This window comes from Balaenoptera musculus, chromosome 4, assembly GCF_009873245.2.
Source record: "Balaenoptera musculus isolate JJ_BM4_2016_0621 chromosome 4, mBalMus1.pri.v3, whole genome shotgun sequence".
Taxonomy (NCBI): domain Eukaryota; kingdom Metazoa; phylum Chordata; class Mammalia; order Artiodactyla; family Balaenopteridae; genus Balaenoptera; species Balaenoptera musculus.
The window spans coordinates 26,480,676-26,624,644 of NC_045788.1; the positions used below are offsets into that span (position 1 = coordinate 26,480,676).

A 143,969-nucleotide genomic window follows, 5' to 3' on the forward strand; every position below is an offset into this window, starting at 1 on the left:
AATTCATACAGCTCCATACTTTTGAAATTATAAAGTTTTAATTCCATTATTGATCACATTTCTAGCACCATACTGAATAGATGTTAAAATGCTGTTTGGTTAACATCAACAAGCCACACCCAATGAGCAGTGTAATCTGTAACTATGGTAACAACAGTAGTTCCAGTGAAAATACACCTCAAGGACACACTCTCCTTGGCATTTAGAAATCCACCGTTTTCACATGTTTCTACCTTAGAACTATTTCTTAGTTTAAAGTGGGATGATAAAATATAGAGTTTTTAGTCAGTATATGGATATAATGCTTTTGCATTTTACTAAAAACTGTTTTAAGACGTGTAAAACCAAATTCATTCAATTCAAAATATTTATTTAAAGTCTAGTACACATATGGCCACCAAACAGTTTACTCATAAACTGACCATTCCCTGTCTCGGTCCTTTCTCACAGGATATTGAGGATAACAGTGATATGGGTTTCTTTTTATAACATCTTAGTACATCACTCTATCCAACTTGGGGCCGCCTACATATCCTTTTATTCAGGAACAGATTGTACAGTCTTTCTCAAGGCTTTACCTCACACAGCACAGCCAAAGAACACATAGATTTATTTTTTTTTTTTTTGGTCTGTTAAATTCAAAACTCCTATTTCTTTCGGGGATCATTTTGATTCAAATACAACAAAATCTCAGACATAAAATCAACTCCCAATTACTCATTCACACATACTGTATGCCAGGCTATCTCTAAAACTGAAAAGACTGAATAAGGACCAGTTCCTTCTTTCAAGAAACATGGCTTTATTGAGGAAAATGAAAGGTAAATAAACAATCCAGTACGTTAAGTGCTCAGGAAAGCAGGCCCAATTAGAGAGGAAGTATGGGCAGTTATCCCTGTTTTGGTATCTATTGCTGCATAATAAACTATGCAGAGCTTAGTGACTCAGAACAATGTAATCTTCCTCTCTCACGGCTCTGTGGGTTGACTGGGCTCAGCTGAGTGGTTCTCGCTTGGGGACTCACATGTGGTTGCAGGTGGAAGTCAACCATGGGGACAATAGTCATCTGAAGGTTCGACAGAGCTTGATATCCAAATAATTCACTCACACGGTGCCAGATGATGTAGGAACTGAGCTTCCACTGTTGGCTGGAGTGCTTTTATGTGGCATGGGCTTTTCACAGAATGGCACCTGGATTCCAGGAGTGCCTAGGAGTGAATGTTCTAAGAGATCAAAGCCACTGGGTCTCTCCTGACTCAACTTGGAAGTTATGCAGAGTAACTTCTACTGCACTCCACTGGTTACAGAAGGCCCACCCAGGTTCAAGGTGAGAGCGAAGTGTACAGAGGTACGAATCCTGGGAGGTATGGGTCATTGAGGACCATCTTTGGAGACTTGCTGTCACAGACACCAAACCATTTAGGTTTTGATCATACGTATATTTTTAAATTTCCTCTCCTCTTGGCTCACAGAAGATCAAAAGGAAAGCCACCTTAGGACAATATGAAAATCAATGAAATTGCTCTAGACTTAGATGAGCAGCACCTGAATTCAGTCAAGCAGCCAGGGTGCAAGGCAACTCAGAGGAGGGGAAGATGATCAAGAAGTATGCGGGGCAACTACTGAATATGTGAGAGCTAGAGTAATTTAGAACTACTCTAGTACACCTCCCTTCAATAACTTCAGCAGGAACAAATTTCCTTAATCCTCAAAAAACCAAAACAGAGAACCTGTCTTCATTGCTGCACTTTACTAGCCCTGTGCTGATTATGAGAAAAAAAAAAAATGTGATTTACCTTTCCCTGCCACAAAGGAATTTTTAAAAATACATTTGTTCTTTATAATCAAACCCTTTGGAAGTTTTCTAAAGTCATGTAAGTTATTTTGTTTACTCAAAACCAATTACTGCATCAGTTGTAATTGAGTCTGACCATTTCTAAACTGATTTTATCATTGGCCCGTATTACCTAGTGAAAACAGATTAGCAGTTTCCAAAGTACATAAAGTATAGAAAACAAATAACTTCATCAGTACTAACTAGGAATATGCTAGCTACCCCTTATTTCAGAATAAGGTATCCCAATTCCTCCTTTTAAAACACTGTGTTGTATCTACAAAAATAAAAAAAGGAATTCCTGAAAAAATCACCCAAATTTATATCATTTTTATTTATGTTAGCCTTTAAGAAAAATTTTGAAAGCATGAACCTTAAAAAAAATTTAAGGCTCTTGCTTTTTGCTTAAAATTTAGACTCTATTAGTTATCTACACTGGCCACAAGGTGGGGCTCTGATGTCACACTTTGGCAAGATTTGTAAAATGTATATTTATGTAATCACAAATGAAAATAATAAAACAAAATTTAATAGAATAATCTCATTTTTAAAATATGCACATTTTCAATTAATCAATTATCTAATCATTTACGATCAGCAGAAGAAAGTTATGCTTTAATTTGTCCATTTCTCACCTGGAAGTTAAGCTCTGTCAAATTTTAAAAGTCTCCTGAGTAGGTGCAGGATTTTATATCATTATGTGCTTTCCTTAAGGATTTTTTCTGCCATTTCAGATTATATTCCTAAAGGAAAAGTAACTGAACTTAAATCAGTGTTAAGAAAAATGTCTTTTAAAATTATTTTTTAAATTATTTTATAATTAAGCAGAGAAGTTCATTACTTATTACAAATCAACATGAAACATTTTTTTCTCTTTCTACATCCTTGAATTCTCTTTTTGCAATCTAATAGTTACTTTGGGATGAGGATAATTTGAAAGGAACAATATTTTTCTTAAATTGTTGATAGCATGCATGATGTTTTCCATTTCTTTTGTTAAAACCATTTTTTAAGTCGATTACTTGTTTATTTTATATTGTTAAATAGGCAGAAATTCTTTTCTAATTTTCAGAAGAGTTTAAGTAATCAGATTTTTTTAAGTCAGCCATTTTTCAGTAAAGATAGAATAGCATGCTAAAATAATCGTTACTTGATTTATCACAAAAAAAATTACAGTACCTCAAGAATCAGCAAAGAACCTACTCTTCCAAATTAATATTTTCTAATTTATTTCAATATATTAAGAATAAAACAAAATTATAATTTAAAGTTTATCTTTAAAATTAAAAGAAAAAACTGTCTGGAAGATTTGAAATGTATGAAGTCCACACATCCCTTGCATATATATCCATCTTTCCAATTTTCTAATTCTTTTTATTAGAATACTTTAGCAATATAGTACTCTGCATTTTTAAAGCATGTCTGTGTGTACAGTTTTCTTCTCTTTTCATTACTTATTTCTTAGTGTATTTCTCTTCAAATTTAATCCAAACTTCATTGCTTTCATTGAAGAGCTTTATACATTTCCCCCCTGTTTCTCCCCAATGGCTTTTTCTTAATAAAGAGTTACACTAAAAGAAGTCTGTAGCTTGCTATTCTGAAAGACACAGATAAACAGTGCAGTTTGACAAAAGCTGCTTTCATCAAGTTTAAAGCCTTTAATTTTCTGAAATAGTCAACATCTAGTCAAAGTGAGGTATTTACTGAGACTGACTCTCAACTGTGACAGAAAATTTTGTTTGGCTTTCCTGCAACTTGAAGAGATCTGTTGTATAGACCACTCCATATTTCAGATGAATGACATGCCCCAAAAATGTCATACAAGATAGGCTTTAGGGCTTAGCAAGCAGGGAAATTAGGAAGTGCATATGACAGACAGGAAAATAGGAGTGAAGGAAAATATAAAGAGATTCTGTCATTAGGATGGGCCACTCAAATTATATGTTAACTGTTTTCCATATGTTTATTCTGTAGAAGGGTACTTGATTTCTTAGGTAAGTTACCAATACAGGTAAATTACTAGTGTTTTTCAAAAATAAAGCAGAGTGAAAAAAATTAATATACTGGACTACTACTAAAGTATCCATATTAAGGGAAGATATTCACATTGATTCCTATGCACATTAAGAATGAGAAAAAATGCCACCATTAGCATTTAAAGCCCTTTGGTAATATATGTATACACACATTCACACACACACGCTCACATACATGTACCCGCAGACACCAATAGTTACTATTGACATCAATACACTTCAATTTATTGTAATTAAATTACATTCTCTTTTCTTTCTACTGTTTTTCTCTTTAAACAATTAATACACAGATGTATTTCCATAGTAAAAGATTTTGGTTCCTCAAAAACTTAAAAATGACAATGATATGATCTAGCAATTCCACTTCTGAGAATATATCTGAAGGAAACTAAACCATTATCCCCAAAAGCTGTTCACATTCCCATGTTCACTGGACCATTATTTACAACAGCCAAGACGTGGAAACAACCTAAGTGTCTATCAATGGATGAATGGGTAAAGAAAAAATGATATATATAAATATACACACACACGCACATGCACACACACTGTAATATTATTCAACCATGAAGTAGAAGGAAATATTGCCATTTGTGACAACATGGATGAGGCTTAAGGGCATTGTGCTAAGTGAAATAGGACAGAGAAAGACAAATACTGTATGATCTCACGTATATCTGGAATTTTAAAAAACTGAACTCACAGAAACAGAAAATAGATTAGTGATTGCCAGAGCTGAACATGTTTCAAGCTATAGCTTTCCCTATCCATCTAATCCTGCCTGATTTCCAGCTTTCAAATTTTTGACCTACTTAGGGCATTTGTTGCACTTTCGCTCATTAATTATGAATTGTTCTTTTTTTTGTTTGTTTGATGAAACCTCCCCCGGAGCTTCAATCAACACCGATGTCCTCCCTCCTCCTTCCTGTTCATTTATAGCAACCATTGCTTGCAAAATGCACACATTTCCATTGTTCATGTTTTATATAGTATTTCCTTATCTGATAGTCTTTGTTTATTAATTTAACTCTTTCTCCTACACAGATATAATCCTATTAGAGGCAGGGATCATTCTTACAATTCAGTTTTGTTTTCAAAAGACTGGGAGTTAGTGGAAAAAGACAGACCTTTGGGAGCCAGACAGATCTGTGTTTACAGACAACCTCTGCTTCTGCAATTTGCCCATTGTGTGCCCTTAGGAAAGTCATTTTATCTTCTTGAGATTTCGTTTTCTTCCATAAAATGAGGATAATAAAACTTGCACTGTGAGATTGTTGTGACAATTATAGATAAACTACATAAAGTAGCTGGCCTACAGTAGGGACTCAATAAATGGCCCCAATTATTATAATATGGTGCCCACCCCATGTTATGATCAGCACTTAGTAATACTTGATGAGTAATAAAATAATGATGATAGTTGATAGGATAACAGTAGGACTAGATTTAATCTTCAGGATAAATTGTTCTATTTAAAAGTACATTTCATATCATTTCATGAAGTCTGGACAAAGAGGAAAGGTAGAAAATGTGCTCAGCTGATTGCCTTGATCCAATTTCTGGCAACAAAGCATGAGATTAAAATAGCTACTATAAGTCACCACCTACTACTGGAAAGAACTAGTATCTGGTTATGTCTTTCCTCTGAAGTGTACCACAAGGGACATTAAGCTGGCTTGCACTGGTAGAACTGTTTTTTATAACCAAAGTCTGTTCTGAATGGTTGGTATCCATGACATACCAGTACATATTTAGAATAGCATCCCTGAAGTATAGTAATATAATTCACAAATAATTACTAAAATATCTCTTCAGTCAAGTTGATGGATAGTATAGGAGTTTACTTTGGATACTAAGTGCCAATAAAGAACAAAAAGGTGATAGAACCCAACTCCTTATTTCCTAAATCCATCTCCCAGTAATATAACATCTTATTCATCACCATACCTTCAGTGCTTGGACCAGTGCCTGGCCCACAGTAAGGACTTGAAAAACACCATTGAATAAATAAATATATATCAAATAAATATTTTTGTCTCTGTTTTCTCACTTGTAAAATAAGTTAGATCAAATCCCTAGTCAGTCTGAAATTGAAGATATTACAATTCAATTTGGAATTCAATAACTAGAATGTTTATTAAGTTCTGATATCAGTAAATGTACCAAGCAAAATTTAAAAATCACAGCCTATTGCATCCAGATATTCTTTCAGTATACTCCACCGTACATTCTCTTCTAAAGATAAATCACCAATAATAGAGAGAACAACAGAAACTTATTTTAAATTATTTTATTTTTCATAATTTTCTAACACATGGTGTTAGAAAAATGAAATTTGGCACCATGACTTAAAACTTTTTTCAAGTTTAACCTTTAAATTAAAAACAGTAGCTACAATAAGAATATTTAAACCTCACTCAGAGTAATGGTAAAAAAATCAAGTCACAAATTTTTTTGTGTTGGGGAATTTTTTAAAGTGGGATAAAAGGAAGGTAATAAAAAGAGTAAGAAGGATAAAACGGAGACTATGCTGGGAAGACAAAAAAGTGAATCACCCTCCGGAAGAAAAGAATTAGGAGGAAGACAAAGGGTAAAAGGGAAGAACAAAGGCTCACCAACTTTATTTTCCTGATATAAAATTCAAGTACTTAAAAACGTAAAAAGAGTTTTTTAAAAAAAAATCATAAAGTGTTACTACTAATCTCAATGAAATTTTCTTTTTCCTCATTATTTTCTAGAATTAAAAAGAAAAACCCTGTTTTGAGTTAAGGACACCTGCTGATCTTAAGTTGATACTTGATGTACTTTAAGAAATCGAAAGGCTCAAAAGCTTTCCTAAATCTAACATCTACTTAATATAATCCACCTTGGAAAATTCATCTGAAGGAACATAAGGCTTGATTTCTACTGCAAATGTAAAAAAATCTGTCTAACAATCTAAACAGAAATAGTTTCCACTGGATATGTACCTCAGTTGTATTTTGTACTAAGTTTCTTGAGGGAAAACATTGTGTAATATTGTTCTTTGTATTCCTTCAGTAACTACTGTAAAAGGTACCTATATAGGCGGTCAAAAAAGCACTTACACAATTAGTTGCATACAAATTCAGTTAGAACTCCAGTTTTTCAGCATTTCACAAATTGAAATTTTTGAAATTTTCATTTATATCCATTTTGTCTACATGTTGATAAATAAAACTCTTCCCAGCCTTTTAATAAGAAAATATTATTAGTCTCATTTGTCACTTGTATATCTGTACCTGAATACTTTATCAACTGAAACACAAATTCAGAAAATTGTCATTATTCTCAGAGACAATAAGGCATAGAAATAAATATTTGCTTTTACATTTTTTTTCCTTTTTCTTCTTCTTCAATCTGTGTTTTAAGGCTCAGAGCAGACATTAAGAAATATCAATTTTTTATAAGAAGTTTTTCAAATGTTTGGCCCAAAGTGAAGTTGTTCTGTGGAAGTTATTAAAATTTTCTTCTCATCGTCTCAAGCACAACTTCAAAGACATGTTCATGCCAAGCATCCATTCCGAAAGAAAACTGAATTCAATGAAAAGTAAATAACTTAGGGATCTATAAATGACACGGCGATGTATCTCGTTCCATTTTTAACAGGAAGTCCTTCATGCAAATGCGTGAGTCTCCCTGGATGCATGAAACTCCAGCCTTTTCTTGGTGACTCAATAGAGCAATTGTACCTTAGAAATTTGCATCCACCACCCTAAAAAAGATAGACCAATAAATGTATCAACTTGTTATGTTTAATTTTTAATGAGAGATAAAATTCAAATGATGATATCTAAGCAGAATCTAAAAGAAAATAAGGCAAAGCCCTTTCATAATGATGTATTTCTTTTGAAAAATGTAAAAAAAAAAAAAAGCCGTAATTACCTGAAAATCTTCTCCCACATTATTGAGTGCAATGTTGATGGTAAATGTAGAAGCGTCATGATGAGGGCGAAGAGAGCGTTGTCTTTCAGGGGAGTATTTTACTACAAAATTCAATAGTGCAAACCCCTAAAAGAGCAAAGTAAATCAATGGATTTGCTTATCAATAACAATATAAAATAGGACATTTGTGTAAAAACTGGTAGGAGGTAGGCAGCAGGAATGGGAGGATAATTACCTTAGTATAATAGCCTGCAAAGACCTTCAGCGTAACAGGTGCAATAAATTCCCGGATAAAATGAAGCCATACATTCTCCAGACCAATTTGCTTCATGTGGATATCATCAGTTGGGACATTTTCATAACCACCAGATATACGGCTATCCTAGAAAGAGTATTCACGACATCATAAACTGTGGTCTGTGTGCAATTCACACTTACATTATCTTGGAATTTTTTTCAACCACAAGATCATAATAGACAATAAAAATAACAGTTCAATTATGGTGTACCATCTGCTTTAATTGCGAAACTATCAAAATAACTTAGATAACATGGCTTTGCAAATGTATCAATGATGAAGCAAAGTATTACAGAGTAAGACAGCTTTCCTACTTATTTAATAGATATGTGAGGTCTGATGAGAAAGTAAATAAAATTGATTGCCAAAGCCTTCCCATTTCCCCTAGAAAATGAGTTTTTTTATGGTGAACCTTCAGGCAGTCTTAGCTGGTGATGGGCATAGATTCTGTTTGTCTGCCACTTGGATTACCTGTCACTGAAAATAAACTTTCCCTGCCACGTTCCTCACTTTTATTTTGTGGCACCCAAAGTGCTTCTGTGATTGCTTTTCATTATCCTACCACCTGCTGACTTCAAGTTCTTCCTCATACTTTGAACTTCTGTCTTCCTGATCAGCTAACTAGCTGGGGAATATATAATTGAGCAGAGGCAGTGATATTCCAGAATATTCCACTAAAATTCCTCAGTACTGTGAAGGAGCTGGCATCTGTGGGTTCTCAGAGGAAAAGAAATACCTTGAACCACCTACAGTAATGCTTTCAGCCAAGTCTTTGACTCTGAATGTAAATGCAAAACTGAATTACACCAAAGGCATTCAAATAGATTCCTCCTGTCTATGTTTACACAAAAAAAATAGCTTTGGCAGTCAACCAGAGAAACTTTGTCTTGGTATTTTCACTATAGCTCACTGCAAAAATGCAGAAAATAAAAAGTGGCCTTGGAGAAGAGCAATATCACACAATAGGCATGTATTACCTTACCATCCCCAGCCAGGAGACACTGACCCTTAAGGCCTATCCAGTGTAATTGGAGATGAAACTGAGGCCCGGATAGATTAAATGTTAAACAATTAGTACCAGAATTAGGCTAAAAACAAGAGTTCTCTTGACAGCCTTGGGTAGCCCCTTCATTTAGGTCTAAGACTCAGAGATGTAAGACAAAAAGGACAAACCTCCTCTACCTTCTCTAAATATCTACGCTCCTCCTTGCCCCACATACACATTTTAGTTCTTTGTGTGAAATGACAACTTACATGATGTTTCCCCCCAGACCACTGGCCATAATGCTCCATTTCTTCCACCAATTCATCGCAGGCTTTTTCAGAAAATATAGGAAACCAAAAAACATCTGGACAAGGCTATTGATAAAACATGACATCACCATTAAGAGAGTAACATTTTGTGTCTTCTTACTAAGAAATGGCATTTCAAAAGTATAGAATATTCAATATTTATCTCACTTAGATGTCTTTAAGAAGTTTGCCCAACATTACTGACATTACTGTTACAAACAATACTAGTTTGGGTTTTTTTTTTTTAAACAATTTCTAAGACTTTTATTTTCATTTATTTACTTATTTTGTTTGCATTTTAAACAAGACGTGTTTAAATCTGTGCAATCAAGACGTGTCTCAGAGACACAGTTGGCCAGGCAGCCATAGTGGTGTAGTTGTTAATGCCACAGGGCCTGTACACTTGGTCAGGCATTCATTCTGTCCTCACTTTGTTTGTTTGTATGTATCTGTGTGTGCACATGCACACATTTAGTTGGCACTGCACTTGTTGACTTGCCCTTTGAAACATCTTTTTAAATGATTTACACTACCACTCATTGAAATGAAATGCTATTATGTATACAGTGCTCTGTAACATATAACATCTATGCCTTAATAAGTCTAAAATAGCTCTTTCAATATGCATAAAATAAAAAATTCTAAGTGACTAGAAAACATTGCATCATAGTTTAATTGGCAGTATTTTTTTCCTTTCTCACGGTACACAAAATAACAGAGCATCTCAGAATTAAACACATTTTAGACACTTTACATTCTCTGAAATAAGGTATTAGCAATAGTTTGGAACACTAACCTCAAACAGAGTTCATTTTTTAAAAGACCTCTCTGAGAAGAGACGTGTGGAGCTCAATTTCTTTCAAAGATAAACTTTCATTGAAAGAGGCCTACACCAGAGATCTGCCAAAAATTCCTTATTTTTGAGATAGCTATAATATTTGGGAGTATGCTAAAAAAATGGCATGATCTTAAAATTATTGTTAATTCTCATTTTTCTACATGTTTACAACTGTAGGACCCTTAAGGCTGTAAAATTGGTAATTAAGTCATATGAATTTTACCTAAAGGATAAAGTTTCTCCACTTTCACAACATCTGCTGCTAAAGCAGTATTGCATTAATAATATTCCCTGTTGGAAAATATAGCAAAAATGCTCTACATATCATAGTAATTATTAATACAAACCTGTTCAACTATATTTTCAGTGAAAATCTTTGAATAATCTCGGTTTATATACTTTTCCTTCCAGTCCTACAAAAAAATCAGTTGCACAGATTAAAGCAAAAACCTTTTCATAAATACTTTAATAGAAAACATAAAGTACATGCACTTTAGAAATTGCTCAAGCAATTTATAAATGACTACATGTAGTAGACAAAGTAGGAATTTTCAGAAACCGCAGTTTATGTTTTTTAAACTTTGCCTGATTCTATGTATGTTCACATCATTTTATGAAATGCAAAATTTTTATTTACGGAGTTTTATAACTCAGGATTTTAAAATTTGAGTAATCTTATAGTCACTATATTTATATGCTATATTCTATGCATATATATAGGTGTAGATAAATATGTGTGTTTTAAAAGTGAAAGATAAGGAACATAATCCTACCAACAAATATTAGTAAAAATTAATCCTACCAACAAATATTAGTAAAAATATTAGTATTAGTAAAAATTAGTAGGTAAATATGTGTGTTTTAAAAGTGAAAGGAACATAATCCTACCAACAAATATTAGTAAAACTTAATTAGTAAAAATTAGTAAATCTTGTAAAAATATTAATCAACTTGGCCTTACTTATAATTTTATAGTGAATTACTCTAAAATAATTTTGATTTTTTAAAATGTATTTAAAATTTCTGCCTTCAGTTTTAGATGTGTATCAAAGAATGATCATGGGGTTACTATTTCATATCTTTTAGTTACTGAAATTAAGGTATAAGACCATATATTGAAAAATAGCTCCTCTTCATACTAATTCATGAACCTGAATCTTCTCTTAGTCCAATCACTGACACGTAAGCCACACACTAAGATACACCAATTTTTGTCAATATCAGCTAAGGAATCCTTTTCCTGGGTCAAGTGTTTTATTTAAAAACCCAATATTTAAAGGGTATATATTAAAATATGAGTCAATATCCAAAATGATCTTTTCTTAAATATATTTAGACCATTTAACAAAATTCTTAATTTTCTCTTTGCAAAGTACAAATTAAGTGAGCAAAGAGGAAAGAATTGAGATATGGGTTCAAAATAATTCCAATCAAAATACGTTTCAAAAATATTTGTCTGAAATATATCTTTTGAGGCCACAATTCAGAAGGGCCCTGATAATTTATTTGCCATTCTTAGTTTTGCATATCTCTGCTTATATGTAACTCAGAAATTTTTGATATGGAAGAACAAAAGTTATCTTCAAATTCTTTAACAAATGTAATTTATACATAGTATATCATTATAAGGATCAAATTACTGTATTATCTCATTATTCCCTTTAATATTAATTGGTTCTCTGATTCCAAAACATGGGGGAAAATTAGCAGTAAATAATCATACATAACATTTCAGAATCTTTTTTTTTTTTTTTTTTTTTTTATTTATTTATTTATGGCTGTGTTGGGTCTTCGTTTCTGTGCGAGGGCTTTGTCTAGTTGTGGCAAGCGGGGGCCACTCTTCATCGCGGTGGGTGGGCCTCTCATTATCGCGGCCTCTCTTGTTGCGGAGCACAGGCTCCAGATGCGCAGGCTCAGTAATTGTGGCTCACGGGCCTAGATGTTCTACGGCATGTGGGATCTTCCCAGACCAGGGCTCGAACCCGTGTCCCCTGCATTAGCAGGCAGATTCTCAACCACTGCGCCACGAGGGAAGCCCTAAATATTTTTAAGTATTCTTTCCTGGCATCATTATAGATTTTTTGAAGTTAAAGAAACAAGCTCCTAAGATTTTACATTAAAGCATTAATATTAACTTTTCATTTTAGACTGCTTTTCAAATATCATGGAACAAACTGACTTTACTAATTTCTTAGAAGTTCTGATAATGGGATAATCATTAAATATTTTGCTATGGGATACCCCTCATGAGGCATGTCAGTCAGGCTAATTTACCAAAAACAAAACAAAGCATGGAAAGAAAAGCAGTTCCTATTATTTCTGATATATTCATTGCATACTCTCTAATGATTTGAATTCTCACACAAATATCTACAGGATATAACTTGGGACATTTTTTTCAGGAAGCTAATTATTACCCAAGAAATCAAATAATTCTGTCTCTCAAAATACCAAGAGATTCAGTGCCAAAGTAAAATATGTAATTCCACCCTCACCATTTAAAAAAAGCCTCTTTTCAATTCTACTCCTGTGAAATACGGAGATATGCAGCTAAAATGAAACAAAAGTATTTTTAAAATACCCCCAAAAAGTCAAAAGATATTCTTTTTCCTTCAACAGAGTTCCAGAGACCATTAAATTTACTATTCCCAAAAATCAACTACTACAAAATAAAAGAGAATTCTCATCAGGTGGATTGAGTCTTTGTAATTTAAAACTTTTACTATTGGGAAGGAGAAAACCATAAATAGTAGTATTACAGAGATTAGAGAGAGTATTTTCCTTTGAATAATTGTGCCAACTTGACTAAAAAAAACCAACCCAGTAAGACAAAAAAGGAAGTAATGCCTACATGATTCAAATCTTTCAGAGAAGAAATAATTTTGGCCTTCAAAAGGAAATCGTTTCCTCAACTTAAGACTTTATATGCTGAATCCACTTACTCTGCTATTTTCTCTAGCTATCTTTGGTGTACATTCACAAAATTGTTATAAAAAACAAACAAAATGATAAAATAAAATCCATTTTCACAAACTAACTTTTTGAATTTTTTTCCTGAAAGTCAAAATGTAATATTGTCATACGTGAGCTACTTGTAAACATTTTCCTCTGAAATTGTGATTAAAAATTTGTTGGAGTTTTTGAATATATAAAACAGAGATATTGGGAGAAATCAAAGAAACTGATAATTCCCTTCCCCAAACCTCATATGTCTTTAAAAAGAAAGTTCTTAGTCAAGAAATATAATTAATTATGCCTTAAAAATATATGATTAAAAATACCTTTTAAAGCCTCTTACCATATTTTCATATTATTAACCTAATTGATTTACATCCATTTAGAGTTATAGGAAAATAAGTAATAAATGAAGCTGAGCATGAAATACATACCACAGGATTTTCAAAAATCTGCCAGAGGTCATTGTTATAATGGGAAATATTATAATTAGCAGTTGATAATAGTCTTCCAAATTCATGTCTATTAGAAATGTACATAAACACACCCTATATGCCAAAAAATAATAGTATTAATAATCTTGGAGGAAAGTACAAGAACATAAATTTAACCACAGGAAAAATATACAGAAGATATTAATTTCAACTTTTATATCTCATTCAGGAACATGCATTTTTATTTTTCACATAAAACATGCATGATTTAAAATAAAAAATAAAATTTTCATTAATTATGAATTCAGACACCACACAAAACTAATTGATAGCACTGACACTCAACTGAGAAAAAGAAGAATAACTGTTTTTGTCCCTTTCTCATTGGTCCTAAATGTAGACATCAAGGAAAAAGAATTCCTGTTTGAAAGCAGAAATATTTTTGTGACACCAAAGTGCAATTAATTGTACCTCTTTCGGCTTCTTTCCCTTTTGAAGAAGATATCACATTTTTAAACAATAATTCAAATGTCAATTTTATTTTGTCAGTCTATTTCATACTTTTATTGTCCTGATATTTAAAGACTGAACACAGAAATTACTCCTGCATTATGAGGCAGCTAAAGAAAATCAGTCTCCTGTCCTTGCCCCAAACCAAATAAATGTGGCAAACACAGTTAAGGTAAGGTTGTTTCTTTTTGTACCTGTTTTAATAGTAAAAGAGTTAGTTAGTAATAAAAAAAAAAATGGTGAAGAGTACCCAAATCTCATTTTAATCAGGATGTACTTTATATTTACTCCTACTTCTTCTCTCCCTTAAAAAAACAAAAACTGGAAAAACTAGTTAAAGTGATTTGGATTTAACTTTCTCATTTGTCAACCATAAAATCTAAATCAGCCCAAAGAACTAAGAGGTGAATATCACACAATGCGTACCCCAACATGCAAAGCACACACATACATATACAGATTCAGAACCAACGAATACCGACCGTTTACACCAAGCTAAAAGGAAAGAAGACTCTTAAACTTTACTTCTAGACAATATCTAGTATTTTAATTAAATAAACAAAATTAAATAAACCAAAACAAGTAAAAATAAATAAAAATAACACCTTTGGGGGCCTGAGCATTTGGAATGTTTCCGGAGTAGGGGAGTCTTTTTCCCTTTGTAAAGTCTAAAATGAAGAGAAGGATTGGGTAAGTTGACCTGCACACCCACTCTCTCAGGTATTCTTAGGTAAACAAAAATAGCAGCCTTTGATCAAAAGCTGACATTCTGAAATGTCCTTCACAGACAACATGCAGAACAAGCAAAGCTTACAGCGCACACAAAGAAACAACTCCAGCCCTTTTTTTTCTGTTGGTCAAACATAAATCCAAGCTCATTCCTTAGTAGAATTCTCATTAGATAACAAAATTAAGACAAAGGAAAAAATGTGTAAGAATGGCCATTCCAGGATGCGCTGTTGAGTCAAATTAGCCAGACATGAGCACAAATTACAGTCACAAGTACTGAGTATAGTCAATATAACAATGGACATAAGTTTATAGGAAAAACAAATACATTCAAACAATACATGCCTTATTAAACCAGAAAAAAAGTACTTGCCAACTTTCCTGATTTTTTCCAAAATCACATTTGCTTATATAAATTTGAATAAAATAACCCAACCATTTTAAAACAGAAAACCATATAAATGTTTTAAGATGTATTAACACATTTTGAAAAACAAACTATTTTCTATAATCACAAGTTTTATCAAGAAAGTACATTTGTAGAATAGCAATGTATCATTAATTTTTCACATAGATTAAATAGACTACATGTTTCAATCCTTCTCCCAGATTACTGGTAAGGAACGTCTTTTTGAGAGTATGGGGTTAATAATGATAGAGAAAATATGGACATTGATTTCAGGACAAAAGTGTGTTTTTCTTAAATGTGTAACTGATCATTTCACCCAGACTTCATATAGTTAACTTTAATTAGGTCAGGTTTTAACTATAGAATTTCAAATGAAAGTAAAGGCAAATTCTTAAAAATGCAAAGCTGATTTGTAATAAATCTATGTTTATTATTGAAAATCTTACTGTTGCTTATGAGTTAACCTAAGCACCAAGCCTAACTTTTTTCAAGTTGTTTCTATAGGTAAATGTTCCACAGGTAAATTATTCTCCATAATTGCTTCCAGTATTTCAATACGGAACCAAAAAAATTGGCTAGTACTACAAATCAGAAAGAAAAAGGGCACCAAAACAAATGACACATCAAAACTGGGAAAGCAAGCCATCTTACAGAGACATTCAAGCAAGCCATCATTGTATACCCTACCATTTCTCTAGCATTTCGGCAAAGAGCCATATCAGGATCCAATTTATCACGAACAAAATAGTTCCTTTCATTCATCTCTGATCGGAGTGTCTTTCCTTTAATTAAGTACACGTTAGCCATGTATGGGACATTCCATATCCCTCTGAAAGTAAAGATAAGACGTTCCAAAATACCACAAATACGAAGTTTTATTTTTATGTTTTTAAAAATAAATGCCTTCAATGTTTTTAAATTTTGCAGATATAAACTACTGAATCAAGTTACACACAAATGCAAACACATTTAATGATATCTGGCACATATGTACACACACATACACATGAGATTACTTGGTAAACACTACATGCTATGAGATAAATCACTATCTCCTTACATAAACTTCATTTTAAGATCGATATGTTTGGCATTTTGGCTGTCATCCCTCACTCTGTTGATACAGCTAGAGTTATACTATTCTGTTGTACATTTAAGATTAAGCAGTCTGATAGCAAAAAATAGCACATCCAGCCAGTGGCGTACTGCAGCCAGCTCACACTGGCTCCCCAGAGCATTTAGCTTCCCTTCTGACTTCACACTGCAAGCTTGAAATCAGCCGTGGTAGAACTATTCAGAACACAGAACTGGGCAAACACTACAAATCAGGGCATCCTCCAACCCAAAGAACTAGTTGTTAGACATTTACCAGCACATCACTGAATACAGCCTAAAATTCTCCTAAAATATGGTCTTTTGAAATTCATTAAGCTATCTCAATTGTCTGTAGAAAAAAGAAGATATAAAGAAACACAGCTGGAAGTACATGAGCGTTGGGAGACACTGTTTATTTTGTCCTTCATTCTTTCCCACACTTGTCTCCTTACTCTGAACATGACTCATTTCATAAAAACAATATAACAGAGGTTCACCTGAAGGGATATGCCTTTGCTTTTAGAGCACAGAAAGGGAAGATCCTGACCAAGGAAATGTAGTTAGATATTGAAAGCAATATAGGTAACATCATTTTGTCTTACTAGATGAGCCTCAAAGGAAATGGCCAATCAAAAATATACAATGTGTCTGCTGAATTCAGAAATTAATCACTGGTATGGTAGAGTGTGCACTGTTTCAATTTTAAAGGAAAACACACACACACACACACACACACACACACACACACACACGTCACAAGATGTCATTCTTTCATGTAGCTTTTATTCATAAGGTACATTCTTCTATTAACTAAATCAAAAACCTCTACTTTATTCTTTTCCTTACACTTTAGACAACAATTACAGGAGGTTGGACAGAAAAACACCAGTGCCTAAAACAACTTAAATGAAATATGAGTTCTCTATTTCTACTTCTGTGAAGCCTTAGCCCTGCTATACCCACAGACAATATCAGGCATATGGTCTATCCTGATCATTCCAGAATCAATTAACGTACTTTGAAACAACAGAATATGATCTTAATAGCATTTTCTCAGTTATCATGCTTCTTAACTGCAGCTAACAAAAGCCTTTATCATTTACATCATTCAAATTTACTATTACTGTTTTTACACCTATTATTATTTTCACAAGCAAAACATCTCTTTACCACTCAACTGTTCAACAAGAAGTGTGTGGGTTTTTTTTTTTTTCTAAATTTTAACCCTTTTTAATTGAGCTGATGTATCTGAGAAATTAGGCAAAGCACTTAATGTCTCAGTCACTCTGGTCCATCATCTGTATGAAAAACAGGACACATTCTTCCTTAATATTACCTTAGCAAAAAAACTACTTCAAGTGTGATTAATTTTTAGTTTAAAAAATATCAATTGTTACCTTTGAAATAAATATCAATCATGCACATACTTTGTAGTAAGTATATTCTTTTCAAACTCTAGAAATGGAACTCATACTGGCAAAGCAATTTCTCTTTAAAGCAGAATACTAGCTGCTTGCAAAAATTCTTGCAGAAAGGAAAATTCTTGCAAAAGGAAATGTTGGAAGGTTTGATTGTTGGTGTTTCTGTTTGCTCATTTATAAATTTTATAAGCTATCAAACAACCTTCACCCTGGCCACTAAAGAAATTAGCTAAACTAAATTCCCTTTCCAAACTTTAAAGAATATTCCTCTTCTAACAACCATAAGATGACTACCCATGGTAATCATACATTGCCTTTTAGTATTTCCCACAACTGAGAGTTTGTGCCTTTGAAGATTTACAACTTTAAGAACAATTTTTTAAATATTAGTTTTACACTAGTATTGCAGGATCCCAAGTGGTCTCCAGGTCTTCAAATTTCCACTTAACATAAAGAGATAAAAAATGTTTTAAAATTCAATATAATATTAACAAGACCATATCTTTAGATAAAAGTATTTTACATTAAAAGATCAAATCAAGTAACTTACACTCTATTCCCTTGAACAATATCCACATAATCTTCAGATCGAGCGTAGTATCCATCAGGACTCAAGGCCCCCCAGAAGTTGGACCACAGCTTTCCATGACGAGTTACAAGAGGAGCAATGATCTTTCTAAAGATGAGAGAAAAACAAATCCAGATAATTATTTATTTTTTAACTGCCACAGAATTATGTGTTTTGGGCTTAACATGACACAGAAAACAATAAAGTTCATTTAGCACACATGTAGTTAGTCCAAAAAACTAAATGTAAAATAAAATAGAGAGGAATTTCCTCCCCTCACTTTTTTAAAAATAAGTACATTGCTGACTTTCAATGATGTTTTTTAAAAAAGACTAATGAGAAAGGAAAAGTAATTGAAAATGTGAATGAAAGTATAAAAACAACTTTTAAAAGTATCATACTTATATCCAAAGAGTATAACTACCTTAATTATTTAGTTATTTTAGTATTTCGAAAATTATACTAAATGAAATCAAATATCTTCATTGTTATTAGGCAGACGTAACAGGCCCTGGTGCATTAAGGTATCCAGTAAATATTTGCTGAATAAAAAAATATATGAAGATGGGCTGAGATATTTGTAAGTAGGCCAGTTTTCCTAAAGTTAAGCCTTGAATTACTTTAAAGTATGTTTCCGTTTTTTTTTTAAACTTTTAAAATGGGTTGTGCTAGCCCTGGCAACACTAAACATTTTTCTGGTCTTTTGACTATTTTAGAAAACAAAATAGAAGGTAACTGCTATACCGTGCTGTCTCACTACCTACCAGGAAAGCAGCCCCTTTAAGACAAGTATATGTTACAAATTCAAAACATGTCAGATTTCTTTTAAGGAAATCTAATTTATAATGTGTCAACATTTTCCAAATGAGGTAACAAAATCTGAAGTTCTGCTAGAATTATTTTTAAAATGAAGTAAATTGTAGTGGTGTCATACAATTTTGAAGAAAATCTCACACAACTCCTCCAAGAGGAAGGTTATAGACCAACTATTTCCACAAAAAAACCTATTTCACAACCCTCCAATCGTGTGAAGACCAGGTGTGCCCTTTCTCTTACCTATGGAAAAGTGACACACAGTTTGTAAATACACTTCATACAAAATAATGATTGTAGTTTATTTTTCCTGGTTCCTATTAGAATAAAATGTTAACCAGATACATTTACATTTTGTTTTGTTTAGAATACCTATAATATTGGAAATAAAAACATAAATTAGAATCTACATATTATGTTAATCTAAGGAATGAATGATAATTCAATGTTGATACCTAACAAGATCAAATATTTAATAGAAAAAAATCTTGTAATTTATAATCTTAGCTGCCTGACAGAGCTGGGGAAAGAGACATTGAAAATCAAAATCCAACAATCATCGACAGGAAGACACTGGAATGCACCAAAAAAGATACCCCACATCCAAAGACAAAGGAGAAGCCACAATGAGACGGTAGGAGGGGTGCAGTCAGAGTAAAATCAAATCCCATAACTGGTGGGTGGGTGACTCACAGACTGGTGAACACTTATACCACAGAAGTCCACCCACTGGAGTGAAGGTTCTGAGCCCCACATCAGGCTTCCCAACCTGGGGGTCTGGCAACGGGAGGAGGAATTCATAGAGAATCAGACTTTGAAGTCTAGTGGGAATTGATTGCAGGACTTTGACAGGACTGGGGGAAACAGAGACCCCACTCTTGGAGGGCGCACACAAAGTAGTGTGCACATCAGGACCCACGGGAAGGAGCAGTGACCCCGGGGGAGACTGAACCAGACCGATCTCCTAGTGTTGGAAGGTCTCCTGCAGAGGTGGGGGGTGGCTCTGTTTCACTGCGGGGACAAGGACACTGGCAGCAGAAGTTCTGGGAAGTACTCCTTGGTGTGAGCCCTCCCAGAGTCTCTTACTAGCCCCACCAAAGAGCCCAGGTAGGCTCCAGTGTTGGGTTGCCTCAGGCAAAACAACCAACAGGGAGGGAACCCAGCCCCACCCATCAACGGTCAAGTGGATTAAAGTTTTACTGAGCTCTGACCACCACAGCAACAGTCAGCTCTACCCACCACCAAAGCCTCCCATCAAGCCTCTTAGATAGCCTCAACCACCAGAGGGCAGACAGCAGAAGCAAGAAAAACTATAATCCTGCAGCCTGTGGAACAAAAACCACATTCACAGAAAGACAGACAAGATGAAAAGGCAGAGGGCTATGTACCAGCTGAAGGAACAAGATAAAACTCCAGAAAAACAACTAAATGAAGTGGAGATAGGCAACCTTCCAGAAAAAGAATTCAGAAAAATGATGGTGAAGATGATACAGGACCTCGGAATAAGAATGGAGGCAAAGATCGAGAAGATGCAAGAAATGTTTAACAAAGACCTAGAAGAATTAAAGAACAAACAAACAGAGATGAAAATACAATAACTGAAATGAAAACTACACTAGAAGGAATCCATAGCAGAATAACTGAGGCAGAAGAACGGATAAGTGACCTGGAAGACAGAATGGTGGAATTCACTGCTGTGGAACAGACTAAAGAAAAAAGAATGAAAAGAAATGAAGACAGCCTAAGAGACCTCTGGGACAACATTAAACGCAACAACATTCGCATTATAGGGGTCCCAGAAAGAGAAGAGAGAGAGATAGGACCAGAGAAAATATTTGAAGAGATTATAGTCGAAGACTTCCCTAACATGGGAAAGGAAATAGCCACCCAAGCCCAGGAAGCACAGAGAGTCCCATACAGGATAAAGCCAAGGAGGAACACACCGAGACACATAGTAATCAAATTGGCAAAAATTAAAGACAAAGAAAAATTATTGAAAGCAGCAAGGGAAAAACGACAAATAACATACAAGGGAACTCCCATAAGGTTAACAGCTGATTTATCAGCAGAAACTCTACAAGCCAGAAGGGAGTGGCATGATATACTTAAAGTGATGAAAGGGAAGAACCTACAACAAAGATTACTCTACCCGGCAAAGATCTCATTCAGATTCGATGGAGAAATCAAAAGCTTTACAGACAAGCAAAAGCTAAAAGAAATCAGCACCACCAAACCAGCTCTACAACAAATGCTAAAGGAACTCCTCTAAGTGGGAAACACAAGAGAAGAAAAGGACCTACAAAAACAAACCTAAAACAATTAAGAAAATGGTCATAGGAACATACATATCGATAATTACCTTAAACATGAATGGATTAAATGCTCCAACCAAAAGACACAGGCTTGCTGAATGGATACAAAAACAAGACCCATATATATGCTGTCTACAAGAGGCCCACTTCAGACCTAGGGACACATACAGACTGAAAGTGAGGGGATGGAAAAAGATAGTCCATGCAAATGGAAATCAAAAGAAAGCTGGAGTAGCTATACTCATATCAGATAAAATAGACTTTAAAATAAAGAATGTTACAAGAGACAAGGAAGGACACTACATAATGATCAAGGGATCAATCCAAGAAGAAGATATAACAATTATAAATATATATGCACCCAACATAGGAGCACCTCAATACCTAAGGCAACTGCTAACAGCTATAAAAGAGGAAATCGATAGTAACACAATAATAGTGGGGGACTTTAACACCTCACTTACACCAATGGACAGATCATCCAAAATGAAAATAAATAAGAAAACAGAAGCTTTAAATGACACAATAGACCAGATAGATTTAATTGATATTTATAGGACATTCCATCCAAAAACAGCAGATTACACTTTCTTCTCAAGTGCGCACGGAACATTCTCCAGGATAGATCACATCTTGGGTCACAAATCAAGCCTCAGTAAATTTAAGAAAATTGAAATCATATCAAGCATCTTTTCTGACCACAACGCTATGAGATTAGAAATGAATTACAGGGAAAAAAACGTAAAAAACACAAACACATGGAGGCTAAACAATATGTTACTAAATAACCAAGAGATCACTGAAGAAATCAAAGAGGAAATCAAAAAATACCTAGAGACAAATGACAATGAAAACACGACGATCCAAAACCTAAGGGGTGCAGCAAAAGCAGTTCTAAGAGGGAAGTTTATAGCTATACAAGCCTACCTAAAACAAGAAACAAGAAAAATCTCAAGTAAACAATCTAACCTTACACCTAAAGCAACTAGAGAAAGAAGAACAAACAAAACCCAAAGTTAGCAGAAGGAAAGAAATCATAAAGATCAGAGCAGAAATAAATGAAATAGAAACAAAGAAAACAATAGCAAAGATCAATAAAACTAAAAGCTGGTTCTTTGAGAAGATAAACAAAATTGATAAGCCATTAGCCAGACTCATCAAGAAAAAGAGGGAGAGGACTCAAATCAAAAAAATTAGAAATGAAAAAGGAGAAGTTACAACAGACACTGCAGAAATACAAAGCATCTTAAGAGACTACTACAAGCAACTCTATGCCAATAAAATGGACAACCTGGAAGAAATGGACAAATTCTTAGAAAGGTATAACCTTCCAAGCCTGAACCAGGAAGAAACAGAAAATATGAACAGACCAATCACAAGTAATGAAATTGAAACTGTGATTAAAAATCTTCCAAGAGACAAAAGTCCAGGACCAGATGGCTTCACAGGTGAATTCTATCAAACATTTAGAGAAGAGCTAACACCCATCCTTCTCAAACTCTTCCAAAAAATTGCAGAGGAAGGAACACTCCCGAACTCATTCTATGAGGCCACCATCACCCTGATACCAAAACCAGACAAAGATACTACAAAAAAAGAAAATGACAGACCAATTATCACTGATGAATATAGATGCAAAAATCCTCAACAAAATACTAGCAAACAGAATCCAACAACACATTAAAAGGATCATACACCACGATCAAGAGGGATTTATCCCAGGGATGCAAGGATTCTTCAATATATGCAAATCAATCAATGTGATACACCATATTAACAAATTGAAGAATAAAAACCATATGATCATCTCAATAGATGCAGAAAAAGCTTTTGACAAAATTCAACACCGATTTATGATAAAAACTCTCCAGAAAGTGGGCATAGAGGGAACCTACCTCAACATAATAAAGGCCATATACAACAAACCCATGGCAAACATCATTCTCAATGGTGAAAAACTGGAAGTATTTCCTCTAAGATCAGGAACGAGATAAGGGTGTCCACTCTCACCACTATTATTCAACATAGTTTTGGAAGTTCTAGCCACGGCAATCAGAGAAGAAAAAGAAATAAAAGGAATACAAATTGGAAAAGAAGAAGTAAAACTGTCACTGTTTGCAGATGACATGATATTATACATAGGGAATCCTAAAGATGTCACCAGAAAACTACTAGAGCTAATCAATGAATTTGGGAAAGCTGCAGGATACAAAATTAATGCACAGAAATCTCTTGCATTCCTATACACTAATGATGAAAAATCTGAAAGAGAAATTATTGAAACACTCCCATTTACCATTGCAACAAAAAGAATAAAATACCTAGGAATAAACCTACCTAGGGAGACAAAAGACCTGTATGCAGAAAACTATAAGACACTGATGAAAGAAATTAAAGATGATACCAACAGGTGGAGAGATATACCATGTTCTTGGATTGGAAGAATCAATATTGTGAAAATGACTATACTACCCAAAGCAATCTACAGAATCAATGCAATCCCTATCAAATTACCAATGTCATTTTTTACGGAACTAGAACAAATCATCTTAAAATTTGTATGGAGACACAAAAGACCCCGAATAGCCAAAGCAGTCCTGAGGGAAAAAAACGGAGCTGGAGGAATCAGACTCCCTGACTTCAGACTATACTACAAAGCTACAGTAATCAAGACAATATGGTAGTGGCACAAAGACAGAAACATAGATCAATGGAACAAGATAGAAAGCCCAGAGATAAACCCACGCACCTATGGTCAACTAATCTATGACAAAGGAGGCAAAGATATACAATGGAGAAAAGACAGTCTCTTCAATAAGTGGTGCTGGGAAAACTGGACAGTTACATGTAAAAGAATGAAATTAGAACACTCCCTAACACCATACACAAAAATAAACTCAAAATGGATTTGAGACCTAAATGTAAGACCGGACACTATAAAACTCTTAGAGGAAAACATAGGAAGAACACTCTTTGACATCAATCACAGCAAGATCTTTTTTGATCCACCTCCTAGAGTAATGGAAATAAAAACAAAAATAAACAAATGGGACCTAATGAAACTTCAGAGCTTTTGCACAGCAAAGGAAACCATGAACAAGACGAAAAGACAACCCTCAGAATGGCAGAAAATATTTGCAAACGAATCAACGGACAAAGGATTAATCTCCAAAATATATAAACAGCTCATTCAGCTCAATATTAAAGAAACAAACAACCCAATCCAAAAATGGGCAGAAGACCTAAATATACATTTCTCCAAAGAAAACATACAGATGGCCAAGAAGCACATGAAAAGATGATCAACATCACTAATTATTAGAGAAATGCAAATCAAAACTACAATGAGGTATCACCTCACACCAGTTAGAATGGGCATCATCAGAAAATCTACAAACAACAAATGCTGGAGAGGGTGTGGAGAAAAGGGAACCCTCCTGCACTGTTGGTGGGAATGTAAATTGATACAGCCACTATGGAGAACAGTATGGAGGTTCCTTAAAAAACTAAAAATAGAATTACCATATGATCCAGCAATCCCACTACTGGGCGTATACCCAGAGAAAACCATAATTCAAAAAGACACATGCACCCCAATGTTCATTGCAGCACTACTTACAATAGCCAGGTCATGGAAGCAACCTAAATGCCCATTGACAGACGAATGGATAAAGAAGATGTGGTACATATATACAATGGAATATTACTCAGCCATAAAAAGGAACGAAATTGAGTCATTTGTTGAGACGTGGATGGATCTAGAGACTGTCATACAGAGTGAAGTAAGTCAAAAAGAGACAAACAAATATCGTATACTAACACATGTATGTGGAAACTAGAAAAATGGTACAGATGAGCCGGTTTGCAGGGCAGAAGGTGAGACACAGATGTAGAGAACAGACATATGGACACCAAGGCGGGAAAACTGCGGTGGGGTGGGGATGGTGGTGTGCTGAATTGGGTGATTGGGATTGACATGTATACACTGATGTGTATAAAATTGATGACTAATAAGGACCTGCAGTATAAAAAAACAAACAAACAAAACAACTAATACTAAACTTTCATTGGGTTATTTGTATGGAAATATGTTAATATAAATGTTTCAGACATTACGTGAAATTTCTAAAAATCTTATATGTTCTGGTGTAATAAGTCATAATTCTAGTTATTACTTTAAAATGTATATCTCAGAAATAACTAAATTTCCTTGTCAATTGCACCATTATGAACTTTCATCAAATCTTTAACTGTGGTCATTTTTAAGTCTTTTGTCATTTACAGACAGTTCTGGGTGTACTCTGATGCTTTTGCAAATATGTTCCTATAAAAGGGGTTCATCTTCAAGGAATTCATAGAAAGACTCTGACAAGTACAGGTTTCTGGTAACTGTACTGCTGAACTGAATGAATAAGCATTTTCAGAACTCTAATGAAAAACTGATGAACTCATAAAAGTGCTAACAAAAGATCAAGATAAAAAAAAAATTAATTACATGGGACTGAGTGAACTGATGAGGATGATTATAATTTTTGTGACTTTCTGTTTGAATTAAAAAAAAAAATCCCACAAGGACTCAGAGGCAAAGAATATACAAATCAATTTTCACTGCAAAGTAAAGGAGCTGTTACAGTGGAGGATTACTGGACTGAATGTCAATATTATGACACAGTATGAGTGTGTTTCGTGTTTGGTAATTGCAATCATTGTTGCTTTTGTTGTGGTCATCCATGTACAATGCTTGGTGTCAGTCTATTTATCTCTTGTAAAAATAAAATACAGTGTGTGTGTGTGTGAAAAAAAAAAAACCTTCTTCATACTTTTTAAGCTTCCTTTCTGCTTATTATATAGTTATATTCATTGAAATATATATTTCTACTAGGCTTAATACCTGTTACTTGCTGGGTAAAAATATGAATGAGCACAATAATGAAATTCTTTTACACTTATTATTTTGCTGTCTGCTTTGTACCAGTTTTCATTGAAATACTTGTCTATATATATTGTGGTTACCTATACATTCACATTTATTGCATTTTGTTGCTTGTTATGCATTTTTACTGATATATCTTCTCTGTCTGTATGTATTGGCTAGGAATTCATTCAAAATCACCTTCGATCATGTTTTTTGGTTAATAGTATTCACTAAAATAGAGTGGGCAAAATTCACTTTCATAATATTGCATGTATGGTACAGAATGTCATTTGTTAGTAAATTCATTATGCTTTGATACTTGCCACATACCCCAGTTTTCATTAATATCTATGTATTTCTTTTTTGTTATGTAATATGTTTTTCATGATTTTTCTTTGTCTTTCTAGAAATTATTGTATCTTCCTCCATATAAATCATATGCAATAAAAATAAATAAATAAATAAATAAACCTTTTCTATGTTAAGCCAAAAAAAAAGAAAATCAAAATCCATCTTCTGTGTACCTCAATGTTTTCAGTATGGTATTAGAAGATTAATACTGAGAGGTTTTAGCTTTTGAAATAATAACTGAATTCTCAAATTGACAAATTACACAAACGATGGATTAGTAGAGTATAATAGACTTCTTACCTATTTTATTCAGAAAAATGAAAACAGTAATTCAAACGTTTCATTGCTAACCATTCCATTTGTTAAGAGAAATGATTGTGTTAATAATATATGTGAACATACACAGAGTAATACCTGGTACTTAATAAGCACTCACTAAAGGTGGGGTATTAGTGAGAGTATTCATAGTAGTAGCAGCAGTAGTAGTAAATGAAGATTAATATCATTATAAGGTGGTATAGATGGTGCCTTTTACCCATTTCAATTCAGTTAAATGAAAACAGGTACTGCCTAGAGATAATTAGTTCAGTACTAAACAAAATCACAGGTCAGGCTGTGGAATAATATGTACCTCTGAAATTTCTTTCATATTCTAAGAACTTCCAACTCTGTAATAACTTTTTAGGTCTGAAGTTTTATGAAATTCTACTTTAAAAATATCTGTGGAAAATAAGACAATTCTATTTTTAGATAGATCACAATTTCATCTAGCTTTAAATAGAAAAATAGGCCAAATATAATTGATAAACATCAAATTTGTGATTGTAACTAATATTGAATATTTTGAAATTTTCATCAGGTTGTTTTCTATTTGACTTCTTTAAAAGAAAACTAATTACTTAGAATTGAAAGTTTATAAGGTGTAGAAAATAATTTCTTGTGAGTTCCCTCAATTTGCTAAACACAGACAAGTAATTATAGCATGTCCACGTAGATACAGAAAATAATTATAATTTTAAACATGAATTGCCATTGAATCATATATAGTACCTGTTTTGTTCAATCAAAATTTTTAAAGTCCTTGGATTTGTCAAAACAACATCTGCATCCACACTAAAGTAATAATCACAGTTTTCATCCTGACGGCAAAAATCCCTGTCATTGAAAAAGAAATAAAATATGCATTAAATAAAATAAAGATTTGCTAGTTGAAAAATGTTAACATAAAGCTCATAAGCAAAATAAGGTTTCTCTAAAATACTTTTCTAATCAAAATAGTAAGACTGTATCCAAAAGGATAAATATTATCTTAAATTTCAAAATGGTCAGTTGATCAACACAGATGTTCACGGGTAGAGTGAAACTAAAAATTTTAGGGCAAGTGAAATATATTTTCAAGCCACTAAATACTTCAAAGCATAAAACATCCAGTCAGAAGGGCAATTTATAATTCAGCATTTAATTCTCTCTAAAAAGGGAACATAATTTATATCAATGTATTTATCAACAAATTTTTTTCACAAATCAAAATGTTTTCTGCACACAGACACACAAACACACATTCACAGTGTAAAATCCTGTATATCCAACAACTCAGTTTTAATTGAATCTTGGAAATACAGGTGTATAACTCTTTAGGTGTTAATACTTTTTAAACTTGATTTGCGTGGAATTCTTTCTAAGATGGTCATTGCCCTGCTCCTTATCCGGGGACACGGATTGTGATGCATGCTTTCTTGGTAGAGTCTGGAGCGTTATCAGGAACGCGAAGGAATGAACTACTTGTGATACATGATAGGCTTCCAAGTCTTACGGTTTCTGCATTTGGAGCTCTCTCTTTCTGAGCTCTCCTCCCTCACTGCTGATCCGAGTTATCACTTTCTGCTACTGTCAGTGTTTACCTCCATGACACATTTGTTTCTAAGCAACTGTCAAGCAGGACACCAGACAGGAAAGTTTGTTAAAATTGTGCAAAACAATTAGAGGAAATTTTTTTAAAATACTGTAACTATGCACGGTGACAGATGGTAACTAGACTTATTGTGGTGATCATTTCACAATGTATACAAATATTGAAGCTGTGTTGTATACCTCAAACTAACATTATATGTCAATTATACCTCAATAAAAATGAAAATCAAATAACTTTTTTAAAAACAGCTCAAATTATCTTGGAAAAAAATTTTAAAATGTATACCGCATGATTTCAAGATTAATATAAATCCCTAGTAATAAAGTGTAGCACTGATCTTAGAGCAACAAAACAGAATTGAGAGCTCACAATCACTCATAAATACTCAGTTATCTGATTTTTGACCAAGGCCAAGTCAATTAAGCAGGAAAAGAAAAGCCTTAAATTAAAAAGGAGCATTGAAACAACTGGAATTTCATTTGCAAAGAATAAAAGTTGACCCCTACTTCACTCCAAACATAAAAATGTATTCAAGATGAATTGCAGATTGAAACATCTTAAACATAAATGCTAGAATGATAAAGCTTATGAAAGAAAAATTCCAAAGAATGTCTTCATGACACTGGAATAAGAAAGATTTCTTAAACAGAAAATAAACCCCAAAGCACAAAGCATAAAAGAAAAAGATGAAATAGAATTTTATTAAAATTAAAATTTCTTCTCATTAAAAGGCAATATTTAAAAAGCAAAAAATCAAGCCATAGAATGGAACAAATATTCACAAAACATTATAGATAGAGATAGAGATAGAGTTTAGATCGATAGGTAGATAGATAGATAGATTTTGTATACAAAATATATAAAGAATTCCTACAAATACACAACAAGATAACCCAATGTAAACAAAGATGCACAAAAGATTTAGATACCTTTAGATACCTAACCACAGTAAGATACCTTTTCATACCCAGTAGGGTGGCTAAAATAAAAAAGATGGGCAATATCAAATGCTGACAAACATGTGCAGCAGCTGGAGCTCTATTACCTTGCTGTTACAAGTGTAAAATGTACAACCATTTTGCACTATTCAGCTGTTTCTTATAAACATACATCTATCCTAACCCTATGACCTAGTTAGTCCACTCCTTGGTATTTTCCCAAAATATACTAAAGCATATGTACACACACACACACACATACACACAACACACATATTCACACTTCTAATAAAGAATCTTCATTAGCAGCCTTATTCATAATGGCCCCAAACTGGACATAGCCCAATGTCTATCACCAGGGGCGTGTGTAAACCACTTGCAGTATATTCATATGATAAAATACTAGTCAGCAATGAAAAGGAATGAGCTGCTGATAATTGTAATGACATGAGTGAATTAAAAAACACTGTGCTAAGGCAAAGCCAGATACAACAGAGCACATACAAAAATTTTTTAAATAGAGAAAGTAAGTTCTAAATGTGGACCCAAGGTACTCTCCAATGATGAAGTTATGGAACCATTAGTAATAACATCTGTTTGGTTTTTCTAAGGCCCGTTTTCCTGCCTGTCCCTTTACCCCCATAATAGGCACTGTCCATCACTTTGGGCCTGAAGCTTCCACAGCACAAGACAAGAACATCTCCTGCTGAGAAATCACTGAGTCTTACCTTTTCATTACCAGCTTTTAACCCACTGATGGGCATATTCAATTAACATTCACTGAATAAGTGATCGTTTTTGCTATTACCAGAATTTTATTAGTAATCTGTCTGAAGTATTAAAGGGGCTAAACAAAGGACCTAAAATATTTCTTCTGTGGTTATAGTACTATTTAGGTCAATAGGTAACTAGAATATCTGAAACACACATTTCTGCCACACAAAAGCTTCAGATAATGTATATTTAAATCACTGCTACATCAGTCACACTACTCATCTGTCTGGGGATTTAAATCTTGATCTGAAGTTCAGTTAATAGTCTGATTAAATATATTGACTCTTAGCCATTAAAAGAAAAACGTAAATAACTTTCATGGCCCTTTAGACATAAATACACACAAACATAGATATAGTTCGAACAGCAGAGGTATGCTCATGTGTGGGCACAAACACACACAGACACACACGCACACACACAGTTGAGACATCCAAGTTTAGGACACTAATTTTGAAGAAAAGTTGTCTTTCTTTTTTAAGTTTCTTTAGTAGATACTGGTTGAATTTAAATTTGCTAAAACATACATTCCCATGTTTCTGGCTTCGGCTTGACTTAGATTTTCTTCCGGTCCTACTATTTTCATAGTAGTGATTTCATGTTTAGCTTTATCAAAAAACACCTTGATGTCCTTTTCATGATAAACTTCCTGTAACATATTTTAAAAATTGAAAATTAGTTTAAAAAAAAGGAGAAAAGTAGTGAGATAAAACACAACAAGATGACTAAAGTATTCATATGTAGGGATGATTCACATTCAAAATTTGTGAATTCCACCATTCACATATTCACTCACTACAGGCAAAGTGATAACTATATTAAGCATATTATATTGAAATATCATCTAAATATCACATGTAGAATCTAAAATACATACATATCAATTTTTTTTAAAAAAAGATACTTCAAAATTCTTTTAACATCTACTCCTAGTCCTTGCATTAATATTTAAATCCTGAGTGCTATAAAATATTTATTTCTGACTTGAGAGGGAAAATGGCTTGTGCCCTGAGAATCTTAGACATGTTTTGTAAAATATCCATAAAAAAATATCTATTAAACCTAACAGATTAACCTGTTATAATCTTTTTTATAAAATAAATATTACAATATTATTTTAAGCAGAGAGAAAATGGTCACATAAAAAGTTGTGTCTTTTACAAAAAGAAGGGAAAGTTAAAATTTTATTGATAAGAAAATATGATGAGAAAATAATCAACATGAAAAGTCATCAAATTAGTGTGATTCAACTGTGCTAAAATTTAGATAAGGTTATCTAACTGTGCTAAAATTTAGATAAGGTTATCTATCTCCATCATTAGAGCATTTCAGAGCTCTTTATGTATCATGTCTCACTAAGTATTTTTGAAAGCTTTTCACAGCTTGTTAAAACTACTTATCATACGAAAGCTGCATAATTTTAAATAAAAGAAGATAAAAACTCCTGCTATCAAGAGGTTTTAGGTCCTATGAAAGGAGGAAAAATATAAATAAAAGACACAATACATAAAAACAAAATACTTTAATGTACGTACATGTATTACAATGCATTTTACAGAGCCAATGCTCAATACATTCACCCCTTTAAACTTATGTGAGGTGGTTTTCTGCAAATATAAAATAGTCTCTGGAAAAGGCAAATGATTAGCTGATATGTACATCAGGAAGAAAGAACAATCTTAAACAAAAAAGTATTAGGACAAAAGAGAGAAAAGAGCATACTTCACAGCTATTGAGTTTTTCTAGGTGATAATAAATGCCAACTGTTTTAACAGGGAAGAGACAAGCAAAATTGAAAAATATTGAGGAAAAATGTCTTTAAATTTAGACTATACGTAGGAGGTATTTGGGAGGTTCTGAATATTTTTGAAGGAAATGACAGTATCAAAATCTTTAGAGGAAGAGCATGCCATTGTGTAATTAATCAAAACAATACTGTTTATGGAAGATATTTCAAGTTCTGATGTTGGGTATTATCATTAGCTGCAAACAATTTAATGATCGGTTCTATAAAAGAAAGTACCAGAACTAACCCAAAGGCAAAGGACTAGAGGCCCTTTGACATCTCTTCATTATACATTAAGTTGAACATATAAAAATGGCTGATATTCAACCATTTTTGATCTACAAAAAATTGAGAGTTTCATGTGTCTCATCCCAATAGTATGATACTAGTTTCTAAACTTTAAAATCCTTAGGTCCTAAATACGCAGAGTAGTAATGACTTCAAAAATCCCCCACTGAATTTAACTCAAATTTTTAATTTTTTTTTTAGACATGACTAAATAGTAACAAATAGTTCCAAATAAGATCAAAATAGTTTTCCCATAAAATATTCACTTCTCAAATACTTACTTTGTTATGGATAAAGAGTTTAACGGCTTCTTTTGGGTAATCCAGTGTCAACAATATGTCCAGAAATCGAGGTAGGAAAGGGGTTGGTTGCTCAATAAAAACACCTATTGTTACATTTGGGTGAACCTTTGTTTTGTGGCAAACATAAAAGCAAATTAGAATTAGCATGGTTTTACTTTAAATTCTATTCAAGTTTTAATCAATACAACATAAAACATACTAGAATATCGGTACAACTTAACCTTCTAAATTTGATTGCCTCATGACAATTCTCTAATACATTTTTGTGGACCCCACCAAAGTGATTTTACTGAATCACATCTTGATATTATGATTTAGGTTGAAGAGGAAACTCACTATCGTATAACATAGGGATACTCTAATTAAGGTTATTGCCTGCTCTACTATTTAACGCTTCCTTTAAGATAGTCCTAAAAGAAACTTCCTTCAGATCTGAATCTATTTGACAGCTTCATCTATGAAGCCAGAATGCTAATTGTGCTTCCATGTTTGTTTCCATGGTTTGGAAGTTTAGTGGTTAATTTGTAGCTCAAAGAAAACAATCACAGAGGACTTGAGACTTTATTTCTATCCTTGAACCTTTAATCTCATTTTATTGATAGTACTTTATTTTGCTTCATCATTATATTATATATAAGGAAAGCTACTTTCTTTCACTAATGTATTTTATCTTGTATCGATTTTTAACATTTTCTTAATTTCTGTTTGGGTATGTTTTAGAGAATAGTTTCTTTCATTCATTGTATGAACAATTCTGAAATATCCACTATTAGTCCGTCCTTGTGATAAGAAACATTTTTAAAAAGGAGTGAAAATTCCTTGTTTGGAAAACTAACAAATGATTGAGGAAGACAGAAACATAAGTAAATGCCATGTAATAGTGTTATTACCAGAACCATATGAAAGATTTCTTTATAATGCTTTTTTTAATCAGTGTCTTAAAGCCTGACTTTAAAGATTATAGATTTTTAAATTACAAACTACATACAGATGGGTGGAGGAGGTCAAAAGGTAAAAAAAATAAATAAATACAGTGCATTACTGAGCAAGAAAAAAATTTTTAATAAAGATTACAGATATTTTAAAGTACCATATATGTTAAGTGCTGAATTAGGTACCTCTCCCCTATCTTTTGACACATGATACCTCACATATTCCTCTGTTATCTGGATAATAACATTATTTGTTTGCATTGGAGTACAAGTCATACACTGTTGTCCTTCTTACCAATTCATTGTCACCCAAATATTTATTGCTAAATCAATAAACAAATACAAACAACTAAAGACAAAATATCTACCTTCTAGGAGTTCTCAATTTAACACGGAAAATGAGTAAAAACTAGATGACAACTCTGCCTTATCAAATGATGTGATTCATTTCATTTAAATTTTGTAACAACCTTAGAAGTTATTTATTATCCCAAATTTACACATGAGGAAAATGGGACTTAGAAGAGTTAAGCAACTCAGAACACATAAATTAGCAGGTAAAGAACTGGGCTTCAACATGCTACATCTCCACTGTCAATCTAAGCTCATTTTTATATACTAATGATAATAAGAGTACAACAGTTAGCTATTATCAAGGCTTAGCACCTCATATATATAATTTATACATATAAAATATCATTCTATATACATCTATATAATTTCATTTAACCCTTCTACCAATCCTCTGAGATAGCCATTATCATTTTTACATATAAAGAAACTTGCCTATGGCCCACACCTAAGTACATGGTAGCCCTAGATCTTAACTATCCACATAATTTTAATTTTTATATCTCTGTTGTGTAATTACTACACATATAAAACACATAAGAAATTTATTTTGCATAATAAAATGGTTTTCCTTTCTAACAGTCTATAAGACAAAAAAGCTTAGCTTAAGAATTAGGTGATTTTCACCTATATGCAAAAAATAAAGATAAAAAACTATAATATGAATATTTTTCAATCTTTGCACCAGAAAGTTTATGTAAAAGGATACTAAACAGATAAAAAGCTTTAACTCTCCCTCCAGAAGACTTTGCAGAAAAGATCAGGATGAATTTTTAAACATCTTCATGATGAAGCTTCAGTCAGAAAGTTTCTGGCTTTCTTTCCAGATAGGAAACATGCAGTCTGTTATTTGAGAGACTGGCCAAAAAGTCTTATTTTCAAGTAAAACAGGGTTATATTCAGAAGGTCCTAAATGTGGACAAGTTACTCTTTATCCTCCTTTTCAGAATAGAACAGAAACTATTTAATTCAGAAGCCTGAGTGTTTTACAGTGAGAGTATTTTTGTATTTGCATGGGAACAGGAGTCACCAGAACTATATTAAGGTGAATTTTATTTCTGTCTATACTTATCTGGCATGCTGTAGATACTCAGTAAACCTATGGTGAATGAAGGAAAGAATCAGCCTTAATGACAAAATCATCCCTAGAATTCAATTGTTCATACACATAATCGTCTTCCAAGTTACAAGAGAAATTTTTTGGAAGAAAAATGTTACTACAGGATATCCTAAAACTGTTCTGGTTGATGAGAGAAGGATGCATAAAATGTTTAATAGACACATAATAATTACTTCCAGTTGCTCATTTACTCTCAACGTATAAACGTTAAACCATAGCTATAATTCCCTATGAAACACATGTATAAGTAGCACTGTGTCTGGCATATAATATGTACATCAATCCAAGCGAAATTGCACAGTGATCAAGATTATAGGATCTGGAGCCAGACTGCCTAAATTTAAATCCCACCCCCAACACTTAAAAAAAGTCACATGCCTTAAGCAAGTCACTGAACGTATATATACCTCAGTTTTCTCATCTGTAAAACTCAGTCAACAGTACTACCTACTTAAGGGATTTGTGAAATTAATATAAGTTACTATCTATAAAATATTAAAACAGTCCTTAGTTATACAATAATATATTATTTTAAAATCATCAAATTTGAAAATCAAGCACAGATAAAATTAGTCCATATAAATAATGAAACATTGTACCTCAACACTTTGACCAAGTTACCAGACTAAAATAAAACAAGAGCACCCAATCATAGCCAGCTAGTAAGTATTAACAACCAAGCCCTTTTCACTGGGGTCAATTATTAACTGGTTTTGCTGGAAATACACAAATCCAGCAATTTTCGGAGTCATCATGTTTTAGCTTTTTAAATCCATTATCTACCATATTATCAATACTATAGAATAATGTGCTTTTTTTCTTTCACAAATTATTGTATTTCATAACAATGTACTTTTTTTTAATAGATCTTTATTAGAGTATAATTGCTTCACAATACTGTGTTAGTTTCTGTTGCACAACAAAGTGAATCAGCCATATGCATACATGTATCTCCATATTCCCTTCCTCTTGAGCCTCCCTCTCACCCTCCCTGTCCCATCTCTCTAGGTCATCTCAAAGCACCGAGCTGATCTCCCTGTGCTATGCTGCTGCTTCCCACCAGCTATCTATTTTACATTCGGTAGTGTATATATGTCGATGCTACTCTCACTTCGCCCCAGCTTCCCTCTGCCCCCACTGTGTCCTCAAGTCCATTCTCTATGTCTACGTCTTTATTGCTGCCCTGCTACTAGATTCATCAGTACCATTTTTTTTTTTTTAGATCCCATATATATGTGTTAGCATACGGTATTTGTTTTTCTCTTTTTCACTTACTTCACTCTGTATGACAGACTCTAGGTCCATCCACCTCACTACTTTTTATTACTACGTTTCACACAGAGTCAATTCCACTTACATCTACTGCAGACAAGTCAATTGTATCCACTTCACAAAGAGTGCAGCCACTGTCTTGTGTCCATGCATTAGGTACATAGTTTCCAAAATAATTCACGAGAATCTAGCAAAAGAAGGAAAACTGTATTAACAAAAGTAAACCTTGGACTTCCCTGGTGGTGCAGTGGTTAAGAATCCACCCGCCAATGCAGGGGACAGGGGTTCAATCCCTGGTCCGGGAAGATCCCACATGCTGCAGAGCAACTAAGCCTGCGAGCCACAACTACTGAGCCCACGTGCCACAACTACTGAGCCCTCACACCTAGAGCCCGTGTTCCACAACCACAGCAAGAGAAGTCACCGCAATGAGAAGCCCGCGCAGCACAACGAAGAGTAGCCCCCACTCACCGCAACTAGAGGAAGCCTGCATGCAGCGACGAAGACCCAACGCAGCCATTAAATAATTAATTAATTAATTAATTAAAAGACCCTTCTCAAAAAAAAGAAAAAAAGTAAGCCTCTCCCATCAATGTGCTTTCATTCTATAAACCTCCAACTTCAAAGCATGTTTTCTGCATTAGGATATCCCCTTAATAATTCTACTAATACAGTGCACAGTGAATGGGGCAGTGCCAGTGTGTACAGTGAATGGGGCAGTGCCAGTGTGACCTCCTACCAGCCATCACCACACAAAACAAATATTGTATATACTTTATCACCAAAAGGCACTAAACTCTTTTGGGAAACTATGTTACCCACTATGACCCAGACTTCTGGGCAGTGATTCAAGGGCACCAACATGAAGAAAAGAAAGCCTGCAGATTAAAACAGATCTAGAACAAGTCCTAATTAGAACAACCTCACAAATCGTATCAATAATAAACTAAAGTGGGGGTAGAACAAGACAGCAGAGAAGGAAGACCCTGGGCTCACCTCCTCCCAGAGATACACCAAAATTACAACTACAGATAGAGAACCGTCTCTGAGAATGACCTGAAGACTAGAAGAAAATACTTTCCACAACTGAAGATAAAAAGAAACACCTACAATGAGACAGGTAGGAAGGGCAGAGATGCAGTCTAATCAGAACCCATGTAGCCAGTGAAGGAACCCACAGTGGGAGGGGTATCACAGCCCCAGAGGTCTTCCCCAAGGAGTGAAGGGTCCAAGCCCCACCTTGGGCTCCCCTTCCTGGGAGACCTGCACCAGAAAGATGAGCCCCCATAACATCTGGCTTTAAAACCATTGGGGTTGGGCTTCCCTGGTGGTGCAGTGGTTGAGAATCTGCCTGCTAATGCAGGGGACACGGGTTCGAGCCCTGGTCTGGGAAGATCCCACATGCCACGGAGCAACTAGGCCCGTGAGCCACAACTACTGAGCCTGCGCGTCTGGAGCCTGTGCTCCGCAACAAGAGAGGCCACGATAGTGAGAGGCCCGCGCACCGCGATGAAGAGTGGCCCCCGCTTGCCGCAACTAGAGAAAGCCCTCGCACAGAAACTAAGACCCAATACAGCCAAAAATAAATAAATAAATAAATAAATTAATTAATTAAAAAAAAAAAAAAGAAGAATACCCAGGCTTGGGTCCCATCCCAAGCTTTGGAGTTAATCAGAAAAAAAAAAAAAAAAAAAAAAAACCATTGGGGTTTACGCGCAGGAGAGCAGAAGGGCCGTAGGAAACTGAGACTCTGCTCTTAAAGGGCACATGCACAGATTCACTCTTTCCAAGTCCCAGTGCAGAGGCAGCAGTTAGAAAAGTGCCTGGGTGATATAAGAAAGAAATTCATTTACTAATTTTAGGGCATGTGCTTGAGGGGCAGGGATCTGTTGCAACTTTCTCTGGGTATAAGGGGCTGGCAGATGCCAGTGTTTTTATTTGTTTTGTTTTTATTTGGCTCACCTTCTACCTAGCAACCTGGCACTAGCAGGTGACATTTCTGACTCTCTCCATCAAACTTAATAGTACCATTTGCCCCACCCCGGTTTGCCCATGGACCTGACACAGCCAGCATTCCTCTAAAGTGGCCCCCTACCTTGCCAGTCCCAACAAGCACCCTCATCCAGCACCAGAGCCCCACTAAAGCAGCCCTTCACCCTGCCAGTCCCAGCAGGTGCCCTTGGTCGGCACCAACATCTCCTCAAAGAGGGTCCCATCCCATTGGCCAACCCAGTACACCAGAGTGCCCACAACAGTTGTGGCCAGGCCTTATAGCCAGTTGTACTGGGGACCAGCCCCATACACTAGTGCACCCACAGCAACTGCAGCCCAGCCACAACAGGAGGATGCACACAGCCCACACAGAGGACATTCCTGGAGCACCTGGTGCGGGTGACCAGGAAGGACCACACCACTGGGCCCCACAGAACACCTTCTACACAAAGCCATTCTTTGAAGACCAGGAGATATAGCTGATCTACCTAATACATAGAAACAAACACAGAGAATTAGGTAAAGTGAGGAGACAAAGGAATATGTTCCAAATGAAAGAACAAGACAAAAACCTCAGAAAAAACTAAACAAAATAGAGAAAAACAAGAAACTAGAGGGAACCACCAGCAGATTAGATGATGCAGAGGAAAGGATCAGCAATCTGGAGGACAGGCTAATGGAAATCACCCAATCAAAATAGCAAAAAAGAAAAAAGAATTTTAAAAAATGAGGACAGTTTAAGGAACCTCTGGGATAACAATAAGCATTCTAACATTTGCATTATAGGGGTCCCAGAAGGAGGAGAAAGAAAGGGACAGAAAACCTATTTGAAGAAACAATAGATGAAAATTCCCCTAAACTGGTGAAGGAAATACATTTGAGTCCATGAATCCCAGAGAATTCCTAAAAGGTGAACCCAAGGGGATCTTCACATATACACTATCATTAAAATGTCAGAAGTTAAAGATAAAGAGAGTATTAAGGGCAGCAAGAGAAAAACAACTTGACACATACAAGGTAGAACCAGTGAGTTTATCAGCTGATTTTTCAGCAGAAAACTTGCAGGCCAAAAGGTAGTGGCATGACATATTCAAAGAACTGAAAGGAAAAACACAACCAAGAACCTCTAGCTGGCAAAGTTAATGTTCAGAATTGAAGGAGAGATAAAGAGTTTACCAGACAAGCAAAAAGTAAACGAGTTCATCACCACTAAACCAACCTTTTAAGAAATGTTAAAAGGACTTCTTTAAGCAGAAGAGACAAGAACATAACCAGAAATATGAAAATTATGCAAGAGAAAAATGCCACCAGTAAAGGCAAATACAAAGTAAAGGTAATGGATCAACCAACTATATAGCTAGTATGAAGATTAAAATAAAAAAATAGTAAAATCAAATATATCTACAAAAATTATTTAAGGACACATAAAATTTTTTAGATGTAAAATATGACATCAAAAACATAAAACATGGCAGAGGGGAGTAAAAATGTAGTGTTTTTAGAATACACTCTAACTTAAACAATGATCAACTTAAAATAGACTGCTATATACATAGATTGTTACATAAGAACCTCATGGTAACCATAAACCAATTGATATTAGATACACAAAAATAAAGAGGAAGTAATACAAACATTAACTGTAAAGAAAGTAACCAAATCACAAGAGAAGAAAGGAACACAGAAGAACAACAAAAATAACCAGAATACAACTAACAAAATTGCAGTAAGTACATACCTATCAATAATTACTTTAAATGTGAATGGAATACATGTTCCAATCCAGAAAATAGGGTGGCTGAATGGATAAAAACAACAAGATCCATATACATGCTGCCTACAAGAGACTCACTTCACATCTAATGTCACACAAAGACTAAAAGTGAGGGGATGGAAAAGGGTATTCCATACCATACAAACAGACATGAAAAGAGATTGGTGATAGCAATCCTTATATCAGACAAAATAGACTTTAAAACAAAGACTGTAAAAAGAGACAAAGATATTACATAATGATAAAGGGATCAATCCACCAAGAAGACAGAACAACACACACACGTACATACACACACCCATAGGAGTATCTAAACACATAAAGCAAATACTAACAAACATAAAGGGAGGAACTGACAGTAACACAATAATAGTAGAAGACCTTAACACCTCACTTACATCAGTGGACAGATCATCCAGATAGAAAATCAATAAGGAAACACTGGCCTTAAATGACGCATTAGACCATATGGACCTTTCTTTTTTTTTTAATGTTTTCAATTTTTTATTTTTTAACATCTTTATTGGAGTATAATTGCTTTACAATGTTGTGTTAGTTTCTGCTGTATAACAAAGTGAATCAGCTATATGTATACATATATCCCCATATCCCCTCCCTCTTGCATCTCCCTCCCACCCTCCCTATCCCACCCCTGTAAGTGGTCACAAAGCACCGAGGTGATCTCCCTGTACAATGCAGCTGCTTCCCACTAGCTATCTATTTTACATTTGGTAGTGTATATATATCAGTGCTACCCTCTCACTCCGTCCCAGTTTACCCTTCCCCCACCCATGTCCTCAAGTCCATTCTCTACGTCTGCACCTTCATTCCTGTCCTGTCCCTAGGTTCTTCAGAACCATTTTTTTTTTAGATTCCATATATATGTGTTAGCATATGGTATTTGTTTTTCTCTTTCTGACTTACTTCACTCTGTACGACAGACTCTAGGTCCATCCACCTCACTACAAACAACTCAATTTCGTTTCCTTTTATGGCTGAGTAATATTCCATTGTATATATGTGCCACATCTTCTGTATCCATTCTTCTGTCAACGGACACTTAGGTTGCTTCCATGTCCTGGCTATTGTAAATAGTGCTGCAATGAACATGGACTTAATAGATCTGTATAGAATATTCCATCCCAAAGCAGCAAAATATACTTTCTTTTCAAGTGCACATGAAACACTTCCCAGGACAGATGATGTGCTAGGCCACAGAACAAGTCTCAATAAATTTAAGACTGAAATCATATCAAGCATATTTTCCAACCACAAGGGCATGAGATTAGAAACCAGCTACAAGAAAAAAAAAAACTGCAAAAAATACAAACATGTGAAGGCTAAACAATATACTAGTAACCAACCAATAGGTGACTGAAAATATCAATGAGGAAATAAAAAAATATCTCCAAGTGAGAATGGAAAAACAAGGATCCAAAATCTGTGGGATGCAGCAAAAGTAGTTCTAAGAGGAAAATATACAGTGATACAGGCTGGCCTATCTCAGGAAACCAGAAAACAATAAACAATCTAACCTTACACTTACAGGAACTAGAAAAAGAACAAACAAAACCCAAAGTTAGTAGAAGGAAGGAAATAATAATACTGAAAGTGGAAATAAATTAAATAGATACTAAAAAAAAGAAAAACATCACTGAAACTAAGAGCTGGTTCTTTGAAATAATAAACAAAATCAACAAACCTTTAGCCAGAGTCACTCAGGAAAAAAAAGAGAGCCCAAATCAATAAAACCAGAAATGAAGGAGGAGAAGTTAAAAAGGACACCACAGAAATACAAAGGACCATAAGAAATTACTACAAACAATTATATGCCAACAAACTGGCCAACCTAGAAGAAATGGATAAATTCCTAGAAACATACAGGCATACCTCAGAGATATTATGGGTTTAGTTCCAAACTACCACGATAAAACGTATATTGAAATAAAGCAAGTCACAGAAATTTTTTGGCTTCCCAGTGCATATATCAGGTTTGTTTACACAATAGTGTAGTCTATTAAGCGTGCAATAGCATTGTGTCTAAAAAAAACAATGTACATACCTTACTGAAAAAATACTTTATTGCTAAAAATTGCAAACCATCATCTGAGCCTTCAGTAAGTCATAATCTTTTTGCTGGTTGCGGGTCTTGCCTCAACGCTGATGCTGCTGACTGATCAGAGTGGTGGCTGCTGGAGGGTGGGGTGACTGTGGCAATGTCTTTAAATAAGACAACAATGAAGTCTGCCACATCAACTGACTCTTCCTTTCACAAATTATTTCTCTGTAGCATGCAGTGTTGTTTAATAGCACTTCACCCACAGCAGAACTCTTTTCAAATTTGGAGTAAACCTCTCAAACCATGTCTCTGCTTTAAAACTACATTTATGTAATATTCTAAATGATTTGTCATCATTTCAATATTCGATTAAAGTTTGCCATTTTATATGGGTGAGGTTCATGACACCCCAAAACAATTACATAGTAATATCAAAGATCACTTATCGCCATAACCGCTAACTGGTCACAGATCACCATAACAAATACAACAATAATGAAAAAGTTAGAAATATTATGAGAATTACCAGAATGTAACACAGACACACGAAGTGAGCAAATGCTGTTGGAAAAATGGTGCTGATAGACTACTCAACACATGGTTGCTACAAACCTTCAATTTATAAAAAACGTAGTATCTGTGAAGTGCAATAAAACAAAGTGCAATAAAATGAAGTAGGCCTATACAATCTTCCAAGAATGATCAGAAAGTTATAAAAAATATAAACAGACTCATTACTAGAAATTGAATCAAACATCTAAAAAATCCCAACACATAAAAGTCCATGACCAGACATTTTCACAGGTGAATTCTGTCAAACATTTAGAGAAGACTTAATACCTATTCTCCTCAAACTATTTCAAAAAACTGAAGAGGAAGGAATGCTTTCAAAGTCATTCTATGTGGCCAGCATTACCCTAATACCAAAACCAAACAAAGACACTACCAAAAAGAAAATTATAGGTGATTATTACTGATGAACATAGATGCAAAAATCTTCAACAAAATATCAGCAAACCAAATTCAATAATACATTAAAAGGATCATACATCATGATCAAGTAAGATTTACTCTAGGGATGCAAGAATGGTTCAAGATATGCAAATCACTCAATGTGATACACCTCATTAACAAAAAGAAGGATAAAAATCATATAATCATCTCAATAGATGCAGAAAAAACTTCTGACAAAATTCAACATCCATTTACAACAAAAACTCTCAACAAAGTGTTATAGAGGAAACATACCTCAACATAAAGGCCACATATGACAAACCCACAGCTACTGTCATACTCAATGGTGAAAAGCTGAAAGCATTTCCTCTAAGATCAGGAAGAAGACAAGGATGCCCACTCTCCCCACTTTTATTCAACACAGTTTGGAAGTCATTGCCAGAGAAATCAGGCAAAATAAAGAAATAAAAGTCATCCAAGTTGGAAAGGAAGAAGTAAAAGTGCCACTGTTTGCAGATGGCATGATACTATAGATAGAAAACCCTAAATACTCCACAAAAAAACTATTAGATCTACTAAATGAATTCAGAAAAGTTGCAAGATATAAACAATATACAGAAATCTGTTGCATTCCTATAAAGTAATAATGATCTATCAGAAAGAGAAATTTAAAAAACAATTTCATTTACAATTGCATCGAGAAGAATAAAATACCTAGGAATAGATTTAACCAAGGAGGTAAAAGATTTGTACTCTGGAAATTATAAGACATTGGTGAAAGAAACTGAAGAAGACACAAATAAAGGAAAAGATAAACTATGCTCACAGATTGGAAGAATTAATATTGTGAAAATGTCCATACTACCCAAAGCAATCTCCATTCAATGCAATTCCAATCAAAATACCCATGACATTTTTCACAGAACTAGAATAAATAATCCTAAAATTTATATGGAACCACAGAAGATGCCAAATAGCCAAAGCAATCTTGAAAAAAGAAGAACAAAACTGGAAGTATCATGCTCCCTGATTTCAAACTATACTACAAAGGTACAGTAATCAAAACAGTATAGTATTGGCACAAAAACAGATACATAGATGAATGGAACAAAACAGAGAGCCCAGAAATAAAACTATGCCTATATGGTTAATAATCTATGACAAAGAAGGCAAGAATATACAATGAGAAAAGACAGCCTCTTTAATAAATGGTATTGGGAAAACTGGATAGCTACATGCAAAAGAATCAAACTGCTTTCTCATACCATATACAACAATAAACTCACAAAAGATTAAAGACCTAAATGTAAGACTTGAAACCATAAAACTTCTAGAAGAAAACATAGGTAGTATACTCTTTAACACTGATCTTGGCAATATTTTTTAGATATGTCTCCTCAGGCAAGGGAAACAAAAGCAAAATTAAAAAATGGGACTAAATCCAACTAAAAAGCTTTTGCACAGTGAAGGAAACTACTATGAACAAAACAAAAAGGCCACCCACTGAATGGGAGAAGATATTTGCAAATGATATGTCCAATAAGGGGTTAATATCCAAAACATACAAAGAACTCATAAAACTCAACATCAGAAAAACAAACAACCCAATGAAATATGGGCGGAGGACCTGACTAGATATTTCACCAAAGAAGACATACAAATGGCCAACCAACACATGAAAAGATGCTCAACATAATTAATCACTCAGGGAAATGCAAATCAAAACCACACATGAGATATCATCTCACATCTGTTAAAACGGCTATTATCAAAAAAAAACAACAAATAACAAGTGTTGGCGAGGATGTGGAAAAAGGGGAACCCTCATGCAATGTTGATGGGAATGTAAATTGGTGCATCCACTATGGAAAATAGTATGGAGGTCCCTCAAAAAAACTAAAAACAGAACTACCATATAATCCAGCAATTCCACTTCTGGGTATTTTTTCCAAGTAAACAAAAATACTAACTCATAAAGATACATGCACCCCTATGTTCACAGCATTATTTACAATAGCCAGGATATGGAAACAACCTAAATGTCCACCAATATATGAATATATTAATATACAGACATGGTGGGGGCTTCCCTGGTGGCGCGGTGGTTGAGAATCTGCCTGCCAATGCAGGGGACACGGGTTCAAGCCCTGGTCTGGGAAGATCCCACATGCCGTGGAGCAACTAGGCCCGTGAGCCACAATTACTGAGCCTGCGCATCTGGAGCCTGTGCTCCACAACAAGAGAGGCCACGATAGTGAGAGGTCCGCGCACCGCGATGAAGAGTGGCCCCTACTTGCCGCAACTAGAGAAAGCCCTCGCGCAGAAACGAAGACCCAACACAGCCGTAAATAAATAAATAAATAAATAAATAAACCCAAAGTTAAAAAAAAAAAAGTTAGCTGTTAACATAATAAAAAAATATATATATATACAGAAATGGTGATACATATATAAAATGGAATATTACTCAGCCATAAAAAAGAATGAAATCTTGCCATTTGCAACAACATGGATGAACCTAGAGGGTTTTATTGAAAGTGAAATAAGTCAGACAGTGAAAGAAAAATGCCATATAATTTCACTTACATGTGTAATCTAAAAAACAAAACAAATGATCAAACATAACAAATAACAGTCATAGATAGAGAACAAACAGGTGGTTGCCAGAGGGGATGGGAGTGGTGAGGTGAGAGAATTAGATGAGGGAGATTAAGAGGTACAAACTTGCAGTTATAAAATAAATGAGCCATGGGTATGAAATGAACAGTGTGGAGAATATACTCCATAATAATGTAATATCTTTTATGGTGACAAATGATAATTAGACTTATTGTGGTGATCATTTTGTAATGTATAGAAATATCGAATCACTATGTTGTGCACCAGGAACTAACATGGTGTTTTAGGCAATATTTCAAAAACAAACAAGTGAACAAACAATCTCACAGAAAAAGAGATCAGATTTGCAGTTCCCAGAGGCAGGAGGCGGGGGAGAAGAAACTGGATGAAGGTGACCAAAAGGTACAAACTTCAGCTATAAGATAAATAAGTACTAGGGATGTAATGTACATGATAAATATAATTAACACTGCTGTAGGTTATACATGAAAGTTGTTAAGAGAATAAATTCTAAGAGTTCTCGTCACAAGGAAAAATTGTTTTTTCTTTTATTTCGTATCTATATGAGATGATGGACGTTTACTAAATTTATTGTGGTGATCATTTCATGATATATGTAAATCATTATGCTACACACCTTAAACTTATACAGTGCTGTATATCAATTGTAAGACTGGAAGGAAAAAAAAATAAAGTACAATATTGCTTCCCTACCTACTCTTTTCAGATCTCTCACAGCATCTCCTTTGTGCCTTATCTCCCCTTCTCCTTAAGCATCTGTTGGCATTCATTTTATATGTAAAATCTGAGTCCTTGTGTATGTTTTGGGTTTAGGAGAAGATGAGGGAAGATGGATGACAGAGAGAGGTAAACACACTGAGAGATGCTCTGAGCCCTCAAAAAAAAAATCTTGAATATACCTAGAGTGTAAATATTTTAGGGAAAATTCTGCCAATCTTCTTTAAAAAATTACTACACATTCTACTGCAATTTTAATACCTGTAGTGGTAGGAACAGTTATAGTTTTTAATTTTTTTATTATTTCTTGTCATAAACTATAATTATCTCACCTCAACACAGTGAAGCTGAAGCAAACTAGCTTTGGCTGTAATTTTATATTACTGTTAAAAGGAAGCACCTAAAATCCTCACTATGTTTATATAATCATTAATTTTTCACTGCAAATGTGAAATGAACTCAAAAGAAAAAAATATTTATACATTAAATATGATGGTCAAAAATGTACAGAAGTGCCAACTGACTTTTTCTAGCTTCCTAAGACCCTAAAAGAGATGTTATGGTATAGAATAGATGAGGAAATTAGTCCAGTACCATTTTATCCAATTCCTCTCAAATATCTGGTATTCCATCCAAATATTTCTATTGTACTAAAACTGAAGCAAATGCTATTGAAACAAGTACCGTATTAATTACAATGAGAAAACCTTTGTGTTTTACAGATATTGTAGACAGTTACATTATTCTGTACAGCACAATCATAAGACGTGGAAAAGATAACTCATTCACATCCCTTTTGAACTACGTGATAATTCAGGAAACAAATTATTCAATACAAGGCAGGAAATATGTAGTTATGACATTCATTAATGACATTTCAAGAGTCAATGTGGCCAACTGAATTTGCCTCTATAACAAAAACAAAAATTTGACTGTTGTCAAACTACAGTGCAAACATTAATTTAATCATTCATGTTCTATATAATATTATGGTTTTGAAGAAAATAAAAAGATTCATGTGAAAATGGATTCTCTTTATTAAGCATTATTTCTAACAGGAATTTTTTAAAAGGCTAGTGTGCAATTTTTTAAAGGCTGGTGTTTTATATATCCTGGGAAAGAATTTTTTTAAAAGAAAGAAAAAAATCCCCCACAGATTTGGACATATCTAAAATTCCCATCTATATATAAACACTGGCACTTTCCTCATCTCAGAAATCTCATAAGAAATTAAATATTTATGTCATGAATTATTGATCAGTCTATTAGGATCCCTATGTGAATATGAAAATGATCAATATCTTTTTTAAAAGGTTAGAGCATAGAAGGCATTACATATAGCTTTCTCAGAATTAAAACTATATTATAACTTTTCTACTTTCTACTCTTCACCTAAATCTGATTTTCATAGATCATTAAGACTGGAAGCCTCCCTCTTTTAGATCTCTCATCACACACGCAGAGGTTACCATCACCCCCACCCTCCATTTATGTCTGTTTTCTTCATTAAAAATCTCAGACATTTATGCTGGCAGCTCTGGAAAGTACAGAAAACTGTTTATGTAGTTAGGCTGTTCCGGGCAGTCCCCGGCTACTAGGTGGTAGTGCTTTCCTGATCCTTCTTTCACAATATCAAAATGTTTCCAAGGGTGATGTCATGTCATTGGCAGAGAAACTTTTCCAACTGAATCTTTTCTTTTTTTCCTTTTTTCTTTTTTTTTTTTCAAATCATCCAATTATTCAAGGTCATAGTGACCCAAGCATTGAGGTTTATATGCACAAAATTAAGATCTCTATTTAGATTGTAAATCAAATTTGTTTCAGAAATGACTTGTTTTCATGTGCAAATTAGGTGATGTGCTCTTCTTACATTTAACTTGTTTGTATAAAAATACTGCCAATCTCATAATGACTGATATTTAAAAGAAAAAGTTAGGTATTCAAATAAGCATCTTATGATGTGTTACTAACAGTAAATAAGTTTCAAGAATAAAAAGTAAAACTTCAAACCAGAAGTCACGGTTTCTATCTAAACACTGATTTATATTAGATCGCATCTAGACAAGCATGATAATAATTGTGTAGAATAAATTAAAAACATATTTCAAATAAAATAATTAAAAAGCACAAAATTGTTTATACACCATTATGAAAACAAATGAAAAATATGAATGCTCCTATCTATATACCGCAAGGATATAAATACTGAAAGCAACTATGAATGAAAACAACATGAGAGGGTAGTGGGATTATAAGTGATTTTTAAAACTGTTTATAATTTAAAAGTTGTTCTTCCTAATAGCATGAGATTTAGAGAAAGTAACTAAGAAATAAACTCACCTTTACATACTTTGGTCTATAAACACATTATAAACAATTTATCATTTACAGATTATGTATAGTTTTTTCATACTATGTACACTTTTAAATGAAAAAAAATGGCTTAAATATTAACATTTGGATTAAGGTTATGGCTTACTGACATTATAATCATCTCTTAGTACATAAAATAATAAGTTAAATTATAAAATACCATATAAAAATCCTTTCATCTTTTATGATGGTTAAATAAAAAGGGTATATCTAAAAAGAGTAATCTGCTTTCTTTCCTCATTATCCTGAACATAGAGGAAAATGTGATATTATTTAACTTTAACATATTCCTAAATAAAGCATTAGCATTAGTTGAATGCTTATTTATATAATCCTTTCTCAAATTTTATATTATACCAAACAATTTTTACAATAAAAAATTACTTAATTTTTATTGCCAAATAGAATCATAAGATCATGTCACAGAAAATATAATAGGATCATCATACTGCTTGAAATGCCGGAAACAGTGATAACCCAAACTGAAAATGTTTCTTGGAAGACTTAAAATTTCTTAGTACACACAGGTCTTTCTAAATGACTGAGGACTAGAGCTCCTTTTCTTAAGAGAAGTCTTTCAATCGCTTTGTAAAACTCCTATCAGCATTATCCTGGAAATTTGGAAAAAATCGGTGAAAACAATGGAATCACTGAATATCAGGCCTCACTCACAATAACTAAATTCTGGGACCAAGCGCCCTCTTTAAAGACATTTAAATTTGATTAAAATATTACATTACCAAGGAGAAATAGCACACTACTTAGTTATAGATGTCCAGTTGTAAAAGTCCATTTATCTGCCTAGGGACAGTAACAGGAACCCACAGAAATTTTTTTTTTTTTTTAATGATTTGCTTATTTATTTATTTATTTATTTTTATGGCTGTGTTGGGTCTTCATTTCTGTGCTAGGGCTTTCTCTAGCTGTGGCAAGCGGGGGCCACTCTTCATCACGGTGCACGGGCCTCTCACTATCGTGGCCTCTCTTGTTGCGGAGCACAGGCTCCAGACGCGCAGGCTCAGTAGTTGTGGCTCACGGGCCCAGTTGCTCCACGGCATGTGGGGTCTTCCCAGACCAGGGCTCGAACCCGTGTCCTCTGCACTGGCAGGCAGATTCTCAACCACTGCGCCACCAGGGAAGCCCCCCACAGAAATTTTATGACTGTTTTGCCCTGCCAGAAAAAAATCTACCTCACCATTCCCAAGAATAATGCTAGGTCATTAGATTATTTATAGACTCAGACATTCAATCACAATTTATTGAAAGGCTAATATATGCTACACATGTGCTGGACCCTGGCAAAACAAAAAGTGAACAGGATAGATATGATTTCTGTAATTCCTAGGCTAAAGACCCAGTAAGAGACGACAAAAAAAAAAAAAAAAGTTCAGTTCCATCCCTGTCCAGCGTGTGGTATTATGTTCTGTGATGGACAAAGTTCCAGATATTATAAAGGCATTCAGGAGACTTAAGGAGTAAAGCAAAGCTGACACCTAAAAGATGAACAGCACTTAGTAGATGGGTACAGCAAGTGGGAATTAGGTCAGAGGACTCCAGAATGAGTGAAATGCATGTACAGGAGACTTGCAGACAGAGGAAACATGAAACATTTGCGAAGTTCATATTAACTCAGTACGGCAGGAGCTGAGGGAGAGAATTATTGAGAATGAGATATTCTGTATAGATATTACAGTGCCAGGGGTGGGGGAGTAGGTAGGATGGTAGACTTGGGACCCCTAAACCAGAAGCAAAATTAAAAAAAAAAAAAACCAAGTTGAGAATGTGGAACTTCATACCTAAGTCTATAGAGGGCATAACACAGGTGAGTAATGTAACTGGGTTTCTGCTTCAGCAGAATAGTCTAGTTCCAGACTGCTAGTGGGTGATTGCTACTGGTGGGAGGCTGCAGGTGGCCTGAACTAAGGAGGTTGCTCTTGACTCTAAGCAAATTAGACAAACCACCATGCATAGGAGCTAGAAAGGATGTCTCTTGGATTGGGAGTGGGAGGTAAATACAGTCAAAACAAAACCCAGGTTCTGGTTAATCAGGTGGGTGGAAGAGGAGGCAGAGCTGAAGGTCCTGACCTCCAGGTCTTGTATGACACACAGATAAATCCAACAACTGGGTATTCACACCCAGAGCTCAGGAAAGACAGACGCTACAGCAAGGATTTGAAAATAATCAGCGCTGCTGACTTGGGAATGAAGCAGATTACCTAAGAATGCGTGTAGCTGGGGAAAGGAAAGATGTCTCAGACAGACACCTGCAGAACACTTAACTAAAACAACGCAGGAAGAGGATCACCCGACCCCTGAAACCCCCTACACACACAGAATGTTAAATTTTTAAAATGTATATTAAAAAAAGAAAGAGAGAGAGAGAAACTGAAAAGGCCAGAAAATTATCAGACAAACCAGCAGAGCATCATGGAAGCAAAGGGAAGTATTTCAAATTGGACCAAACGGGATGAACATGGTCAAATGTTATCTTTGGATGAAAGAGAAATGAGGGCTGATGAGCGTCTACTACTCAACAAGGATGTCACAACAGACCTTGACAGGAGCCATTCCTGGGGGTGATGGGAAGAGGAATAGTGGTAGCAGTGAGTTGTCTCTACTTTAAAGAGTGTGGCTGTGAAGGGGAGGGACAAAGACAGGCAGGCTGGGAGGCAAGGTAGATTGAAAAGGATGTTGCAGTTGGTGTTGGCTGGGTTTCTAGGATAAGAAAGGCTTGAGGGTCTTTAAAATGCTGATGAGAAGGAGAGACTTAGAGCTGGGAAAATTGCTACCAGACAGAAAAAGGAGCCCACTGGGAAGGCTCTGTAGGAGGGCTGGAATGGGATGAAAAGCAAGGTGGAAAGATTAACTAGAGAAGGGGAATCTACTTCCTCCATTTTCACGGTGGAAAAGCTGCCAGTGTGGGCTTTTCCTTGAATGTCTTCCCACGCAGATAGCTTTTATTGGAATTCAGGCTACTCACTCCACTGAAACAGCAGACCCCATCTCCCCATCCTCTCGTCCCACAATGCAAATTTATCTGGTAATCTCTTTTCTAGGTACTTATGAGTAAACCAGGCATCGTCTTAGTATCTCAGAACATTGTTTTAAGCACTGTATTACTAAACATATATGTGTATGTTTGTGTGTATATATGTGTGCGTATATACGTGTATGTATACTTATATATATATATAAAACAATTCATGTTCTATTTTAATTGGATTCCGGCGATACAATCTTATTACAAATTTTGCAGTCAGTAACACTGTCAGCAAGCTCAATTATACATGTTCCAAAGCACATAAAATTTCATTAGACAAATTATATCTTTATCAACTATAATCCATCAACCTTGTTATAGAGTAAGTGCAAGAGGAAGCACTCTGGGCCTACGGTTACACCCCAACGTTAATAGAGCTATTAACTTTGACAACGGTGACTCAGGTGAAACGAATGATCCCTTATAAACCTCAACATTTCTTATTCAGAGAGGATACTCTGTATCAGGGAAATGTGGCTCACTCTCAAGTAAGCTATTACGTGAAACATTAAACTGAAATGTGTTACAAATAGAATGGAAAGTTATCCATCTGCTGAGGAAAAATCATCGGTTTGATTAATCTAAATGAAACCAGATAATACAGTGTGTAAAAGATGAAACTAGTAAATTGTCGGCACCAAAATAAAACCTCTTAAAGATATTTACAATTTTATTTTTATTGACGTGTAGTTGATTTACAATGTTGTACCAATCTCTGCTGTACAGCAAAGTGACTCAGTTATACACATATAGACATTCTTTTTTTTAATATTCTTTTCCATTATGGTTTATCACAGGATATTGAATATAGGTTCCTGTACTATACAGTAGGATCTTGTTGTTTACCAAGCCTCTTAAAGATATTAAAGAAGGAGAAGGAGGAGGGGGAGGAAGAGGTGGGAGAGAAGGAAACAGGGGGAGGGGAAGAAGGAGGGGAAGGAGGGGAAGTGGGGGAGGGGGAAGACAGGGAGGATGGGGAGGAGGAGGAGAAGTCATTCTATATATTGCTCCATAATCTATCTCCAAGAAATAAGGAAACAGAGAAAGGTCACCGTGACTCACCTTGGTGGGTCCATTTCCATTAATCGCCACTGGTAATGTTTCATAAAACACATTCTTAGCTCTGGCTTTGCCATTTTCAAATTTCAGAACAACTTCATCTGGGTTAAAAAGACAGATTTCAGTAATTTAAAACGTGTGTGCATGTATTCATATATACATATACATGTATATATATCTATCTATACATCTTGTTTTTGTTATAAAATTTCTCATGCATGCTATTCCATGTGCTATACTTTTGGAAACTTTGCTTGCTCCAAGTCAGCAGATATCCGAAATGAAGGACAGCACTGACACAGATACGGATTCTGAGCACCTGACTTTCTCCAACCTGGTGCTGGCAAACTGAGGTGCTAAGACACCAAGGGGTCTTGGTGGAAGGAAAGCATCTTTGCAATACTGCCTCTGCCTTTTGAGAGTGACATAACCCCAGATGAATTAAATTATTGTCTCAACTTATTCATCGATAAAATGGGATTCTTGCCTGCTTTTCTAGGCTATTATAAAGATAATAACAATAAATGTATGGCAAATAGAATACTGCCAGGCATAAGCTAGGTTTCTACAACTCGCCATCACTGATAGTATTTCCAGTTCTTGAAAATCAGGCCTAATGTAAATTCCAGGAATATACAAGTCAGATGGGAGCAGAAACATTTTTTTTGTTGTTTTCAAGTTCCTTTCCTCACATTTCCAGAGCACTCCAAACTAAATGCCTTCCATTCTAAGAATCCTTTTACTTATGAACTGCCTTGAAGAACTGTATTGAACTGCAATGTATTTTTAATTTGTGAAGTATTAATGCATTAATGTATGTTTATTTTTAATGTATTAATTAATTAAATTTAATGTGTTAATGTATTTTTATCAAGATACATGTCTATCAGGAAAACACATATAGGCATGCACACACACACACACACTCACTCCACAGTGTACATGTCTCATTACCAGTTACCTTTAACCTAGGTTCAAATACTCTAATACTCCTGAGTAACTCACAATGTAAAGAGCTGATACTGAAAACCGTGTAATAACAAACTGTAATTAATTCAAAACTACATCTACTGTCCCCAGATGGTGAGATACTAAAGTCTAAGTTACCTAAGGGCAGAAGCCTAACTCTTTGTACTATTCTTAGGAAATGATTTTAACTGAATGTATTTATATCAAACTCAGCTTGAGTACAATATTTTTTAAAAGCTGCAATACCTACACATCAATCTTAGTCATAGCCCCAAACGAATATAACAAAAGACAGACAGTTGAAAACACAGGTGTTCATTTGCACACGTGAGCAACCCAGTATTTAGGAAGCATACCTACAGCTCCATTTAAGGTCTGGAAAATTTTGCATTTGTGATCCAGTGTGATGTTAAGAGCTTCCTAAAAATGAGAATAGAAAAAATATTAAAAATGACAATAAAAACAGCAAACAACACTATCATGTTAATATAGTTTGTTTTTTTAGGGAATTTAAAGATCCTATACATAAATTATTATAGCAACCTTCTTCAGAAAGACCCCTGTTATGTGAAGCTGTTGAGGTTGGGGATTATTATTATGCAGCATAACCTCCCTGACTGCTACAATAGGTTTATAATTAATCAACCTAATCATAAAGATTAATCTGCTTTACAAATCTTATTCTCAATGTAGTTTTTCAGCTACATTGCTCTGTCATAATAATACTCCTAAAATTGTCTTTGCATGCTGTTATGGATTGAATTTTTGTGTTCCCTCAAAATTCATATGTTCAAGCCCTAACCCTCCCTCTGTCTCTGTCTCTGTCTCTCTCTCTACCATGTGGGGACACAGCAAGAAGGTGGTCGCCATCTATAAGCCAGGAAGAGAGCCCTCACCAGAAACCAACCATTCAGGCACCCTGATCTCAGACTTCTAGCCTCCAGAACGGTGAGAAAATAAAGTTCTGTTATTTTAGCTACGCAGTCTATGATAATTTTGTTATGGTAAACCAAGCAGACTAAGGCACATGCTAACCAGATAAAATCTTATGCTTAGAGAAAAACTTAAATAGGATTTACACAACAAAAAATATTACAGACCCAGCAGTGATATTTCAGAGGAAGCATCCTAAAGCAAAAACAATTAGATAAGACTCAGAGCACTTTCACTGTTGAATTACACTCAGAAAGACAAGCATCAAGCTGCATGGGCTAGCACTCATGCCAAGAGTAGGTTTCTGCTCTCGGACGAGAGACCAAGTCCTCAGGCTAGCCGTGCCAGGCACGTAGAGACAGTACAAAAATGGAGAGAAGAAAAACAAACAGTTAAAGAATACAGTTTCTTAAGAAGTGTCTAATAAAAATATACAGATAACTGGAGTATTTATCTAAGAAAAAGCAGCAGCTACAGTTGCAAACTCACTGGAAAATATACGTAAAAAAACACTTATGTTTCCTAATGACAGCACCTAGAAATACACAATTCAGTAAATTTTAGAACTGTACTGGTTATCCATGGTAAACTTATGAAACATTAACTTACACTAGGTGAATATACTAAAAATATTATCAAATTAGAGAACTTTGTTTTTACTTTTCTCCAAAGTTTCATTTAAACCAGTCTCAGGAATATTGTCCTTAGGGTTTATGGCAGGCTGCTATTGTCTGCAACATTCCTCCCGTTAATGAGAGAATTCAGATTTTTAGTAGGACACATGAACTTGAAATAAAGAACAAAACTCCTTTGCATATTATGTGTAGCCAAATAAATATGTTCTGGTCAAAGAAAAGTATGAGAAAGTATTTTGTAAGACTTCTAGATAAGCTACTTAGAGAGCGCTGACACAACTGAAATAGCCCTTTATTTATTATTCTGCCCGTTAACTGCCCAGAATATGGATGCAATGGCTGGAGCACCAGTAGCCATTTCAACAAGGAAGTTACACTGAAAGTGAGAGCTATTACCTACCCTCTTCAATGGATCAATGTAAATTTTAGTATAAAATAACTGATCATCATCATTATCCTGGAGATTCCACTGTTGAACTATACGGTTGATATATGGAGCATAACCAATAAATCCTGCAATACAAAAGAGAAAGAATAGAGGATTCAGAATTCAAAGACCAAAACTCGTGTCTATGTTAATTTTATAGACCAGTCGCACAGACTTGTAAAGCTATTAGTCCTAATCCTTAATTTTGAATTTCACAGCTCATCATGACAGAATTATGAGTTATTGGGTATCCTTTGTTTCCATATATAAACTGCAAGAGAGGAAGTTTTTACTACCAATTGCAAAATCAAAGACTCTCTTTGAATAAACGTATTCCCCAAATTACTTGACACTAATGTTTTAGAAGACTTGTAAGGGAAAAAAGAGTTACTAGGAAAAAATTAGAATTAGACAGAAGAATTTTCTTTCTGACTTTCTAAAATGCTGTTCCTAGATCCTTTATAAAGGATTCACTGTTTCTGAAAAAAAAAGAAAAAAAAAACTCTACTACAGTGGTTTTAATGTTAGTACGCAATCAAAGGAATGTTGGATCTGTCACTGACTGCAAACATCCCAAAGAAATTTTATATCTAGGACATTTGGGGAATTTTTCCTTCACTGAGCTTGTCAGTAGTGTGTTTGCTAAACCATTTTCTGGCTGGGTTTTGTGTGTCATGGTCTAGAGAAAGGAAGTCTAAAGTTGGATTGTTCACCTTGGCCTTAGAACATAAGCATTAAATATGCCAACAACAGCTGTCTGTAAAAGACACAGAAAACAGGATCATTTTTCCTGTGTTTGAGTCTTCCCCTGAATTTCAGAAATGCAGCCAAACTGCTATGCTTCATTGATATGCAGTACTTTTTAAAAAGGACCAATTTTACTCCTGTGAATTGAAAGGAAACCTAGTTTGTTACCCTGAAAATTAAAATGTCCTCATAGGAATAAAATAATTAAAAGAAATAGGTCCAGGAATATTATTGTTAACTAGAGGAAACAAGACAAAATGAAAACATGACTAAATCAATCACTGGTGGCTCATTTTTTTGTGTCATTTTTGCCAAATAAAAAAATCCCAAAACACTGAAAAAGATGTATTTTTTAATTCTTATAACCAATCTTCTGTGATAAAAAACATATTCAAGAAGCAACACATGATATTTTCCAATGGTTTATACTACTGTTTTTCAAAAATTATGTTTCCTTATCCTTTTCATAAATCCCAAGTGTCCTAAAAAGTGAAAAGGAATTACATCTATTTTCATAGTATGGGATATATATTTTATGATTTACATTTTTCTATTAAACTGTCATATTATTTCAAAAGAATTAAGTTTCTAATATTGTGCAATTTTCCTCATAAGGAAACATGTTTACTCTCCATGATAAAGATTTTTTTAACTAAATGAGGTACCCACAAACAAAACTCATGTCTCTTAAATAACTTCAATATATCAATCATAAACTTACACAAACTTTTACTGAACACACTTAGATTTTCTAGCATTTCTTTAATTATTTTGACTACAGAAGGCATAAGCATGACGTTTTGATGTCCTTGTACGATCACTTTCCCACTTATAAACACCTTCTCCTTAATTAAACTTGCTCACAAAGGCACTCGCTAGTGTTTTGCTGTTTCCACAGTATTGTGCATCTGTCTGAAATTCAGGTTCTGGAGTAGATATATCGTGATCTAGATACATTTACATATGATATATTTCACACTACATGTTTAGAAAAACTAATAAATACAAAGTAAAACTTATCTCAGAGTTCCATAGCTAAGCGGCTCTTAAACTACCTAGGGCTTAGGATAAGTTAAAGGTTAGCCATGTGTCACTGAGGGTCTGACAGTTGGAGATGGAAGCTGCACTCATTCCCAATTCAATTGCTCAGACAGAGAAGTCAAGAGCGGGCAGCCATCTCTACTGTAAATCTCAGAGGAAGGACTGCTAAAATACTGAGGACAAAGTGACCAATATGAGAAACCCTGGGTCCTGTCTTGAATATTGAAGTAAAATCCAAAGGTGGTAGATAAATTAGGAGAAAAATAAAATGGTCAGGAGATCCCCAAAACCATGAACTTTTTAAAAACATATGGAGATGAAGAGAAAAAGTGAGTTGAAACTAGGCAGTACACACAGGGATTTGAGGTTTCAAAAATGTAATATTTATATGGGTTGACAAAGTTCCAAGGTACCATATGGAAATGGGTTGCTAAAGTAAAATGCAGGTGAGTACAGCAGTAATTGTGGCATCTCAGAGAAAGGGAATTACTCGCTGAAAGTTTCCTTGACAAAAGTAACTGATCAAAGTCTAGAATCCAGACATGCTGCTATCTCAAGCAGCACTTATTTGAACTGACCTGAATACAATCAGTTATTACATATAAATTACCCCAAAATCTGTTTTCCCAGTGTGGCTTGCAATTTCCACCCAACTTGTTTCTTTGACATGTCCCCCATCCTACAGCCATGTCTTCTGGCCGTATGTTTATATTATTCACAATCTAAGGAAAACATTTTGGAGTTATAATAAGGTCCAAAGTCAAATTTTATTTTATATTTTGAAGGGAAGAGGGAAATGTGATCATTTGTTCCTTTAATCTATGATGGCATAGCTGATGCAGTACTTAAAATACACCTAGACACTCAATGTTGAATCTTTTTTTGACTAGGGATTTCAAGATAAATAATTTACTCCAATATATTTAAAATATAGATAAAATTAAGTAATGCCTATTTTTTAAAGCTACATGAGTGTAGCACTTTTTCCTAAGTAAGGGTATTCACTAAACCCATTATCCTAGAGCCAGAAAATTCTTAATGAAATTATAGTCAGAAGACCTGGATCCCTGTTGTTTTTCCTTTAATAACTAAATGTCTCTAAGAAAAGTCACTTAACTCGGGGAAACATGGGTTTTCTCACTTATAATGCAGAAATAATAACATTTACACTGCCTAGTGCTGTTAGCAGCATCATATGATATAATAGATGAAAAAATGCTTTGTCAACTATAAAATGCACTGTGGATTTTAAACTGATATAATTTTCCCATAGGAAAAGAAGATAATGGTTATTTCAAACCTCATGTCTACAGTGACATATTTTAAAAAAGGTTGCTTCATCAGTATTTATAATTTACTATGACTTGCATTACGCTTTTCTTCCAGCACCTTACCCACCTCCCGAATTCAGGTAGCGTTTCCCAATGTGCACAATGGGATACTTGTCTGCTAGTCTTTTATCCGGCCACAGAATTCCATCTGCTGCAAAGACCACTTTGTGGTTTGACTTTTGGAACTTTTTTAGAACTTCTTCTGGACCACCAGCAAATATAACATTAAAGCTGTTTGATGAGGGAAAAAAGAAGTTTTAAAATACAGTTGTCAGAATTTAGACATATAAAACCAAGAAACAGTCTCTAACAAAAGTCAGAATTTAGAATCCAACACAGGATTAATACCAACTATTTACAGAGTAAACAAAACAAGCTTCCCTCAACTTAAATTATATGGATTGTATTAAATTATTAGTGCTTACATTACATTGTCAAATGAAATCCAAATAAAAGACAGCTTTTTCAGCATTAATTTTTTTCAATAATCACTTACTCTCCAAAATCAAAATTCTAAAAGTGTTGAAATGTTAAAAATCAGTAAGTTGCTGTATAACATAATATAAACACAATCATTGACAGAAGCTGCCATTGTAACTGCCTAATGTTTCTATCTAATTTGTACCCATCCATTATAATTTCTGAAGATTTCTTTATCTTTGACAAAATGTGTTTACCTACTAAATGTCATCAATATAAATTTATATTTGAATCACTATTTAGCCTGAAATCCGAAAATAGAAGTATATAGACAAGTGTACCTTTTTAAAGCTCAATACACTTGAAAAAAATATGTAAAAAATGAAATTTATAGTTTCACTGATTTTTCTGGAGACTTTATTCCTCATAGTTCATCCACAGAATCACAATGACTTATAATATGAAATTATTATAATTCTTAGAATAATTCTTATAATTCTTGCTACAACTACAAATTCTTTTGCATCTTTTTTTAACACTGGAGTACCTCAAAACCAAAGGTTTCCAAAGATAATAATTTAATGACTTGACATCCCAGGTGGCAAACAAGAAGAGTAAACTAATGCTCTTTATTTTTTTTTTAATTTTATTTTTTAATTTTTTTTTAAATTTTTACTATTTAGTTGGTTGCGCCGGGTCTTAGTTGAGGCAGGCGGGTTCCGTAGTTGCAGCTCACCAGCTCCTTAGTTGCAGCAGGCGGGCTCCTTAGTTGTGGCATGCATGTGGGATCTAGTTCCCTGAAGAGGGATCGAACCCGGGCCCCCTGCATTGGGAGTGCGGAGTCTTATCCACTGAGCCACCAGGGAAGTCCCACTAATGCTCTTTAATTCAGTACCAGGTCTTCCTAATAGCCAATAGTCCAAATGCACTGCTGTGATATATGAATTGGGGAGTAAGGAGGCTGTTCCACATGCCTTTGCCAGACTTGCTCTCAAGGAGTTTGTTAATATGCTAGGACAGTAGTAATGCATCAGGCAACATTTAATAACTTTCTATATATGAATTATTTTTATCAAAATAAAAGACTATTTCTCATCTCTATAAAAGTACAAATCCAATGAAACTTTAAAAAATTAGTTTAGCAAGAATAGTCTAAGTTTACACTTATGGCAGAGATGCTAAGTGACCCCCATATGCCCCCAAAGGCATTCCTATGCCTTTATTTTAATAATGGAATCCCGCATGTTAACTGGGCACATGGCTAAAGATTACTCTGAAGCCATGTGGCCACATGACCAAGTCTGTCCAACGGAGTGTGAGTGGAACTGGTGTATTCCTGCAGTCTCCAGGACTTGTGCCTACCCTCTGTTTCCTGTCTCTCTTTCTTTCCCTTAAAGAACCAGACTTCACAAGTATACACGCCCTCACCAGAGAGTCCATTTCTCAATCTTTTTTTTAAAAAAAAAGATTAAAATGTTGCTAATGTGCAACTAAATTTAGTAATTATGCCTAGCCAATTTTTTAAAAACTAGTAAACGTAAAGTTGGAGTCAGAGAGATACACTATTTTTTTCGTTTTAAATTGTTCTATTTAAATTTTATCATTGCTTTTTATTTCAGTTACAAAAAAATAACTTCAAAATTAAAACACATATTGATATATGTGTACATAGATACACTTTTTGGCATATAGTTTTTTCTTTCCTCTAGGATCAATGGGCAGGAAATTTTTAATACTATTAATAACATAACCATAAAGTGATTCAGTGCGTACAATTTGAAGTCTGCCAGTTGGGTTTCTAACTCCAGCTCTGTCACTTGTTATCTGAGTAACCACAGACAAGTTAGTAATTTAAACTCTTTATGTTTCAGTTTCTTTAAGTATAAAATGAGGGGGAAAGTAGTACCTATCTCATCAAGTTATTGTTAAAAATAAAAAATTAAGAACAATACTTGACACATTATAATCTCTCAAAAAAGTTAACAAAATTAACATTATTGCTACTATAGGAAAGGGACTGAAGAAACAAGAGGTAGGAGAAAAACTCACTTTTAAGTTTACACCAGTCTGTAGTTTTAAACAACTTTATTTTTAGCCAAATACACATACATTTTAAGATAAATTTTAAATCAGAATAAATTTGTTCTGACTAAAACCTCAAGCCAACTCTTCCCTCCCTGTTTATTTACAAAACTGAATTAATCTGACTTCACAAAATATTTACATAAATACATCAACTTCCTTTTTTTCTTATAAGTACAACTGATTTCATCGTATGATCACTTTAGATTTTCGTCTCCTAGGATAATCCTATCTCTTCTAACAGGGGTATTTTCCTCAAGACTACTAGTCACCGATATAATTTTTTTTTAATATTGAAGATTAGGAAATAAGACCAGTTTTACGTGTAAGTGAGCCACAAGCGGTGAGGCAAGTACAGCAAACCCTCTGAGGCAGAGACTGCCTGGCAAGTTGCAGAGGAACACCAACACATTGTCTGGAGAGATGGATGAAGAGAGTTCATTATGTCAGAGAATCATATGATTGGAGACTTGGACCAAATTGATTCAGATATTTTGTAGGTAGCATCATATATTCAAAGCTATAAATGCACAGTTGGCAAAGTGATTGTTTTGTCTTTGTAATCCCAGCGAAGGATATAGTATCTCCACAGTATAGCTCAAACTATTAGCAGACGTCAGTAGCTTGAGAAGGAGGAGTGTTAGCAACTTGTGCTCTTATAATTTAGTATTTTATAAGCAGGCATTACCTTTATAAACAAAAAGCAATTCCTGTAAAGCAAAACGTAAAAGGCAAAAATTATCTTCATGTAATTCAAATGAGGATTTGACTTTGAATAAAAATTGAAGGTTGCTGAAATGTTCCCCTTTTCTTCTAGTAGCATTGTTGTTTCTGTGTTTAAGTACTTCAGGAAAGTTCTTTGAACCGATTTAACTTTTCAAAGAGCAAGAAAGGTTTTCTACTTAGAATTATTTTAGCCACAACAACCTAAAAGCTCAAACTTTCTAAAAAATGCACAACAGTCATAAAAATAATTCTCATAGTAAATCAGTCCATTTAAAAATGAAGAATAAAATAAAACTTTCCACAGCTAACTGTGGTAAATATTCCTGGGTCCTGCAAAAACCATAAGGTGGAAACCTCATGTGGTCATATTGAGTCCTCTAGCAGACACGTCAGTGTTCTTTCTCTAACAGGTCACTGAAACTTTTACAAGTGTTTGTCCTTCTGTGTTCCCTGTTTCTGTGGCACCAGCGACCATAGAGGCACCCAAGCTGAAAATCTTTCATTCAGCCTTGCCTCCTCCCTTTCCAAGGCTTCTCTCATCAAATCTTTTTCCAGATCCCATTGATTCCATCTACTTAATCTACTTAGAATTTAAAGCCTCTCCACTCCCACTAGAAGTCACTAATTCAAACACCCTACAAACAAGCCTCCACATCACCCACCTTCCTCCCCACTTCCAACAAGGACTGTCTGAGAAACTCTCCTGAAAACTATTCTGTGCCAGTCCCCTGACTGAATCGGTGGTTCTCCACTGTGGTCTAAAGCAGGACTCAGCAAATATTTACTATCTAGCCTTTCACAGAAAAGACCTTAGGCTTTGAGGGCAATATGGTCTCTGCAGAATGACTCAACTCTGCCATTGTGGTACAAAGCAGCCATAGGCAATATGCAAATAATTGAGCATAGCTGTGCTCCAATAAAACTATTTACAGAAAAGAGCATGGGCCAGTCCATAGTTTACCAAACCCTGGCCTGTAAAATAAAATCTAAATGAATCAGCCTCACACTAATAACGTTCCATTAAATAACCTGTTCTGAAGTCACACTGAATTATTTGATCTGTCCTCCATATCTTTAATCATGACGTTTCGTCTGCTTAGCACGCCTTTTGCCAATCATGTCCAAACCACTCACCCTCAAGGCCCATTTCAAAGGTCACCTCCTCTACAAACCTCTACTTGAGCAGCATAAATGTAAAAGATCGTTTCCTTCCTCTTAACCTCCACCGCTCTTTTCCTCTCCTTTTTCACAGAATGTTTTATCTTCTACTCTTCATGCTGGGATTGCCTGTTTATACTAGACTGCATGGTCTTCCTTCAGATCCATGACTTTATTCGTCTGTATGTTCCCCCTACTGGGGAGCCAGAGAAGAAAGCAACAGAAGTGTTCCCTAATCTTATTTATTTGTTCCTCCCCACTGATATAAACTTAAGCCAAAAGTTATAATCACCCAAACTATTAGCAGCTAGTGTTTAAAAGCTTAAAAGCTAATGAAACTGAAGCAAGCAAGTAGCAACACACCTGATAATTCTGTCTTTATTTTTTTTTATACATCTTTATTGGAGTATAATTGCTTTTCAATGGTGTGTTAGTTTCTGCTTTGTAACAAAGTGAATCAGTTATACATATACATATATCCCCATATCTCCTCCCTCTTGTGTCTCCCTCCCACCCTCCCTATCCCACCCCTCTAGGTGGTCACAAAGCACCGAGCTGATCTCCCTGTGCTATGCAGCTGCTTCCCACTAGCTATCTATTTTACATTTGGTAGTGTATCTATGTCCATGCCACTCTCTCACTTCGTCCCAGCTTACCCTTCCCCTCCCCGTGTCCTCAAGTCCATTCTCTACAGCTGCATCTTTACTCCTGTCCTGCCCCTAGGTTCTTCAGAACCTTTTTTTTTTTTTTTTAGATTCCATATATATGTGTTAGCATACGGTATTTGTTCTTCTCTTTCTGACTTACTTCCCTCTGTATGACAGACTCTAGGTCCTTCATGTCTTCACCTTAAACACATATCTATATTTTCATAGCTAATTAATGCCACAAACCAATATTATGGAACCACTCTCCCCACACCCCCCAAAGGAAAAAGCAGTTGAAAATGTCCACCCAACTGAACTTGCAGAATAGATTACAATGAAATCACAATGGAAATGATTAAATTTATTGTAGAAATTTTGAAGGAAGGGGAAGGAGTTAATTAGTTCGGATAAAGTGGGTTCTATTTTAAAAACTATTACTTGGGGGAGTTTTCCTCCAAATGGTATATAATTTCATTTCCTGAATATAGAATTTTTACTGAGGCTGGGCAGAGGTAGGAGTCAAATGAGGACACTGGCTAGGTGGAGGGTCATTCTCTCCAGACAGTTTCCTGAGAGTAGCCTTGTGCTGGAGTAACACTAGCGGAGAGGGCAGCCAAGGAGAGAATGTGGCAAAGACCTCAGACTGCTCGAGCTGCTAGCTACCTGTCATTATCACTTGGTGTTTCTGGATCCGTCTCTTTATCGTAAAATAAATGGTGAGATGAAAATCTCCCTCTAATTTTAAATGATAGTTAAACTTATCTCTGCAACACTAGAACTTTCAAATCTGGTAACTATTTGGTGCACAACAAATGTTCATTGAATCAATGAAGAAATCAAGAAGCTTTTTTTTAATCCCCAGCACTTATTAGGATGTAGCTACAGCATGCCAGATATAACGTATACAAACCTATGGATAGAAAAATGTATCCAGAGGGCAAAATTTCTGTCCCAGTCACCTCCCTGATCCAGCCACAGCAGCTAGCACCATATTTTACACAATAACAGATGTTTAATATATGTTTACTCAAAAAAAACCAAGATTCAAGGAGTAGATAATCTGGTTTGGGGGGAAAATTATATATATATATATACATACACACACAGAAAGTAGACAAATTAGTACCATTTATCTAGATATATATAAACAACCAATGTTTCTTTTGTATACAATCTGCTTCTTCCTTATTTCAACATACCCACTAATATACTCAGTAAACACTGATAAGAATATTTGAACAATTTGAAAAAATGTCACTCATTTCCTACATAATTCCTAATCATACTTCACACTATCATGGAGGAGCCTGAAGGCACTGCATATGTCTAAGTGTCAGCTAAAGATTTCAACCTTTCCTTCAAAAAAAAGGGAAAAAATTAAAAAGCAGTATAGAAGCTGAAAACTGATGTGTTTTGGCTTTCCTTCATACTAATGAAATGTTGTCCATCACTAATGACTAGGTTATTTGTCTCTGCACACTTAAACTGTCCTCACTGCCAAAAAGAAGTCCATCAAATAAATCTGCCATATAGTTAGTTAAAATTTTAGCCATCATTCTTAAAAAGCTTTGCTTTTAGAAAATTTTCACTCTGCCTTCTGTATAAACTATGTAAGACAATACAAAATGTAGGCATACTGGGAATGTAACCTAAATTACGAGAGGTATAAAATGTTTATTTCATAGAATAAAATAAGATAGGATCTGGTCCCCTGTAGAATTAATACATATAAATTATACTTCTTAATAACAACAAAATCATAAAAATACTTTCACAAACAATTAGCAAAATGATCAAATAAAACATAATCTTTCACAAGTTTCTAAAGGTAAATGATTCTAAAGAGATTATGCCAACATTCAAGTTTTTTTTGAAGACACACATTTTTCTTCTAAATTAGGTTGGTTCAGTTTTGTTTGCAGAATTAGTATAATATGAGAATTCCTTGAGGGTGGGATCTGTGTCGATCTCTTTTTCTATAGTGTTAAGTTCAATACCTGGGTCAAAGCTTCTGCTCAAGACATGTATTCTGAATGCAAAGTGAAAAATATGCTCACTGATGTCACTTCTAATACTTAATTAGAAGTTAAAAGAAACAAACACTGGTTGACATGGGAAAGATCAAAAGCAGCAGCAGCACCATTTTCATTGTTTCTAATCAAAAATCAATTTTTAACGTAATTTCTATCTTTGAGATTTAGAAAATACGGATGCTTTCCTGCCTTTAAGTCACTTTATTTCTCCAAATGAATGAAGAAAAAAATCTTTAAAAATAGTTTCAAAACATCCACCATATTTCTGCCTCTTGCAAGATGTTTCTCCGTCTTTTAATGCCATATACTGTTACCCAGTATTTATTGATTCCTTGCTATTTACCCTGACAATATGTAAATCAGGTACAGCTCTAAGCTTCACTGTCTGAAGCATAAAAACAATTACAATTCAACATGAACAAAAAGCTAGCAATATACAATCAAAGTGAGATGAGGCATATACACTAACAGCAAAGATTTCTGTAACTAAGACTATCCCTCAATTTTCAACCAGTGTTTGCTGGATCAATCTCCCAGAACAGAGCCACCTAGAAAACTACTATAATATCAGCTTTACTTTATATTCTTTTTAATTCAATATCAACTTTATTTTTATATTGTGACATTGACTACCATTCTAGTTTTTTTTTAATTCAGTCTACCTTACTGCTATCATTAGTTAGCAAGAGCCTATAAATTGCAAAGTCAATTCCCTTATCTTACCTCAAAGTCATAGAGCTAGTCGTCTTTAAACAAATACTTTAATGAACTGGGGAGTTGCTATATATCAAAATCCTTGGGTAGGTATTTTCAGAGAGGAAATACTCCTTTTGGTGAGGCCAAGAACCACCACCAAATACGTCTTTCAATTATTTCATATATTGGGAGTCTTTCAAAACAAAGCACATCTGTATTCTGTTTAATGGTGTTACATTCAGTGCCACCAAAAAAATATAAATTTCTGCTCCATCCAAATTCAAACTCAAATAATTACACCAACTGTATTTCTAACTACTTTTATTCTAAAGAATTTTCTTTAGCCTAAAAGAAAATGAATAAAACAAATGACCAAAGTTTTTATTATTTATCTGATACTCAAAAGTATTCTACAACATACAGAAATCTGGACTCTGCTGGTTTATGTTTTACTGTACCCAGCACAGAACAAGTTTGTGGGAATATTCAGTATGTATCGAATTTACTCACAATAACTTAAAACACCTTTCGTTACATATTGGCCTACATATTATCCTTAAAAAAAAAACAAAAAAACTGCCCACTATGTAATAATAATTAGGTCTGACCATATGTCTTCAATGTGACTAGACTAAAAGAAATACATGTTTTACTAGGTAATTCTAAAAGTAATGCAAAGTGCCTTATTATAAATTCAAAATGTTCAGCTACCTTGACCAAGGTGAATTATAAAATCATTATAATTTTAATCCATAGGGAATCTTCAGCTATCATGTTACAATATTTGTCCCCAAAATCTTTATGAGCCTATTTCAAAAGAACTCATCACGCTTTGTCCCTTAAAGTCATTAAATCCATTATATTTACTAGTGGTTGTTCTAATCAAAGGGAGATTGTCAACTTTACAAACTTTTTTAATTGCAATAAAACACACATGCACGCGCACGTGCGCGCACACACACTGCAGTATGAAATAACTTGAAAAAAAGTCTGTGGTACTTTCTCATATGGAGAGCTTCAGTTTTCATTTTGTTTTGAGTAGAACCCAAACCCTTGCAAAATATTTATTTTTATCTGAAATAAACATGATAAATCTTAACTTACAGAGTATATTTATAAACATCCAGTCTCTAATATTAAACGTTCATCCAAAAGTCAGTTTAGAACACATAATCCCATGGAAACGATATTATAAGATTGCTTCCAAATTAATTCACAAAAGCCTATCTAAATGAGCACAGGAATCACTGTGGGTTACTGGAAATGTTCTAAAATTGAATAGTGAAGATAACTGCATGACTCTGTAAATTTAATAAAAATTATTGAATTTTTCACTTAAAATAAGTGTGTCACAGTATATAACTTCTACCTCAACAAAGCTGTTTTTTTTTTTAAAAAATACTATTTAAACTATTAAGTACATAAATCTTGGTATTTTTTTCATATAGTAGTAACCTATGCTTCCATAAAACTAATTAGTACAGTTAAACTGTCCTTTAAAAAAATCATATAAGTAGGAATTTGTTTGATATATTAAAATTATAATAAATTCTGAACTGTAGCCTTAACCAGAGGTAAGCTTAATTAGGAGATTAGCAATATTGTTGCAAAATGGTTTTCCTATTTCAAATAATTTACAGTCTAATTCATTTCTCCCAGACCTTGGATTACCCACAATTTCTACTGTATTGATCACTTGTACACAGTACTTTTTTAAAAAAAAAAAAAAGAAGAGAAAAGAGCTCTAAAGTGGCACCAGTTGTCCATCCTTCTTTATCTTGGTTACTTATTCATTATCCCTAGGTTCCTCCAGTAAGACAGATAAGGCAGGTGGGAATGACAAGAGAAAATGTTAATGCTTCTTCCTAGACAAGGGCTTGGCTGAGTTGGGCCTGCATGTTTTCGGTTAGCTGGCCGTTCTCAGAGAGGGAGTTGTCAAGAAATTTTATCTTTGGTTCACTGATAAATCCCAAATACTAACAGTGTCTGGCACACACTGGACCTTCCATTAAAATTTTATTGTTGTCTTTTCTGTCACACTAGATCTTAAAGTATCATCTAAATAAACAAATGCAACCTCAAGCAGTCTTCAGATATCTCACAGTGTCCCTTTTCTTATTAGAAACAAATTGGCCCCTTATTAAACCAGTTTCTTCCAAGCCTAAATCTCAGATGGGGGATAGCGGGGAGGGGCAGCCTGATAGGAGAGGAAAGGGAGAGGAAAAGGAGTTCTTCCTAAAATGCAGAAAGAGGTTTGGGAATCCAAAACTATTACTGGCTCACATGTGGTAACTTCTACAAGGAGAATTTGCCCCAAAGTCAAAGTCAAAACATAGGTGTGGCAAGTTCAAGCTGACCAAAATGGTTGTTTAAAATCCATGGTAATTTTAACCCAAACATACTCAATATTTAATCTACACCGTTTATTATCAACTTCCTGCTCCTTTTTCCTAAGGGTAAAAAAATAAATAATAGATTCTGTAGAAAAATTCTCAGTACACAAGCTAACACCATCTATACCACACCTCATGTTGCAAGAATAAATAACTATAAGCAGAACTTTATTTTTTCCCAGGAGACAGCAGAGAAATTCTAAAGATGCAAGTATATGAACCCTTTCAAAACCTGTAAGTGTTGATGGCACCAGGACTTCAGTATGTCCATTTCATTTCAAAATTTCTGCCTTTATTTAACATTTGCATAAAAGCATTGTTCTTACTTTCATCTGTAATAATCTGTGGTTTTGGATTTTCAAATTGAGGGAGAGATATAAAATAACTTGCCTAAGTTAAAGAGGAAAATGCAAAGGGATTTAAAATGATGACCAATGACCAAAAAATAAAAATATAAAGGAATGTAGAGGGACTTCCCTGGCGGTCCAGTGGTTAAGACTCCACGCTTCCAATGCAGGGGACCTGGGTTCAATCCCTGGTCAGGGAAGTAAGATCCCACACTCCGCATGGCCAAAAAAAAAAAGTTTAAAAAAAAAAAGAATGTAGAGAAAATGGAAGAAAGAAGGTGGCAACCAATAATGGCTCATGACAACTTGATGTTATTAAAAACATGTGAGAAGAAGATGGAAACACAGTGAACACTCCAAATTTAGTAGAAGAAAAGATATTTACAGATGAGAAAGGTTTTTCTTTATTATTAAACATAGGCTTTTTTATTTCTCACTTATAACTTACATGATGTATTTTCTCCCTGACAACCAGAATCCATTGAGTTGCTCTCTCAACAGAAAAATTCAATATGATCTTTATTCCATCTCAAGTGAGGATTAAAACATGAATTTCACAAAAATTTTAGCTCATGCCCTGTTTTCCCATTGGTGTTTATGGTAACTCATCAAATTTGATCATATTACATAACTACGTCAGACCATGGTTTTATAATTGTGAGTAAAATCTACTTTTTAAAACAATGATCCCATGTGAATAAAATAATTTAATATATAATCTACAAATACGAATTTCAACTCTTTTAAAATAATTTAATACAGACTTAGAAAGCCACAGGTTCTTTCTCTTACCATTCAGTAAACAAGACAACCAGATCCTCTTGACTGGCATAATGTTCCATGACTTCTTTCATCAATCTCACTTTTTGGCCCCCTCCAATAGTATTAATTCCATCACCACCTCTCCACTCCTTTCCTTGACCAAGGACCTATAAATGAAATCAACATTTCATCCCTGGGCAAAACTCAGATTATGATAGGATTATAAAAACTGGAAGTCACCAGCAACTTGTACAGTATAACACAGTATCACTCTTTAAATGTTACACTAAGTCATGATGCGAAACAGAAAAAAATGTGATGCCTAGGTTAGGTCATACTTCTTCAATAGTATTTACCCTGTAAAATGCCATTCCTAATTTTACCATTTCAAAAGTGAAGTCTAATCCAAGGAAGCTGGGGGTTGGTGGGGGAAGCCCCAGAAATTATTTCTCACATCCTATTTCTCTTTATTCAGACTGAAATGAAAAAGAAAATGAAGAAACTTTCCGTAACACTTTTCAATCTGGCAGGAAATCTGTCTGATGAACGTTGGGAGCCCTGGAAACTCAGTGATTCCTGGCCGGGGCCCTTAAGCGATTTTCCTGCTGAAACCAAATGGGTTGTCCAGGGAAACACAGAGGGCATCAAGTCAAATGTCACCTTCTTTACCTTAAAAATCTTAAGCTTAGGTTACCCTCAAAAGTTTAATAATTTATCAATACAAGAAATCGCCTAAGCACATTACTCAGAGCTAAGTCTACAGCCATTCTCGGCTCTTGTTTGCTTAGCCTCAGCAGCTGCCTCCTGAGTCATACGCCTGCTGACTCACCTGGCTGTGAGGGAGCAGGAGGCAGTTCTATGCCCCCTTCCACCATACACACACGCCTTGTATCTTAGTTTCACCAAAACAAAGTCTGAAGTTCCCCAAATAAGGATCTACTAAAAGATTTGTGAAATTCAGGGGGAATGAAATTAAGAATAAATACAAAAGAAAAAGATCAAATTAATTTAGAAAATAAATATTATTAGTTCCAAAGTTACTTAACATTGAGCCAAATACAAGAGCTCGTGGGGTTCCCAGCCTCAAATCTCTAGTGAGCACTTCATCACTACTTATACTGAAGGGATAAATGTTAACTCAAACTGTGGCAGGCATCTGGATTCATAAGGGGGCTAGTTTAATAGAATTATTTGTTTTTGCCCTAAATGACCTCCTCTGGCCCTAAGATTTGTTACATTTCTGTTCTACAACCCTTCTGGACTTCTCCAATATTGCAGTCATACCAGACCTAAGTGCTTCTGAGCGCCTACTCTGTGCAGCACTGTGTTGATTAAGCTCTAGTCTCTGTTTTCTATCCACAGCATCTGTGTGTCTAACTTTGGTATGCATCAGAATCACGTGGAGGGTTCGTTAAAACACAGACTGCTGGTCCCTTCTCCCAGGGTCTGCGATTCAGTAAGTGAGGGTGCGCCTAAGAATCCTCATTCCTATTTCCCAGATGATGCTGATGCTGGTGGTCTGGGTCCACACTTTGAGAACCACTGCATTTCACAATGGAAAGACAGCAGGAAGATCAAAAACTCCAGAGTCAGTCAAACGGGGCTGGGGTCCAACATTTGACGCCTTACAGGTGCATACCCTGGAGCAAGTTTTCCTCACTAATACGTAAAGTAATACCTACCTTACATGGTTTATACAACGAATCAACAGCATACCATATATGAAGGTCCTAACACAGTGCCTCACATGTAAAAAATATTCCACACTCTCCCCTTGAGATGCCCCTCATTGGATTTCAGCATTATTTTACCCTGATTTTTCTTTCATATTGCCCCCTATCAATGCATACTACAATATTTCCCTTCTAACAAACTTCTCTAACATATTTCTCATTTATCCTACATTAAACATCTACATCTCTTTTCTAGCAAAGTTAGCCTCTTTAATAGTTATTCTATATTAATAACATCTGTACCTAGTCTTCCAGTGGCTAGGTAGCAAATATTACCTTTTTTGTGCATTACATTCTGAAACAGCTCAGTTCTTCCCTAGGCAAAAAAGCAATTTTTCTCTCCCTTTTTTTTTTTTGTTTTGCTGTTTTGTTTTGTAAATGTACTAAGTTTATTTGTTTTCCTACCTGGGATATTTCCCTATTCTCCTCTGCATGTGAAAAAGACCTGGATGACACAGCCTAATTTCTATTAGAAAATAAATAAGTTTTTTTGTTTGTTTTTTTTTTAAAGGCAGGCCTTTCACAGCTCAGTTTACTAGTCCTACCAAATACCCCAGGTTTCCTCTGATCATTTATCAGTGAGCTATTTCCCTGGAGATAAGTCTTCTAAAACCCTTTTATACTTTTATAATGTTATTAAATTCCTCTGAAACAAACAAACAAAAAAACAGGAAAAGCACCTCTCAATACGGGAACAGAAAAGGTATCTCCTTCACAGTAATGTTTCCAATTCTCAGGGTAGACAAACCCATTACAGAAAAAAATTCTTCAAAGTAAGTGAAAAAAACTACTGTCAAATCTTATTATGTTGTACCTGTACATGATCCCCCAAAAGAAATATAAGTATAAATATATTTTTCTGTTGTTTTACAGAACATGTTTACACAAAGCATTAGCAAATATTAAGAAATTATTGTCTGAGTGGCAGAGTATTAATAAGGCCAAAACGTATCTTTAAAACAACCAATTATAGGTAAACTGACACCGTTATGTAACCCAACTTCATCATCCTTCTGGGGATTGCAGATCATGTTGTGGTTGTTATTGTTGTTGTTATGAAAAATGTACTTCTGGCACATATTCTAACATCTCCATGAACTAAAAGAGATACCATACCTTCACAGTATAATTGAAGTATTTGGCTGACTGCATAAATCGATGGAATCCATCACTTTCTTTTGTTGCTACAGTTATGACTAATAATTTATCTGCAAAGACAGGGGGAATAACATAAGACAATTTACCAACAGGCTAACTCCTCACACTTTACAGATCACCGCAGTGATTAGAGACCTCATTAAACCTATGGGAATGTTCTGGTTTGTTCATCTACATGAGGCTAAACAAAGAGCTGTTGAAAAATTAGGCAATTAAAATTGGTTATATTACTGCCAAATGACAGACTGCCAAATAATGAATTATTTTAATGGTAAAAAAGTGCATTTATTTTTAAGGTGAAGCATGCCCTCAACAGAGGATTTCAACACTAAGAGAAACACGTCCATAAAATGCACAAAGTTTTTATCTGTAAAGACAAACTCTCCTAAATGTTATCTAATCAACAAGGTTCACTGTCACCTATAAGTCATCACTGATTTATTACACACATCAGTGAGTCCAAAAGCACATTATATTCCTCAAAGCACATGTACAAAAAGAAGAGATCCAATCGTGAGACTGATCCTAATTTTTTAAAATAAATTATGATGAATTGGGAACAAATATTTAGAAAGAGAATCTTAATTTTTTCCTCCTATCAATGAATTTTTGTATATGGGAAGTCTATAAAATCCACATTTACACCACCTTCAGTGCTTTGTTTTTTCTTTAAAGAATAAAAGGAACTAAAATCAGCACTGCCCTGGTAAATACAGCTTTGAGTCACCATTTTATAATGAATTATTTTCAATCTAACAAAACACCTCTTCTTAGTAGAAGTAGATAGATTTAAGGAGTCACTTCAAAATACCTGTAGAAGCTATTAAGGACAATGGTTATTGGGAAAAGACATGTTGGAAAAATGCATAAAAGAAACAAGTGCATCAGAAAATGCCAAAGGTTAGCAGCCAGGGCATTTTTTTTTAACCTTAGGATATAGGAGGACCAAAGGACTAAGAAAACAAAATTAACATCTTTTTAACATTCTAGACACCGAGTTATATCATCTGACTCTCACTTGATTGTTACCAATAAGAAAAAAGTCAGATAGTGTTAAGTATCCCTTAAACAGTAGACAATCATTGAAAATGAAATATATAGCATTAATGTATTATAGGAATCAATTAAAAACAATTTCATATGACCCAAGGTAATCATCAAATTTTGAAAATACTTTAAACAAGATACACATACGTATAAGACACATAAAGAAAGAAATTCAAACAAGTCAACCAAAAAAAGGAAAACATTTTCATGAAAATAAATATTAACATTCTTAGATATTTTTCTAGAAATATGTATTTCTCACATAACTTTCACCATTATGAGAAGTAGATATTTAAGGAAAAATAAAAGTCATTTTCATTAAAGCTGTCAGGGCTGAAGCAAATATATTTTAAGAGTACTTTTTCAATTAACTATTCTTTAAAAAACAAAATTTCATTTGTAAAGTTTCAAACAGGGCTTAATCAACTAAGAAAACTTGACCTATTTATCATTTACAATAAATTTTGAAATAGGCAATACAAGATTTTATTTCATAAGAGTAAAAGGAATACTTTTGAAGTCTCTTTTCTGCGTAATAAAATGACTAAAGATAGCTTTCTTTCTTAACTTTTTCTACACAAAAAAAGTTTATAGATTTTGCCTGGACAGATTTTTATACTTATAATTTCCAGTACAAAATTAACAGCAAGGATTTTATCATCCTTAATAGGAAAAGTAATGGGAATATATGTATACATATAGCTGATTCACTTTGTTATACAGCACAAACTAACACACCATTGTAAAGCAAGTATACTCCAATAAAGACGTTCAAAAAAAAAAAGAAAAGTAACGTTGGCCAGACCCTTGGGTAGACAGAAATGTTATGGAATCTAATGACTCAGAAGGCAAACCTAAAAATATGTAGTCTGACGGTGTCTGGCAAGCCTATGCCAAATAAGGACTCCTGTTGCTTCAGTACTGTTGCTAATTACAAAAAAGCAAAACCAAGTAATAAATAAGTAATTCTGTCAAAGGCAGGCCTGTTCAATAACATTACGTAGAAACTTTTGTTTCTTCTTACCTGCTGTTCACTATGGTGACTGTGATGAGAAATAAATCTTACTCAACTGGGGAAATAAAAGAAGAAAGTGCTGACGTGCACCACTCACAAGTTCTTGCCAACCAGTTCAACAGTCCAACTTGTTCACCATCTATGAAGTATGCGTGTCAAAAAATTTAACCTACAGTTGACACATACTTTAGATTCCACTAAAATTTATACCACAAATTTATCAGAAATATAAGGACAGAAGACAACTGATCTACAGAATCAATGGCAAAAGAGAAAAAAGGAAAGGGAAACTATTATAGCATATCACCAGAATTGAGACAATTCAACCAAACATACATCATGGCCTTTATTTGGGTCCTGATCTGAAAAGTCAACTATAAAAGGGTATTTATGAGAAAATTAGGAAAATCTGAACACTAACTTGTATTTGTCAATATTACAGAATTATTGCTAATGTTTTAGCATGCTAATGGCATTGATATTTTTTAAAGAGTTCTTATAATTTAGGGACAAGTAATAAAGTATTTACTCAATGAAAGGAAGTAATGTTGGTGATTTGTTTTAAAATTATTAGGGGTAGATGGGAGACAATGGAGGAAGAAGATAAAGAGTAAATAAGACTGCCCACGTATGATGACTATTAAAAGTGGGTTCCATTTATAAATGTTTGGAAAGCCCTACAATTAAAAAAAGAGAGAGTTCAACTTTATGCACAATCCTTAATCTTCCAATCAGAAAAATATTCAATATAAAACTCTTTTCAACAATCTGAATCATCTAAGTAAAAGGAAAAACAGAATAGACAGAAGAAATTTTCTAACTAGACAATATTATAATTTAAACAACTATAATTAGTACCCAATCCACCCACAACAACCAAAAGGATCAAGTGAGATGATTGAAGAAATGGGCTTGAATAATGGGTACCCATCAACCACTACCAAAACTAGTCTAAGATGGTGTCAAAGAAAAGATAAATGGAAGCCCAACTGTGACCAAACGTAAACTCTAAAGCCACTGCCTGACTCTTAGAAAAGTTAATACAGTTTGCATGAGCAAGAAACATGTAAGGCATCTATAGAGTGTGGTCTATTACAACAACCATTTATCAAATGAAAATCACATCATAGCAAAAAAAAAAAAAACAAACCTTCTGTAATCATATTTACAAAGTCCCTCAAAATACCTAGCACTGGGGCTTCCCTGGTGGCGCAGTGGTTGAGAATCTGCCTGCCAACGCAGGGGACACAGGTTCGAGCCCTGGTCTGGGAAGATCCCACATGCCGTGGAGCAACTGGGCCCGTGAGCCACAATTACTGAGCCTGTGTGTCTGGAGCCTGTGCTCCGCAACAAGAGAGGCCGCGATAGTGAGAAGCCCACGCACCGCGATGAAGAGTGGCCCCCGCCTGTCACAACTAGAAGACCTCGCACAGAAACGAAGACCCAACACAGCCATAAATAAATAAATAAATAAAATTTAAAAAAAAAAATACCTAGCACCATAGTAAGGTTTAATAAATATTTGTTAAGTGGCTTAATATTTAGCCCCCTATGAAAATTTAGATGAATAACAGAATTTCTCCAAAAATCTAAATCTTTTTTATTTAGAAAGGCAAAAAAACAAAAAACACCCCGCTATGTTCTTTCTTACTAATGAACTTACAGCTCTGGGGAGGAAAAATGGCATTGTTAGTTAGTCTTTTTTTTTTTTTTTCTCCAAATAGTTGTTGACATAATACCAGAATTCATCAATTTTTAGAGCTGATCTAATTTTTCTTTCCAAAAACAAATCATGGCTTTAAAACAGGAAGTTTTTTGGCTAATATATCCTATCTACAAAATGCTAAAAAAGAAAAAAAAAAAAAAAAAATCAGCCCATAAATCCAGCTGAAATTCATTGTCTTAATAACAGGCATCACATTCAGTAACTCAGCGCCAGCCCAGCTGCCTTTGATCTCAACTCAGAGGGAGAATTCTCCTACTTCCCAAGAAACTTTCCCAGTCTTACTTTTAAATTTGCAAAAATCAAGAAAAATAATTCTACCACAGAAGGAGCTCTGAGTATATACTGTTCTTACTCTGTAATAACTCATTTTATGAAAGACGTGCCCTTCATCTGTAAGGATCAGTGGTGCTCAACTTTCTATTCAAGGAACACATTTTCTTAGGAATGGTTAGCATAGGGGCCAGCAAACTTTCACTGTAAAAGGCCACATAGTAAATATTTTAGGCTTTGTGGTCTACATACAATCTCTGTCACAATTCTCCTTTTTTCTTCCTTAAAACTTTTTTAAAATTAAAAAAAAATAATCCTTAGTTTTTTGGCTGGCTGTACAAGAACAGCCATGGGCCAGATTTGGCCTAAGGGTCATAGTTTGCCATTGTGGTTGGCCATAGGGATCTGACAACAAACTACTTGGGTTCCAGTTTCAGACCTACCATTTATTACTTGTTTGAAATTGGTCAGTTACTTAAACTCTGTGTCTCATCTGTTTCTCATCTATGTGTGTAATAATAGCACCTGATAGGCTTGCTGTGAGAATTAATGAGTTAATATATGTAAAGTGGATGATACACTTAAGTCCATACATATGTCTAATGACAGTATCTTATTATTTCCACTCAACAGATAAATGTGAAAGGGAGTTGATGTGCAAATCTCAGCAAGTTATGCAACTCAATCTTTTTCTCTACCAGAGTTATTCATTCAAGAACCAAATATTTCTTCCAACTCTCAAGATTTTATGATGCTAGTACAATACTGTCCCCTTACCCAAGGTTTCTGTTACCCACAGGGTCAATCATGGTCTGAAAATATTAAATGGAAAATTCCAAAAATAAATAACTTATAAGTTGTTTAAATTGCACACCATTCTGAGTAGCATGGTAAAATCACTTGCCATCCCGTTCTGTCCTGCCTGGGATGTGAATCATCACTCTGTCCAGTGTATCCTGTCCATTAGTCACTTAGTAGCCATCTCAGTTATCAGATCCACTGTCACAGTATCACACTGCTTGTGTCCAAGTCACCCTTATTTTACTTAATAATGGCCCCAAAGCACAAGAGTAGTGATGCTGGTAATTCAAATAAGCCAAAGAAAGCTGTAAAGTGCTTCCTTTAAATGAAAAGGTGAATGTTCTTGATTTAATAAGGAAAAGGAAAGCACATGCTGAGGTTGCTAAGATCTACGCTAGGAACAAACCTATCTGTGAAACTGTGAAGAAAGAAAAAGAAATTCATGCTAGATTTGCTGTCTTGCCTCAAACTGTAAAAGTCATGGCCACAGTGCATGGTAAGTGCTTAATTAAGATAAAAAGGCATTAACTTTATACAATAAGATATTTTGAGAGAAACCACATTCACATAACTTTCATCACAGTATATTGTTATAACTGTCTATTTTATTATTAGTTATTGTTGTTAATCTCTTAACTGTGTCTGATCTGTAAATTAAACTTTATCATAGATATGTATGTACAGGAAAAAACAGAGTATATATAGGATTAGGTACTATCCACAATTTCAGGCATCCACTGGGGGTCTTGGAATTTATCTGCCACAGATAAGGGGTGGAGGCAACTGTAATGGGGGAAAAAAATCTATGTAAAAACAGTTCAATTTAAACTGTGCACTAAAATAATTTAGCAAGTAACTGCAGATACACCTTCTCAAATCTTTTCATTTCTCTCCACCTCCAAGCAAGCTAACTCAAATCACGATCATCACTAGCCCAGGTTTCCACAATAGCCTCCTAAATCCCACTATACCCACTCCAATCATATCTTTACAAAGCTGACTTAATCTTTTCAAAAAAATTAGATATCTAATCATGTCACCCCATTGCTAAACATCCTTAAATGATTTTCCATTGCTCTTAGCACTGTGGCCAAGCTACTTTACCTCAATGTGGTCCTTGACTACCTCTATCCTCTTTAATCTCACCCACTACCTCTCTGCCCTTTGCTCTCTCTGCTCCAACTGCACAGTTTTTCTTTCAGTTCTCCAACAATGCCTGCTCCCTCCCACCCTGAGGAGAAGAGCCTATGCAAAACCTTTATCTAATGTCACCTCTGATCTCTTGATGCAGACACTGCCTGTTCAATTCATTGAGATTCTTACACATATGCCATTTCCTTGGGGGAAACTTCCCTGACCTACTCAAGTATGTCAGTGCCCATTATACATTTTCACTGCATTCTCTACCTCTCTTTTGGAGCACTTATGACAAATTGTATTTACATATTAATTTGCATGATTATTATTCAAGATTAAAGTCTCTTTCTCTGACTAGACTGTAAATTCCAGAAAGGCAGGATGTTTTTTGCTCAGCACTACACACCTCCAGGACCTATCAAAGTGTTTAGCATATAGTAGATTCTTAATAAATATTTGTTGAATGAGTGGATTCAGGAACAGGGGATGTTATATTTTATCTGTGTGGGTGTATAAAATAATTTGTTCCCAACAAAATCCTTATGTAGTTTGCATTATTACATCCAACTCATAGATGAAGAAAATAAGGTTAAATAGGTTAACTTAGCCAAAGTCACCCAACAAGTTACTAGCAAAGCTGGAAGTGGAACTTTGGGTATTCCTCAAAGTCCGTTTCTTTCCAATGTTTCATGTGGCCTCACTTGGTGGTAAGAGGTCAAGAGGCTAGAATCTGTTTAAAATTAAAATTAAAATCTGTTTAAATGTACAGAAAAGAGATAACATAGCAAGCCTAAGACTTCAATCTTAGTTTGCAGGATTGATTCTCAGCTGGCGTCTGGAAAGCTGGATTTGGAGAGGATTCCCACCATTCCCAGATAAGAACAGCTCATTGTATCTGAATTGCACAAACAAGGTATTTATGCTGAACACCAGCTTTACTTCTAGGAGATCGGAATTCTGGTACAGAGGTTGCCTCTATGACCAGCCCCAAATAAAAACCTTAGGCACTGAGTCTCTAATGAGCTTTCCCAACAAATAACATTTCACATGTGTTGTCACAACTAGTTGCTGGAGGAATTAAGCTAATCCTCTGTGACTCCACTGGAAAAAGACTCTTGGAAGCTGTGTCTGGTTCCCCTGGACTTTGCCTATGTGCCTTTTCCCTTTGCTGACTTTGCTTGGTATTCTTTCAATGTAAAAAGTCATAGCTATCAATATGATGATATGCTGAATCATCTGTGTCCTCCTACTGAATTGCTGAACCTGGAAATTGTCTTGGGGATAGCTGACCCATTATGCTTCTAGCTACAGGCAGCACTTCTTCATCTGAAAGAGACACTATGGGCCTAATTGATTATGTCTGATACATGGCTGAGTTTTACATTCTGGGCTCAGAGACCAGGCTAGAGACATACAGCAAAGACTCCAAATAGACTCCATAAAGGAAATATTTGGTAGATAAGACAATCATACCCTGCTCCTCCACTGATTGAGAAGCATTTCATTTTAACATAACATTACTCAAATACAAACTCAAAAATGAGCCAATGTGTGAGACTGCTGACCAAAACAAACAAATAAACAAAAACACAATCTTAACGAAAGAGGTGACGATCCCACTGTAACCTGTGCAGTTCATGTACAAGACATTATCGGACGTTTGGCCTGCTACATTAAGGAGAACTTTGACAAACATGGAGTTTGACCAGCATGGTTAGAGGTTTGGCAATCATTTCACATACTGAATAATTGAGGAAGTGAGAATTTTTCTACCTGAAATAAAAGATTCACCACCTCTCTACCTCACCATGTTTGAAGAGGAAAAAAAAAAAAAAATGGATTTCCTCTATTTTATTTTCAAAGAGATAATTGGCTAGGGGAAGAATTAATGGAGAGGAGGCAAATTTTCTATCAATACTGTCTTACTCTGTTCAGGCTGCTATAACAAAATACCACAGACGTGGTAGCTTATAAACAGCAGAAGTTTATTCCTCCCAGTTCTGGAGGCCGGATGTCCAAGATCACAGCACCAGAATGAACATGTTCTGGTGAAGGCTCTCTTCTTGGCTCATAGCCAGCACCTTCTCCCTGTGTCCTCACACGGTGGAAGGGGCCAGGGACTCTGTGGGATCTCTTTTATAAGAACACTAATCCCATTCATGAAGGCTCCGCCCTCATGACCTAAGTGTCTCCTATAGGCTCCACCTCATCGTCTTCAGATGTTAGGATTTCAACATATGAATTTTAGGGAGACACAAACATTCAGACCATTATAGTTACCAACCTGTTGACTAAAAAATATGGCTATTTTATGAAACACTTTCATCCATGGGAACTGTTATAGTGGGCAAATAAGAATAAGCTTTGGTCTCTGGATATTAGCTTAAGCAGACCTTCTAATGAATATCTTTCTCACAAATGGGATCGAATATTTCATAGTATAAGCGCCTTCATAATTTTATCATGGTGAAAGGGGATGGGGTATCTTTGGGACCTCTTTTATAAGAGCACTAACCCAATTCATGATGACTCTACCCTCATGACTTAAGGATCTGCCAAAGACCTTTGCGGGTGAGGATTTCAATATACGAATTTTGGGTGGCCACAAATATTCAGGTCGTAGCAAATACAAAGTACAGTTAAAAGCACCCAGAATGAATAGACTGTCTTGGAAAAGCAGCATTTCCTATCTTTACAAGTATTAATATAAATAGCACAGGACCATTTTCCAGAATTTATGACTTGGAGAGCACAACTGATCCCTTCAAAAGTTATGAGATGCATACCTTGAATGTAATTTTAATGTCAAAGGAAAAAGGATCTGCCCTCTTCAAGCCAGAGCTGACTCAAATCTGTTGAATTCCAAGGGTTCAAAGGTTGCAGCAGGACTTCCCTGGTGGTGCAGTCGTTAAGAATCCACCTGTCAATGGAGGGGACACAGGTTCGAGCCCTGGTCCGGGAAGATCCCACATGCCGCGGAGCAACTAAACCCGTGCACCACAACTACTGAGCCTGCGCTCTAGAACCCGCGAGCCACAGCTACTGCGCCTGCGTGCCGCAACTACTGAGGCCCGCGCACCTAGAGCCCGTGCTCCGCAACAAGAGAAGCCACCGCAATGAGAAGCCTGTGCACCGCAACGAAGAGTAGCCCCCACTCGCGGCAGCTAAAGAAAGCCCCTGTGCAGCAAAGACCCAATGCAGCCAAAAATAAATTAATTTAAAAAAAAAAAAAAAGGTTGCAGCAACCTCCAAAATAGAAAGATGTACCAGTAATGAGAACCTCCTTTGAGTGGGATGATATAACCCATCTGCTGGCCAAATGCTTTAGCAGACAGTATGAACCGCCTGCCAGAAATTTGGTCCCAAGGTTGTACGGTTTGTTCAAACAAATTATTGTGTTTGGTTTACAATCTGATCTACTGCTCTTTATTCCATATTATGCATAGGCACTAAAAGTATTTCCCAGACTCATCAGCAAAGGGCATCAATAATAAAGTTAATTACCAGAACAAAACAGCAGGGGCTGAGATCATATACTCCTGCTAATTCACCTACAAATGGAAAAAAAAAAAAAAAAAACCACACAAAAAAACAGTTGTCCTAGGGCAGAGAACATCCTGAGATGCACCTGTGGTCCATGTGAGACAAAGCTGCAAGGGTGAGGTGCCTGAGCCAAGATGACCTTTATTTCTCGATAATGGAAAACAAAAAAATCTTTTTAAAGACGTCTGCTTAACCTAGAGGAATGAAAATAAATCAATGTGGGACGCAAAATTAAAAGCAGACCTGACAAAGTGTGGAGGGGCTGAAAGGAAACAAATGAAAAGTCGTAACTGTAATTCATCATCTTCAACTACACAGAAACATTTGCTTCTCCCACTCCACATTGCCATGGACACATTATAATTATATATACTTTAAGAGGGCATTTTCCATTGTACCCAGGTAGCATAAAATGAGTACAATTAATCTGAGCAGCAGCCCATCCTCACCTGCCTTGAGAGTTTTATGGCATCTTTTCTGGCAGTTCAGAATCCTCCACCACAACTTGCTAGTTCCCCACAATGTCCAACAAGTTGAAGCTGCCATATAAAAGATTACTATAAAACCAAATCAGCACATTAGACATTTCAGGGACATAAAATTAAATGTAGATGATGTGACATCTACAACTATAAATACCTTCTCCTATGGAATTACTATAAGACTCCAAAATAAAGCTTTATTATTCACTTTGTGTTATAAAATGTCATAAACTATCATCTTTATATGAGAAGTGTCTTATTTTTTTGGAGTATATCCCAGAAAATAAAAGAAATATTCTAGTATTCACTATGCCAAGTTAGAGATTAAAACAATATATTTGTATTACACATGACTGCTTTTTCCTTCTCCAGCCACTTTTTGTAATTTAATTTTTGGACTGGGTGATAAAGTAGGAAATGATATTCTTTCCCAGCCCTTTCTCCCAGACATATAGCTGACCTTCCCTCAGGAGATACCGATGATATTGTTCTTATGGATGCTTCAAGAGATGTCAATGCATACAATACCAAACACTTTATAATCTATACCCCATTTTGCTTTTCTTTTCTCAATTTATTTACACTTAAAAAAAAAAACAGTTCGCCAGTTTCTTCAACCCCTCAACTCCCCAACTTTTGGCAATCACGTATCTGTTCTCTGTATCCATGAACATATATATATATGTGTACATATATATGTGTGTGTATATATATGTATATATGTATGTGTATATATATATATTGTGTGTATGTATAAATATACATATGTTTTAAGATTCCACATGTGACAGCAAACAGTATTTGTCCTTCTCTGTCTAACTTATTTCATTTAGCACAATGCCCTCAAGGTCCATCCATGTTGTCACAAATGGGAGGATTTCATTCTTCTCTATGGCTGAGTAATAATATTTCATCGTATATATGTACCACAATTTCTTTATCCGTTCATCTATCGATGGAAACTTAGGCTGCTCCAAAATCTTGGCTATGGTAAATACTGCTGTGATGAACTTGACTGTGCACATAGCTTTTCGAATTAGTGTTTTCATTTTCTTCATATAAATAACCAGAAGTGGAATTGCTGGATCATATGATAGCTCTATTTTTAATTTTTTGAAGAACCTCTATAATGTTTTCCATAGTGGCTGAACCAAATTGACATTCCCACCAACAATGCACAAGGGAACCTTTTCTCTTATTACAGTCTTTATTTTAAAGTCTACATTGTCTGATATAAGTACAGCTACTCCAGCTTTCTGGTGGTTTCCATTTACATGGAATATCTGGTTCTATCCCTTCACTTTCAGTTTGTGTGTTTCCTTACATCTAAATGAGCCTCTTGTAGGCAGCACATAGATGAGTCTTGGCCTGTTTTTTTTTTTATTCATTCAGGCACTTTATGTCTTTGGATCGGAGAATTTAATCCATTTAAAGTAATTATTGATAGGCATGTGCTTATTGCCATTTTGTTCATTGTTTTCTGGCTACTTTTGTAGTTAAATTTTTTTTTGCATCTTTTAAAAAGAATTTACATATCTTTGAGATATTTTCAAATGGAATCCGGCAGCACAGTATTCCATTACATGGATGAACCATAATTTAATTACCACCATGCTAGTGGCAGATATTAAATTATTTCCAATCTAATAATGTACTAAAAAAAATCTGCATTTGATAATGATGTACATAAGTAATTTCTTACATGTAAGATTGTATCTGTAGAATAAATTCAAAATAGAATTTCTGAGTCAAAAATTTCCTCCCATTCACTATCACTATTATCATTTGACTTTGCTTTGACATATGATTTCTGCCAGGCAAAATTTCTTTTCCTACAACATTGTTTTTATCCGCCATTAACTCTTACATTCCTAGGTTTGTGTTATACTTTAAAAAGTCTTTCCACGTTATAATTATAAAATAATTCTTCAATATTTTATTCCAGGTTTTTTATATTTTTTTTATATTTACTTTTTTTATCATGTGGCTGAAGTTGAACAAATGAAATGCTGAACCTGTTGAGGCTCTCTCTCATATTATTCCAAACAAGGAAGTCCTTGGGTTCCATTCTGAATTTTATAGATAGATAGATAGGTAGGTAGATAGATTGAATTTTTTTTAGAATTTCTTTTTTTAATCTCTCTCATTTTATTTTATTTTGTTTCATTTCATTTCATTTCAGTCCGCTCAGCATGCGGGATCTTAGTTCCCCGACCAGGGATCAAACCCGTGCTCCCTGCAGTGGAAGCGTGGAGTCCTAATCACTGGACAACCAGGAAATTCCCTCCATTCTGAATTATTAAAACCTATGTCAAATTAACACATTAATGTTTTAAAGAGAAATAGCAATTATTTCAACTATGATTGCAAGGTGACCTATGATTTTTTAAAGACAGAGAAAAAACAAAAAAATGTCTCAAAATATACAAATGCTGAGAACACTAAAAGTTAACAGGAACATAATACTGTCCCATAATTTGTTTTTTTGTAAGTAAAACTGGCTTTATAACACTATTTTGATTGGATATAAAGACCCACGTAAAAGGGTTCTCTACGTGCTCCTGTCTGCCACACTGACAAAAACTCCCTTAAGATGGAATTATCTCTGACCCAATCAGCTCCCTGTTGTCTAAGTGCCTGATATTCCTCCCTTCTTATTCCTTCTTTCAGTTTTGAATAGTGACTTTCTTGAATTCTGAACCAGGTCATGTGTTAAAAGGCATACATTGATGATTCTCACCGACAAGTCATTGTTGAACAGGTTTGTGGCTGATCAACCTCAGGACCTTGAGATAGCCAACCTCCCAGAATGGCCTCAGTCACATCAGTCACGGTTCATCAGAACCCCTGCACCACACTTCCAGATCTAGGTTAATTCCATAGGGGGGGATGGTGTGGTGTGGGTAAGCATGCACCTCAACATGGGGCTCAGAACTCTTGAAGGACAGCAGCAGAGGAAATTTACCCAATTGACCTTTCACCCTATCTCATGCAAAACAATATAAAGCCCTGAACATGTTAACTTTTCTAAGTTCACTGCCCACTATAATGTGTATGATAGGTCAGTTTTAACAGGAAGCCAAAGATCCTTCTGAACATGTGTTTATATTCTCCTGGTGCCTAAAGTACAGTTTAATTCAAGTTTGAAATTAGGGGAAAAAAATTCAAAAAGATTGGTATCATATAGCAAACACAATTATATGATTAAAATAAGTCCTTATAAAGAGCCAATTATTTTAAGTGTTTGATTTCAATCCATTATCATTCAGGCAATAAAGAGATAGAAACATGTATACTGGTACATTACCTGTGTTCAAGTAAAATATTTAATTTGATATGTAACACATAGTTGACACTTATTTGTTGACTTTAATGGTTTCTGTGATAACCGCCCCACCCCTACCCCTGGCCTCTAAACACCACCCCTGAGGCCATTTAACCTCCATCCAAGAGTTCACACCAACCTCTTCTCAGTCCTCAGGTTCTTCCATTCCAAGCTCTTCTGCAGAGACAGGTTCCTTTCCTTAATAACTGGGTTGTCTGTCCTTCACTTTTCCCATCAGTGATCAGATACCTATCATGACATATTATTTCAATAGACGACTAGAATCTGGTTTTGTACCTTCTTCCTCAATTTTAGGTCCTGTCAAAATATTCCAGTCTCAGAGCTGGCACGCCAAACGCTTACCAGGAAAGGCCATATGTGCTGCCTCAGACTTTGCATGGCTTACCATTCTCAAGATTTGCCCAGTGCTAATCTCACAACTTCCAAGTTCTCTGCTAACCTTCTACTGTCCAAAATTTACTCCACAAGAAGAAAATCTGAATCATGGACATAAGCATTCACTAACAGAGTTCCATTCCCCTGACTGTCCTTTATCCCGTAGACATGTTTCCTAGTTTCTTTTTCAGAGAAAAGTTTTTGTTTACTCATTCTTGGAACATTCTACCTCTGGCCCTCCTACACCCATTTTAGTTTCCTCCCATCTCTGGGGATTGCTGAACTGGTTCAACTGGTTCCTTAATTCAGACACTCCCAGTCTGGTCCATCATGCTGATGTCCTTGCCCAGCAGTTCTCAAACGTCAGCTTGCATCAGAAATACACAAAGCCTTATTAAAACATGCATTTCTGGACCACACCCCCAGAATTTTTGATTGTTATGTCTTAGGAGAGGTTCAGAAATAATTTCTGTACACCAGGCATCCACACCAGGAGATGCTGATAATGCTGAACAACGATCGCATTCTAAGAACTACATCCTAGGTAGGCCAGTGAATATACACACTTCAGTATCTCTAATTCTAGATAACAGCCCAATGAGGAGGTTAAACAATGAAGAAAGAAATCAAAAGTAGTTGGGGGGGTAGTGCCATAGAAGAAAAAAAATTTAGGGGGGCCTCAAAGATGGGATAAGACTTAGCTAGTCAGAAATGAGGAGGAAATAATAGTTTTCAGTATCCAGAATGACAGGAAATGGTTAATTGCAAATCGTAATTTAGGAGTGAGAGAGACCAGCTGGCAGCCGAGATGTGGCAGACCATGGAGGCCAAGGCCAAGGGCACCGAGCTCTGTAAGGGACAGGAATGCCACAGAAGGGTTTGAGCAGAGAATTAACATTATTAAGGTGCCATAATTTCATTCACTCCTTCAAAAAATATTTATTGTATGCCTACTATATGCCAGACACTGTTCGAGAGTTTGGGGATTCCAGAGTGGACACAAGAGACAAAAAATAAATCTTTGCCATCATGGAGTTTACATTCTAATGCAGGGGGACAAAAACCAAAACAAAAAATAACTTCATCTAACTTGCACGGCTAAAGAGAAAGGAGGAAGGGGCATAGGGAGTCTTGAATTGTTGGCATTTGGGACAGCATAATCAAGTTTCACGGAGAGGGTGATGTGAAGTGAAGGAAGTGAGTTAGCTCTGCAGGTATCTGAGGGGATGCTTTCCTGTTAAGTGGAAAGAACAAATACAAAGAATGAATGAGCCAGTTTCAGGACTCATACGTGCTTGGGGGAGAGTGGGGAGTACACTACAGGCACCAGAATACAGAGGAGACTAAGCAAGGGAGAAAATGAGATGTGTCCAGAAATCAGAGTGACGAGATTGTGCAGGGCCTAGGAGGTCATTGCAAAGACTGTGGCTTCTACTCCGAATGCAATGGGAAGCTCTTAGAGGATTTTGAGTCAAAGGATGACATAATAGTTGTTCAAATACTAATACTATTACTATTACAACTACCACTGCTGCTGCTGCTGATACTAATACTAATAATAGTGTCTACCATGTAGATACTATTAACTCTTTTAATCCATACACTACAGCTATTCCAATTTTATATTTAAATAGGTTGCCCAAGATTAAACACACCATAAATGTCAGGACCTAGATAAGAACCCAGACAGCCTAGCTCCAGAGTCTGTGCCCATAACTGCAATGCAATACTGCATTCCAAAATCTGACTAAAGTTTAACAGGTTCATTCTGGTTGCTATGACTGAAAGAGGTCAAGGGTAAAATTAGGAAGCCTGACTGGGAGAAAATTTACAACAATAATCTAGGCCATGGCACTTCCCTGGTGGTGCAGTGGTTGAGACTCGGCACGTCCAATGCAAGGGGGCCAGGTTCCATCCCTGCTCGTGGAGCTGGATCCCGCATGCCTGCCGCAACTGAGAGTTCACATGCCACAACTAAGAAGCCCGCATGCCACAACTAAGAAGCCCACATGCCGCAAATAAGGAGCTCACTTGCTGCAACTGGGACCCGGTGCAACCAAATAAATAATCTAGGCCACGGGGACATGCACCAAGGAGTAGCAGTAAAGAAGGTAAAAAGTGATCGGTCTGGATATGCTTTGATAGATTAAACAAGGCTGACTGACATTAAATGTGGGATTTGAAAGAAAGGTGTGAAGGACTCCAGATTTATTTAAGAAGACTAACCTTAAAAGATTAGTCTGCTGCATGGGTAAAATGGTAAGAAAATGTTTAAATCAAAAGCGATTACTGTGACCTTCAAGATGATACAAAAGCTAAACGCCACACTCCCTGTCCTGAAGGGGATACAGTCCTTATAACTTCTCTTTTGTTACTGGTGTGCTCCTGGAGCAGTTATGGACCCCAACTATTGACAAACTAAACATAAATGAAGTAGTTTATTTTAATACATAAAATAGGATCATGGCTGAGCTCACCCTAAAATGTAAAGCTTTTCTGTACTTCATAATAGTTATTTAGATTTTCACTAGTTTTAGGCAGAAATCAAAATGCAGAGGTTTTCTCTCTTTTTTTTAAAATCTATTTTTGTAGAATAAGCAAGGCATACTTGCACATTCCTGTATAAATGCCATCACTTTAAGTCATTAGTAAGAAATGCGTTAGATTAGATTAGAACATGTACGTAGGGATTAGAACATGTACGTAGAAAAGCAACTGGGGAAAGAAATATCAGCTGCTGGCAAAGAGCACTGTTAGAGGAAGGTCACTGAGAAAACGCTGATCCCTCCCCCTCTCTTTCCCCATCTCCTGAACAATCATAGTCAATTAATACCTCACCCACTGGTTCCTCAAAAAGAAGAACAAAAACACAGCAAGGCATGAAGTAGTCATAAACAACATACATATTTAAAGCAGATGTTTATAGAATAGCTCCCTTTTGAATGCAATCTAATCTCAGCAGTATAAATCCAGTTGCGGGGAGATGCTCCTGTATACTGCGTCAGGGTGTATCTGAATGAGTCAGCAGCTCACTCAGGGACCCTGTGTATCAGGGACGAAGATCCCCTAGTTGGAAAGCTTGGCCAGTTGTCACATGGGGCCAGTTGCTGCAAAGACTCCTCAAAAGTCCAAGCTCTCAAGAAGCCTCTAGACTCTAGCCAATAGACTTTCATTGTTAAAGTCTTATTCTACCAAGAAATATAACTGCCCTGGCAGAAAATTTCAGGTCCCTTTTCTTATGCCTGTATTGGTCTTAAGGCCTAGTGCTTCTTTTAGGCATTTTTTTTGGGGGGAATCTGTAACTACGTGTGGATTGTTGGAAAACTGTACTATCAGCTTTAATAATTGTATTAAGTGGCCCATTAGTGTGACATTAATACGCGGTGGGGTTAATATCTGAGGTCTCAGATGACTTCTGTGCCTCATGTGCTTCATGATCGGCGGAGGCTGCAGTGAAGAAGATGCACTGTGATGCCTGCCGGCGGCCGGGGACTGACCCTGAACCCGGGCCTGCGGAGCCTGCAGGCCCCCCTCACTGGCCGGTGACGCCAGTACCGGAGCAGCCCCAAACCCTGGCAGCCTCGTGGGCTTTGTGACGCCCCAGGGCTCCCGGTGGTCCGCGACTGGGAAGAGAAAACAAAACAAAGACCAGAATCAAAAGACATTCCCACTGCTGAAGGGGTGCTAGCATGACTCATCAGAGAGCTGCTCTGATGAACAGGGATAAACATTCAGTATTTCTTAGCATAGGGGTACCTCTCCAACGTTCCTCACTCCCTCTTAATTCCAAAATTTCTCAAAGTAGAGGAAAACTCACAATAATGTCATTAACTGGTATATTGTTAAATATTCATATGCCTCAAAGAATCTGGATTAAATGACACTGTGTATTTTTTCAGAAATAAACAACGTAGCTTAAAACAAGAATAGAGAAGATTTCTCAAATTCACAAATTACTCTCTGTTAGCATTTTTGGTCATTGAGAATTCCACTTATTTAAGCTGTGGAGTCTCTTTTTTTTTTTTTAACATCTTTATTGGAGTATAATTGCTTTACAATGGTGTGTTAGTTTCTGCTGTATAACAAAGTGAGTCAGCTATATGTATACATATATCCCCATATCCCCTCCCTCTTGCGTCTCCCTCCCACTCTCCCTATCCCACCCCTCTAGGTGGTCACGAAGCACCAAGCTGATCTCCCTGTGCTATGCGGCTGCTTCCCACTTGCTATCTATTTTACATTTGGTAGTGTTATCTATGTCCATGCCACTCTCTCACTTCGTCCCAGCTTACCCTTCCCCCACCCCATGTCCTCAAGTCCATTCTCTATGTCTGCGTCTGTCTTTATTCCTGTCCTGCCCCTAGGTTCTTCAGAATCATTTTTTTTTTGATTCCATATATATGTGTTAGCATACGGTATTTGTTTTTCTCTTTCTGACTTACTTCACTCTGTATGACAGACTCTAGGTCCATCCACCTCACTACAAATAACTCAATTTCATTTCTTTTTACGGCTGAGTAATATTCCATTGTATATATGCACCACATATTCTTTATCCATTCATCTGTCAATGGACACTTAGGTTGCTTCCATGTCTTGGCTATTGTAAATAGTGCTGCAATGAACATTGTGGTACATGACTCTTTTTTGAGTTATGGTTTTCTCAGGGTATATGCCCAGTAGTCTCATCTTTCTCTAAACACTTTTTAATAGAAATCATTGTATAAAATACTATAATTAAGCAAAGAATTCCAAACAAATATAACCTCTTCCTGATGCTTCATGTTCATTTCTTACTGCACCTTCCAGTGATACAGTAATTCCCCAAAATGCATCTCATTCTCCACAGCCATTTATCCCCATAATGAGGGGGCCCAGACATTATTTTTCACATGCTGTTTCAGATCTTTAATTTCTTGGTCTCCATTTTGATGTCTGAGTGTCAGAATGCCTGCTTCCACCAGTAACACAGCACGTTTCTCCAGTTACCTCCCCCTTATAATTTTTATACTATATTATGTACGCAGAGGTAGAAAACTCATTTGTTCATACTGTGTATTAAATAAATTAAAGATGGCTTTCCCATCTTTAATCATAAGTAATATAAAGAAACAGCTGGAGGTTTAGATTAATCATGGCCAAAAAAAGAAAAGTACAAACTATATTAAAATTAAAATTGCTGTATTTTATAAGTGTTCACCAATAATAAAATGATCACTACCACACGAAGTCTTCAGACATTTATCTTGCAGCCTGCTTAAACTATATATACTCCCCAGATGCAGTTTACAAAATAAGATCTAACACTAAGGGGGTTCTACTTTATATTGAAAGAAAAGTCAGGCTGCCCTAAAACATTCTCAGGCTGAAGTAGTGAAAAATATCTCAGGCTTCCATGGTATTTGTTGAAAATTTGTGTTGCTTTGATATTTATTCGAGTGGCACGGAAAAAATTCAAAACTCCTTCTGGGGAAGAAAATACACACACAAACATGCACACACCCTACCTACAAATTCATCTGCCAAAATAAAACAAGTAGTATTTGACGAGAAGAGAACCCTCTAGACAAAAACTCCATACTCTTCATCCTTTAGAAGATGTAATTTTGGACCCTGCATGTGTAATACAGTCACCTAAAGAGCCCAGAACTCATCTCAGACCAATTAATCATTCATAATCCCTGGGTTCTTCTTATTTCCCCTTTCAGAGAGGGAGATCACCGTGGTCAGAGAGAAACTCTTGTGCATCCAAGGAGGACCACAGAGGCAGGGGGAGCAGGAAATTTCAGCCTGTGATAGGAAAAAGGAGCCCCGAGCCTCAGAAGATGTTTATATTCCTGAACTACAGATTTAAGCCTTGACTCCACTCTACCTCTGAGCTCTGCAAATAATCCTCAATGACTTCTATCTTCATTCTTTCAACAACTAGCTACTAACCATTCTCTGTGAACCACGCACTGTACTAAATGTTAGAGATAAAATCGTAAAAAAAAGCGTACACTAGAAATGAAGACAATCTAAACTCCAGGAGCAGATGCATCCCCAACTCCTAGCTGACACGTAGCAGGCACTCAATACATAGTTTTGGAAGAATCAATCGCTGTCTTCGTGGATCCTACAATATAGTGGGGGGGTAGTAGGGCTGGGGTGGCAGATAGTAAGTAAATAATTGCATAAATAAGTACAAGTGGAAATGATGGTAAATGTTAAAAATGAATTCGAACAAGAATGAGGTGAGGGATTTTAACAGAGGAAGTTGTTTTAAATTGGAAGGTTAGGGAAGAACTCTGAGGAACTAGATTAAAGCTGAGGCCTGAAGGAAAGATGACTCCAGGTGAAGAAATGTGCTATTTGTATATAAGAGGGTGTCATTCAATATAATCCAGCAATATGGACATTTCAGAGGCCCCCTCTTTGTCCTCTGTTCTGGGTTTTCTCACTTCTGCCCCTAGAGAGTTAGAGGATTGGTAACAATGTCCCTTACTGTGTCACTGACCAAATGTTGCTGTCAGAAAAGCAATTACAGGGTTACAATTTAACACCATTCCTTCCTTACTTTTCAAAAAGAGGAAGAAAATATTTATCCCTTTGAAAGTAACTCTAAATTAACCACAACTGAAGCTACCATCTACTGTTATTTAACGTTCTTCATAAAAAGAAACCATTTTTTTCTAAACAGATTTTCGTCACTTAAACCAATATGTGTACAGTGTTTTCTTTTTCCACTAAGTAGACAATTAGATAATCCAACATGTTTCCGTGTTTGATTCAATTACCCAAAAGATTTAGTGCCAAATTCACTGTGCAGCTGTACCAAACCATCGTCCTGATGCTTCCCTCTACTGTTTTTTTCCTCCCTTCGCCTATTCATTTTCAGTCTCTTTTTCCTGTATTTCTTCCTCCATCTGCTTGTGAAAACTAAGAGTGGCACATATCAGAATCTCTAGGGACCTTTTTCCAACTCCAGGGTAGCTGCATTTTTATGCAAAGGATCATCAGTGAAAATCCTACAAAACCCAAACCTCTCGTCTCACAAGAATAATTTTCCCACCGAACTAAAAGGAAAGCAGAGGGAGAGGGGAGGACTTTCCGGTCACATATATCTCCCAGTGCTTGTCTTTAAACATAATTTAAGCATAAAAAAATAACAATAAACACTAAATTCACAATAAAGCTTTTTGATTAATAGACTGCATCAAAGTATAAGAGAAGGGCATGGTCAACACATTCTGCTCTCCTGCCAAGTCAAATGCACCGATGCCTTGGTGCAAACCACAGCTGACTCGGGGGTGCACTGCAGCAGTACTAAGCCTACAGTCACGAAGCTACATTCCCCCCACACTATTTGTTCCCATCTTACTTGCTTTGGTTACATGACAATTTCTGTAAACTTAAAATTCTGCTTCAAGCTGCTCTGTAACTTTTCAGCACTTTACCATTTTGCAGAGTGCTGGTTTCCAAACTCACAGCTCAGTGAATCACAGCAGCTGTTTTGGCCTTCTTCCTAGAGTTTAACATTCGGACTTGCCTTGCAAAGTTTCTGTTGTGGTGGCCTGTTTCTCAGCACTCACACTCTACTGAATAAACACCTCGGTACCAACATCAGAGGCACAAAAAAGACTATAAATTTAATAACGGTGATTATTAAAATAACTGTAAAATAGTCACCAAAATCCTTCACAAGGAAGTTTTAATCCATGTAAGCAAGAGGGAGAATATAAAGAATGGCTGGTAGAGTTATTCCTAATTGATGCAGGCTTCGGCAAATTTAAACTTTTTTTTTTTTCTTTTCGGCCGTGCCGCGCAGCTTGCAGGGATCTTAGTTCCCCGACCAGGGATCGAACCCGAGCCCCCTGCAGTGGAAGTGAGTAGTCTTAACCACTGGACCACCAGGGAATTCCCAAATTTAAACTTTTAACATGTAAAGTGTTAACGCCTCTGTTCCTCTCACATTCCCCATCCAATCAATCAATCTGCAAGTTCTACCAGCAGGAGAGAATCCAGCCTCGCATACCCACCTTCTCTGTGACCAGCCTCTGGGCACCATCATCTCCTCCCTGGACAATGAAATGGCCTCCTAAGGGATCTCCCCGCATTCACCCACGCCCACTTCAATCTTCTCTACATGGCCACCAACCAAGACAACACGTCTTCAGTTCTGTCCCTTGAGGGTCGCAGTGTACAGCTGTGCAGTTGCACTGCGCCCAGCCACCCAACAGAGGAGCCAAAGGCGAGATGGGGCTGAAACCCAGCCCCACTCCATTCACAGGTGGTAACTTATTCTAATTCACACAGATCTTGTCTCTTTTTGACTCAAAATAGTTCAACAGTTTCCTTCTTGTTCTCCATTAAATCCAAACTCTGCACCATAGTCCCCAAGTCCCTAAGTAACCTGGTCCTGTCATTCTCATCTCCTCTTGGAGGACCAGCCCCTTCCTGTCCCACTGCAGGCACGTGGGAAAATGTGCTGTTCCACGGACACATCAAGCACATTCTACACTCAAGGCATTTGCCCTTGTGATCCCTGCTGCCTGTAAGTCTCGCTCTTCTCCTAGCAAAATCCACTCCCATCAGGTCTGTGCTCAAATGTAACCAGTACGAAAAGTCTTCCCTGAAAGCAGCACCTAAAATGGCATTTCTGACCTCAGCATTCTTGCCCCGAATCTCATTTTACTTTTCTTCTTAGTACTTGAATCCACTAGATACATCTATTTATTGTCCCTTCTCATTCCACTAAGATGTACACTCCGTTGATGTGAATATGCGGCTCACAGAAGAAACAGCAGTGACTAAAAAAATGAATGAAAACTTCTAGTTTGGCAAGTAAAGAAATAACTCACCATAAATTTAAGAAATTAAAAAAGGAGAATAAAGAGAAGCAAAACTTATTTTTCCCTAAAAATTAGAAGAGATTCTTTAAAAAGTCATACTGCTGAGAATTTCCTACTGCAGACCATCTGGTACCCTGTTAGGGGAGACGGCAATCCACACAACCTTCTGGAAAGTGACTCAAGGATGTGGAACAAGAGATAGAAGAGTTCATATCCTTTGATTTCAGTGTCTTGTTTCTTGGACCTATCCTGTAAAAACAGAAACCAAAACTCATTCTTGAGAACATCCCTACAATATTATTTCTGTTAGCACAAAATAGCAAACTATATATCCAATATTGTTACATATTGAATATTGTTATATACCTAATAACAGGATAGTGGCTATAAAAATTATGGTATAATCTCATGACAGTTATCAAAATGTTACTTAAAATTCATGACTTGAAGATTATTCAAAGCCATGGGAAAATACTTACAATATAGTGTTTTGTGAATAACATAGAATAAAAAATTATCTCTTTATGCTTGTCAATATGTGTATGTATCCTGATTTTATAAAGAAAACATATGAGGATATATGAACAGGAAAAAAAATATTATCACAATATTTTACATTGTTTACTAATGATAGTGAGATCAAGAACAAATTTAATCTCCTTGAATGTCTTCTTTTTCAGTTATAAGCACTTATTTTCACTGTAACCAAAAATGCAAATTTTTAAGTGAAGTTATACCATTTTCATGAAGTTTGTTATAGCCTAGTTCTTAGGGATTCCTACTGGTGCTTCACCATTTCTTACAAAAGATCTGTCATTTCTTACTAAAGCTTTCAGAATGATTTATAGATAAAAACATTATGAGAGAAGGTTAAACTGACTGCATACTGGGCACATGTTACAGTAGTGGGCACATGTCATCAGAATAAATCCAGATTCACCAAAGGTTTATTTTCTTCTTCATCAAAACGAAAGCAAAAATTTTTGAGGTGTTTCACTTAAACACACACACACAAAACCAAAAAGCTAAAATTCCCATGGCAGCATATTAAACCTACATAAGTAATTATTAACCAAATCCAGCCATTTCCAATCTAGTTCTGTCTGCTTATTCATTTTAACATTGAAGTGTATGTATTTATCACCTGGAATTGTCACAAACAATAAGCAAAACAAATGTAATTAAAAAAAAAATAAATGTGTAGTTGGGAAGAACCTAGAAAAGTCAAATAAAATGAAACACATTTGCATGTCCCAACTCTAAGAAATTTTAAGGAAAAACAACATTCAAAGTGTAATGCAAGATAATCTTCTGTAGATTTGCTCAGAAGAAGTTTCAGCCACAAGCTTGTTTATAGTTTCTGTTATGAGTAGAGAAACTACAAAGGTAAAAAAAATGTTACCTGAAAACCAAGCTTTCAAATAAAAATCACTAAAAATAAATGTATAATTATGAAGTGTAGCTATGGTGATCCACAAAGGTTTTGAGTTTTGTTTTTTGGGGTTTTTTTTGTACTTTTGCTTCCATGAATACTTAAGAAGTGGAGTCAAATAAAATCCTTCCTTCCTAAATGAGCCAGAATTTTTCCATTATCTCTTGACCTTCTCAAATTCCAGAAGCCTTGAGTAAGCCCCAGTCGTTTCATCTCAGAAAAGTCGCTTTAGCCAGCTAAGTACTTACTGAAATTAATAGGGTGTTGTATAAGATGAAAGGACTAGAAAATAAAATTAAAAACTAGCTGAAAGTCAAACAAACACTACAAAATGGTAATTAGAGATAAGCTGCACTACATAAGTTATGATCCACTGGCCTAAAAATGGAGGGCAAGTGGAGGTAAATTCCTCTATTTTATGGTTTTATTTCATTTTTCCACGACTGTCTTCAGTAATTGTTGAAATTTGGGAAAGTATTCAATAATCTTCAAACTTTATAACAGAGTCCATGTTAACAAGCAGAGCACGTGTTTCACGTAATGCTGAGCCCATACTTGCATTCTTACTTTCAAAAAGACTTATAAATTTCTAAAATTATTGAATAATTTATCAAGCTGCAAGGAGAACAATTACTGAAGAAAGTCATGGGAAAAATAAATATTAAAGCTACATTTCTGGGCTTCCCTGGTGGCACAGTGGTTGGGAGTCCACCTGCCAATGCAGGGGACATGGGTTCGAGCTCTAGTCCGGGAATATCCCACATGCCGCGGAGCAACTAAGCCCGTGTGCCACAACTACTGAGCCTGCGCTCGAGAGCCCGCGAGCCACAACTACTGAAGCCCACATACCTAGAGCCTGTGCTCCGCAACAAGAGAAGCCACTGCAATGAGAAGTCTGTGTACCGGAATGAAGAGTAGCCCCCGCTCGCCACAACTAGGGAAAGCCCGTGCGCAACAATGAAGACCCAATGCAGCCATACATACGTACATACATACATACATACATAAATGAATAAATGAATAAATAAATAAATGAATAAATTTATTTAAAAAAAAAAGCTACATTTCCCCAACTCCTTTGGAGCTAAGCTTCTAGATGAAAATCATGCCCCTCCTTTTCAGATGCATTCCTGTGAAATTTGGAAGACAGGTGGTCTTCCCACCACTGCTAGCCGATTCCATTGGTAAATACTGTCAGGAAGGTACCTCAGGGTTCCTGTCTTCCACTTTGTGGAGGGAGGGATGGAGGGCAGGAGGGAGACACACAGATAGATATGCAGCAGAGGCAGTGGTTGAATTCTGCTTTCTAGAGTCCAGTCTCCAGCTTCCAGTGCAGAAGAAGTCAATGGAGAAAGCTTCCTGATCCCGGAATTACATTTACAGCAGCATACTCGTGTGGCAGTAGTCCTAATGGAGGCCTCCTGATTCCCCCCAGTTGGGACGGAGGTAGTAACCTCTGAGCCTGGTTAGCTCTCTCTGCTGTTCTAGGAATCAATGCTGGAGGCTCAGCCTAAAGCCTCCTCTTCCAGCCTTTCCAACAATTGCATAAACCCATAATTACTTTTGTTAAATAATCCCCTTCTGCTCAAGATATCTAGAATGGTCTCTCTTTCCTGAATGGAATGGACAAACACAGGTGCCCACTCGCCTTGTTAGTTGTGACTGGGGTGACATGGGTTATCTGACTACCCCTCTGTAGGGCCTACAGGCAAAGAAACCTCCGGAGGCTTGGAGGTCTGAGACACAGCAATTCACAGACTTGGTACCAACAATAAGAGATACTGTCTCTGTCCTCTTGCAGTTTAAAATCCAGCGGAGAATATGAAGTTAATTCACATGAAAAGTCTGAAAATAACATACTAAATCCCTAATTAAGTAACAGATTATAAGCTAGCAAATAATGTTGCAGGAGTCCAGCATGGAGGGAAGAACAAAGAACTAGGAGATACCTTGCATATACCACTTAATACCTCCAGATGCAGTTTCTTGGTTTGAAGAAGCAGAAACAGTATTGAGGGAAAGATCATCTTTAAGAAAGTTTAAAGATCATCTTTAAGAAAGTTTCCAGTTCTAATAAGATGATTTTTGGAGAATAATGTGGAAAAGTGTCATAAAAAACAGCTTCATGAATGGGCAAAACAGAGGACTTAAAAATGTTAAGTAGGGGGGACCTCCCCGGCGGTCCAGTGGTTAAGACTCCACGCTTCCACCATTGCGAGCACGGGTTCGATCCCTGGTTGGGGAACTAAGATCCTGCACGCCATGCGGCGAGACCAAAAAATTAAAAATTAAAAAAAAAAAAAATGTTAAGTAGGATTTTGACAGTGAGAAGAAATTGGAAAAACAGATATCACTAAAAAATGATAAAATTGTGGTATCTTGGCTGGATAAGGAGTCCAGTATGCATTATCAAGTGAAAAATGGGCAACAGTGATAAATACATTTGAAAATAGGGAAGGCACAGAAAGTTTCTAAACAGGGCAGTGAAATTGGAAATGTGCCATCAGACAAGGGCAGAGTTTCTCAACCTTAGCTCTACTGACGTTTGGGACCAAATAATTCTTGTGCTGTGCACTGTCAGATGTTTTACCAGCATTCCTGGTCTCTACCCATAGGATGCCAGGAGCACCCACCACTCACGACAATCCAAAATGTCTCCAGACGTTACCAAACATGCCATGGAGGGCAAAAAACCACTCCCAGTTAAAAGCCACTAGACTCGAGAAAGATTAGTATGGAAAGATGAGGCAAGATAATTTAACAATTTAAGAAGCAAGTATAACTGTCTTATTCTGTGATGTGTGCCCAGACCAGGAGTTGTAACACACAATAAACAGTGAAGAAGTGGGGCAGTGCAGGGAGAGTAGGGTGAACAGGAGTACACAAGTACCACCTACAGGGGGAACACCCCTCCGCATCAGCCAGCTGTGGCTGCCACGTGGGAGGGCAACTCCAGGGTCTCCAGGCCTCCTCCCCACCCCACCCCATCCCAAGAGAAATAAATTCCAGACTCTTCAGTAAATTTTCTTAATTTTAAAAACACAGGACTTAGTTCAAGTTTTCCGAAAAACAATAAGCAGGCTGAATTTGACCCTCAAGCTGCCAGAGATCAGTAGCCTAGACTAAGGTGATGACAGATTGAAGGGGTGTTTAGGAGAAATTGATGGATCTTGATCAAATAAACTAACTGTTAAAAGTCAGTTTTGAGAACAGGGGGCAAAAGTGAACTTGAATAAGTATTAGATGATATGAAGGAATTACTAGTGAGTGTGATAACAGTCTTAAGATTATGTTTAAAAAAAGACAGGCCTTATCTGTTTGTGATATTTAATTATATATATATGCTTTCCACTATAGATGAAACAAAAAACAGGGAGAGAGAAAAAATAATGGGTAAAACTCAACATATCTGAATATTAAGAGTAAATAAGAGGAATGAGGAAAAGTGACTTCAAAATTTTGAATTCAAATAAGCAATCAAAGAACATCACCGAAGAGACTGCACCACTAAACTTATTTATTTCCTTTGGGTTCCCCTGGAAAAAGCTATCTTTGTATCTTAACTTGTTAAAACTTATTTTCTAGAATTCACTGACAGCACACACTTTCCTCTCCATTATCAATCAGAACACAAGAATTAATTCCATACATTATATGCTCCACTTTAGAATAATGCTAACTGGAATTATACTCTTTAAAATTATACTCTAACTAAATGATAAATTTAGTTAGTAGCACTTATTGAGCAATTTCTGTTTGCAGACTCTGTGCTAAGCCTTTTACTGGCATTATCATATTTAATCCTCAAGTCAAACCCAGGAGGCAATTACTGTCATAAAGAAACTATGATTCAAAGAGGTTAACTAACTTGTTCCCAGGACAATCAGCAAATAAGTGGCAGAGATGGGATTTAAATGCAGGCTGTCTGATTCCATAATCCCATCTCCTTAGCATTATCCTATACTGTCTTCCATGGGTATCTTTCATAATTAGCACACAAGCAGTTTATGAACATCTGGCCTTAAAATAAATCATGTACCACAGTAAGCCAGGCAAGCTCATACATACCTTTAATTAGCACTTAGAGGTGTCTAGCCCCCTTCCTGTATGGTGAACCCTCTCTGGCTATATCTAGAAAGCAAGCATCCCCTTCTGTACTGCCTTTGCAGTTGCCCTAATGTTTCAAGAGCAAAGTAGCATCTTCCTCAAATTCTTAATAATATATTCAGGATGAAAGTAGGAACAATACAGCTTTCCAGATAACTCAAAGCACAATGGACTTGCATCTTAATTTATCAGAAACACCAAGAAATGTGACGCGACCTCTTCCACCATGGAACGCATCCATGGTTGGCATTATAGAGTCACAGTGTCTAAGTTTCTGAACCTCTGCTGATTACCACAGCAACCGGCTAATTCCCCATAACCAAACGAGAAGCCAGTCCAGTACTGCATACCGTCTCAGTGTGCATGTCCCACCAGGATCCAGGCACCCGGGCCTGCAGCCTGGGAGTCAGTGCATGGCAAGAATGGCTGGGACGTACGGTTTATTATGGTTAAAACAAAATGCTACACTATCAGTTAGCACAAACCAGGGAAATAAATTCCTCATATGAAACTATTCAAACCAAATTTCTGCTTAGGGAGTGTCCAGTTTTACATAAGCAAACTTCCCCTCTGCCAGCATTTGAGGCAGTGGCACTTTTCAGGTATTTCTGAATTAACTGCCTGAACCCACTCGAATCACATATTGTATAATTTTCTAACAGGCTTGCAAGCAATTTCAGCTCCTATCCTCCACTTCACCTCTACCTCCCATCACCTCTTCACACTGAGTAAGACTCATTTTTCAAAAGAATCTTCTACAATTCAGATATGCTTTAAACTCATTCAAATGTGGACTATTCTGACACTTATTAAGAAAAAGTCATACCTTACATCAACGAAGAATTTAAATCCAGTTTTAGAAAAGGAGATAGAACTGTCAAGTGTGGACATTTCTTAAGTTTACATGTACGATTTAACATAAGCTTCTTAGTTTATCTCTTACCTCAACCTAAAAAAATCCCACTCAGCCGTAAACTGTAACCCGCTGTAACTGCAACCCGTGGTGCTGCTGTCACTCGCGTAACAGAGCCGTTCAGCGACTTGCTATGGAGAAGAGGAGCTTGACTATTTAGGATTATATACCTTATGAAAAAAACCCATGCTTACACTTGAGGGACCTAAACGTATCAACTATTTTATAGTAATACAAAAGCAATTATTTTAATGAAACAGATTTTTCTTCAACCTTACCGATGCTACACGAGAAACATCTGCTAATGTTTACTTGCTTATTCAATAAATCACAGTTAATCTCCAAAAACAACACCCAGACTAAATGGTTCCGTGATTTCTTGGTAATCTTATACTTGAAAAAGTAACAACTGTATGTTTCAAAATTAAGCCACCCTCTTTCCCATCCAATTGTTTTCTTTGAACTGCTTCCTTCAATTTACATAAAATCTATCTGCAGCAGTAGGAAAAATAGCCCGAAGAGAAAAGCACCACCACCTCTTCCAAGGCCTGAGTCTAAGACTATACCATTTACTAGATATGTTTCACTCCAGGGGTGCAAACACATGCAGAATAAATGTTACTGTGACAATGAACGAAAAATATATCCAAGAAAAGTCCAGATCAAAAGGCGCTCCGAATTTCTACTCCACTCTCAAGGCTTAACAGTTATCTCTGTGGGTAGCGAACACTATGCATACACACACACAATGCACACAAAAACTTTTTTCTCCCATGAGCTGATTTTCTTTTTATTTACCATGTTTCTAGTTTACTAAATGCAATCATATTTTTAAAATATTTAATGACTCTAAAAAGTAGATCTAGGTGATTTGATAAGTGTTTCAGAACAATCTGGAGGAGGGCTTCCAATTTTTAAACAGCACATTTCATTAAAAAAATTCTTTAACTTCGAAAGAGTTATCAGAATCATTTTTGTTAACCAACAGGACTTAAACAGTCAGGGTGGAAACAGAGGAATATACAGTTATTTTTAAAAACAGCTTACAATATTTAAATGTACTGAAGAGTATATGATTCTTCTCAGGAGATGGAAAATAGCTTCATATAAACACCAGATTGTTTTCTCCTCTCACATTAAAACACTTGAAGTATTTTAAAATGTAAATTAATTATTCTTGGCCCTATTTTCTTACCTCTAAATCAAAAGTTAATTAGGAAAAGAAAAAATCGAAGCCTAAGTACAGCTCCTGATAGAATAACTAGAATATTAAAATACAAAACAACTTTGTATCTATGCTTTCTTTGGCCTAACAAAAATATCAATAGTAAATTTCCTTGAGACCTCACTTCTGATTCCTGCAGCACTTTGTCTCCACTACACATCCTGACATTTAGAATTCAAGAAACATCAAATAACAGAGCTAGAGAGATCATAAATTACCAAGAAGTCGGGAGAGGCAAGGTAATTGACTCAAGGTTAGTGAGTGGAAGGGTTAGAACTTAGATGTAGGTTTCCCGATGCCCAGATGTCTATGGTCTTCCCCACAGGCCAGGTTTCATCATAAGTGCTCTTTTGATTTGTTCAGTTTTACATATGCATTATTTTCTATGTAAGAATCTTAGAATTTCAATGTGGAACAGGAACTGAGCCTAACACATTTTTGGTTTGTCATGTTTTTTCTCTTTTTCCTCCATATAAGGCAACTTGGAACACAGACTAGCCATTCAATAAATACTCATAGAATTAAATTTTGAAATATTAATTGTGACACTTCAGAATATTACACAATAGGAATTGTTCTTAGCATGCATTTGTATCTAAGAAGTTACAATACTGCTAATTACCTCTAGAAAAAGTGTATTCTGGGAGAATTTTTAAAGTTATTTAAATAAGCGTAGATTTATTGAAGAGTAGATTCATATAAGCCAATGTAAATTACTACTCAAAACCAAGGAAAAAGCACTATCAAAAGAGTTGTGAGCAAAAATGCATTAAAAACTTACCCACTGAAGAAAATAAATGACTAGGGTTAGGCTGATAGGTCCCTACGAAACTATAAAAATATCTCGTGCACCGATGTCTAGAGAAAACACTATGGTGTTCTCCTCTACTATATACACACACAATACTTCTGACACCCATGTGTGGGTTTTTTTCCCACACAGACCCTTTCTCCCACATCAGCTGGGTGTCCTGCAATTCAGTTCAATTTAACCAGAATCACTACAGACCCGAAAGGTTAAGGGCTCAGTCCCATAAGGCTGCCCCCACTTCAGATGCCCATCACAAGTAGTAGGTCCCCAGGTTACTCACGACTTCTGAGTGACTTGGCTACAAATCAGAAGTTCCCAAGACCCCTCCCTTCTCAGGTTCAATAATTTTCTAGAGTGGCTCACAGAACCAAGGAAAACAGCTGACTTACTATTGCCAATTGATTACAAAAATATTTTAAAGGATACAAATGAACAGCAAGATGAAGAGATACATGGGTCAAGGTCTAGAAGGGTCCCCAGGGCAGGAGTTTCTGTCCCCTCTGGAGTTGGGGTGTACCACCTTCCTGGCTTGTAGATGCATTCCAAGATGCAGAAGCTCTCCAAAACCTGAACTTTAGGGACCTCTGTAGCGGCTTCATCACATAGGCGTGATCGATTATTAACTTAGTTTCAAAACCCTCTCCCTCCGTGGAATATGGGGGGTAGGGCTGAAAGCTCCAAGTTTCTAATCACGGCTTGGTCTTTCTAGTGACCAGACTCCATCCAAGAGCCCACCAAGAGTTGTCTCATTAGAACAAAAGATGCTCCTATCACCTAGGAAATTCCAAGGGATAGAGGAGCTCTGTGTCAGACACTCCTATCACTCAGGAAATTACAAGGGTTTTAGGAGCTCTGTGTCAGGAACAAGGCCCAAAGGCCAAATATTAGCAGGAATGGGGCGAGGGGGGCGGCTGTTGAGACCAAAATAAACATATTTTTTTATTATTTCACAACCTAGTAACATTTATCTACCTATGAACTTCATGGACTCCAACGCTGGAGAAGAAAGAGCTGTCTGTGTAAAAGAAGTTGGTGAGAAGTAGGACGGAAGAGAGGAGAAAGAAAAGCTGAGCACAGACACAGAACCTATGAATCCCCGAGGATGTGCAGGTAGGCAGGTCTTTAAGTAAAGTCACAGTAGAGTAAGAACTCTTGAGTCTCTAATTTGTAAGTCTGTTCATTGCTTTGCTTTGGTGGTTTTCCAGTTTGGGGTTTTGTTTTGTTTTGCCCTTGGTTACCCAGTAAAGTCACTGTTTAAAAAATTCCACCCCTGTTTAAACTAAACTAAGAAGAAAAGGAGAATTGTCCCTCTCTAGACGTGGCCGACAGGAATTTCAGAGGCTCTGGATGACCCAGGCACTCTGGTCACAGTTGTGGTGCCAGCTGGAGGCCAGGAAAGAGGTCTGCAAGGTTAGTGCAGGAGAGCAAGGGGCCCTCGGAAGACAAGGGTCCTCAGAGCTGGCTTGGGCATGACTGGAAAATCCCATCAGAGAGCCAGTTTGCCCTCTGCATGATGGCTCTGTAAGACTTCCCTAGGCGATTGAATTAGGGAGGTCCTTTTAATCTGCCTACAAACTGTTAGCCAGTTTCCTCCAAAAAAAAAAAAAAAATTTAATTCTATATTTGCTTTTTTGTTGTTGTTGGTTTTTTTTTTTTTGGCATGCTAAAACAGCTGCTCGTGTTTAGTATACTGCTAGACCCAGGAAGAAAAGGATCAAATATTTAAAGAACCAGTTTTGAGAATAAATTTTAAAAATCTAAAAGTTAACTGGCTCCCTTCCTAGCCAGGTGTGTAGCACCTAAAAGTAATTAGCACCCTAAGGCCCAATAAAAGTTGTAGCTTCAAACCAGTAAAACAGACTAGTCCATGAAAGAGCCTTGCTGATGGGACACTGGCTCTGTGTTGGGGCTCTGTGGTCACTGGAACTGAGATGCAGAGTTTCTGGGGCTTTTCCTGGACAGTGTCCCGGAATCAGGAACTCAAGACTGCCCGGACTCCACGGTCCTTCCTCCACTTGCTGCTGCGCCTGCAGACAGTGAAGCTGTGTGGCGTGATGCATATTCAGTGTCTCCTCAGTACCTCTGAACGTCTGGGTCTGACTGGGGCTGGTGATGAGAGCGATAAAAATTACATGTGCTTGCAAGCTCCTTCCTGCCGTAAGAATCTTTACCCTATGATGTCCACAGCGTTAGAAGAACAGAACCACAGCACTTTAATCAGAGGAAAATCCCCTCCCTCTTTCTCTTTGGAAGAAATGTTGAAACAGATTAGCAGTAACTAGAAAGATAAATAGAATTCCTTTTAAAAATTTTAGTATGTAACCCTAAAGTAAATGAGCAGATGATCAGTCAGTGTAATAACACCAGGCTGTCTTACACATCCAAAATAATAAAAGCAATGTTAAAATCAATATAACAAATGAGATTTAATTATAACCCTAGCCCATTTTGGAAACTCAACCATGATTTTTAGAAGCACTTTCCCTGACCATTTAGCCCCCTCATTTTAGCTGTATGTCCTCAAAAACTCTTTTTGTATTAAAAGTTTCACAGAATATATTAATAGCAATAAGCATGTTCTTTCAATTGTATGAAATTAAAGTGTTTTTTTCCATTTCTAATGAAGATTTTCATTATAAAGCAAAGATAGTCTACTCACTATTCAAAGTTTTCTCCCTAACTAGACAAAATGCAATTCCAACCCTATACAAACTAAACTTTAAACCGAATTTTTTATAGCAGAATATAAACAGTAAACAAAGTATATGTCCACACTAGCAAATTAAGCATTTTCTCATGTAATCACATCTTTTTTTAAGAATAAATTTAACAGAAACGAAGACCCAACACAGCCAAAAATAAATAAATTAATTAATTAATTAATTTAAAAAAAGAATCAACTTAGAATGAAATAGAGCTGTATTTAAAAAAAAGAAAGAAAGAAAGAAAGAAATTTAAGGGGGGAGATATACCCACATTTCAATTGGAATAAAAAATGATTGTTATTTTCCCATAACTGCTACAGTATGCCACTAATACAATCAAGGCCTGAAAAATACTTATGAATCAATCTAGTAACTAAGTATGTAAATGCACTAACCTGAATTAGTTTATTTTTTTAATAAAGAGATTTATATTTAAAAACTAAGTCAAAATCATTAACAGAAGTTGATGTGCCTCTTTTCACACACAAAAGAAAATATGTAATGGAAATCTTTCCTCTGGGTATACAAATAACATATCTTCACTCTTTAAATTTTGTTTTAAATAAAGTTATCCTGAAGGGGAAACATTAAAACGTATTTAAAGTTTCCATATTTTTTAATTATAAAAAGTATTTTTTGACAGAGCATTCCTGTGACACAGTTAATAGCATAGCGATAAATTCAGTAGCACCATTACCAAACAAAGGTTGCAACATAATAGGCCATAAGATAGTAAGTAGCAAATCAAGTGTACTTCAATTTTAAAAAGATAGTAAGTAGCATAAGGACAACAAATCATGATGCACTGTTTATAATTCTACTACTCTGGATAACTATTTCTTGGCTAATTAAAATCTCAATAGTTCTGAAAATTAGTTGTTATTTAAGTTTAGTGAGGCAAACACATCGCAGCAAATGCAAAGGGGTAAAATGCAAAAAAAAAAAAATCTGTCATTTTAAAAGCACCAATTTCTCAGTTTAGCCTAAGTTTTACAGCAAAGGTTGAAGAAGAATAAAAATAGTCATTGATAAATGTGCTAATCATTTCCTCCCAGGAATCAAGCCACAAATTCAGTCAAGTTTCTAGACCAAATTTCTAGAACACCCACAAGCTCTGAAACAGAAACATGCATCTCCTTTCCAATCAGCCCCCAGGGTGTTTTATTCTTTTTTTTTTTTTTTTTTTTTGACATCTTTATTGGAGTATAATTGCTTTACAATGGTGTATTAGTTTCTGCTGTATAACAAAGTGAATCAGCTCTACATATACATATATCCCCATATCTCCTCCCTCTTGCGTCTCCCTCCCACCCTCCCTATCCCACCCCTCTAGGTGGTCACAAAGCACCGAGCTGATCTCCCTGTGCTATGCAGCTGCTTCCCACTAGCTATCTATTTTACATTTGGTAGTATATATAAATCCATTTTTTATCCTCAGCACACTATTTACACCAAAGTACATGTCTCGTTAGCATCAAGCACCAGGTTTAAAAAGATGTAACAGAGAAGCTCTATGTTTGAATTCAAAATGCCACAGGAATCACTGGCAAAGGCTAAAATGAAAAACAGCTCTCTCAAGTGCCCAGAGCCAGCTGCTACTGTCCAGAATGTGGCTCTTTCCCAAAGAGCAGCAGATCTGCAGGAGACATGGCTTAAGAGGGAATATCATCTCCTAAGGCAAAAGTCGGCAAAGGGTTTCTGTACGGGGCCAGAGAGCAAATAATTTAGACTTTGCAGGACACATAGCCTCTGTGACAACTCCTCGACTCTGCCTTGTAGCACCAAAGCAGCCACAGATGACATGTTAACGAACGAATGTGGTTGTGAGCCAATAAAACTTTACGGACCCTGAATACTGGATTTCATATAACTTTCACATGTCATGAGATATATATATATATCTATATATTTATATTTATATTTATATTTATATTTTTCTGCCATTTAAAAATGTAAAAATCATCATTAGCTCACTGGCTGTACAAAAACAGGTAGCTGTTTATAGTCTGCCGGATTTGGCCCATGGGCTGTAGTTTGTCATCCCTGGCCAGGGGCCCAGCTTTCCTTCAGCCCCTGCCTAGCCCTTTCCCCTCCATTTATATAAACCTACAAAATGAGTGCTCTTTAGCAAAGCAGCCCTTTTGCTCCTTTAGATTCCCTGATGCCCAGTCTCTATTTCTTTCCCATCGTACCGAAAGTCCAAAAGAATAAAGGGGTCAGGAAAGACACAGAGCATGGCCTGAAGAAAGGGCACAAGTCCCTCTTGTGTTGCTTTCAGCTATCTGATCTTCAAGTAACAAACCATCTAAATGTCCATTTCACCATCTATAAAAAAAGGATCATGGTATCCAACCACATGAAAGCATTTCTGAAGGTGTGATTTTATATTGAGAAAGGTAGGTAGAGCAGAAAATATAACTTCTGGAGAAGAATCGCCAACAACTGGACTTCCCTGGTGGCGCAACCCAACATAGCCAAGGGAAAAAAAAAAGAGTTGCCAACAACTTGTTCAGAAACAAAGCCTTGCCTGATGTTTCATGGGTAAGTTCCTTGATCATGGTAGTGCATGGGTCCCCGGGTAGAGAAAGAAAACTCAGTGAACTTAGTTAAAACCCTAGGAAAAGGAGCAGCTAGCAATCTCATTGACTGCATGCCACTTTCCATAATTCTCCGAGGTGGCCAGAAACTCAACAAACATAAACTGAGAATCTTCTTTGTGTTAAAAGAACAGGGAAGGTACTGTGAGGAGTACAAAAATGAATAAGACTCAATCCTTTACTCCAAAAAATGTATTAAACATAAACATCTATCATACAAAGCAGATATGATCTGTATAAACCAACTGCATTAAGAAGTTAGAAAGAGAGCCAAACAAAAGGTAGGATGGAGAAGAATTTCTTAGGAGCTAGATATAAACAAAGAATATAATTTCAAGGAGAACAGACAGAGGTAGAAATCTGAGAGACCTGTACATGTGTATCTAGGATGGCAGGATACGTGGATTCTCAATTCCACTAGACATTACGAAATTGTTCTCCAAAGGTGTTGTGCTTCCTGAGACTTCTCACCCTCACAACAGTTGGTATGATCAGAGTTTATTTTTTAAATGCTTTAGTCAATGTGATGGGTAGAAAAGGGTATCTCAATTTAATTTTCATTTCTGGTCCTCACATTCTCTAGAATTGTTTTGTATGTCTATTTTTACATGAAAGAAAGGCAGAGACTGGTCGTTCTGTGTGGCTGGAGCCCAGGACACAGAAAGTACACAAAGGACAAGCCTCCCTCTCTTCTTCTTGAGTTTTTTCCAGGACCGTGGTTTTTTCCTCTCCACCCCGTAAATTGTCAGTTTGCATCAGCAGATAGGGACAAACCTTTCCTTTCCTCCTTGAATGTGCCAGGGTAAATTAAAGAGTTTATAAATGAACATGGTTGAAAAATACTGGTCTTGACAGAAACATGTGAAACCATTTCCTCCATTTTTGTGCAAAACTTGGTTTCTGCCCAATTTAGATCATGGAATAGGCAGGGTACCTTAGAAAACACACCAAATGTTGATCCAGGTCTGGAGACCTAGTTACAAATTCTTGGCAGGAATACACCTTCTCTCATTGAGAAGGAAAAAAGTGTAGGAAACATAAATCAGGGTATGAACTTGATTTGCTGATGCTTGTTAGGAGGGTTTTGCCTCAAACGCTCCCATGGAGATAAAAGTTTAAGGCAAAATTCCTATAAATGATTCTAGGAGAAAATGATTGTTTTTAACCAAATTCTTATTTAGAGTCTTTCCATGCTGAGAATAAAGTGGCAATCAAAAAGGAATGAATGCAGTACACAGTATAACTCTCAGGAAAGAGAACAAAATGCAGTGTTCTCAACTCTGGTTAACATACAGCATCAAAGCTAGGAAAAACTATATTCCAAAAATTGATTAATGTAATGTGATTCAAACAACACATTCCCTACTACAGTAGAAAAATGGAAAAATCACTATAAATATTTGTTTCCAAAAAAGAGTCGCCATTATCATTCCAGTAACACTATAATGCCACATTGCCTCAAATACACATAGATTTGTCTAATCCAGTGATTTCCCACCCTGGGCAATTTTGTCCCTCAGGAGACATATGGCCATTTTTCATTTTGAGACATATTTCATTTTCACTCCTGGAGGAGGTGCTCCTGGCGTCTAGTGGGTAGAGGCCAAGGATACTGCTAAACATCGTAAAATGCACTGGATAGTCTCCCACAATAAATAATTATCTAGCTCAAAATGTAAACACAGCCACAAAACCCTGGTCTAATCTATTTCTTCATGGCTAGCTGGGACATGGTGACAAAAATAGCAGGTTAGAGATGATAAGCGCTCCTCTTAAAGACCTCCTATTAAGTAAGCTAGACAACTTAGAGTTCTAAAGTTTGCTTGATATTTACATAGATGAGAAAAGTTTCCAATTTAGCAATTTTCAGTTGTAATAGTTTAGAGAGAAAATGGAACATAATCCATGATTCTCCCCATGTTATCAAGCACTGTACCATCTATATTTATTAGCTTATCACATCTACCTATACACAGTTCATAATCAAACTGTCTACTGCTGGCTCCATCTATGACAAATCAATATTTTTCTGCATTTAGATGATATCTGAATTCCCCACGCCCACCCACCAAAATCAGTCCTCAGTTGTCAGCAGTGGGTTTTACGTGGTCACTTTCTGAGAAAAGCATTCATATCTGAAATTCCCTTCTCTGATGTTACAATTCATTAAAACTTTACTGTCCAGCTCCATGAAACTTAAAAGTCAGATTAGGAAAGAAAGATAATTTTGAATGTAAACCTAAACGCAGCCACAAAGAGATGTCTTCTATAAAAAGTAAGGGGTGTTGATAATGAAGTGAAATAAAATATACAAAGGCTGAAGAGGTCCCTCTAAGAGTGGCAAAGCCCTTAGAGGTTATTTTATTTCCCAGTAAGTTTCCTTGGGTGTTTCAACAAAGAAAGTCGTTTTCCTGGGAATTTTTTTTTAATGTCTCCTTTTCCAGGTTTGCTGAAGGCATTTTCTTTTCTATTTTCTAGATGTTACAGTAAAAGATAATTTTAGAGTAATGAAAAAAATTCAGTTCAAATTTAAAGAAACCACAAAGGGTTGAGAAACTCATTTTGAAGCCATCACATATATCTGAGAGAAAGAAAAGTATCCTGTAGCTGACAAAAATCTATCCAAATGCTGAAGTTTCTCAAACTAACAAAGCAAGTACTGTTTGGCAGGAATGTAGAAAGATGGGCCACTTAGTCCACTGAAGTTTTCTGAAACACTTACAGATGAAAACAAAAGTATTGCTTACATGGATTGACTGGGTTCTACACCAAATGTCAACTTCTGAATGTAAACCTAAAATAGAAATTTCTGTCCTTGTGCTTAAGTAAAGTTCAAGCAGAAAAGTGCCCTATTTACTCCCCCCCCCCCAAAAAATGACAGAATGATTTTAATTTTTAAACAAAAGTGGTACAACAGAAGGACATTTAAATGCAAGATCTAATTTCAGAGAGCACAGAGTTAGAGCACAAAAGTGGAACACTCCAAGGATATCTCATGTGCAGCAAATGGCAGCAAAGTATGTTTCGACAAACATGTGGTGAGGCTCCCTTTAATCTTGCTAAATGTAAAAAGTTTTATTTTACATGAACTTGACTATTCGCTGCAGTTCCAGCTTCTGAAAACAAGGAAGGGCACCAGGCTTACGAAAAGGGTGGCCAAGCGGAAAAGCTGTGGACAGCTTCCCCTCCATAATCTACAAAGAGGAAAGCTACCTCCTGGAGGTATTGGGTAGCCAAGCAGCCTTACTGAAAACAACCACGGTTTTGAGCGTTGTTTCTGGCAGGAGGTAGGTGTTACCAGCTGCTTCCTGGGGCGCTGGAAGGAATGTGTCACCATCAATCAGAAAGTACACTAGCCCCGTGTTTAGGTCACAGAGGGAGTACTGCTTCGTCCAAAACGGATAAATCATGCCAACTCCAGCAAAGGAGGAGAAAGCAAAGTTGCAGGAAAGGTGCTGGTGCCCACCGACCTGCAAGACCAAAAGGAAACCCCAACTTGTGCTGAAGAAAACTTCGTGCGCTCTCGGGTTACGGAGAACTCCGAGAGCCCACGAGGGCGGATGCTCCCACACTCCCCCGGGGATCAGCACAGCCCGAGCGCAGTTCTGGGGAAGACCTGGGCGGTCCTGGGGAGGATGGACAGCCCACCCCGACTCACCTCAGTGGTCCCGGGGAAGGACAGGCTCCCACCAAATCACCTCTGCGGACCTGGGAGGGACGGGCGCCCCCCTCCACCAACTCACCCGGCCGACCCCACGCGAAGGACCGGTGGATGAATGAACTGCCCATCCGGCCGAGCCTCGCGGGACAGGGCGGCCCGCGGAAGTGCTCACCTGTGGGGATGCTAGAGGACTTCCCCGAGTCTGCACCCAGGCAAGGGTCCCAGGGCTGGAGGACGAGCGCCAGCAGCAGCAGCAGCCGCGGCTGCACCGCGCACCGCCCCATCTTCGGCCCGTCGACGGCCCGCGCGGGCTCCGGCGTCCCTGCCGCCCTGCAGCGGCCCACCTCTCGCGAGAGTGGAGACCCCTGATCCGCCCCGGGCCGACGAATGCGGGCGGAGGCGGATGGGCCGACTGGGCGCAGGGTACCCACGCCCGGCAGCTCGAGCGGCGTGGAGAGGGGCGGGAATCAGGTGGTCTGGAAGGCGCAGAGCGGCGGGCTCCCGCGGCGCCGCGGGCAACTTATAGGCTCCCCGAGGGGGAGGCGACGGGGCGGGCCGCGCCCCGGCTATTGGCCGCCGGCTGACCCGGCGCGCTGCTGCGTGCACCGTGCGGTTGCCTGCGCTCGCCTGCCTGCGCGCTTGCCCCAGCCCCACGTCTGGGATTGTTTGCTCAATTCCGACCTATTTAAGGAGCCGTCTGCGGCTACGTGTGGAGGCTCACGCAGGGCTTCTGGCTGGAACCGGGAAGCGTGCAGTTAAGTTTGGGAGTGGGCCCGAGACAGGGGGAGGAGACGCTGGGAGTCTGGCCGACGGGCGGCGCTCCCCTCTCCCTGCTCTCTGCTTCCCCAGCGCCCTGAGCTTCCCGGTAGCCTCTAAGGGTGCGAATCTGCTCTTGTCTACATTTAGATGCTACCCTCAGAGCAGAAGCGACGTCAAATCCATAGCAATCCTGGTTGAATGGGACCTCGCCCGACAATGAACGATGGAAATGTAGACACACCCCACACCCCTGTTAACTCAGGGGCAAGTTTCTAAACCCTGTAAAAGGAAGGCCCTGTTTTTAGTTTACTCTGTAAACCGAAAGTTTTTATTGTCCATTGAACATTTCTTCCTCCTCTGCCTGTGCCAGGAGAGCCTTAGACTCTCTCCAGTAATGGCTTATAAATCCTGCGGAATCGGAGTCCAGCATGTGTAACCCGGGCTGTGCCTTACAAGATCTTCCTTCAGTCCACATGGAAAATTACTCCCAGAGATGCTGTCAGAGCGAGCGATCTCTCAGCTCCCTGGCGCGTCCTCCCCTACTTCCAGTTTTGACTCATGTCTGAGAAAATTCCTTTTAATGTATGACTTCTCAGCACATTTTAGCTAGCACAGTGTTTAATCTGTTGGGATGAGCAGGGGCAAAAGCACAAATTAAGGCAAAAGCCTGACAATCTGCCTCGTATATTTCACGACACGAGAGAAAATGGCAATATTCTATAATGTTCTACCTCTATAATGTTCTACCTCTATAATATAGAAAATGGCAATATTCTATAATGTTCTACCTCTATCTTCCTAAAATGCGGGGGGGGGGGGAGGGGAGGGGAGCTGATTTGAGCCAATACCCTTTCCAACTCTGAGCCTTTGAAGTTAAAACAGAAAATTATTGGAAAAGACGTTCCATTATGATCACATTTTGTCTGAAATTAGCATGATGTCTAGATGAGTACTAAATGGTCGCATTAAAAACAGGTGGAAAACCTGTAAAGGAATGTTGCCTATGTGTGACATTTTCGAAAAAGAATCATTTCCTGTGCCCAGCCCTAAGCCAGTTGTCATGGTGTGTATAAGGTTTGGTCTCAGTATTTTAAGAGGGATATTGGAGAAAGTTCAGAGAAGAGTAACAAATAATTAAAGAAATGGAAAGTATGACACGTGAGAATGAAATAAGGATTGTTTAGCCTGAAGAAGAAAAGGCTAAGGAAGGGATTCCTTAATAACATCCTTCGGTGTCTGGCCAGTGCCACTCCATAAAACTAAGCAGACAACAAACAGCATCAGTCCTCTAAATCTGAGGACTCTGCTGGGATTGGCTGGTCTTTTGGCCAAATCTCAGTCTCCAGAATTCCAAATCTGTCTACTGTGCCTGAATCCTGCCAAAGTCCTTAAACTTGACTTCTCACTTTCCTGGTTGTCCAGTATCTTCAAGAACTTGCGTGGTTAGAACCTAGCTTTCTGCCCTTCCAATCCCCCTCTTGCCCACATGCATGCTTACAGCCTCTCCACATCACAAGGGTATGTGTGTTTCAACTGCAAAGTCCACCAATAATTGCAGGTTACTATGACATTCCTCCTTCTCTACTGAGAGTCATGAGGTCGGGACTATAAGACTTGTATAAAGTTAAGTGATTGCGTTTGTTGTGCAACAGAAACTAACACGGTACTGTGAAGCAGTTATACTCCAATAAAGATCTACTAAAAAAAAAAAAGTTAAGTGTTTCTTTGGGCTTTTCAAAATAGCCAGCCACATTTATCGCTGCCTGAAAGAGCCCCAATTCTGAAACCAAATCCTTCCTCCCTTCTTATATTTCCAGCTGTCTGCTGGACATTTCTACTTGGACATTCCACTGGCACAAACTCCAAATGTCTTTAACTCGTGAAATCTAGATCCCACTCATGGCTTCCTCATCTCTGTTAATGATACTGCTGCTGTTTAGCTCACAGAGCCTCAGACATTTTCTACTTCTCCCCTCCCACCACCTCCCTCCCCACATCACAGAGCTAGACTCCAAATCCTGTCATTTTTTCCCCTCACATTCTCTCTCCTCTATGCCTTTCCATTCTCACTGCCACCTCACTAATGCACTCCTAACTGTGCTGTTTGAACTGTTTCCTAACTGATCACCCTCCGTGTAGACCCTCCCTGCCCCCACGTACCACAGCTAGATTCATCATACTCAAATATCCTTTCAATTACTTTATCCCCAAACTCAAAGATTTCAGAAGAAATTTGGAAGCAAACCAAATCTCTTAACCTAGAATTCAAATTCCTTCACTGTCAAACCTGATCACCTCTCCCTATAGCCGACCTGGTTTGCTTTATTACCTCCCAAAGCAGACCAAAGACTGTAATTTTTATTCTCTAGAGTTTAGGAAGTAATCACCGTCTTCCTCTTCGTTCTTACAGAGGCCAACCCAGAGCCAAGTTTCAAGGACCAGCACTTTGTTGGGAGTTTCAAGGAAAAGGGGTAGTTGAGGGTGAAGTGACACAGGAAAGGGAATTAGCCAATAATGGGTACATTATTAAATCTACCACAGTAGATAACCACAATCCCAAAGAATGGATATAAAGTACACCCCACAGAAATATCCTAGCCAAGGGGCAGGAGAATAGGAATATATATATGCCAACACTCATCAGTCATGAATTAAGGGCTGGGGGCACTCATTCTCAGACATTCCCAGGCTGCTATGCTCACAGGCATAGTAGCTCCCCATGAATGATGCACGTCTTAGCCATGAGAAGTGAGGTTGGCATGCTCAGAAATGGTAAGGAGATTTGAGGAGAAATGAGAAAAGCAGTAATGGCATCTGCTTAGCCACCATGCCTTGTTCATGTTATCGCTCTATTTTAAAAGTTCTTCTAAAATAGACATCTAATAAGGACCTGCTGTATAGCACAGGAAACTCTACTCAATACTCTGTAATGACCTATATGGGAAAAGAATCTAAAAAAGAGTAGATATCTGTATATGTATAACTGATTCACTTTGCTGTGCAGCAGAAACTAACACAACATTGTAAAGCAACTATACTCCAATAAAAATTAATTAACAAAAAGAATTAAAGGTAAATGTTCTCAAGGAAAAAAAACAAAAACAAAAAAACTCTTCTCCAAATCTCTCCTCTTCCTTTCACTGGGCCAACTTCTGTCAGGCTCAGGTGCCACCTCCTACAGGAAGCCCAACTTGAGTGCCTCATCCTATCTCAGGATGGGTTAAGTATCCCTGCTCCATGCTTTCTAACTGTTTAAGCAAAACTCTCTCATTTTTGACAGTCTTTTACTAGACAGTTTGTTTATCAAGGGCAGGATCCAATTTTTCTTCATCATTATACTCAGTACTGGCACATAATAGCATGTATTCATTCATTTAGTTGCTCATTCAAAATGCACCCACTGTGTGCCTACTATGTCTAGGCACTGTTCTAGATGCTGGTAAGACAGATATATCAGTGAAAAAAACAAAGTCCCTCCCTTATGTAGCTTTTACTCTTGTGTAAAGAAAGAGACAATAAACACACAATGGTGATAAGTTGTAGAGAGAAAATAAATTAGGAAAGCTAACTAAGAAGGACCAAGAAGGAGAGGGTATGCTGAAATTTTGAAGTGGGCTGTCCTGAAAAGCCGTCACTGAGAAGATGATCCTTGAGCAAAGACCTGAAAGTGGTGAGGGAGAGAGGTAGTCATGCTCTATGGGGGAACTGTGTCCAGGAAAAAAAACAGGAAGTGTGAAGACCCTGGGGCCAGAACATGTCTGAAGTGTTGGAAAGGGCCATGAGGGCACTGGGCAGGAGTTCAGTGACTGTAAGATTAGTAGGATATGAAGCCTGGGTGGTAACAAACAAGGGATGGGAAAGGTAAACAGATAATCAGACAGTGTGATAGTGTAGAGCCTGATAGCAACTTTGACCTGAGGACATGATGCTAAGTGAAAGAAGCCAGTCACAGAAGGACAAACACTGCATGATTCCACTTATATCTAAAATAATCAAATTCATCGAAGCAAAGAATAGAAAGGTGGTTGCCAGGGGCTAGGGGGAGGGGGGAAGCAGAACTACTAACCAACAGGGGTGAAATTTCAGTTTCTCAAAATGAGTAAGTTCCAAAGATCTGCTGCACAGAATTGTCTCTGTAGATAACACTACTCTATTGTACACTTAAAAAATCTGTTAAGAGGGTAGATTTCATGTTTAGTGTTCTTACTGCAATTGGAAAAGAGAGAGAGAGCACCATTTGGATGGTTGCAAGCAGAGTAGTAACATGATTCAATGTAGGTTTTGAAAAGGATCGCAGATGCTGAGTGAGACTAAACTAAGGGAGATGGGTGGGAAAATGAACCGCAAAGTCTGGAAGCCAATTTGGAGTCTAAGGCAGTGGTCCAGGAGATGATGCTGGTTTCAGCTTGGTTGGTAACAGTAAAAGCAAGTCAGGTACGAAATAGACTTTTGATTGTAGAGCCAAAAAAACTTAATGGTTTGAATGTGGGTGTAAGAGGGGAAAAAAGGAGTCAAGATATTTATTCAATGAATATTTGTTGAATGAATGAAAGGTAAAGCCTTGAAAACACATATAATAGCCCTGGGGGGTGGAGAAGGAGGGAGGGGTTAAACGCAATAGATGAGAAGGAAAAACAACCTGACAGCCAAGAGCTGAAACTCGGAGACGCCAGACCCAATAGGGGGTGGAGGAGGAGAGAAGTCAGCAAAGGAGACTGATAAAGTCAGACAAACAGGAAAACATCTACAGAAGAGAGACTTGGGAAATGGGAAGAGGAAGCCTGAGAAAAGGTCATTGATTTTTAGCACTGGGGACACGAGTTTAATATCAAACTTTAGATGGGAGCAGAAAAGACAGTGAATGTAAGGTCCAAACTGGAGATGAGGGTGCGGAGGACACCGTGAAACAGAGCTTTCATTCTGTGACTCTTCAACTAAATCAGACGTCTCCTGCCCATATCAGGGGGCCACCTTTCTAACTGCAGGGTAAGTTGCCGCCAGTCTGAAGGTACCCTCTATATATGAGAGGCTTGTGGCCCCAGCTGTTTTCTTTTTAAATTCTTTAAGTTACAACTTGGAGAGAACAATTTCCAAAGTGACTTTTCCAAGAGTTGGAAATCCAAACAAAACCAGTGTGAGAAAAGAAAGTGACCTGCTTAACAGATGGTAAGCAAAATAGATTTCTTCAGCCAACAAAAACAATTATTTATCACAGGGGAAATGTGCCTTGGTTATCTTCTGAAGATTTTTACTCCTCCCTCTGGTTTCAAGAACCCTTTATTTATGAATCCTGGTTCTCATTCAGCACCTCTAGCCAAAGCACTATTTTTTTTTTAACCTCCATTATATGTTTTAGTCATCTGAACATGATTATATAGAATCTTCCCTCGGCAGATATGAATTGTGAAACCCTTGTAACTAGCAGAGTGATGTCAGATGTAAAACTATACGCAGCCAGATTCAAAGTTAGAAGAGCAGGCCAGGATAGTAAAGACAGCCAGAGAGTATACAAGTGTTCCAAAGATGATCCTAGCAGATGTTCTGTGACTAGTCACACTGATTGGGACAGAGCTATCTAGGCCATGAGTCACCCTACAAGGTCAGCAGCAGAAGTTTGTGGCTTCTGCATTCAGTCTTCCAAACATATTTTAGCAAAGTTTTTTTTTTTTTTTTTTTTTTTTTATGAATAGTGGTTAAGCAGTAACTTTTTTTTTTTTTTAATTTATTTTTGGCTGTGTTGGGTCTTCGTTTCCGTGCGAGGGCTTTCTCTAGTTGCGGCAAGCGGGGGCCACTCTTCATCGTGGTGCGCGGGCCTCTCACTATCGCGGCCTCTCTTGTTGCGGAGCACAGGCTCCAGACGCGCAGGCTCAGTAGTTGTGGCTCACGGGCCCAGTTGCTCCGCGGCATGTGGGGGTCTTCCCAGGCCAGGGCTCGAACCCGTGTCCCCTGCATTGGCAGGCAGATTCTCAACCACTGTGCCACTAGGGAAGCCCCCAAAGTTTTAAGCTATGACATATTTATTGACATAGGTAACTCCAGAATAACATTAATTATGATTAACCTAATTACATAGCATAGTGTCAAAAATTTCTTGTTCAGCTGTAGTTTCTCATGTTTTTTTAAGGCTCTCTGCTCTTATGTTCCCTCATTCTCCTGCTTCTCAGGACCATTGAACTCCTTTCTCTGGAATCATCTCTGTCCAGAGGCAGATTTGCCATGAAGCTAATAAAGTTTAAGTGCCAGTGACCTTCACTTGCAAAGGCCTCTGTGAGTGTTGGGAGTGGCTGGGGATTGTACAGCATCCTGGGTTGGGAAGGAAGCCAGTTTGTTACCAGGAACAATTACTAAGAAAGCATTTCTCAGAAACTATCCAAGGAATTTCTTAGGAAAAAAAGACTCGAGCCCAAGGATCCTGTAAATTTTTAAGTTGTTAGATTTTCTTTTCTTATCCTAAATAAGTACTCACTTCTTTACCTTATTTTATATTTGTAACTCTATTGTCTTTTTTTTTCTTAACAATCCCTAAAATGATATAAACCTCAGGCCTCATTAAACTTTGATTCGCTCCTTGTCCTATCCCTAGAATCTAGACCCAATCCTTTCCATAAGTATTGTGAATATAAGGAGTCTACAATCAACAATTTCTGGGCTCAGCACCGAGATGAGTCTTCCTTAGTCAACTAGGATCCTACACTCTGCCCACTTTCCTATAATGAAATTGTTACCTTATTCCTCTGTGACTGAGCTCTTCCTTACACACCTTTTTTTTTTTTTTAATTTATTTATTTTTGGCTGCGTTTGGTTTTCATTGCAGTGCTCAGGCTTCTCATTGCGGTGGCTTCTCTTGTTGCAGAGCACGAGATCTAGGCGCACGGGTTTCAGTAGTTGTGGCACACAGCCTCAGTAGTTGTGGTTCGTGGGCTCAGTAGTTGTGGCGCACAGGCTCAGTTGCTCCACGGGATGTGGGATCCTGCCCGACCAGGGCTCAAACCAGTTTCCCCTGCATTGGCAAGCGGATTCTTAACCACTGCACCACCAGGGAAATCCCCCTTACACACCTTAGCTCAAGCATCTTAGTCCTTATCTTGGATCACTATCTGATAGCCTACTTCATCTCAGACCGAGATCTTTACTTGTCATCTCGTAAATCTCCAGAGAACAGAGTTCTGTAACTTCCTCCCACCTCTGAACCTCCTCCAGGCCTCCTGCTGGTACTATCTTACCACCTGCTATTGGATGCTTCCTTATGTCCCCTGCCCCATTACTGGCTGGTCCTCTTGTTCTGGTCATCTCTGTCCTGGCAGAGCTGATTTTGATAGAATTGAACTTAACATGTGTTGATTACAAGTGTCTGATTTAACAGAATACTATGAGTTAAATAACTGAATTATAATGTCACTTAGTGATTCCTCCAAGAATGCTTATTTGAAATGAAGCAGAGCCTAACTAAGAAAATATACAGATCCATCACACAATAAAACAGATGTAAGTAACTCTAATATTAGATATCATAAAAAGAACAGAGAGGATAAAATAATTGAAAATCATAAAGGTTATTATAAATGGATATTATTTAGAAATATGCCATAAAAGTGCTAGTACTATTTTTAATCCATCATTCCTCAAATCTGGAAAATGAATTTTGTGACATACACTAAGGAAATATTTTGGCAATGGAACTGAAGGAGAATTTACTGTAAAGGGTGTAGCAATAGGGAAGAGCATGCCATGCCCAGTCTGAATGCAACACCCAGAATTATAACTATTGTCTTCTTTAGAGAATTTTCCATTACAGGTTTCCAAAAGGGATGGTTTGCTTCAGATATAATTTTCTGTACTATAGACACAGATCGTAATTCACAGAGCCCCTTCATACTTTTTGAAGCTAGCCATAATGATCACGTAGCCCATTTGCTGACTGCGTCTGAGCCTCTTCATATTGTATGTGAAATGTTCAGTGAACTCCCTGCAGGTAGCCATTTGGTGACTGCCTTCTAATTTATATTTTACTTCAATCACAGTGTTTTTCTTAATTGTTGCTCTAGTGTTACTTTTTTCCCCAACGGTTAATATGATTCTTAAAAATCACAATTTAAAGATAACTAACGCCAATTTTAGCCCAAAGTGAAAACACTATTTAGGTGCAAAGGATTGTGGGTATTTTTTTGTTTTAGGTATAGGCTATAAAAGGCAAATAATCAGTTAAAGAACAAGTTTTTAAACAAGAATTGGGTTTTTTTCCTTAAAAATTTAAAAATCTCTCAAAATGAGAAATATTATCGAATCAATTGATTTTTAAACAAGAATATTTTTTTAAACAAGAATTGGTTTCTTTTCTTAAAAATTTAAAAATCTCTCAAACAGAAATATTAGCATTCGATTACTCTAATATTTCCTTTTGAATTCTACAGTTTTTCAGTAATTATAATTTATTGTATGAATCAAAACAAATTAATGTTACAACTAGCATCCACACAGAAAAATTGCCCCAAATCCATCATAAAGGCAAAAATCTCTTTTTCTCCTTATTCCACTGATGATTTCCTTAAAGTAGGTTCACAGTTTTTCAGCTATTCATGCATGTGTAAATCATTGTGCTAAATAGTAAACTAAATCATATTATGCATTTCTGTAGTCTATATATACCTAAATTAAAATTTATTAAAGAAAAAATATTAACCATCTGTTTTTTTGGATATTACATTATTTTGTATATCTTAATGTCCCAGATAAAACAATAACTTGAATTATCCTCTAAAGATAATATATTTTTGTCATTTGTTGTTTGTAAGGATAAGGTATATTGATTTTGGTATATAGTTGAATAATAGAATATTCTATTAATATAATAGAATATATATTGAAATATGAAATATTATGAAATAATATGAAATAATATGAAATATTATGTGCTCTCAGGTCTTTTTTTTTTGGCCATGTCAATTCTCAGTATCAGTCTTTTTGGGAAGTATTGATATAATGTAGACCAAGGAAATAATTAATTTTGATACTTCAGTTACCAAAAATGCCATTTTTATTGCAAAAAATAAAGCAATGAAAGTTATTAGGGTTTTAATGTAGTCTTTACTTTTGATCAATAAGGCATGCCACTTAAATTTCATATACCTTAATTTCTTTCTCTGTCACAAAATTAATTTTAATTTTTAAGGTATACCCTAAAGATAATTCAGCAATGGTGATATGGTATTATGTTTATCTCAAATCTTTGACTCAGGACAACATGAGTTCCAATCCTAGTTCTACCACTTAGTACCTGTGAAACTTTGACTGGGTTTCTTATTCTCTTGAACTGGCTGAAATTAAAGAAAATTTACTATTGCTTATCCAAAGGTGTCCAGAAGTAGGGAGGTCCCCAGGCACAGTGTGTTAAGTCTCTGGCCCTATTTTTTTCTGATGTTCTTGACATGCCCTACTCTGTTTCTTGGGCTGGTAGTAACACGCATGCAGGGGTTCTGGGCATTACATTTACAGGAAGAAATCCAGAAAAAGGAAAGAAGCTGCTTTTTTCATGTCCAGAAGCTGCCCCCCCCCCCCAAAAAACATATCAGAAGACTTCCCCTGATGTCATTGGTGAGAATTAAGTCACATGGTCATCTTTAAACCAATCACGGTGGGGGAAAAAGATTGTTTAGCTAGTGGGGATATTTCCCTAGAGCTGTGGATAGGGTTGGCTTTCTGTGAGTCACATGAAGAGAGTTTGTTTTGGAAACAAACAAAGTTAGGTTCCATTAGGAAGAATGTGTAAATGTTGGCAGCCAACATATCTCATTATCTATTTGTTGACTGGCTACCAAGGAAGTTGAGGATTCAGTACTCATCACACACACACACACACACACACACACTTCTCCAAACCTTCCAAAGTATGTCATGATTTTAGTTAGATTAATATCTAAGGTTTGCATGATTATGACCGGGTAAATAATATTCACTGTTAAGCTAGATAATTTACTTTGGTTTTGTTTCCTTTTTTATACACTCTCTGCTTTTCCTGGAATTAATAATTACATTTTTAAAAAATTCAACTATCTTGTTTTCAGTGTGGTATTTTACATCATTTTCAGTGGATCTGGGTCCCTGTGTCCATGCCTCTCTGTTCCATATTCTGCAGAGAATAAATCTCCATGCTCCTGGAGGGTAGGGAAGGGGGAATTCATGGGAGGGATGGGTTTCTGGCCATGCCAGTTAGCATAGGGGATCTACATAGACCTTCCTATACATACCTTAAACCAATCCTTTTGCTTGTAGCTCTACCACTTAAACTTACATTCCAAGGAGTTTGATAGTTCCCAATTATGAGCCTTTCACTAGCAAGAACTGTTTTGTTTCTTGTTGAAATCCCTGCTCTGCAGGCAATCAGGTTTCAGCTTCCTCCTCTCTGCTAAGAGTTAATATGGATTTATCTGCTTTACATCTGCCCATAATTTACTGACATCATCCACTCCCATTCTATTTATATCACCTTTTGGGTTTACCCATTTGGATTTTATTCCTTCACTTACATTTTAGTGGGATTTCTGGAGAAAGTAGACCTAAAGGCATGTGTTTAATTTGCTATGTTTAACCAGGTTTCTGTTTCTTAACTATAGTAAGTCTCAACTTCCCCATCAGTAAAATGAGAATATTAATAGTACCTACCTCATGGTGTGGTTGATGGATTAAAGGGGCAAAGCATGAAAAATTTTAGTATAGAAAGCAGCAACTTAATATTTATGATTATTAAGGTTATATAAGAAATATACATACAGTAAATAATGCATAGGAAAATATATTTCCCTCTGCCTCACCCGGCAAATAATTATCTCTTTGTGTTATATTTTAGCTTCTGATTTCACTGATTCACAGTGAAGAAATATAATTATATTTCTGTAATCATTTCCTAAAGGAAAATTATTGATTTTAATAAAATAATTTGTGAGAGGGGGCAGGTAGTGAGACTTGAAAATGGATCTATAAATATTTCTAATATTTCTAATTCTGAAACTTTCATTTATCAAAAACTGAGGGACTACCCTAATCTTGCCTGATAGAAAGTATCATCACTAAAGGATATATAAAGTCCAAGTGATCAACATATTATTAAAGGTATATTCTTATAAAACTGTATCATCAAGATGAATGCAGTCACTAAAGAATGAATTTAGTGGTGCCTGGACATTCCATTGAAAATGGGAAGCAGTTAATCATCTTATCACTAAAGGGTTTCCCTGATCCCAGCAGCTGCAAGTCCTCCCTCCCTCTCTGCCCTGCCTGGTATTTCATCTGCATCCCTTCATCACCCTTGTTATCTCAGAGTTCACATACTTCCTCACACATGGGTTGTATTCTCCTTTGGGGCAGAGCCGGGCCTGATTCATGTTTGTATTTCTCACAGTCCTGGCATAAAGCCTTGAAAACTGCTGGTGTGCCATAAATATCTGATGAATGAATGAGTACATTTATTATTTTCTCCCTTTCTGTCACATGCAAAAATCTAATTCATTGGCCCCCTTTTCTAACCCAGGTTTCACTAATTGATATATTTTTATTTTACTTACTATACTCGGAATAGTAAAACAGGACATTGACTTTTCATACATAATTTTAACCACCCCAGATCCAAAGACTATCATAATTGCACTTCCCTGTTTTTAATTGCTCTTTTCTTTTGCATCATTATATATGAATCTCCACTTCTCCACATCTTTTTGGTCAGATGCTAGGAAGCTGGTATTAAGCCTGTCAACGTGTATCATTTTGGGAAGAGTGATACATGTACTTTTTCAGTCCTGTGAGGGGTGTTTGGTTGAACCATACTTTTTTTTTTCCTGCCATACTCTAAACTTTTATTATAAATGAAAAACAGTGTTAGTTTGCAGTCTTACATTTTAACTTATTGTGAAACATCAGAATTTATCACAAAACCGGCATTTAAAAAATATTTAAAAACAAGTGTGATAATTTATCAAGTTTGAAATAATATGTCAATAAGAACCAAAAATGTTTTCTATAGGAGTACCTCTCTCATTGGAATCCAAGTCAATGGAAAAACAAGAGGCAGCTTATAGGCAAGTTTACAAAACTATACCTGGTTGATAAAAACTTTTTCTGATTTTAATAATATATATGCCAGTACTTTATAAAGTCTACTAATCTTGACTGGGCTTTATTAATAACACGATGTCATGATGATTTCCTCAGAAGACATTCATTTTCATATCAACTCTTTACTATAAAATATTTGTTGTTTCTCCAGTGTATAGAATTATGGAATTTTTTAAGGACAAAAGTTGCATGTGTTTTGAGGGGCTAAATATGTAAAGTTTAATTTGGGGCCATGGGAATTTATTTAAACATATGCTTGTTTTCTTATTGTATAGATAAGTAGGTCTTGGTGTGCCCCTAGCAATCATTACACATATAATAATATAATTCATTGCAATCATGGGGCTAGAAATTTCAAAAAATGAGTACAGTGTATTGGATGAAATTTGAAAGAATAGAAGTATTTGAAGAAAGAATTTTTGAATTAGCAATCTTTCTTGTATTTTTAAAATGTTTCCCATGTGCCTGCCTCCAAAGCCTGAGGACCAGGACTTGCTATGTGTCTTAGTGCAGAGCAGATCCTTATCAGTACATGACGGCAGCCAGAGTTATGTTGAAGAAAACATTTTAAAATCTGGTTATTCACAGAAATGGAATCATAGTGTGGGTTCTCTGTGTCTGGCTTCTTTCACTCAACGTAATATTTTCAAGATTCATTCATATGGCTGCCTGAATCAATTGCTCCTTCTTTTGTGTTGCTGGGCATAGAAATCAGAACAGTAGTTTTTGCTGGGGTAGGAGGGGGATTGACTGGAAAGCAAGATGAGAGAATATTCTATGGCGATGGAAATGTTCTATATCTTAACTAGTGTACTGTTTACATAGGTTATATATTTGATACCGTGTTAAGATTTGTGCATTTGATATATCTATGTAATTATACTTCAATACAACTTAAAGTTGATCTAAAGGAATGAGGTGATCTGGAGAGAAATGTTTTAAAGAGGTTTTTATAGATAGTCTGTGCTTGTTTTATCTGTCAATAGAAACGTATTTGTGGTTCCAACTAAACTGCCCTGCTTTATTATTGCTTTCCCTTGAAGAAATAAAATGTGCTAACAGTATTTTAAATCAACAGAGGTAGTTCAAAAGGTCTGGATGAAAACATCTTTTATGAAAACCATTTTGATGCTTTCTTAAATGCCAAATATATGAATTCATTTGTGAAGTTTTGAGCATTGTGGACATCCTGAGTGATGGGGCTAGAGTGTGTTGAACTCAACAGAAGTATTCCCAGTCCTCCTGGAACCTCCAAGCTCTCAGAGAGGACAAAGGTGGAAAGAGGAATTACAAGCGTGATAAGTGTCACGAAAGGGGGAAGCACAAAGTGCTTGGAATTGGGTGAGTGTGGGAGGCTAATGCAGCCAGGGAAGACTTTGATGAGAAAATGTTTGAACAAGGACCTGAAGGGTGAGCGGATTTCACTAGATGAAGGAGGAGCTGGGGAGAGAGTGTTCTGGGAATCTGAGGATCACAGGCAGGAGAGCAAATATAAATTGCTGACCAGTAATGAGCAAGGGGTGTGGGAGAAGAAATGGACTAGAGAAGGAGAACGGAGTGGGGGTGGGTGGGGCGGAGGGTTCATACTGGCAGAGGAGACAACATAGAGTATTAAAGGCTACAGTGAAGATTTGGGCTTTGGCCCTTGGTCACCATCTAGAAAATCCAAGTTGATATTGTGCTTTTCTCGTCAATTGTTACTGAGACTTTCATATGTCCATCTATGTGGCTTTTTGATGCATCATTTGAAGAAGGGTTTTTGGTCCCACGACAGCGTGAAGAGGTTGTCATTGACATGAGACTTAGGTTTTACATTTCCCTGAATCATCACAAGGCTCTGCTGATACAATTTGACATCATCGTTGGTGTCACTAATCTCTTGTGCAGTTCAGCAATAAAACATGTAGCCTCTCCTAGAGGGATGTAGCTGACTGTAAAAAGTAGGATGATTCTACTGATATAATAATGAATAAGGTCACCTTTTGTGCCTCAAGGTCTTCTGCTTCTCCACTGAGTTCTCACTGGAAATTGCCTTCTCTCACCTTCCAGTCCCCTTCGCATGACAGGCCCAGAGTTATAGCAAGGCCTTCCATCTGCCTTGCAGCCTCTAACTCCGAACCAGCTTCCCCCATGAAAACATTTTTCAGCATTCTGAAATATGAATTAAGTTGATATAGCATTTTAAATATACTTTCATAGAATTGCTTGAGAAATAGATATGTCATCTTGGGGTGTAACAAAAACAAGGTAGAGCCCACCATGTATTTTTAAAGTTATGTCAGTGCAATTCTGTTTTAGGGAACTTTGCGTGTTAGTTCCAGGAAAAGATTTTTGATCAAGTGTGAATTTTCAACCTTACAAATAGTGTAACTCTTGCCCTACCCTTTTAAACTACAAACTAAATTTGAAATAATCACATTGCTTTTAATCTACGGTAGGACATGCAAAAAGAAGATGGATAGTGACTTTTCTAAAAGAAAAAAAAAACATTGATTTGCCGTGCAGTTTAATAAGATTTACCTAAGATGTCTAACTCCAAGATGTTGTTATTATCTTTTTTATAACAACCTTTTCCTCATTTTTCATTCTTCACATGAGTTAAGCACATATGAGAGAACAAAATTCAATAACAACAAAAAAATTGTTTTTCCATAGGAAGTTTCAGGGATTCAAAAATTTATTTTTAATCATTTGCCAACAGAAGACTACATGCTCCCAGGGAGTTTTCTCTCCCATTCCCATAACAGTTTGTAGAGTTCTTTACTTCTTTCCTCAAGATTCAACTCACAATTGCAATCTCAAAAGAATCCTTTGTCTTCTACTTAATAGAAAAAGTGGAAGCCATCAATGTGAAGGTTTTTGAACTACCTTCTCTCCCTATTCCCATTGCTCCGATGAAAGATGTACATTCATTCATTACCATCACTGGCCCTCCCAGGCAGGTCGCTCCACCTGTGCTCTGGGATGAATCACTTCAACTCACTCACATACTGGACCTTTTTAATGGCCTTCTCTCCTATACCTGCAACACCTCTCTTTGCACTTTCCTAAAGCACTTGTATACACTACAGATTCCATTATAATAAAATCAAAAGACCCACTTTTTTGGCTCCACATACCCATCCACCCAATTTCTGGACCAGAGACTCTCAAACTTTTTGATTTTAGGAGCACCTTACACCCTTAAAAATTATTAAAGGTCTTGAAGGACTGGATGTTTGTTTGTCCCCCCAAAATTTATTTGTCCATATGCCCGAAGCTTAATCCCTAACGTGATAGCAATTGGAGGTGGAGCCTTTGGTAGGTAATTAGGTTTAGATGAAGTCATGTGGATGGAACCTCCATGATAGTATTAGTGCCTTTTTAAAAAGACCTATCTTATCCTCTGCCATGTGAGGATACAGCAAAAAGATATCCATCTGCAAACCAGGCAGAGGGTGCTTACCAAACATGGATTCTCTTGACACCTTGATCTTGGACTTCTCAGCCTTCAAAATTAAGAGAAATAAATACTTACTATTTAAGCCACTCAGTCCAAGATATTTTGTTATAGTGGCCCAAATTGCCTAAGACAACTCCGAAAGACCTTTTGGTGATGTAGATTTTAGTCATTGATATTTACCAATTCAAAATTAAAACAAACATTTTAATAATATTTATTTATTCATTTTAAAGTACAAGTGAAAAAGCTACTATATGTAACATAAATAACATATTTTTATGAAAAAAACTATATTTTCCATAACAAAAAGTTTAGTAGGAAAAGCAGTAAATTTCTTTAATATGTGGCTTAATAGAAAACAGCTAGAGTCTCATAACTTCTTCTACATTCAATCTGTTGTAATGCTTTTGCTTTTTGGTTGAAGTATATGGAGAATATCTAGTCTCACACAAATATGTAGTCTAAAAAGACAGGATTATTGTAACTGACTTTTCATATTCTTCCTTGATGTCACATGAACATTTGAAAAGTAGCAGTTTCTGAAAGATTAGTTGCAAAGTGAAATCTCAAACCATGTCAGTGAAAGTTTGGCACCCTGTTACATTAAAATCCGTTGGTCTATTTTGCACTTTGAAGGGATCTTTGACCCACATATGATGTTATAACATTGTGCATTGGAAATTTGGAATACATTGGGTCTTTGAGTTATGCAGCTGTTCCCAATACACAGTGGAAAATTCACTGCACACTCATTAGAAAATAAGGGTGAAAAAAGTCAAACATTAATATTATTATGAAAATAGTTTTGACTATTTCTAGACTGTACAGTCTAGTGGTTAAGAGGGCAGGATCTCACGTCAGACTCCTGGATATGACTATCAGCTCTGCCACCCTGGGAAAAATCTGTACATCCATTTATTATGGGGATAATAAAAATACCTTCATCACTAGGACTGATGGTATATTGAAATAATATAATACATGTAACATACTGGCACACTGTAAATAACCAAGAATGATAATTCTTTTCACATTTCTTTTAGTTCCTAATTTTCTCCTGTACTTTCAATTTCTATTCTTGTTCTGTACTTTTACATCATCTCCTCTTCAGATCTCTGACATTCGTGGTATATGTGACCTTAGGTCAAGCCTGAAGAAAATTCTCAGAAATTAAAATCTTCAGCTAAATCCAAATTGGAGGGCCAGGAGGCAGGATAATGCATGCTTTTTAGGAAATGATAAGATTTCTAGAACTTGGGAGGCAAAGAAAATGAGTCCTTAAATTCCAAGGATCCAAAAGTTTCACAGAGGAAGGAAACAACTTGTTAAGGATATTTCCTTATTAAGGAAAGGATATAACATATTAAGAGGAGTCTCTAACAATTCCTAGGGCCTCCTTGGGCATCTCTGTAATAGGAAGCAGAGTTTCTCTTTCAGGTTCCTTGGACTGATGAAACACCTGGGAAAAGCATTATATCAACCTGAGGAGAATGGTTGCATTTGGCTCCTGGGCTGTTAAAAAAAAAAAAGGCTGACCAGCTCTTTGTCAGAAGTCTGACTCAAATTGGGTTCAAGTTTCCTGTTTTGGTTGCTATCGCTGTGTAACAAATTACCCCCAAATTTGACAGTGCACTTTAAAACAGCCATTTTATTAAGCTCAAAGATTCTCCTGTAGAGAATTCAGACAGGACACAGTATAAACAGCTTGACTCTGCTTCTCCATGTCTGGACCTCAGCTGGAAATATTTGAAGGTGGGGAGAAACCCTACAAAGCTGGGATCAGCTGAGAGCTCATTCACTCTCATTGTTGGTCTCAGCACCTACACATGGTGTTTCCACGGGTCTGAGGTGAACTCACAACATGGCAGCCTCAAGGTAGTCAGACTTGACACAGGGACTCAATATGAGTATTCCAGAAAACGAGTTAGAAACTGCAATGCCTTTTATGACACAGCTTCATAAGTCACATAATATCACTCTCACCATCCTGGATTGGTTGAAACAGTCTATCACAAGACTGCCTGTATTCAGGGAGAGAGGACATAGACACCACCACTCAATAGGACTAGTGTCAAAGAATTTTGTGACAATGTTTTAAAACTGCTTGAGTTCCAGGCAAGGAAGCTATTCTTTGGAGCTTAAGGAAAAGAACGTCTAACCCTGTGAGCTTGGACCCAGGGATGAAAAATGAACAGGAGCGGCTTCAGAGCCCAGTGAGTGAGAGGTAGACTTGGACAGCTTGGAACTTGGCTGGATTGGGCTTGAGAAGAATCAAGGGTTCTTTGGATGCAGAGCTGGGTATGAAGAGTTTGAATGAGAAAGCTTGGTGAGGTAAATGGGAAAATAACGTAGAAATAAAATAACATCACTCATAATCCAATCATCACCTAGAAGTGACCAGAGTTTACATTCTGATGTGTTTCTTTCAGTGTGTCTGCATGTATGTAAGTGAGAATGTTTATGAGTTGTGTGAGTTTGTGTGTGCATACACGTGTGTGTATGTATAATGTGTTGTATTTTTAAACAAAAAACTTTTTTTTCTTATGGCTAATGAATATGTCCAAAAAAGTAGTGTCTCATTCAAAGTAGCCATCATGGCTAGAGAGGAATTATTCTAATGATGCTGTTCTCATTCATACCCTTTTAAATTCCTCTTTTAAAACTATCTTCACAGAAACTATCATATTATTTTACCTATATTCAATGGCATTTATTCAACATTCATTAGTCTCTGCTTCTTGTTCGTCACTCTTGTAGGCAGTGAGGATATAGTGATAAACATGACATACAAAATTCCTGCCTTCTCAGTAATTATTATAAACAAAAAATAATATTTCTGATGGTGTTGGGTGCCGACAAGGAGAGAGTGAATTTGGGGGACTTAGAAATATTTTAGATAGGGGACTAGGGCATGCCTTTCTGAGGAGGCGAACTGTGAAGACAAGGAAAAAGCAAACTTAAGATCTGGGAAGAATGATCCAGGGCCCAGAGAGGAAACACAGTTTGCTTTTTGACATGTGGATAAATGGAAAGCTACTGCAGCGTTTTCAGAAGGCAGTAACTTAATTTGGATAATCTTTGAGAGTAGATTTGAGATAAGTAGGTGAATGTCGTCAGTGAGTCTTTGGAGTCATAGAGTTTATGGTACAAACTGAGTTTTGTAGTTTGGGAAGTCATTTCTAAAGGATGATTTTCAAAACTGTGTTAGCAACAGAGACCATAGAAGGCTCCCCACACCAGCCTCGCCCTCACTGAGTCCTTACAAAGAGTAAATATATCATTAACAATGGACGTATATATCCGTTGTTATATACATTGTGTATATACAGTGGAAGTATATACCACTGTTAATGAGATATACAAATATATAATATATAATGAGGGCAGATAAGTTTATAAAGAATTTAGTGTAAAGGACTGAACATGTAAATTATATCTAGCTAGATAATACGGTTACTTATATTACTTTTTAAATTTTTTTCTTTTTGGGAGGATTTAAATATACTGATTTTTTTTTTTTTTTTTTTAGGTTCTTCATGAAAACTGTAATAGTAGACTTGACTCCAGAGCTTGTCCAAATGATTCACATTTTCAAACTTAGAGGAGCCAGATGTAATGCAGTTTCCTTGAACTCTAAAAACAGAAATGATTCTGGTTCATAAGGGAAACTTAACCTAGCTAATCTACTTAAGTATATAGAGACATGGCATCCACACACATTTTTTCCATCTCACTGACTTTACCAGTCAGACTTTGGGGATCTTCCCGTAAGTCTGTCTGTGACTCATCCTTGGTTCAGATGACTTAATGCTTCCATCTAACCAAGGGAAGGGAACATGATCATTTAACAATCCACGATCCCCAGTTAGGATGCCAGGAGCCTCTGAAGAAACTAACCTTGTGGCTTTGGCACTTTTCATCTTTTCTTTTTCTTTTAAAAAAATCAGTGCTTACAGTTGGCCTACTAACTGGCATTTCTTTCATCCCTTGTGGGTATTTCTGGACCAGTTTGCTTTGATATCTCATAACAGACTACACAAGAGCCTGGCTAAGTTTCCTTGTATACAGACAGCAAAACAAGCCCTGTTCTTACTCTTCCTTCTTTTCTTGTACTTAGTAAAACTGCTGATGTGTGAAAAAGTCCAATTTTACACACATAAATTGTCTCACTGAAATTCTCACAATAACACTTATCAAAACAAGTCAGGCATGATGGTTTTAATTTTACAGATACAGAAGTGGTGGAGCACAAGAGCTTCATTTCAAGCCTAGTGTCGCTTAGTTAGCAAGGGCGGCTGCTGAACTGGGAGCAAAATCTGGGCCCCGCAGTCTAGTACATTCTTTCCGATACCACACATGTCTCTGCAGAAAACACCCAATACTTACCTGATACAAGCTTCCCCACCCCTAACTGAATATTAGACATTGTATACAATTTAAACTTTCTTGTTTTCTTATCGTATATTTGTTATCTATAGCTGCGATTTGTGTGGTTAAGGGAGAATTCTAGACAATGAAATTTTCAAGTTGGCAGAGACAATAGCCTTTCTTTCTCTTCAACAGACCATTGACTGAAGGTGACTCTGTGGTTTATGTTGAAACTGACACTTAAAGCAGCAGTTAGCCGATAAATTTACCCAAATTCCTAGTTCAACACTGACAGGCTATATACCCTGAAGCTTACATTTCCACATGAATTTTAAAAGCGGGATGACACCTAAAGAAAGGTTTCTAATAGCTCTGCACACGCGCACACGCACACACACACACACACACACACACACACTGGTCAACCCATCGGAACATTTTCTCGGTTTAGTACCTTTTCTGCGTGGCTCAGATAAAAAATTAGCAATATCTGAAAGTAGGTTGATTTAGTTGGTTGGTTGGAAGGAGGAAAGATTGAGGGTGGTGTGGGAGTGACAGGAGCAGAGTTTTGGAGTAACTCGCTTTATATTAAGTTTGGTGGGGAATCCAGCAAAGAAACTGAGCCAGTTGTTATAAAACTTAGGACTACTGGGTAAGAGGAATGAATAAAAAAGACTTTTTGGCTGTTTACTGGGCATTAGCAATGTGATCTCTCTTTGCTTTCTCCTCAAGGATTCAACCTCCTTTAAGATCCTTTACATACAGAGAAGGTCTACATTGCTCTTTTGTGATTTTTGGAGTAGCATTTGTTTTGTTGGTAGGAGTGCCAGATTTCACAAGTAAAAATACAGAAAGCCCAGTTAAATGTGAGTTTCACGTAAGCACTGAATAATTTGTGTGTGTGCAAGTCTCAAATATTGCATGGGATAATCTTTTACTAAAAACTGATATTTGCAATTCAAATTTAACTGAACATCCCGAATTTTATCTAGCAACCCTATTAGTTTGGCTAAACCATGGATACAAATAAGAAAGTTTATTTTATGGGCTTATATACAAATTGGAAGGAAGTTTCCTGGAGGCTTTCAGGCTGTAACAACTGTTTGCAAGCTTGGCTGCACACATTAGAATCACCCAAGGAACTTCAGATTCTGGGGCTGTTGCTCTCAGATTCAGCCAGGGTACGGAATTTTTCAAAGCATCCCAGGTGACACTGGAATAGCAAGAAGCTGGTGACTGATGTCCAGTGAGTCTCATCCTGTGCTATACAAAACAGAAATCTAAGGGAATTTTTGAAAGCACTTGTGCCTGGATCCTACCCCAGAGCAATTAAATCAGTGTCTGGCGGGGGGTGGGGGTGGGGGGGGCGGGCAGGCCCCCTACATTGCAATTAAGGAAAAGTAAATTTCAGTGTTCCTTCAGCATTAGGAAGCCCTAAATTATAGCCTAAAATATGACATCCTAGAGACAGCCAGCTATAGAAAACTTAAAAGTTTATTTTTAATTTTCTAAATTATGAAAAAATTATAATAAAAATTTATTATAATAAATCCAAGAAATAAAATAGCATCTAAAATATAGATGAACTTACCCAATTCTACTTCCCAGAGGTATCCACTATTAACAGCTTGATCTGTTTTGCCAGCCTGCAGGAAGCAGGAATCAATGAGAGGCAAATGATACGTGTCATTTATCTTTTAAAGAAGTTGCCAGACTTCACATTAAAATGGACCAGAATTTTGCCATGTCACCATGTCAAGGAAATATTATGTGTATTCAAGGCTTCACTGTGAATCAGTGAAATCAGAAGCTAAAATATAAGGGAAGAAGGTGAGAGGAGACTTGAGGGGACAAAACCATCTCTACCGCAATAATTCTCCACTCTTGACGTTCCATGCGATGGCAGTGTCACTGGAGAACACTCCTGGCCATTCTCCTTCCCCTCATTTACTCGCCTCAGGGAGCAAGGATGACTTATCCAGCTAGTGAGTTTAAAAGAAGGAACGGGACATGAGCAGTTCCTTGTTTTTGCCTCTCTTTGGGGAGGCAGCCTGACATTCCCAGCTCTTCTACGGGGTAAGTTTTATAGGTGCAAGTTTCCACCAGGGACCCCTCCTGTCTTCCAGCTCTGCCTGAGACAGGGAAGGTAACTGATTCTATACCACTCTGTAAACCTACTGTTGCCAGAGAACCCCCAATATCCTTAGAACAGCCTTACGAGGATAAAAATAATTTGTGCTTCCCTCCCTTGTCTACCTCGCAATTAATTTCATTCACAAGATAAATCTTTCAAAACACCAGCAATATAAATACAGTTTCCCTTTAAAAGTTACAGAGCTATCAGTGAAGGAAATGGCATAACCTCTTCCTGATTTCCACGTCCAGGCAAGTCCTGTGGCCTTATCTCAAACATGTGCCATGAACATGTTGTAAACAGACATACACAAAGCCCTATAGAATGGGGAGAGATATACAAACACAGAAAACAGAGAGAAAAACAGAAATGGCCTAACTAGTAGAAAAAATGATAGCAAAGCCACGTAAGGGGATAAAATAGACACTTAGCATTGCCAGGAATAATCCTCGTTGCTGACTCTCACCCCATCCACCAGATCCCGGAATGAAATATTCCCACATCCTGAGCCACGTCATCTGTTCCACGTCATCTGATGGGCCAGCAGGCAGACAGGACACATCCAGGCAAGAGTTGTGTTCAACTGTCCATTTGTCTGTATTTCCATTTCCCTACTCAGGGTAGTGTTATGATTGTCTTTGCACAACTGATACTCCATTTTGAACCAGCAATTATATTTCTTCAAAGCAGGAAAATCTATCAAACAATGAATAGACTTTTACCAAAAAATCTAAATACATATTTTAATAAGGAAATTGAACTCAGATGTGAGTGGTGACTATAAAAGGTATCAATTGTATCAGTGGATGAATGGATAAATAAATAAAGTAACCCTCTATGTTACCCATGACATAAACATTTTAAATGTTTTTGTTGTTGTTTTTGTAACATTGTAATTTAGTTTCTCCTTTGTAGTTAGAAGACCTCTGTGAAATTAATACGGTGTATTGAAGTACTGTAGACTCTATAAGCATGTGCTTAAAAATGAGTTAGAAGATTAGAAAAGTTTTAAACTGGGCTTTAATTTTTTTATTGGTTAAAATTCTGGTGTTATGAAAGATGTTGCATTAAAATGTTTTAAATCGCTGCTAAATTCTTGGGCTGGTGGAAGGAAATTGGAATAAAGAATGGAAGCCTGGGAATTCCCTGGCGGTCCAGTGGTTAGGACTCGGCACTTTTACTGTGGCGGCACGGGTTCAATCCCTGGTTGGGGAACTAAATCCAGCAAGCCTCGTGGCGCAGCAAAAAAAAGAATGGACATCCATTTTTACTTCTGGTTCTACTACTAATTCCTGCTATAACTTTGGACACATGACCAGGGCCTCTCTCAATTTCTTCGTTTATATATTAGAATGTAGAGCAGATACACCTTAATGCCCTTCTAACTCTAAAGCCCTTTGATTCTATTCATTAAAAGTTGTAGATTAGTACCAATATATTCCTGACTGAAAAAAAATGAGCAGAGCGTACTAAAGAAATCCACGAGCTGGTGCTGCCCCCTATAGTAGACTGACAAGGTGTAGGGCGTGCTGTAAAACTAGACAAATATTTTGTCATTCTAATTGTGTCTCTCTGGCACCCTCTATGTGCCTATTGCTGCAAAATCAAGAGTTTTTAAAACTGGCTAATTGCTAACTGTTTTTATGTGTTATAATGAGAGAATTAAAACTTAAATAAATTATATTTAATGACCCGTTAGCTAAGACAATTTGAGCAAACATTTTTTTTTAAAACTGTTCAAGGAAAAGAATGTTCCTGTAATTTCGCCAAATAAATTTATGAGTCTGATTTACAGAAGGGCTGGCACCATTTTATTTATTTTTATTTTCAAGTATAATATTTTTATTATACCTAGTTAAAAATTTTTTTTCATTGAAATATAGTTTGTTTACAATGTGTTAGTTTCAGGTATACAGTAAAGTGATTCAGTTACATATATTTATATAAATGTGTGTGTGTGTTTTAGATTGTTTTCTATTAGAGCTGGCACCATTTTAAATGAATCACTTTTTACTTAACAACAGCATTAGAAACATTAAACATGTTTAGTGCTGCTGGAGGGGCAGGGTGACAGTTGGGACTCTCTCCAGAGAAAAAGGCAATGGTTGATGTCATTTTTGCACTCTCTCTCTACCCCGACAGCACAGGAGGGCATATGTGGATGTGACACCCTCACACTGCCTTGCTGGGGCTGGCAGGGGTGAAAGGTTGCAGCACCCCCAAGCTCCCTGGCTCGGACCAGTGAGCATGAGTTGTGGCATCATTCTCCCACTCCCTTGCTTAAGCCTGCAGTCATGCGCACAAAGGCACTCTCCTGCTGCATCACTGAAGCTGTCTGGCAGGCAGGGTCAAGGCATTTCCCCACTGCCTCTCTGGCAGTGTGATCTGACTCCAAAAGTAAAGGCAACAGAACAAAAATAAATAAGTGGTAGTACATCGAACTAAAAATCTTCTGCACAGCAAAGGAAACCATCAACAAAATGAAAAGACAACCTACTGCATGAGAGAAAATATTTGCAAATCATATATCCAATAAGGAGTTAATACCCAAAATATACAAAGAACTCATAAAACTCAATAGCAAAAGGCCAACAATATAATTTAAAAATGGGCAGAGAATATGAATAGATAATTTTCCAATCAAAACCACAATGAGATATCACCTCACACCTGTCAGAATGGCCATCATCAAAAAGACAAGAAATAACAAGTGTTGGCAAGGATGCGGAGGAAAGGGATCCTTTGCGCACTCTTGGCGGGAATGTAAATTGGTACAGCCACTATGGAAAATGTTATGGAAGTTCCTCAGAAAAGTAAAAATAGAACTGCTGTACAATCCAGCAATTCTGCTTCTGGGTATTTACCCGATGAAAACAAAAACACTAATTCAAACAGATACATGCACCCTCATGTTCACTACAGCATTATTTACAATAGCCAAGATTTGGAAACAACCTAAGTGTCTACTAAAAGATGAATGGATAAAGAAATTGTGGTATATCTGTATATACATGTATCTATCTCTATCTATCTATCCACACACACACAATGGAATAATACTCAGCCATAAATAGAAAGAAATCTTGCCATTTGTGAAAATATGGATGGACCTTAGTAAGTTATGCTACAGGAAATAGATAAATATTGAATGATTTCCTTTATACGTGGAATCTAAAAACCAAAACAAGAATCATAGGTACAGAGAACAGTATGGTGTATGCCAGAGGGGAAGGGGGTTGAGGAGTGGGTCAAATGGGTGAAAGGGAGTCAAGATGTACACACTTCCACTTACAGAATAAATAAGTCATGGGGATGGAATGTGCAGCATCGTGACTATAGTCAGTAACATTGCAGAGCATACTTGAAAGGTGCCAAAAAGTTAATTTTGTATGGTGACAGATGGGAACTAGAGGCATACCTCATTTTATTTCACTTCACTTTATTGTGCTTGCAGGTACTACGTTTTTTACACATTGAAGGTTTATGGCAACCTTGTGTAGAGCAAGTCTATCAGTGCCATTTTTTCCAAAAGCATTTGCTCGCTTCATGTCTCTGTGTCACATTTTGGTGATTCTTGCAATATTTCACACTTTTTCAACATTATTATATTTTCTATGGTGATCTGTGATCAGTGATCTTTGATGTTACTACAACTTGCTAAAGGCTCAAATGACAGCATTTTTTAGCAGTAAACTATTTTTAAATTAAGGTCTGTACTGGTTTTTTTTTAGACATAATGCTATTTTACACTTAACAGACTACGGTATAATATTCACATAACTTTTACATGCACTGGGAAACAGAAAAAAAATTGTGTGAATCACTTTATCGCAATATTTGCTTTACTGTGGTGGTCTGGAACCGAGCCCTCAATATCCCAAGGTATGCCTGTAGATTTATTGTGGTGATCATCTCACAGTATACAGTTATCAAATTATTGTGTTGTACACCTGAAACCAATATAACATTGTATGCCAATTTTACATCAATAAACTTTTTAAAGATAACAAATGTTCATTGAGCATCTTAAATGTACAACTGTCTTGAGCTCTATGTTTACTGTAATAAACCATCAATCCCTGCTTTGTTTGATGAAAATTTACTAAATTGACCATTTCAGTTACATTCACCATGTATTCAGTTTGCCAACACGCTGTAAAATGCATCCTACTCATCTCCAGCAGTGCCAGGAAGTTTACCTGAGCTTATGACACAACCAGCCAGCCTGACTGTCTGATTAAATGGGACAGAAATATATCACCCAACACTTCAGATTGTGCTAGTGACATGGCCTCTATTGAATATGCCAACATCCCATTGAACACATGTCCACCCTGGTCCTCAAAGATGTGTATTTTGTTTAAAAATCTGTCTCATCCACTAGCCTGTGAGCCCCTGAGAGTAGTAATTATGTACTTTTCACATTTGTGCTTCCCTCTGCTTCAGAAATAGCTCAGTGTCTGAATTTAGAAGATGCTCAATAAAGTAATGATTGATAGAGTGAAATAGTAGAGAGGATGTTAAAACTTTTTACAGGCTACTATAACAAATATTGCAAAAATATATCCACTGACTTTATTGTTATTCATTAGGCAGAGGTGAATGTCTACTGAGTGAATGCCTACCGTGTGCTATTACTAACCATGCTACGTATAATCATGTAGCATACTATGCTGCCTCACTCTGACTACACTTGGAATGTATCATTCTGTTTTTCTCTTTTCTGGGTTTTACAATTTAGGAAGCTAGAGGCAAATGGGAAATGCATTCTGCAATGGTCGACCAAGTTATGGGAATAGATCCATTTTAAATATTAGCTATCACCAGCCAAAAAGCTGAATTTGGTATTCGTTGATTAAATCCAAACCTATGGGTTTCCCAAGCTTGCATCTTTCAGTATAAATTACATTAAACCTTGACTACTGGGGGGAAAAAGGACTGAGAAGTAGCCAGCAGTCCCATCAGGGTCAGGATGACATTCCCCAGAATCACTGCTTATTCTAGACTTGAGCTTAATTTAACATCTAGTTGTTTGGAAAATTCAGCTAGTAAATTAGTCTAGTAACCAGATTTTTATAAAATTTCTGGGAAATCTGTCATTAAGAAAAAAAAATATTTGAAATGTACCCTTCACCAACAATTACAAATTCTAGCAGCTTTTCTGCATGATATACTGGCATTGAAATCATACTTAAAATTTAAATTTGTCTTAAATAACTGAATTACAAATAAGCACTTATAAATAACTTGGTTATATCAGAAAGCTAGTTACTCCTACAAAGTCCGAAGTCTTATTTAAATATTGTCCAAGTTAGCTATGGGTGAGACGCAATGTGTGATTTATCCTGAAGCAAATTGTTCTCCAGCTGTGAACCTGTGAAACCAAACAAGTTGTGTGCTTCCAAAATACAATGGTGGGGCAGGCATAGGATAGACATCTCCATTCCAAAAGGGTAAAACAGGAAAGAATAAAGGAGGACAGTTCCCAGGTATGTCCAAGACTGAACAGGACAAACAATGTTAAACCTTAAGGCTCAAGAATAATCTTCTTTGATTCAATGATCTGCCTTCTAGACCCACTGAGATGGCAATATCACCCCAGGGCTCAGCAGGAAGGCCTGTAGCGACTCTCTGCCTGGGCTCCATGGCTCTCTGGGTCTGGGGTCCTTGGCCCATGAGTGTCCCAGGTGGCCCCATCCCCTGCAATTTAGGTAAAGGCAGCCATGTCTCACCAGACCTGTGCCAATGGAGACAGGGTCATATGGTCATCACCAAAGTTTGCTGCCTGTGCCCTTTGGAAGGGAAACCACTGAGGCCCATGCTACACTGGGGGTCTACCAGAGCTTCATCTGGGGTGTTGGAGGAGTGTGGCACAGACTACAGAGATCAGAGCCCTACATGTGAGATGGCACCATACAGCTGGCACAAAGGTCCCACAGGTGCTGGTGGTCCCTTCTCTGAACCACTCTGCTCCCCAGGCCCTTGCACTCAGGGCCTGTGATGGGAGTGGCAGCTCTGTTGATCTCTGAATCCCCTTTGGGGGTCGTTCTTCATTGTCTTGGAGAATAGTGCCTGGCTTCTGATCAGATGGCTGATCCATACTAATCTCCTTATCAGTCACTTGACCATGCCCTTAGTGTTCTCATTTTTTACAATATGGATAGGCTGAGAATTTTCCCAACCTTAAGTTCTTCTTTCCAGTCTTGAGGGAAAAAAACGGAGTTGGAGGAATCAGACTCCCCGACTTCAGACTATACTACAAAGCTACAGTAATCAAGACAATATGGTACTGCCACAAAAACAGAAATATAGATCAATGGAACAGGATAGAAAGCCCAGAGATAAACCCACACACCTATGGTCAACTAATCTATGACAAAGGAGGCAAGGATACACAATGGAGAGAAGACAGTCTCTTCAATAAGTGGTGCTGGGAAAACTGGACAGCTACATGTAAAAGAATGAAATTAGAACACTCCCCAACACCATACAAAAAAATAAACTCAAAATGGATTAGAGATCTAAATGTAAGACCGGACACTATAAAACTCTTAGAGGAAAACATAGGAGGAACATTCTTTGACATAAATCACAGCAAGATCTTTTTTGATCCACCTCCTAGAGTAATGGAAATAAAAACAAAAATAAACAAATGGGACCTAATGAAACTTAAAACGTTTTGCAAATGAAAGGAAACTACAAACAAGATGAAAAGACAACCCTCAGAATGGGAGAAAATATTTGCCAACGAATCAACGGACAAAGGATTAATCTCCAAAATATATAAACAGCTCATGCAGTTCAATATTAAAAAAACAAACAACCCAATCAAAAAATAGGCAGAAGAGCTAAATAGACATTTCTCCAAAGAAGACATACAGGTGGCCAAGAAGCACATGAAAAGCTGTTCGACATCACTAATTATTAGAGAAATGCAAATCAAAACTACAATGAGGTATCACCTCACACCAGTTAGAATGGACATCATCAGAAAATCTACAAACAACAAATGCTGGAGAGGGTGTGGAGAAAAGGGAACCCTGTTGCACTGCTGGTGGGAATGTAAATTGATACAGCCACTATGAAGAACAGTATGGAGGTTCCTTAAAAAACTAAAAATAGAATTACCATATGACCCAGCAATCCCACTACTGGGCATACACCCAGAGAAAACCATAATTCAAAAAGACACATGCACCCCAATGTTCACTGCAGCACTATTTACAATAGCCAGGTCATGGAAGCAACCTAAATGCCCATCGACAGATGAATGGATAAAGAAGACGTGGTACATATATACAATAGAGTATTACTCAGCCATAAAAAGGAATGAAATTGGGTCATTTGTAGAGACGTGGATGGATCTAGAGACTGTGATACAGTGAAATAAGTCAGAAAGAGGAAAACAAATATCGTGTATTAACGCATATATGTGGAACCTAGAAAAATGGTACAGATGAACCGGTTTGCAGGGCAGAAATCCAGACACAGATGTAGAGAACAAACGTATGGACACCAAGGGGGGAAAGTGGCGGGGCGGGGGGGTGTGATGAATTGGGAGATTGGGATTGACATGTATACACTGATGTGTATAAAATTGATGACTAATAAGAACCTGCTGTATAAAAAAATAAATAAAATATAATTCTAAATAAATAAATAAATAAATTCTGCTTCCTTGTTGCTTAACAAACCCATCTTTACGTCCATTCTCTCTGGTTGAATTTTACTGTAAGCAGTCAGGAGGAGCCAAGCTGCACTTCAACACTTTGCTTAGAAATTGTTTCAGCTAGGTATCCCATTTCACCACTTGCAAGTTCTACCTTCCACAAAACACTAGAACATGGACACAATTCTGCCAGAGTTCTTGACCACTTTACAATAAGGATCACTTGTCCTACA

At 36.6% G+C, this 143,969-nt stretch overlaps 1 protein-coding gene across 1 annotated transcript; it reads right to left on the reverse strand.

Annotated features, from left to right (window-relative positions):
- Positions 1-6,147: 6,147 nt before the first annotated feature.
- Positions 6,148-113,886, reverse strand: PLOD2 (procollagen-lysine,2-oxoglutarate 5-dioxygenase 2). Its single transcript, XM_036850206.1, has 20 exons — positions 113,432-113,886; positions 73,194-73,285; positions 70,375-70,511; positions 59,148-59,311; positions 55,935-56,047; positions 54,323-54,386; positions 53,001-53,098; positions 36,475-36,576; positions 32,694-32,819; positions 30,866-30,987; positions 27,765-27,869; positions 18,306-18,431; positions 15,927-16,068; positions 14,707-14,769; positions 13,592-13,705; positions 10,550-10,615; positions 9,326-9,430; positions 8,009-8,155; positions 7,774-7,899; positions 6,148-7,603 (listed from the first exon to the last, which is right to left on the reverse strand). Exons 1-20 carry the CDS (start codon positions 113,541-113,543, stop codon positions 7,448-7,450), a joined length of 2,280 nt encoding a protein of 759 aa, XP_036706101.1. The 5' UTR covers positions 113,544-113,886; the 3' UTR covers positions 6,148-7,447.
- Between the last annotated feature and the right edge of the window lie 30,083 nt (positions 113,887-143,969).

Coding starts and splice junctions, on each gene's coding strand:
- PLOD2 (XM_036850206.1), bottom strand. CDS start 113,543: ATGGGGCGGTGCGCGGTGCAGCCGCGGCTGCTGCTGCTGCTGGCGCTC. Junction 27,870..30,865: donor GAAGCCAGAAACATGGGAAT/GTATGTTTTAGC, acceptor TTTCAATGACAG/GGATTTTTGCCGTCAGGATG. Junction 7,604..7,773: donor ATGTGGGAGAAGATTTTCAG/GTAATTACGGCT, acceptor TATCTTTTTTAG/GGTGGTGGATGCAAATTTCT.